Consider the following 144,179-nt stretch of genomic DNA (forward strand, 5'->3'; position numbering starts at 1 on the left):
TTAATGATAATTTAATATGCTCCTCGTCATTATGCAGCGGTCAAGCCTTATTTTCATTTGAGAAAATGAGTCACTAAGTGGTCCACAGAGCCATTATTGGTATCATTAAAACATTAAATAACAACAAGCACACAGATGTAAATTGAACTCACATACAAACACAGCACAAAAGTTTTTTTTTTTTTTAAACAAACAAATGTATAATTTATTTTTTGTAGCCATTACTGGTAATAAGTGGAATCAAATGATGATGTCTAGTTAGCGTGATGGCTAGGCAACTGAACCCAGTTCCTTTAGTGCAGGTGCTGTAGCAGCTCCATTGCTTCCCTCAGTGCTGGTTTCAAATGGGAGGCTGAGGACAGAACAAGTGTGAGTATGTATTAAGGACATGAATAGAGTGGTGGTGCTAATGTGGAGTGCCCAAATGATGGCAGGTAGACAGATGCAAAGTCAGAGATTTTAAAGCAATCACCACTCTTATTCTACTGTAGGCACAATTATAACTTTATTATAATTACTGAATTTAGTACAGCAATAACTTAATGTGTCATGCCCAACACTCAAACTCACTGAGGAACTCAGGAAACTATATTCTCATTGGCTAATAACTTGGAATAGGATATATCCTGGATAATTCTCCTTTCTGACTTTCAGAACGAACATAATTTAAACCAGAATATCCGTAGTGTAGTAGCTTATTCGGCTCACCCATCACAAGAAAGAAACCAATGAGAATCTATTGAGAAGGCAAGCGTCGCAAACAGTGATATCCAGAACAAAATAATCTTGTTTCACTAAAACCTGACCATTACTCTGGCAGTAATGACAATGACAAACATAATCATGACCAGAAGCACAGTTGGATCAAAACCTATTAGAAAAAGTCTGAGCATTGCTGTCGGAGGTGCAACGATTCTTGTGAACTTTGAAGGGTTGGACAGACAATAGATGACTAGCTATTTCATAAGCTTATCGTAGGAGCTAAAAACAAACCTAATATTCTCTTCAATGACTTGAAAGTAGTTTTTCTTCCTTTGTTTTCTTTTTTTCTTGGACTTTGCTTTTTTGCAACTACAGGAGGGACTATCTCACTTTTAAAGCCAGCTTTAAGTGGCCATTGGAGAAACCGTAGTTTTTGGCACTTCATTATTTAGCTTCAGAGGTTGCTGTTTTATCCTGTGGAGTTAACGGTTTGTGCACGGCTGACTCAACTCAGCAGTCAGCACTCGGACTGGAGTACATAACCTGAGGGAGAGCTTTTTTTTTTTTTTTTTCTCAAATCTCTTTATTTGGTTTTCCAGTGTTCTTTATCATAAAGGCAACTAAGATTCAAATATAAATGATTACATATATACAATAAAAATTAAACAAAGTAAAAACAAAACAAAACAAAACAAAACAAAAAAAAGCAACAACAAACAACGTTGGACAGAGGATGTTATTTATCGAACTACCAATGAGGCTCAGTGATCATTTATATCTGTACAGTATTGAAGAAATCTATAAAAGGTTGCCAGGTTGAATGGAATTCCTCCAGCCTCCCCTTTAGTAGGAGTTTAATTCTTTCCAGCTGCAAGTGTCTCAATAAATCTTGTATTAACGCTGATGTGGTTGGAGGCACCTTTTGTTTCCAATTTAGTAGAATCAAACGGCGTGCCAGCAGCGTCACAAAACGTATCACATTATTTTGGGTGGCTGATAGGTCTACAACAACCGGCTTCACTCCAAATAAAGCACAGATTGGGTCTGGCTTAAGTGTTTTTTTTAGAATTTTAGACAAGATATGAAAGACATTATTCCAATATGTTGCTATACAGGGACAATTCCAAAACATATGCGCCAGTGAAGCAGGTTGCTGTTTACATCTTTCGCAGGACGAGTTTACATTGGGGAATATTTTTGACAGTTTCAACTTTGATAAATGGAGTCTATGTAGCACTTTAAACTGTAAGAGTCCATGACGAATGCAAACAGAGGAAGAGTGTACATTTTCCTGGGCTTTTGTCCATTGATTGTCTGTAATTCTCGTACCAAGGTCACACTGCCAGGCCTCTCTCAGATAGTCAAGTGTGTCAATTCCATCCAGTTGTAACAATGCGTTGTGAATTTTTGTTATTAGTCCTTTCTTGAGTGGATCAAACTGAAATAAGTTATCTAAGGCAGAGTCTGGGGGCCGACCTGGAAAAGATGGAAAAAGCCTCCTTACAAAGCTTCTGCTCTGTAAGTATTTGAAAAAGTCATTACTATGCAAGTCAAATTTTTCTTGCAGTTGCCGGAATATGGGAAAAACCTTGTTGATGAATAAATCCTTTATTGAGTGCAGCCCCTTGTGGTTCCGTTGGAGAAATGAAATGTTTGAAAGTGATGGTGTGAATGTTGCGTTATTCATGAGTGGAATTAGTATGGAAGCTTCCTTCAACCCGAAATGTTTCCTTATCTGTGTCCAGATTTTAATTGTATGAGAGACTACAGGATTTTTAAAGTCATGTTTAGGGATAGGGAGAGCTGAATAGATCATAGCTTCTAATAAGGAGGGGTAGCAGCTTTCATTCTCCATCGTTGTCCAGTCGGCCCCCTTAGTCCGCAACCAAAACGGCATGGAACGAGCATTACATGACCAATAATACAGACGGAAGCATGGTAACCCCATCCCTCCCTGACATGTCAGTCTCTGCAGGTAGCTTTTCTTGATTCTTGGATTCTTTCTGTTCCATATGAAATAGGATATTAAGGAGTCTAATTTATTAAAAAAGGCTTTATTAATCACAATAGGGATACACTGAAATAAAAATAAGAATTTGGGAAGAATATTCATTCTAACAATGTTTATCCTCCCTGCTAGTGAAATTGGTAGATTAATCCATTTGTCTATGTTATTTTTGGTTTCATCATATAATTTAGAGAGATTGTGTTTAAATAAACCATAATAATCCTGAGTGATATTTATTCCAAGATATTAGAACTGATTAGAAACCCGAAATGGTAAGGTATTGAAACAACTTGGGTTACCTATTGCTTTAGAGTTGACTGGGAATAGCACACTTTTAGATAAATTCAATTTGTATCCTGACACTTCTCCAAAATTCTGCAAAATTTCCATGATTACTGGGACTGATTTTGCAGGGTTAGAAATATACAGTAGTAAATCATCTGCATAAAGCGAGACTTTATGTTCTGCTTTTCCCCTTCTGATCCCTGTATATTCGTCTGTTGAGCGCAGTAGAAGAGCTAAAGGTTCAATAGCCAATGCAAAAAGCAGAGGTGAAAGAGGACAGCCTTGTCTTGTTGAACGATTCAGATCGAAATAGTCGGAGTGGACATTGTTTGTTTGTACCGACACTTTTGGTTGGATGTATAGTAGTTTAACCAGAGAAATAAATTAAGGGCCAAATCCGAACCTCGACAGGGTCGAGAAGAGATAATCCCACTCGACCCTGTCGAAGGCCTTCTCCACGTCCAAAGAAAGCAAAATTTCAGGATTAGGATTATGCTTGTCTTGCGTATAGATAATGTTTAAAAGTCTTCTAATATTAAAAAACAGCTGCCTGTCTTTAATAAATCCTGTTTGGTCCTGAGATATAATTGTTGGCAGAACCGTTTCCAGGCGTGTTGCCAAAATCTTTGCAAGTATCTTATTATCTACATTAATTAAGCTGATCGGTCTATATCAGTGGTTCTTAACCTTGTTGGAGGTACCGAACCCCACCAGCTTCATATGCGCATTCACTGAACCCCTCTTTAGTGAAAAATAAAATGTGATTTTTTTACTGGTGCACAAAATGAGCCATGGCGAAGGCTCTGCCGAACCCCTGAGACCGACTCACCGAACCCCTAGGGTTCGATCGAACCCAGGTTAAGAACCACTGGTCTATATGAAGCCGGGTCTAAAGGATCTTTTTCTTTTTTATAGATCAAAGAGATGCTTGCCTGATATAGAGTCGGCGGTAGGGCTTTTTTGTCCAGCGCCTCATTATATACTTCTAGTAACAGGGGTGAGATATGGTCTTTAAAGGCCTTGTAAAATTCCGAAGTATAACTGTCTAGACCCGGAGCTTTGGAGTTCTGTAAATTATCTATTGCTTGCTGTATCTCTTGTATAGTTATGGATTTTTCGAGTTGTTCTACTTTGTCTGGGTTGATCACAGGTACACTAAACTTGTTAAAGAACATCTCAAATAGTGCGGGGTTCTTTTTTGATTCTGAGGTGTATAAGTCTACATAGAAACTTTTGAATAAGGGAGAGCTTTTGAGGGCTCTTTTGACTTGTAAATTTTAAGTTGTTTTTTTTTTTTTTGACTAGTTTGAATGTTTTGGTCTTGTCTTCATTTTCATCCCGTTGGTCTGCTATTACCCCCTGAACACACTCTTTCTTATATCACATCTCACTGACTTTCTGGGGTGTGTGTAACAAAGGACAGCTTAGCAACAGGGTTTTTCTTTGGTCAATGATATTTGAAATGTGTCTCTTGCGGTCTCAATAAATAAAAGAAGCCTGTGTGACAAGTGGAAGGCAGCTGTTTGGGAGCAACAGGGCCAAGAGACCCAATTTTTCCACCCAGCTTAGCTCAGCTTGCCTGGCAGCCCAGAAAAGAAACTGTCACAGTCGTGTGCCTCGACAGCCTTTTCTTTTTCTTTTAGTGTGAGTTTAAGTGAGTCAAAGCAATTACCTCGGCCTGAAACCCATCAGCAGGATGTCACGTGACTCTTTTATTGTATACAAGCGATGACTAAATGGTAATTTCGTCAAACCTTTAAAGATAAATAATGGAAATTGCTTGGACTTTCTTAGTGAGCTAGCTTACGCAATCACACTCAGCCCTTCAGTTTTAAGGGTTGTTCCTGTGAGTGCAGAGTTAGTGTGTAGGTGTGAAAATGACAGGTGTCATCTCTGTTAGTGTCAGGTCATCATGGTTACATCTGAAAGCTTGACATTTCTTCAGCAGTCTTTCCAAAATCCTCAGTGTTCTCTGTGCATGTTATAGAACTAGCTGTTAATATGTTTAGGATGTATTCTTCAAAGCTTCAGTGTCATTTAAATGTGCATCAATGCAGACTTGGCCCCAGAGCTCAGCTGGCACCTTTTGTTCGCAGTCCTCACCTGTGCCTCTCGTCTTTCATCAGTAATATATTTTTGTTGATGCATAAAACCTGACAGGTTCTGTCAGAGGTGATGGTGGTGATGTAGAACCGCTTAGACTCCTTTTTCCTACTCAGAAGGACTCTGTTTCTCTCCTGTCTAAAGTGCAGATGTGTTTACATTTTAAAACAACACCTGATGTTTCTGTGAGTAAAAAAAAAAAACAGAATACACTTCTAACTGGAAAGGTAAAGATTTGTGTTTTTCATACCTTTGGCACTGCAGTCTACAGTTTCATCACATAAAACCTGATCTTCTTTGGGTATTGTGTGCAGTAGATTTTCTACTGGATCAAAGCTTTTCTTTGAACATTGGCTGCTTTTTCAATCATTTTCAGTCCAGTCCTTGTACCCGACCATTTAATGATGACTTTTTTTTTGCTAAGCTAGTCTAATCACTCTTTAACCCTAGCCTAATCATCAACTTAATTAAGCATATTAAAGGCACCTATTTGAAAAGACAAACTGGTGTTGTGTTTATACAAATTTTAAATTGTAATTTAGAAACTTTGCTACTAGCAGCCAAGTGCAAAAAGGCAAAATGTGTTAAGCTGGATCTACAAAAAATGCCAAAGATTGCACAGTTTGTATATAACTTTCTCTTCACCCCTTCAACAGACAGGTGACCTACAGTTCATCTATGTGTTTCAGCCCTGACTGCTGGGATAGGTTTTATCGGATTCGTTGACTCAAATAGTGGATGCGATGCCTTCTTAACAGAGGAAAACAAAAAAGGAAACAAACCAAATACAGAGGATATTTCAGTCTGCTGAAGAATGTCCCGTCTTGAGCAACTGTTGCAAAATCCCTGTACTCTTGGACTGATACACCATGGAAATGCTGAAATGCTGGTGGATCTGTCCCAGCTGTGTTTCAGAAAAAAAGAATGTGGACTTTTGGTCAAGCCTCTTATGTGTGGTCATAAACTGTCTATTGAATGGCCGTGTGACGAAATGCATTTCCGTTTTTGGCTCTTTTCTGTCGGCCTCATTTTTCAGTGCTGGAGGTTTAGTTTACATTTTACTTCTTGTTTATCTTCAGAGTTTAATTTCCTGACATTAACGCAAGCAACTAAGAATCCTCAATCTCATGTTTCAGTCTCATCTCAAGTGTCACGTGAAAAAACAAGTATTAGAAACAATCCACAAAAATGAGAGGCAACATTTTTTTCTTTCATTTTTGTATGTATGTTTTTTTCTTTTTTTTGGAGCAGCCTGTAAAGTACTGAATGAGTAGGACATGAGAGAGACAGTGAAGAGGAACAATTACCTGTACTGGTGAACGGTAGCCAGCAAATATCCCCATGGCAACCTTTTCCCCAATTCTGAGAATCATAATGATGACGAATGCAAAAGGAGGCTGACCTCTTATGTAATTTGTATAATGCATAACTGTAACACTGTCCAGAGAAAATATATCTAATATTCAATGTTCAATTTTTTGTGCTTGCTTGTGCCTCCTGCAGCCTGTACTTCATGCCACCCTAAAAAAATAGTTGCTGCTCTTGATACTGCATTTTAAAAAATTAATCACCTGTAAGAGATCTAAAGTTTGTCACTGCTGTTTAAAATTTAAAGACAGGCGGAGAGCTAACCTAGGATTTTCTCAGCCTGTCACATACGTTCAGACCGCAGCGCATCATCCCTCTGGGAAGCCGGCGTTCACCTGGGGCGCCTCCAGCTCTCTGCGACTCATGCAGGGTTTGGGTAAGATAGCGAATCAAGGAGCGATGACAGCTGCACACTCAACAAGTCTATAGGAAACTGCAGAGGCTTTACTGCAGGACAGGTCAGTCTATTGTAATGAAGTTTTAAATCAATAATCAATAGAAAATGCAAGCTCAGGTGCTCTGACCTTTGTTCTAAATCGAACATAGAAATGCATGACTGCTTCTTCAGGTCACAGCTCAGTGAATTAAGTAGTTTTAGTGAAGGACTTAAATACGGCGACACACAACATGGAAGAACGAGACAATTTTAACAACCCTGAAGCCACTTAAACGAGAAATGACGTCAATAATGATCTGCATTTTCCTAGCAATTTTCCAACAATACTTCAGGCTAAAAAAATAAATAAAAATAGTGTCTACATGAAGTGGTTGGCAATAAAATATGTTTTAAATGGGTGGTCACAGAGATAGTTAGTGGTTACAAAATTGTAGATTTTCAATTGTCACGCAACCTGCTGCAGTTTCTCCCTGTCCATCTGAACCATATGACACACTTGATGTTAAATACTTTGAGCTGCTGTTGTATATGGAAGCCCGTTTCCGCCACTAAAAAATAAAAGAATCCATAACTCGAAATTTCGAGCTATTTTCTTGAAATTTTGAGTTATTTTCTTGAAATTTTGACTTATTAACTCAAAATTTTGCGAAAAGTAGCTCGAAATTTCGAGTTAGCACTGCCAATCAGTAATCTATGTGGATGACGTCATTTTCTTGTTACCCGGAAGCTGAAGCCCTCAGGTACAAATGCTACAGCTAAGCTGCCGGTGTTACATCCGGTCATGAATGCATAGATTGCTGATTTTTTTCAGCGTGGCTTCAAAAATGATGAAATCCTTGTGTTATTTGCTGAATCACATGGCGTTACTATCAGCAAACGTACTCGCGAAAGCGTCAATTTGTTGCGATCTGGTTTTGAGTGTGCGTTACTCTGCACCATATGCTTCGGGGTAACAAGAAAGTGACCTCGTTCACGTAGATTACTGATTGGCAGAGCTAACTCGATATTTAGAGAAAAGTAACTTGAAATTTCGAGTTATGGATACATGTTTTTTTTGTTGTTGATTTTTTTAGTGGCGGAAACTGGCTTCCATAGATTGTAGGAAGGCTGTAATGCAGAGGAAAATAAATGTAAATTTAGACCCATAATGTGAACTGTTAATAAGCAGTCTGACAAAAGGTGTTTGGACTTTAATTTGTAAGCATAATGTACAGACTTTAAAAAAATGCAAGCAGGGTTTAGCTACATTTTTGATTGATTTCTTGATTGAGTCCATGCTGCATGCCTTCAACATTCTTTATTAGATTCACTTCAATTTACTATCCAATAAAGGGAGATAGAAATTGGGGTCACACATCTTATGTGTTGGTGTGCACTCAGCAGCCTTTTATTAGGTACAGCTCGCTAGTACAAGGTTGGACCAACCTTTTTCTTAATTCTACGATTGAACAAGTTGCAGGAAACATTTCTAGGGAGTTTGCTCCATCTTGACATGACAGCATCACACCATTGTCAGTTGTCAATTTGTCTGCTGCACCTCCATGATAAGACTCTCCTGTTCCACCAAATCCCAAAGGTGCTCTATCAGATTGAAATCTGGTGACAGTCGAGGCCATTTGAGTAACATGTTCAAGAAGCCAATTTGAGTGATCCTAGCTTTGTGAGGTGATGTGTTCACCCAGAAGATGGGTACATTGTGGACATTAATAGCAACACACAAGCAGGCCGTGGGGGTTTAATTTTCAAATCAATTCAGTTTTATTCATATGGCGCCAAATCACAACAGCAGTTGTCTCAATGCACTTTATATTGTAAGGTGAAAACTCAAAAATATATAGAAAACCCCTACAATCAGATGACCCCTGTGAGCAAGCACTTGGCAACAGCGTAAGGGAAAACCTACCTTTTAAAAGGAAGAAACCTTGGGCAGAACCAGGTTCAGGAAAGGGCAGCCATCTGCCACGAGGGTGAGGGGAGGAAAACAGCAAGAGAGTGAGAGACCATAATAACTCATTATTAAAGGCAGAGTGGTGTATAAACGCATAGTAAGTGAAAAAGTTGAGTGAAGAACAACTCAAAAGTCTTGGCCTATGTCAACATAACTAAGGGAGGATTTAGCCTCACCTAGTCCAGTTTAAATGATCCTCAGTTTAGTAATAAGGGGTCCAAAGTATGTAGAGAAAATATAACCCTTACCACTGCACCACCACCAGCTGTCTGACCCACTGGTACAAGGCAGGATAGAGTCACGCTGTCATGTTGTTTATGCTGAATTCTGAGCCTATACCATCTGAATGTCACAGCAGAAATTGAGACTCATCAGAAAACTCATTTTCTAATCTTCTATGATCCAATTATTGGTGAGGCTCATTTTCCTGTTCTTAGTTTGGTGGGTTTTCAGAACCTTCTCTGTAAACTCCAGACATGGCTGTGTGGGATAATCTCAGCAGATCAGCAGTTTTTGAAATACAGACCAACACCAAGAACCACATTCAAAGTCAATGAAATTACTTTTTCCTTCTCATTTTGATGATCAGGTTGAACCTCAGCAGGTCGTCTTGACAGTCTGTACATGTCTAAATGCATTGAGGTGCAGCTATGTGATTGGCTGATTTGTTATTTGTGTTAACAAAGAGTTGAACAGGTGTACTTAATAAAGTGACTAGCGAGCGCATATCTACAGCAGTCACGTGGTTTTGTGGGGCATTTACAAAAGTAGAGATTATGGAAATAATATGATTTGGTTAGTTGTTTAAAATCTAATGAAGACTTGTGGCAAAAGTGTCAAAGCTATGACCGCTGTGCTTCAGATATTTCACGTTTCATTACATTAACTTTCTAAAAGTACACAAACTTTAACAGTGGCAATTTGGGGTCAGTTTTTTCAACCAAAAAAAAGAAGTTTCCATTATAGCCTGTCTGGTTAAATCTTTTCCTTCCATTAACGTTAAGTACTGCATAACCAAAAAGGCAAGTTTATTCATTCAGTTCTTGCTTTAATTCAGAGAAGCGCTGTTAATGAATGCAGCGTACACAGAGCAGCTCGAAAATGCTCATGCACTGTGCAGCTCCATTATTTAATTTCACAGTCGGTATTTCTTGTAGTTTAACTTCAATGAGATTCAAAAGGCTTAACATTTTTACTTTCTCATTATGTACCAGTGTAGACAGCTGACATTTAGTGTTGAACATGACTGTAATTTCTAATTCAGCTGAGAGCCTATTGCGCAGACACTTGGCACACCGGCGTTGATATAATGTGACATTTTGTTTTCTAAATTTGCCCACTTGAGCAGAAGCATTAGGTGACATTGAGTGCTTTATTATTTTCCTTTAATTTACTTGACCTTTGTTTAAACAGATTTATAGGTGACTTTATTACTGAGGCAGGAGAATCAGCAAAACCATTCAAACAAGGCTCATAGGTAATAAAACAGGAGAGTGCTACATTGAAAAGAGGACTAATTGTTGCATTGCTGTCCCCTTTGTCACACTCAAGCGTGACTGATATTGCAGTTATGTGGATGCTTACCTACTAAAGCATAAACGCATGTACCTTCAACTGCAGCTCATTAGAATGATGAAAAATAGAGATTCTTTATAAAAAAATGACACAAGATTTTAAGTGACAGAGATCTGAACAAACATTTCTTTAAAAAAAAGGAAATGTTGGCTGATTTGGCCAATAGAGGGCAGTAGTGCCTCACAGGAAACACCTTGACATTATGCAAGTAGTTGTTGTGCTTTAAAGAGTCATGATAACAAAACCAACAGTAGTCACGAATTGCAATAGACTGGTCAGAAATCTTTCCAGGTTATTCTGTGAGGGTGAGAGACATGTAGCTCATGATGATCAACCATGACAGCAGGCTGTCCGCTCCTTCAGGCACTTTCTCCATGCCATGCGACCAAACGGCTGTCAGACATGACAGTTTCTCATGTTCTGGTGACAGCAGGCATCAAAGCTTCAGTGTCTTGGAGGATAGTGAGGGACAGAGGCGGCAAACACAGAGGCAGGCTGATGTGCTGACGGACGCCCAGCGATCTCGTTTAACACGCCAGCGATCACAGAAACACAAACTAGCAGGCATTTGGATGGATGCATATATAGATGTGTCAGAAAACAGATGGATGCATTGTTCAGGAAATACATAGTCTGCAACCATTTTTTTTTTTTTTTGATGAAGCAAAGTTAAAAATCTTGCTGTATAGAATTTAAAATGATTGCGCAAATATTAATTCAATTAGGAATCAACATGATCCATTAATCAGACCCTGTGCCTGTCTGTAGCTGACAGACAGCAAACACAGAGATGCTGTCTTCCTTCTGAGTCCAGCTTCAAAGACATGAGTGTTTATTTTATCCACGTCCAAGGAGACATAATAAAACCAGAAGGATTTTGATCGGACCAAAGGTTTATGGAAAGGCTGAGGTTAAAATGGTGCAGAGAAGGAACCGTTGAATTCAGTTAAGATATGTGGCCTTGTTTGGGCTCAGCAGGGATGATATTTATATACTACATAAGATAAAATACTTTAAATGACTGAGCTCTCGAGGCTTTGTAACAATATTCTCCCAGCAGACCGAAGTCACAATAACCCCAATCAAAGAGTGCTTGGAGTTCTGACCCCATCTGCTGGATTTAACAGGGCAGAACACACAGCGGTGATGAAGTTTTCCCGTAGACTGACGACTATTTTTCAGTCATCTTTACGTTCATGTTCCTTTAAGTGCAAGGAGAATATGTTGGAGTTGGGGAAAAAAGGATAAACATCAGTGCACGCAATAAAAATATTAGCATGTTAACCCAGTTTTAAAACTCACACTGGCTCATAAGCTGCAGGCTGCTGATTTATGGCATTATTGGATGAGTATGATGACAGATTTACCAGTGCTTTGCTTTGGGGAGAAGTCTATTTGAAGAAAATGTGTTGTTTCGGGGCAGAGGGCAGAATGAATATGTGCAACTTGCCTGCAACAAGGTGCCAGATGAACCTCCTGGGCACCAAAAAGACTTATTTTTAGCAAAGGAACCATGCAGGAAGATGAACTTGCTGGACTTTTGAAAAGACTCAGTGTCAGTAAAATGACCTCTTTTCATAAAATGTAACAGAAATCAGTTTTATCAACATCACAGTTACTCTTTTAGTAGACCCTAAGACCGTTTTTTAATTTGCCTTGTGCGTGCATGTACGTTTGTGTTTCATGTGTTTATTATCGTGCAATATAATAATCATTACGCTTAAAATAACAAACACTTCAGTGGGTTGATTCAGGACAAAGAAGCTCGAGAAAGCCTGGGCTGTCTGTCAAGATAAGCTTTATTTATATTTGCTGGTGCCAGATGGGGCAATATATATTTTTAACAGCAGACAGTTCTCCAGGGCGCCACAAATAAATACATTTATTGATTCTTTTTTCAGTTTATACAGGGAAGAACCTTTTGTCTAAATGTTTGCAGGGCTTATTCCCTTTCTCTATCTGCCTCTTGTATTTTCTTTTTCTTTGTTTCTTTTTCTGCCCGTCGTGCTCTTGGCTTCTTATTCGCATCTCTTGTTCCTTTGGCTTCTTGTAATTTAAGGGGAGATTTTCTGGTTTAAAGCTTTCTCTGTATTCCCCACTGTGGCTCAGACTGCGTGTTCCTTGTGTTTTTTTTTCCACCCAGTCACCTCGCTCTGCTGCATACCAGCTTTACTGTGTCTCATATAAAAACATGCACAATGGCTCTCACAATCACAGAGTGTTGTTGCTACCCAAGTGTAATTTTATCAGCACGAAACCTTGCAGATTTTGTGGCACATTAAAAAAAGAAGGAGTGAAGTCCACGGGGTTATAACCTTTTTGTTGTTGGCCCACATTTTCATAGAACATAAACAAAACTGCACAAGTTCATAGAATAACTTTGTGTTATTTTCCTGGGGATTTTTTAAAAATCATTTCCTGGGAATCTTCTGAATTTAAAACCCTTAAATTGATCACCCCCTAAAGAATGAATGTTTGAGTGAGTAAAATATTACTTACATTTAGTAGTTATATAAAAAAGAGCCAATCCATATTGTGCAATAAATTGTACAAAAAGTGTTTTTTTTCCCTTTTTCATATGAACATGATGTACACTCACTGCCTGTTCAACGCCCTGATTTCACAAATGGATGATCAGCCAATCACATGGCAGCAACTCACTGCATTTAGGAATGTAGACGTTGTCAAGATGGCCTACTGAAAATGTGATTTAAGTGACTCTGCATGGCAGGTTTTTTGGGTCTGAGCATTTCAGCCTGCTGATTGCTAATCTGATGGGATTTTCCCACACACAACCATCTCTAGGGTTTACAGAAAGTGATACAAAAAAAGAGAAAAATAACTTAACAGCTCAGGCTGCTTCTGATGTTTTCTTGGCACTCTTTGGATCCCTTATTACCAACTGAGCATCATTTAGTCAACACAGCCTACCTGAGTATAACTGCTGACCATGCCCATCCTTTTATGATCACGGTGTGTACCCATCTTCTGGCTGCTTCAAGCATGATAATTCAAAATGTCACAAAACTGAAATCATCTCAAACGGGTTTCTTGAACATAACAATGAGTTCACTGTACTCAAATGGCCTCCACAGTCACAGATCTCAATTCACCTTTGGAATGCGGTGGGATAGGAGATTTGCATCATGGATGTGCAGCCAACAAACTTGCAGCAGCTGTGTGATACTATCGCTGTTAATGTGGACCAAAGAAATGTTTCCAGCGCTTTTTTTAAACCTGTGCCATAAAGAATTCAGGCAGTTCTGAATTCTTGACCTGATACTAGCAAGATGTAACTACCAAAGAGGCCATATGAATACTTACCCACTGACTAGGTGGACAAGAAGTTTATTGCTGTGATTTAGTTCCCTGTTGCTGCTGTCATTTTCAACCATGTACAGTTGTTTTTATCTTTGATAACCTTGCTCTATGTCATCTGCAAAGACAAACAATGTTAGCAAGTAGCTAGTGAACGTATGAAAGCATAGACTGTATGTTGAAGATGGGCTCTGTGACATAACTAATTGGCTTGTTTACTAACCGGCGCCTCAGTTATAGCATTTTGGTAATGGGATTTGGACAGCAGTGCGGAGGGCTATGTTATCAGCTAATGCTGATAGCTCTATGCAAGAATCTCAAACAGACACAGATAACCAATTTAAGATGACATAGCAGCAAAATACAGCCTCATTATGTTTCTGTTTCAACTTGTGTTGAAATTGCAGACTTCAAACTATATACCAGTTTTAATTGTGTTGATAGGCCATGTAGAAAAAAGTTCAGATTAAAAAAAATATATGCAATTCAAATTATATGTGGCAAGTTTTAAATGGTTGTACAAAAAAATGCCAGAGCCATTGGTTTCATTTTTAGGTAAATAGTTGTTGTATATATGTCCCGGATCCGGTTCCGGGGACTCGGGGTTCGTGAACAGTGTGAACCATTATTGTTATTGTTATTATTATTGTTATTAGTGTATTGGATGTATGTTTGCTGCACTGTGCTCTTGTGTTCCATGCTGGTGTGGGTGTGTGGGTGTCTGCGGGTGTGACTGAAGAATGAAGGACAGCCACCTGCAGGCCTGATGGGCGTGGCCCTTCCGGCTGCCGGTCACGCCTAGGTTCTCACACACCTGCTTCTGATCGGGCTCGTACTTAACAGAGCGATGGAGCTTCCTCCGGGGCAGGATCGTTGAGTTAGACTCCATGTCAGTGTTGATAGTGCTGGTCAGTGTATGCCTGCTGGAGTTGGTGCCATAATGGCTGTGTCTGTCGTTTTTTCTCAGGAGGACAGCAGAACACAGGACTGCAAGACACATGGGGTGTGCGAAGGCACAGGGCAGAGAGCACGAGATACCAGCACTTAGGGGAAGACACGTCACGGGAGTCGAGGTAGCACTTTGGAGATTTATTGTATGGTGTACATTTACCTCACTGTAAATAAATCCACTGCTCATTCCACTAAGTCCAGCGTTTGGGTCCTTTCTCCAACATCCCCCCACGGTCTGCCACCCAGACCATGACAGAACGATCCTGCCAGATGGACCTGTGAGACCTGTGGCTGGAAGCGCACGCGGAGGTTTTACGGTGCGCTGTGGAGAAGCGGTTGCAGGAAACACTGACTTGTTTTCCCTGGGTGTTGGACAATCTTTTTCCGATTGTGGCGGATTTCCTGCTCAACACCCTTCACCTCCACTCTCCGATCCAGGCTGCCCCCCCACCCGGCCAGCCTGAAGTTCTTCAGCCCGACATGCCGGCCCCGACGTCTACCCGGAAACGACATTCGCGCCGTCGGCATTCCTCACCGCAGCCGACCTCCTGGACATCTCAAGAGCCGGCTGTGGTGAGTAATAAGGACACTTTTTCATTTCTCACCCCGTCTGCTTTTTTGTTTACAGTGGATGGTGACACCGCTGACGCTGCTGCAAGCCGGCCAACGGTACAGCTAGCGCCGCCTCATTCAGCGGTCTCCACACCACTCGCTGCTTCACCATCTGCAGTTGTAGCGCCGCCGTCATCTCATCCACCTGCAGTCACCCCTCAGCCATCTTCTTCACCGGCTGCTGCTTCGCCACCCGCACCTGCCCTGCCCGAGCGGGAGCCCGGCGAGCCACCGGCTGAGGAGCGGGAGCCGCTCGGCGAGCCACCAGTTGAGGAGCGGGAGGAGCCCGCGCCGCCTGCAGAGGAGCCTGCAGAGGAGCTCGGCGAGCGGGAGGAGCCCGCGTCGCCTGCAGAGGAGCCTGCAGAGGAGCTCGGCGAGCGGGAGGAGCCCGCGTCGCCTGCAGAGCAGCCTGCAGAGGAGCTCGGCGAGCGGGAGGAGCCCGCGCCGCCTGCAGAGCAGCCTGCAGAGGAGCTCGGCGAGCGGGAGCCGCAGGAGGAGCTCGCGCTGCCCGAGCAGGAGCTCAGCGAGCGGGAGGAGCTCGCGCTGCCCGAGCAGGAGCTCAGCGAGCGGGAGGAGCCAGCCCCGCCAGCTGAGGAGCCCGGCGAGCCGGAGGAGCGCAGTGAGCCGGAGGGGCCCGCACCGGAGCTCAGCGAGCCCCAGCGGGAGCTCAGCGAGCGGGAGGAGCCCGCGCCGCAGCCTGTCGAGCTCAGCGAGCCGGTGGAGCTCGCGCTGCCCGAGCCGGAGCTCAGCGTGCAGGAGCCGGAGCTCAACGAACCACCAGCTGAGGAGTTCAACGAACCGGAGGGACCGGCGTTGCCAGCGGAAGACCTCGGCGAGCTGGAGGGACCCGCTCAGCCGAAGCCGGAGGTCAGCGAGCCGGAGGGACCTCCACGTCTAGCGCGCCATCCACGCCGCCCACGTCTAGCGCGCCCTCCACGACATCCACGCCGCCCACGTCTAGCACGCCATCCACGCGATCCGCGTCCACGACCTCCACGCCGTCCACGTCCAGCACGTCGGGGATTATGGGCCATTCTACTCCGCCGCCGCCACCGGACCCGTGGCCGTCCGCCAGAGCTGTCACACGGCCGCCCCCGGACCCGTGGCCGTCCGCCGGAGCTGTCACACCACCGTCACCGGCCCCGTGGCCATCGGCCGGAGCTGCAACACCGCCGTCACCGGGCCCGTGGCCGGCCGCCGGAGCTGTCACCGGATCCGTGGCCGCCCGCCGGAGCTGTTGCGATGCCGCCGCCACCGGACCCGTGGCAGGCCGCCTGATGCATTCTGTTGCTATCACGGGACCCGGGGCAGGCCACCGGAGGAGCAGCGCTGCCACCGGACCCGTGGCAGGCCACCAGAACTGTTCCGCTGCTGCTGCCGGACCCGTGGCCGCCCAGAGCTGCTGCGTTTCCATCAAGGGGTTAGAGGTAGAACTGTTTTGCCGCCACTGCCTAACCCACAGCAGGTCCCGCTTGTTTTGCCGTCCTGCGGGTCGGCCACCAGAACTGTGTTTGCTGCCACTGGACCGGGGGATTGGACTGTTGAACTGTGTTTTTCTTTGTTGCTTTGTGGTGGCTGTTTAGCGGAGAGGTTTTGGGAAACTTTTTGGGAAATTTTTAGGGAAATGAGTATTTTGTCCACATCATCCTCTTCATGCATGTTGTCTTACTCCAAGCTGTATAGGCTCGAAAGCCTACTACCAATTAAGCATATTAGGTGATGTGCATCACTGTAATGAGAAGGGGTGTGGTCTAATGACATCAACACCCTATATCAGGTGTGCATAATTATTAGGCAACGTCCTTTCCTTTGGCAAAATGGGTCAAAAGAAGGACTTGACAGGCTCAGAAAAGTCAAAAATAGTGAGATATCTTGCAGAGGGATGCAGCAGTCTCAAAATTGCAAAGCTTCTGAAGCGTGATCATCGAACAATCAAGCGTTTCATTCAAAATAGTCAACAGGGTCGCAAGAAGCGTGTGGAAAAACCAAGGTGCAAAATAACTGCCCATGAACTGAGAAAAGTCAAGCGTGCAGCTGCCAAGATGCCACTTGCCACCAGTTTGGCCATATTTCAGAGCTGCAACATCACTGGAGTGCCCAAAAGCACAAGGTGTGCAATACTCAGAGACATGGCCAAGGTAAGAAAGGCTGAAAGACGACCACCACTGAACAAGACACACAAGCTGAAACGTCAAGACTGGGCCAAGAAATATCTCAAGACTGGTTTTTCTAAGGTTTTATGGACTGATGAAATGAGAGTGAGTCTTGATGGGCCCGTGGCTGGATTGGTAAAGGGCAGAGAGCTCCAGTCCGACTCAGACGCCAGCAAGGTGGAGGTGGAGTACTGGTTTGGGCTGGTATCATCAAAGATGAGCTTGTGGGGCCTTTTCGGGTTGAGGATGGAGTCAAGCTTGTTAAAAAAGGGTATAAAAGAAGAAAAACTAATGACATGGCCTCCTTGTTCACCTGATCTGAACCCCATTGAGAACCTGTGGTCCATCATCAAATGTGAGATTTACAAGGAGGGAAAACAGTACACCTCTCTGAACAGTGTCTGGGAGGCTGTGGTTGCTGCTGCACGCAATGTTGATGGTGAACAGATCAAAACACTGACAGAATCCATGGATGGCAGGCTTTTGAGTGTCCTTGCAAAGAAAGGTGGCTATATTGGTCGCTGATTTGTTTTTGTTTTGTTTTTGAATGTCAGAAATGTATATTTGTGAATGTGGAGATGTTATACTGGTGTCACTGGTAAAAATAAATAATTGAAATGGGTATATATTTGTTTTTTGTTAAGTTGCCTAATAATTATGCACAGATATCCCCCTAAAATAGCTAAAACTAAAAACAAACTAAAAACTACTTCCAAAAACATTCAGCTTTGATATTAATGAGTTTTTTGGGTTCATTGAGAACATGGTTGTTGTTCAATAATAAAATTATTCCTCAAAAATACAACTTGCCTAATAATTCTGCACTCCCTGTAGTTACCCAGTTTTGGGTATTGACTCCAGTTACTGATTTGCATTTTCCATTTACTTCCACACTCGTCTGCACTGATTTTTCCAATTAAATAGGGTCATTTACACCTCACTAATTTACAAGGCAAAGTGAGGTGTGTTCAGCAAGCACGGGACTAAAGGTTACTTGCACCAAACTCTTTTAGTGCTCAGCAAAGTCAAAAAAAGTATATATTTGGAAATGATGAATCATTTACATGTCAGTAAGTCATTACATGTCAGCTTCTGATCAATAGCACCTTGTTTCAAAGCTTGTGCGGTTTAGGAAAATTATTTACATATTCATTTTTGTGTGTGTCAAGTTAGATCATGTAGAAATGTCTGTTGGATGAAGGATGAGCAGCTCATAGCTGTTTCCATCAATTTTTTATGTTTATACATTTGGCTGAGCAGCACTCACGTGAGGGGAATTTTATTTTGCCAAGTGAAGGTGACCTCAGGGAAGAGCTGAAAGATTCTTCTTGTCTGTGTTTTTTTCTGTTGGAGTCTTGTCTCATAACGCGGCTAACTCGTGCTTGGGCACAGGGGGTGGAAACAAACGAAGGGCTTCCCATGTGAAAGTGGTTCCCTTACAGACCAGCAAGAGCCTTTGTCCTAATTAGCAGGAATGAGTTACGGCTGGAAAAGCTGAGCTCAGGCAGGAGATGGGGCTGAGATGGAGCAGCAGCAGTAGCCATACTGCCGTGCAACAACTGTTTCAGCACTGAAACTGTTGACCTGCTTGCCAGCAGGGCTCCCTGCATCTACTGATTGAAAACAGCAAGGCTCAAAGGCTTACACTGGACATGAAGGTGAGATTTTAATTCACTGGTTGACAGAATCCCAAAAACATATTGTGGGAACATGCACTGTTAAAATGCAGCTAACAGCAGCTTTTGTGAGACAGGTAAAACTCCAGTGGGTTCAGGCCAGGGTAAAGTACACTTCTGGGATCGCTTACCAACCCCTTCAGTAGCTGATCCAGGAACTGGAGTCTGGAGATGATGTAAGACCCACTAAACAACAAAGACTCACTTGTGCCACTGTGCCACGCATTGCCTCAGAGTGCACTCCAGATGCACTGTGCTTTATGTGGGTTTATGTTTCAGGAAGAAATACCTGCAAAAAGGTTTGGCGTTATACATTAACAACCATCCTGACTGTTTAATTTGTAATACAGAACTGCAGACTAGCCTTTGCCTCCCCACCAATTGGCAATCTACAGGGATGAAAAATGAAGCCAGAATCTGCAGTTCCTTTAGTGGCCACATGAGGTCCTCTTCACAAGGAGTTGATGTATGAAGAAATAAAAACAAAACAAGCGAGCAAATAAAGTAAGAAAGGGGGAAAAAAGTGAGAAAAAAAAAACACGTTGATAGCCTGCTAAACTTCTGTGGCCAATTTTTGAGATATTTATGAGAACCATAAATATTTTTTTACTGACTTGGTAGCAACTGTGAACACAATTGCTTATTATCGCCTCATAAAGTTGATATACTAGGCATTTTCACAAATTGTTGCCTATTTACAAGGAAATGCATAAAGCAACTTTACCTTGTAGATGGATTTCTTCCGATTTAAGTCTCCACTAACTTCATTATATTTTTTAAGTAGCTGATAACCTCATCTGCTTCTCGTCATTAGCACCAAACGACAACGTCGGCTTATCTGAGATTTTGCTTGCTGTTATTACATCATCTCAACATGCTAAAGAAGATTATTAATACCCATAAGTAATCCAAAAGGATCAGGAACAAAAGGTAAAAAGCAAAACAAAACAAAAAACATCCTTATCATTTCAACATAGCAGACTCATTCCATTCATTATGAAACTGGTTAATTGATGGTGATCTAAAGAATAACTTACCTCTCAGATTTTCTGCTTCTTCAGTGTGTTTATAGAGTTAAAGTGTATTTTAGAGTTAGTGTAGTGTAGAGTCCATCTATACATCTGATTTAAGGTTGGATGGGGGCCGATACCTGTCCCAACTGTCACGAGGCAAAAGGATGAGTAGACCCTGGACAGGTTTTCAGTCTACTGCACAGCAAAGGCAGACTGATTTTGATTTTCCAGGAGCAAGGCAATTTGGGAATGACTGGTTAGGATTCCAAAGGTAGTAGGTGTTGTCAGAAGGTGGACGGGCAGGCAAGTATTCAGCAATTCCTTACCAGACAATGCAGGAGAAAATGGAGAAAATTTGAGGAGACTGCACCCTTCTGTCGATGAAAGACGTCTTTGCAACCAATAAACAACAATCTAGCAGCGATTGGGAACATCAGCTGGTCCTTAAATACTGTCACTGATGGCCTGATGAGAATCAGGTGTGTAGGCTGAAACCAGGGGGCTCAATCAGCAGGTGGAGTCTGAGGCAGGACTTGCACATCCTCAATGAAGGCCAAAACATTAGTGAAGAGAACAGAGGAATCCTAACCATCCCAGGACAATCACAGGAACCAGTTTGAGTTCATCTGAACTTTTTAACGTGTTATGTTAACCTGTTGGAAGCAGCCATACTTTACGGTCCAATAGTAAGGGGCTCACATCATTATTATTATTAGATCACCACCAGCAGCCTAAATCATTGATACCAGGCAGGATGGATCCATGATTGTTGTTTGTGCCAAATTCTGACCCTGTCTTTAGAATGTCACAGCACAAATGTACTCATCAGACCAGGCAATGTTTATCTGTGTGTGACCCGGTATGGTCTTCTGCTGCTGCAGCCCATATTTGTAATGAGGGGTTGTTTGAGTTACTGGGTTACTCCGATGACTTCCTGTTCCATCAAGTTGTTTTGTTTTGTTTTTTGCTGAGAGAACTGCCACTCACTGGATGTTTTTATGCTGCATTCAAAGTCAGGCAAATCACCTTTGCCCCCCCCCTATTCTGGTGCTCAGTTTGAATCTCAGCAGGTCACCTTGATCTTGTCTACTGAGCTGCTGCCATAGTTTATTCAATTAGATATTAAAGTGGGGCAGACAGATGGCCCATTAATCATCTGTTATTTTGTTTTTTGAATAATGTAGAATGATGACTTTTCTTCATGTGGAAACCATTAGGCCTACTATAATATTTGTTCTGTAGTAGTTTGCTCTGAAAATTACATAAATAATCTTACAAAAAAACATCTATTACAATCCTGATCTGTTTCAGATGATTACAAATTCAGGTTATCCCAGTATTGATGCATAGTGATGAAGAATGGATTCTCTTTGCATGTGAAAGCACATGTGCCACTAGAACACTGTGTAATTTATGGAGGCATTTTATCCAGGTGTTCTATTGAGAAAATGTAATAAAATAAAAATCTAATAAAAATAATGAAGGCTCTACACTGAATTCTCCCCTTTTTTCCACAGTAATCATCATATGACCAACTCTGAAAACTGAAAACATCTTAAAGATCTAACCTTCTCATGTCCCCATTTTATTGTTTTTTCCATTAATTTCCAGGTATGTCTGTCTGTTAATTTTGTGATTTTAATGAGTCATCCACATACTTTAGGGGATTTGTAAAGGGCAGGGAATTTCACATGGGAAGCGGACAGTGATGTGTTTTTCCATCTCACGTGCAGGACGTCCAGGAAATGTCTGGCTGCAGCTGGAGTCACAACACAGAGCAGCCCGTGGCCTCTCTGCTCTGCAGGATCCTGATCAGGGTCGTGACTGTTTCTCTTTGCACAGTAAAGAGGGTCTTAAATGCTTAAATAGAGCTTTTTGCATTATTTTAATTTGGTATTGGCTACACACTTTTTCAAACTGAAGTGCTTTATAAATGATCACTGCTTATTAAATTAATTGGTTCATCAAAGCTTCAGTAGGCAGCTGAGATACAAATGATTTTTTTTCCAATGAAAGTCAGCAAAAAACACTTTACAGTCAAAGTGTTTTTCAAATCTGACAGCCTTCCATGAAACAGATCAGAAAAGTTTAACATTAAATAAAATAATTTTAATAAGATATATTTTTAAGTTACTTTATCTTCTAATAATCACCTCTTTGGCGATTGGGAAACTTGCAATATCTCAAACATGTTGAAAGGACACTCTTGCTACTGTTCTAAGCTGCAGGTCAGTGGTGATCTATTTTTGATAATGTCAGGATATTATTGCAGTTAATTAAAACTGCTGTGGCCTTGTTGCAGTCTGAAGGGAGAGTATTTGTTCTGTCTTCAGAGGTGCAATGTAGTTTAAATACACAACACTGCTATAGTGGTTACAGAGATATTCCAATGGGAGCACAAGAACAACAGTGAGCCCCTTTTATCTGCTTGTTTTTCTTCCTGTAAACGACTTAAGGCTTATTAAACATAAGGTGAGCAAAACTGAGCGAAGCTGCAGTTCAAAATAAAATACATGGAATGGGAGCCCAAATAATAAATATCACAGTGAAGCAACGTTTTCTTTTCCTAGAGTGTTTGTGGCCTTTGGATTATTGTTTTGATTTCACAGCTTGGTGATATTATGGTGTGAAGGAAAGCTGCATTTTCAAGATACCTGGACCATAATGTTTTCTCTTGTTTTTAAACGATTGTGAAGCACTTTGGTCAACTCTGTTGTTTTTTAAATGTGCTATACAAACAAATTTTGAATTGAATTGAACAGTATGCTCTGATATTGACATGAGGAAAAGTACTGGTACTGGTTTTCAAAAATTAATTTGATGTGCAGAGCTCCAGTAACCATAGAGAGATAAAGCTGATGAGCCACACCACGAAGATATAGGAAAGCAGTGTGTCTTTGTGCTTAGAAAGAGCACTACAGATTTGATGCTTGCTTTGAGAGTGTTGATGGAGAAGGATCTAGAGAAAGAACCTAGTGCAGTGCCACGAGAGGAGCTGTGGAACTAAATGAAGAAGTCAGGAGTGGCAGAGAAGTATGTAAGGGTGGTGCAGGACATGTATGAAGATAGCGAGACAGAGGTGAGTGTGCAGTAGGAGTGACAGATGGGTTCAAGGTGGGGGCGGGATTACATCAGAGATCGGCATTTAGCCCCTTTTGCAGTGGTGATGGATGGGCTGGCAGTTGAGGTCAAGCAGGAGTCTCTGTGGACAATGATGTTTGCAGAAAATTGTGATCTGTAGTGAGGTGGAAGGTTTACGAGAGGTATGCTCTGGAAGTAAGAGAAATGACAGTCAGTAGAACCAAAACAAAACACGTGTGTGTGAAAGAGTGGGAGGTACGTGGAAAGCATCTGAGCAATCATGTTAAAAAGTATGTTATGTTAAACACAAAATGACAGAAAGCAGCACAGCTGCTGCAGACAAAGCAGCAGAATGAGTTAATGTAAGAGGAAATGTGCCATATGTAAGTATCTAAAAGTGCTGTGCAAATATGTGAATGGTTAGAAGAGAAGGCCGAAACTAATTTTGTTTCTTTTGCTAAAACTGCATTTAACAAAAAAAAATAAAAAATACCAGACACACTTCGTAGGTAAATTCCAGTGCCGCTCGAGTGGCTAAGACAACAAAGGAACTTTCTAAAAACACTTTAACCCCAGTAGTCTGGAAGCATCATCCGTGAGAGTCCTTTCATCTATGAGGGTTACTACCCAGCAGGTCATTAGACATTATTAGGCAGCTTGCAGAGTGACTGAGTCCAAGCGGTCATCAGCTGTTGATCAGTTAAATGCACCCAGTGGACTGTGGAGATGTAATGATGAGCAGTGTTCTTCTTTAAGACCTTTGACCTCTGAAGAAGGACAGAGTGACCCAAGTACCACTGATATACACGGAGTGGTTTGACTGTCTTTGTTGTTTTTAAGAAGCTAATGTTTAGATTAAATGAACTATACTTATAAAGCACCTTTTAAACCTTTGTGACTCCAAAGTACTTTACAAAGCACTCTCATTACTTCAGGTTTAATAACTTGGCCAAGAACACTTTGGTCCATCACAGCACCAGGGATTAGCCAACTGTGATTAATGGACAAGCCTCTCTACCACTACAGCTGCTTACCAGGCAGTTCGGTGTGAACTTTTGATCTACAATATATATTGTTTCATCCAATCACAAAAACAGAGAATGCATCAAAATATATTAATTTTTCTTTCACTTCGCTAACATAACACAACTATATCATTGTTATTTCTCAGGTCTAGCTTGAAAAAACAAAGCAAAAAGCAACAGATCAAAATAATAATAAAAAAAATCCCTCACATTTTTTGTTCTTTTTGTGTTCATCTTTTTTCCAAGAAGGCCCTGCATTCCAGCCCCAGTGCTGTGACAAACAGCATAACATCAGGATTCGTTGAAACGGTCTAGGGGAGCTGCCTCTTATCATTATCAATTTTAACTGTCTATGCCAATTAGCTCCCATCACTGTGGGACTGTGAATAGGGGTTAAATAAAGGGGGTTTCACATACACATGGCGTCTGAGAGAGACAGATTTGCCGAGCACAGGGGACATTAACGTTATGGTACTGCAAGCCAGTGAAACCACATCGTCTTCTCCAGAACTGCCTTTATTTTGTGATCTGATCGTGTTACTTGAGTCAAGGCTACTCCTTGGATGTGATTTTGACGCGTACTCCTTTTGGAGGCTTTAGTACTGCTTTTCAAAATGAACACTAAATGCAGTTCATAACTTGCTGTGCCACAGTGAAAACATAGTTGGTCATAGTTGAAATTATCAGTCGCTTTTACAGTCCAAAGCCTCTCCAAACTCTTCTATATGTGAACATAGCAAGTTTTGTCCTCTGATGATTAAACTCACACAGAAGAAGTCAGAAGCACTGTGCCACCACCCTCTTGTTAAGGACCACATCAAGCCAGGGGACAAAATCTGTAAAATAAGGGAAAAACACCCAGACGACTGGCTGACTGCTGGTTTTGGGTGGTGTGCTGCCACATTTAGGCTTCTATTTTGAAAAACTTGGCTGTACCCAGATGAGAACTTTGCTGGCAATGAGAAAGCAATGGATATAGAGAAGTAGCGGGGGGAAAAACAGAATCCCACCAATTGTGACACTGAGGACACCATGGTATAATCAGTCAAAGATTGTCACCAATTACTAAAACAGAACATGATAAAATTCATAGAAGCACTGAGAATAGTGAAAAATATTCATTAACATTTGTCTTTGGGCAGTGAACTCTCCATGTATTACCAATACAAATTTCAGGCCTACCACACTCAAGCAACACAAAGTGATAGATTGCTAAAATTTTATCCAAAAGCCCTGCAAACTGGAGATCAAATAGCACGTACTTTCCCCCCAAAAATTTAAGTCTTCCCACAGTGTGCTTGAAAAAGATCCTGTTGCACATATTCAGCCAGTCACCATAACCAACACATTAAAGCAGTAATGATGCGATTGTTGTCTAATATAGCTCAAGAAGATGGTCGTCTTTTCGTATAAACGTGTCTAGCAGAACTAAACGCTGAACAACCATAAGCATCCGATTATAGGAAAGAAAAAGTCATGCTGCATAAACATACACCAGTGGTTGAAGTGAGTCACATTTGTGCACGTTTGAATTTATAAACTGCTTCATGGCATAGCCCAAGCATTGGGGAATTCCCAGCAAACAAGTAGGTGTTTATGTGAAAGTCTTGTTGATGTCGTCTTCTTACTGATGGGATTTATTGATGTGGTTAGGAAGTCACAGTTGCCTGCTCGGTGAATGGGGTTGTGGGTGGAAGCACGGCTTGGCAGCACCCAATTAGCAGTTGACTCCAGCTGACCATAATGATGGGTCTAAAATTTAAATCTTCATAGAAACGCAACAAACAAACAAAATACGTAAAGACAATACAGTCTTATTAAATTCAGATTACTTACAAAATTTGCTAAATTAAATTGCTTTAAATAGCTTGACTGTTATGCGTCTTCTTGTTATTGTGTATGTCTTAAAGATACATTTCACTTTCGGCTTAGTTGGGCTGAGTTTAATTTTAAGGGGACTTATGATGCTTTGTAACTCAAATATTGCTAACGCTATTTAGATATTATTTTAACGTTTCCTCTTATAGGCCTAATACCAGTCCCCACCTTAAGACCTGTGTATTAAACCTGCACACACTTGGATAATATCACCTACAGTGGGGCAAAAAAGTATTTAGTCAGCCACCGATTGTGCAAGTTCCCCCACCTAAAATGATGACAGAGGTCAGTAATTTGCACCAGAGGTACACTTCAACTGTGAGAGACAGAATGTGAAAAAAAAAATCCATGAATCCACATGGTAGGATTTGTAAAGAATTTATTCGTAAATCAGGGTGGAAAATAAGTATTTGGTCAATAACAAAAATACAACTCAATACTTTGTAACATAACCTTTGTTGGCAATAACAGAGGTCAAACGTTTACTATAGGTCTTTACCAGGTTTGCACACACAGTAGCTGGTATTTTGGCCCATTCCTCCATGCAGATCTTCTCGAGAGCAGTGATGTTTTGGGGCTGTCGCCGAGCAACACGGACTTTCAACTCCCGCCACAGATTTTCTATGGGGTTGAGGTCTGGAGACTGGCTAGGCTACTCCAGGACTTTCAAATGCTTCTTACGGAGCCACTCCTTTGTTGCCCGGGCGGTGTGTTTTGGATCATTGTCATGTTGGAAGACCCAGCCTCGTTTCATCTTCAAAGTTCTCACTGATGGAAGGAGGTTTTGGCTCAAAATCTCACGATACATGGCCCCATTCATTCTGTCCTTAACACGGATCAGTCGTCCTGTCCCCTTGGCAGAAAAACAGCCCCATAGCATGATGTTTCCACCCCCATGCTTCACAGTAGGTATGGTGTTCTTGGGATGCAACTCAGTATTCTTCTTCCTCCAAACACGACGAGTTGAGTTTATACCAAAAAGTTCTACTTTGGTTTCATCTGACCACATGACATTCTCCCAATCCTCTGCTGTATCATCCATGTGCTCTCTGGCAAACTTCAGACGGGCCTGGACATGCATTGGCTTCAGCAGCGGAACACGTCTGGCACTGCGGGATTTGATTCCCTGCCGTTGTAGTGTGTTACTGATGGTGACCTTTGTTACTTTGGTCCCAGCTCTCTGCAGGTCATTCACCAGGTCCCCCCGTGTGGTTCTGGGATCTTTGCTCACTGTTCTCATGATCATTTTGACCCCACGGGATGAGATCTTGCGTGGAGCCCCAGATCGAGGGAGATTATCAGTGGTCTTGTATGTCTTCCATTTTCTGATGATTGCTCCCACAGTTGATTTTTTCACACCAAGCTGCTTGCCTATTGTAGATTCACTCTTCCCAGTCTGGTGCAGGTCTACAATACTTTTCCTGGTGTCCTTCGAAAGCTCTTTGGTCTTGGCCATGGCGGAGTTTGGAGTCTGACTGTTTGAGGCTGTGGACAGGTGTCTTTTATACAGATGATGAGTTCAAACAGGTGCCATTCATACAGGTAACGAGTGGGGGACAGAAAAGCTTCTTACAGAAGACGTTACAGGTCTGTGAGAGCCAGAGATTTTCCTTGTTTGAGGTGACCAAATACTTATTTTCCACCCTGATTTACGAATAAATTCTTTACAAATCCTACCATGTGAATTCATGGATTTTTTTTCACATTCTGTCTATAACAAAACTGTTGTTATATGTTGAGTGTAACACACAAACATGTTTTTTTTTATGTTCACTTTTGCTTTAAGTTACAGAGTTGGGTTTAGGCCCTAAAACTGCTTGGTTAAGATTAATTAAAGATTGTAGGTTAACACTTTCCATTTCAAAACTGTAGCCCTGTAGTGCCAGCCCATCCATCCATCCCACATAACCTCTCCCCTCCCTCTTCCAGCTCTTCTGGTAGGACATTGAGATGTTCCCAAGCAAACAAATTTCCCACTAGGACATGCCTGAAATGTCTCATCTATCCATCTACCAAATAAACAATGTCACACTATCTCTAAGACTGAGTTCAGACACCCATGAGAGGAAACTCATTTTCACTGCTTGAATCCGCAGTCTCATTCTACTCAAAGCTCGTGATGATGGACGAGGGTAAAAACATCGAAATATAGATGGACTGGTAGATTCACAGCTTTGGTGTCACACTCGGCTCTCTCTTCATCACAACAGACTGGAACAGTATTTGCATCACTGACACCCAGAACAACCGCTCTGTCCATCACCCACTCCACCCTTCCCCTTACTCGTAAACAACACCCCAAGATACTTAGGTAAGTACCCCGTGAGACAGGCCTGTTTGACTAACCAGGTGCATTGGAAACTTCAGGTAGTAAATGAGACACATCAGTGGCTCTCACAAAAAGGCACAGGACTGGAGAAAGCTGGAATATGAGTGGAGCAGCACTTTTTCATTTGAGCTGACATTACACCAAAATGGGTATAAGGGTCATGGCCAGAAAACATCCACTAGATAACCTTCATCCTTCACCCACCATAGTTAAGTTGTTGTTGATTTCACCAGTTGAGAATGCACCAGTGTCTATGTAACAACATACTTATTTGATATAGCCACCATGGAAAACATATCGACAGAGCAGCTTTTGGAACCAGAAAGAAGAAAAAAAACTTAGTTTATAGCTTTTCAAACATATAGTATCTCCCACCTGTCAACCTGATACAAATTGTAATGGATTTTTGTGTTGTTTTTGTTTTTAGTCAACTGTATCCATCAAAGGCAGAAATGCAGCATTTCACTAAGATTCTCTTGCTTTGGTTGGGAAAAAGAAGTGAATAAAATTAACAAAACCCCAGTCGTACAGGCCTGAAGACTGGTTAGCGACCAACTGACAATCATTGTTCATAGTAAAAATGTGTATTCCCCAGCTGCTTGATGAAAACCTCCTGGTGATTGCTTTGGTTGCAGACTGCTGATGGTCAACTACTCTTCAAGCTGTTGTAAAATTGTGAAATGTTGAATTTCTGCTTTATCTCGTTTCTTCAGACTTCTAAACAGTGACACTGCGGGAAAAAGAGTCAAAATAAGCTGTTTGATATTAGGAGAGAAATTTTGGCAGGTTTTTCATGGGCATAAGCCACATTCTCAGCTCTGGTGCTTGAACTGTGGAGGAATAAACCACACAACAACCTCGGCTGGTAACTGGAAAAATAAGAAATACAGTAAGAATCCAGCATAATGCTTTTTAGTGTGTTTGCACTGAATAATCCCAAAAGGAATAGTTACTTTTACTCATTGTTTCTGTACAAATAAATACTAGAAGCACAGATATTTAAAATGACACATCTACAAGGGTATTGAATAGAATAGTCTGTTGAATAGATTAAGTCACTAATCAGCAGTGTATGAAATGTTTCGAGCAGTTGGGTTTCTTCCACTCTGTCCTCAGGACTTGATAAACTAGCGGCCTTTTTGCAGTTAGTGCTTTTGTCAACAGCTCTATCAATCATGTTTGGGGTGAAAAACTGTTATCAACCCAACAGTTTCAAAGGAAATTAACAACAGTAGTGATAGAAATGTTTATCAGTGGGTGGCTGGGATTTCAAAATTCCTAATTCTTTTTCAATTCAAACTGCACAAGAATGTGTAAAAATGCACCATGTTTGTCTGTGGCTGGCAAAAGTTTTGAAACTGACCAAAAAGCACGACTTTTTTAATCATAAATGGGAACACACTTTTTTAAACCTTGCTTTTTATGATGTGATGCTGTAATTGTTTTCAACTTTATATCAGTAACCATCTGCTTTCATTATGAATCTGGCTTCCCCCTGCAGATTTCAAATGAATCCCTTGCTGTTTGTGTTTGTGTGGTCTTACATGAACACAGCTTGTCTGCGTAGCTCTCAGCCATGACACCGGGGACAATCGTGAGTCACTGAGAAACATTTTGAACTTCGTGGATTTAAAATTGTGACCCATGTGGTTTTATGCTCTGTAATAAGTGGTGAAATATGATTTCATGGATACATTATATGATAATGGCAGGTTGGTTTGTGGAGTGCAAAATAGAAGTGGGAAATAGATGACAACAACATCCGCTGCTGGTGTATCATAGACTCTTTATAGGCAAGAAAACAGAACTTTATGAAGTGCAACAATTGGAGACAGAGAAAATAAGAAATTTAAATTGAACTAGGGCCCAGGTTATTCTGTGCTTTAATTTACTGTATTGTATTAGATAGCTTTATGGTGAGCAAGGTTAACTAGCATAATTATCTAAAAACTGGCACCAGGTGTAAGTCCATCAGTCCTGCAGGTTATTTATGCTCAAAGTGTTGCTGACCTATAGGTCAGTGTAAGGAGCTGTGTAGCTGCATTGACCTATCAGTATTATGTCATCAGTAACAGGGAACCTATCTCTTAAGATGACAAATCATAGCATGTTTGCTTACTTGGAAATGGTATCTCTGATTCCACAAATCACACAGATCATAAATGATCTCAGAGCAGTGAAAGCAGAGCCAGTGGCTTGTCTCACATGTTTGCCATCAAAGACCAGACGTTTATAACCAAACAACCGTAAAGGCTGCTGTCCTCTCAGCTCTCCAACTCCAGCATTTGTTAGTGGGACAAAGAGATACGCATACCAAATAATTTTTGTGAAGTCTGACGAAAACACAGTTAAGCCTGCTTCCAGAAATAATAGCCAACTGCATACACAAGAAGGCAGTAATTTAAAGGATGGCAATGAGAAAAGCGTATGTTCTTTATGTCTGTGAAGGTTCTCAGTCATTCAGGTCATCGTAGTCAAAGGAGCTTGCAAAGAAAAGCGTCTGGACTTCTTTAAGTTGCTTGAAGACGTTCCACCTCTCATCCGAGAAGCTTCTTCAGTTGTAAGGTCAAATGGCCGAGAGTCCCAGATTTAAACCCAGTGGGAGTATCCCCCCAATGTTCTTTATGACAGAACGCTGTGTGGAAAGAGAGACTGAGTTCACATTTGCAGGTTTTAACTAATATCTGTATTTAGATTTAATTGGGAAAGCCCTGCCTGCCTTGTTTGCCCTGGTAGAGTACTACTGCGGCAACTGAACACCTCTTGATAGCACACATTTAAATTGCATTTTTTGCATTATACCATGTACCACTGAGCATGAAAATGAATACACTACAACAGTTTTTATCTTTGTCTCTTTCAAGCAAAATAAATTTTTCCTCAGATGTCAGATCCTAATCAAGTGTATCAGAAGAGAACTGACTTAAAGTGTAAGTGGCATTCGTCAATCATAAGCTAAAGCAGCTTGTTTCAGGTGTAGGTTGAACTGAGGAGTTGCACAAAGGACCTATTAAATGGGGATTATTTTGACCAGTGAGTTACACTGTAGGACCAACTGTAAATACATAAACATAAATGACTGTAATAAGCTTACTTACTTACTTAAAATTTGAGGTTTATACAAGCCTTTGAAGTCTGTCACCTAACACTGTCTATGCAGAAAGTGAAACGGGAAAGTGGAAAACAGCTCTGACCTAGTAGACTTGAAATGACGTGAAAAAAACAAAAATCAAAAAAACAACAGATCTACTGGAGCCTGAAATCTATTAAGCCAATCATTTAATTGTCCATTGGTTTTCCAGCTCATGCATTTCAAACTTTTCTCTTGTTTCATATATTGTCAGAACTCCTGACAGACCTGGCTGAATATTTGTTGACATAAACAGAAAAGTCTTAGAAGCTTCTATGGAAGTGATGTCATAATTTTACCCCCTCTGATTGTCCGCTTGCTTTGCCTGCTAATAATTACTTCTTCTCCTGGCCTGCTTAATCGGTGAAGAGGAAGCATGACAGCATAATTTTGCTTTAGCCAAAATCTTAAATGTGGGACAGTTTTGACAAATGTGTGTTTGTCCTTGCGAGAAGCTGGTCGTATGGCGTTAATAATAAGAGTAAATGCTTTGGACAGACATGAAAAGTTGGTTATGAGAAGTTTGGTTGTTGAGCCAGTATTCATCACTCCCTGGCAGATCCATTTGTTATCCATTTAGATTCAAGAAAGCACACCAAGTACAGATATTATCCAAATGTCAGTTATCTTTGTAACTTTGCAGAGTGTTCTGCTTGAGTAGGATTATTTTTTACAGACTGATTTTTTTATTTTTTTATTAGTTTTGAACAGTTCTTTTAGTTTACTAGGACATTTATTTATTTATTCACTACTTTTTCTAGGAGATGTTTACACTTGTACTGGTACTGGTTTTCAGCTGGCCGGTACAACTTCTTACATCATATTATTTAGAAGGTTTTCTTTGATGAAACCTATTGGCACTCTTTCTCTTTTTTTCTACAATATTTAACTATTGACTGTCTTGCATGTCTCCACAAGTCTAAGCCAGTACTGGCAATGCTAATGTTAAAAGGGACCCATAATTGTACTTTCCAACACCATATTTGATTCCTGTATTCAAATAAAGTACTTTTGTATAAGTCCAGCTTGTTTGCAACAAGCCTTTTTAATCTAACTTTGGTCTTAAGATTTGAACAGAAGGTGGGTAATGTTTCCATGTTTTCAATGTTTTACATGCTCTTATCTCATTGTTCAAACCACTTGATATGAGTGTCTATCATTTTAACTGCATACACAATACTGTGCAAAACTCTTGAACCACTCCTTACTTTTACCAGTATGTGTGGAGAAAATCACGAGGAGGCTTTGTCCTAGTTTGAGGCGGCATGAAATTATGAACACGGAAAATGATAGCCAGATTTCGAATCATTACGCAGTGCAATATCTTGATAGGAAAAACCCACAATGGAACTCTATCAGTCATGGATTGGCCTCACAGATCCTGGATGTGAACATTTGTCACATTTTGACAGAGAACAGAACAACGCCCAGCCCACATCCAAAGAAAAGCTTTGGTTGTCCCATAAGAAGCCTCGGAAACTATTCCTGAAGACTACTTAAAGAAACTGCAAGAATGTTTGCCCAAGTTCAGACTGTGTTGAAGAATAAAGGTGGTCATACCAAATATTGAATTTTAAACTGCTAGAATTGTAAAGGTTTTGTTCAAGCTGTTTTTGCATTATATACTTAAAAATCGCTGGACCTATTCCACATTTTCTTCTCAAAATATAAAGAAGTCAAGACTTTTGAACGGTATTGCATAGCAGAAAATAACAAAATGTAATACCACAACTGGTGAATCACTCCCTTCAGTTGTTAAAGCTGCTTGAAGTCCCAATCACAGCTTTCAAGAGAATAAAAGCAAGCATCTACTATTAATTATCCTCGCTAGGACATTGTTGTGGACAGCACTTGATTTGGTGAATTTATAAAGCACTATCATCTGATTCCAGCTTCTAATGGAATTTAGTGGGATCAGTTTGTAGTTTTCAGACCACCCGAAATTCCAAATCACATTAGGCATTCAATTTGTGTTTGTTCTTTTGAAATAAAACTGACTACAGGTGAATGCAAGTCTTTGTTAGCAGCATAGCTAAATCCTTTAATATGTTTGAGGTTTCAGAGGTGATTGAGACAAGTTGTACTGGATGAAAGACTTCGTGCTGGCATAATGTTTTCTCCTGTCCTGCCACTTGAAAGAACAACAACCCACTAACAACACATGACAAATACTTTTTTTAAAAAAGGAAGGAAAAAAGAAAAAACAACCCTGGCATCAATTTAAACAGCTGTGCCAGTCACTGAGTGCAGAGATGTGTTGTTAATTTGGCAGACCCACTGCAGAACAGCCTTCTGCCTGTCTGCCCAGCTTCCTGCAAACGTACAACTTTGGCCGGATGAGCGGGCTCCCTTGCTGCGCATGCTTCTTTGTCTTGCTTTCCATCCCCGAGGTGAGACCTCAGAGCAGATCTCAGGAGCGCAAAGGGACATATGCATCTGGAAAGTCTGTGCTGGCTACACTTGACAGTTTGCAAGCTGGCGCTAATGAAAAGCAGAAAGCTGCCTTTTCTCGCATTGCATGGTTAGCATTAGTTTAGCCAATCTTCTGAACTTCCAAATGTACTTATATATGCTCCCATTTGGAACATGCTCCAAATTATGCAAATGTTTTTTCCAACTTCAGGGTTTGCAATATAATGATATGATTTTGTAGGCAAGTCTCGACACAGACAGTATGTGAATCAAGCTCTTAGTGGTTATAACGTCGCGACGGCAAGGCAAATTTTACAAGAGAATTATATGTTTGGATTTAAAAGCCTCTAGAAATTGTATTTTGGTCGCTTCATATTTTCTGCAAAAATCACTGCATACTAATGTTAGACATTCTCTGGTTAATGCTGCATGTTCTGTGCAGAGAGAGTGATTGTTTGTGGTTTTAAGAATGAGTTGCTTCACCCAGAACCATTTTTTCCCTTTCCCTTGGAAGTCAGAATAAGTGACATCACAGTCACATGGCAGTGTATTTGTAAAGACATGTGGCAGAGCTACTTGACACTATATACTGTGTTTATTTAAGCCTTTGCAAACTGTATGCACTGTGGCTTTCTGTTCAGAAAACGCCAGCATGAAATCCTCTAGCCATAAATTTTTCCTAAACACATGAATACACTCTCTCTGATAAATGAAAAAACAAAACAAAAACATAAGAAAGAAGTCTGCAAATTACTTAAACTCTAAAGCATTATCGGGATTTCTTTGGGTATGCAGGGTCATTGCCCTGCTCGAGTTGTCAGGTGACCCATGTTCCAAAATTGAAAGCTAGGGAAAGTGAGCAAGAGAGCCTGGACCTCCATTCAGGAGGGGAGGAGGAAGCCACGGAGCTTTACCATGTCAACATCTTTAATATACATATAGATTTATTGCCATACCCAACTTAAAGCAGATTGATGGATAAGCAGAAGAAAATAGATGAATGGACTCCTCTGTTTTTGACAAGACATGCAAGAATTTACAAGGTGAAAGGAACTTCCTTTAATTATTCCTTGAATATATATGATTCTAAGTCTTTAAAGGAGATAAGTTAACATAGTCTTGTTTGTATCATAATTTATTTGGTGTTTTTTCTTAGAGAAACTGTTTCTGTGGCTTCACTCATATTTTTACCTCCATCATCCGTTTTGTTTCATTTCTGCTCAGTCAGCACATTGAGACGGCTGTGAAAAACACCATTCAGCACAGGAACAAAAGGCCTCAGTTTATTTTCAGCATGACACACATGCCAGTGAAGGGAAAAACAAAAACAAACCCAAACATTGCATGCATTTCTTCTTAATGTCAGCTAGATCGTGAAAGTCTCCAAGCTAAACAAAAGACTTTGAAAAGTAGTGTTTGTGTCAGTTGTTTAGGCCTCGAAGAAACCGACAGGGCCTGTTCTCAAGTTTCTAAAGGAAATGTTTATGGTTCCTGCTCCTGTGTTTGCCTGAGTGCTAACAAAGAATAAATAGATCCCCCCAGACGACTCTTTGGTTAACATTTTTATCTTTGCATTAATTTGTCTTGCTGAAACTTCTGTTTTGGCCCACGTATACGATTACAGCAAGTGTGCTGCGACACTGTTGTTGACGCAGTGTGATGTTTGTTCTTAACTAGAAAACTACAGGACTCGGAATGATTAAAGACTTAAACTGATTAAAGGAAGGTCAAAATAATGGGGAAACAATTTAAACAAACAAGTGTGCCGGAATAAGCTGCTCTGTGCACAGTATCACTCCCACAGAAGCCACATTAATGTGGTTATGAGTCACTAAATCAACATACTCCCTCTGGCCACTTTATTAGGTAGTGTTTAACTTCTTATTGATGCAAATATATTAGCCTATAGTGTAGAAGTAAGTCAGTGGATTTAGGCATGTAGACATGGTCAAAGCTTTCTGAAATTCAAACTCAGCATCCAAATAGGGAAGAAACTTGATTTAAGTGACTTTGGGGCATGGTTGTTGGTGCCAGACAACAGGTCTGAGTATTTCTCAAAACTGATCTACTGGGGTTTTTCCTACAAAACCATCTTTATGGTTTTAAGGGAATGATGGGAAAAGAAAACATTCAGTGAGTGCAAATCTCTGGGTGAAAATACCTGGCGATATCAGGGGTCAGAGTTGATAGGACAGCGACACCAACTCAAATAAGAAGAAGACCACACCATTAGCTAAGAACAGGAAACTAAGGCTACATTTTCCATGGACTCTCGACAAAAGAAGGCTAAAAAAATGTTTCCTGGTCTGTTGAGTCTTGATGTGGGATGAGAATGCACTGTTAACAACATGAAAGCACAGATCCCTCCTGCCTTGGTGTGGAGGACATTTTCTTGGTGTTTAAATGCCAAAGCCTACCTGAGGATCATTGCTGACCATGGCCATCCCTTTTATAGGGACCACGGTGCACCCACCTTTGGCTGACTGCTTCCAGCTATGCCACAGAACTCAAACTGATTTCTGTTTTAGCCTCCAAAGTAACCAGAACTCAACCTCAGCCAACATGTCTGCAGCAACTGTGTGATGCTGTCATGTCAATACTGAGCAAAAGACGAATATTTCCAGCACCTTGTTGAATCAATGCCAACAAAATAGAATAAAAATAAAGGCTGTTCAATGGGTTTTAGTAAGATGTTCATACAATGACAATATGGCACACATATCTGGCCCATTAGACTTATTTCAAAAACAAGATAAACAGTTTGAATTCAGCTCAGTAAAAGCTTAACTCTCCCTCCATGAGCAGTTACAATCATGACTAATTATACATTGCTAGTACTTTTCTTTCATCTGCCTTTAAAAAGGGGGAAGATGATATCTTCTGCTTGTCTTGGATAAACAAACATATTTTCCTTTGTTATGTGACAAACTGCCACTTTGTTCAAATGGCACCGCCTGTTGGTTTGAAAAATGTTTGTTGCATATTAAGTGTTTTCATTTTTTAAATTTGAAGCCAGAAGGTGCAATATTTGGATGACAATGTGTGGCACTAAGCCAAAAGTTAATACTAGCTAAATTGTTACTCAAGGCACATCATTAGATGGTATAGGTGCACCACAGAGATACTGACCTCCTTGAAATCTGGGCATTTTAACATGACAGTCTGTGGAGACTGAACCAACCTGAAGTGGTTGTTCAAGGAATTGGAGCTTTCAGCACTTCTGAATTGGCTTTATTTTTCAGTCAGGAAGGTTGCAGCTTTATTTGGATAACCTTAGGAGAGAAGAGACCATTGTTTTTGCCTCTAAGGAGGCAAAGATGAAATTATATACCCAAAGTTTGTAGGAGAGCCAAGTTTGACTGTTCCTCTCCTTTTCAGATAAGCAGTGGAGATCTGCATCATATTAAATGCCTTTTGTGCTCTTTGTAGTTGAGTATCAGTAAGCCGCATTCCTGCGGCTGTGTTTCCGATTTTATTTTGAAAAAACCCCGTTGAGGTGACCACCATCCAGAGTAGATATGATTTTTTTTTTAAAGTTAATAAACAGTTATTGTCTTCCTTAAAAAAAATAAATGTTAAAATCGTTAAAATGAAAATGGTTAAAATGTCCCTTGATACCTTTTTTATTCTTATTACAATACTATTTAAGCTGGGGGAATTAGGAAGTTCAAAAAAATACCTTAGTGGTGCCATTAAAACTAGGAAACTTGTAAACCTCAGACACAGGAGTGTATAGGAAAGTATGCAGTAAAAACAGCATTTATAACAGGCAAGAGGTGGACTGAACACGAGCCAAACTGATACAGAGCCAGACACGAGGAGTCAGACTACCACACAGAAGTCTGCATGTACGTCAGCCTAGGTTTTTCAACAGACCAGCTTCTTCCAAAACAACAATAATAAAAAGTTTATCCGAAGAAAAATAGTCTGTCTAGTTGAATTAAACCTCAGAAGGAGGAATTAGAGAGCCTCGGGTTGTTTTTGAGGAACAAAGCCAGCCTAAATACATTTTTGTAATCCAAGAAGGTCAACCTGTTTCATACTCTGTGGATATACATTTGCTGGAGGCTAGTATGCTCGGTTAGAAGGATTGGTGAGATGTCCAAGAGAGAGTTTTGTTTTGTTTTGTTGTTTGAAACATTTTTCATGAGTAAAACATTTTTACTGTTAATGTGCAAACAGATTCAAATGTAAGTTAAAACCTTCCTCACTCTGGCTACATCTAACAGCTTGTGGATGGATTTCTATGTAAAGAACTGGGGTTGAATTTGCATCAAAAATCCAAAATGCAGAAGATTTAAGCCTGTCCCAGGGACTGCCCTTGATAAGGACACTATGACAGCCATATATAGTAAGTGAAGACTTTCTGTGTATCTAAAATTGCATACAGCACAAGTAACTTATTTTGCAACCACTAAAAAAATTGCACAAGTAGGTGGTTTTTTTGTTTTTTTTTCTTTAGCAGCACCATATACAGTGGTCCCTCTTTTATCGCGGGAGTTACGTTCTAAAAATCCGCGAAGTAGCCAGCTTTATTTTTTATAAGTAAAACCCCTCACTACACTCTTTTTCTCAGACAGGCATTAACATTTTCACACTTTTCTCTCTTGTTCTCAAAGTTCAAACCTTTGTAGAAGAATAAGTCCAGTATTGTAGAATGAAACCACCCGCAGGTTCCTTTGATGGTGCAAAACGTTTCGTCGACATTGTTGTTTGTTGGGGAGAAAACTTAAAAACATACAGTACAGCACTTCAGAGTCACACTGCTAGCGATCAAATAGTTATGTGAATTTGACAAGCTGAAGGCATTCTGTACTGTACAGGAGACACAGCACGAGATTAATTGACAATGGTCTACAGCCAATAAAACTGCACAAAAAAAACAATCCACGAAACAGCGATACCTGTGAACCGCCTTATAGTTAGGGATGACTGTACCACCTAACAGCAGCCAGCAACTTCCAGCAATCACTCACCAACTGGCTCCTTTGTGATCAGTAGTTGCCAGATGATTGTAGACCGGTCTCTCAGCCTCTGACTGTGGCCTACGGAAGAGTAGCTAGCTGCTATGTTTTGTAGCTAGCATTTTGTAAACAGGTAAGAATACGTTCAAATTAACTTGCACAACATTAGCACATGAGTATAAAGTGTGTGACAAATACAGTTTGACATGGCATCCAGCAACAGTGGCCTGTCTTGTATGTTTCATCTCTATTTTGGCTATTGTTAGGATGTGCAAGCAACGAACAGGATGCTAACTACAATTAATAGCTGCAGGTGTCAATATCAATTGTTTTCTAAATGTTATACAGGAACCTTTTAATGATAAAATAAACAGTTTTATCTTTTATTTCGTCTCTTTTTGGTGTTTTAGAGTATTTGAAAATAAATGGGTTGACCCTAATTGATCTCGACCTCCAGTGGAAGTCAGGGCAGAAATAATAACCATACTAAAATAACACAATTTTGGAGCTTATTAGGCAGAACTGTTAGACTGCCTTAATAAAGTAATTTGTAGCAATTCTTAAATACACATTTATTAAAATAGCATCACAATTCTGTGATCAGGCAGAGATACTGTGATACTGCAAAGTAGTCACACTTCCCAGAGAGACTGCCAGGCCAGGAAATGACATTTGAATTTCAATGAGATTTTTACTTAGACAATAAAAAGAAGGATTATTAATACATTTCTTCTTATGTTCCATTAAATTGTAGACGCTTACATTGCATTTACAACATGCATAGACCTTCACCATAAGTTTTCAAGTTTTTTTAGCTTTGTTTTTACGTGACTCATTTACACAACATTAATACTGATACTACTAATACTACACAACAAAGCAGAAAAAGTGAGGGAAAGCATGCAGATATATGTATCAGTGCTGATGTAAAATACTACAAGCATTCATGGAGCTGGGATATAAATTTTTCGCTGGGCCTCCCTTTTCCTCACCTCATAAAATATACATCCCGTCCACCTCAGACCTCCCTGGGCTTGTGCACTGTAGTACAGTAGATCCGCAAACCGGCCGCAGCAGACAGCACGAAGGCCCCATCACCATATTGTCTGGAGTTACATTCCAGAAACGTGGGGCTTTGTGGTCACTAGCTTCTTTTCTGTTTTTCTTCTATGATAAGCTGACAGAGTAAACCTGACATAATTAGTTGTCTGGGGTTTGTTTGGGTTGTGAATCGCTGCTGTGGTGTAAATCAGCGAGAAGCTGGCAGCCTGTGCGACAGCTCGAAGCCACATTAAAGTGCAGGGGCGCCTTCTCTGCCGCTAACCACATTCACTGTTCAGTCGCTTCCCATTGTTTTTCCTCCAGGACCTGGCGATTCCAGCTGCAGACTTGGACCTTACAATTGCAGCTTGTGTTTTGGTCGTATTTCTTTTCATATTTTGTTACACCATGTAATGTTGGATTTGGGTTTGGAGTGTGACTTTTGATGTCACGATTCAAGTGAGAATGGCGATCTAGGTCATTCATTATGGAAACTCTTGTATTTGTTACATGGGAAATTATAATGTTCATGCTGAATCTCACTGTGTGCTTAGTATACACAGGATATGCATTTGCTATAGTCTCATGCAAACATACAAGTGCAACAAAGATGTTGGATTGTGTTCATAAGGGCGACATTCAGCAAGAGAAACAAATATAGCCACTTTCCTCTTAAAATTAAGAGTCAGAGGTACAGAGGGGAGCCAGGCTGTCTGGGCGGACCCACTTTTAGTCAAAGGGAAACTCTCAGCACGTGCAGAAGCAGTTCACCTTACAGGTCAACAGCCAGAGAGGGGAAAGTTGTTGGAAACATGCTAAATAGAAACAAAGAACAGAAACTGCGGCTGCGAGGACACAAATCCCTCCCAATGGAGGTATTTATACGACACTCCCAAGGCTATAATCGCGGTCTTTTAACTATGTCTCTGGGACTGGAATGGAAGTGTTTATCTGAACCCACGGAGAACTGACAGGAATAGCCAATAGCAGTATAACATGACAAAGCCCTCTGCTGGCCATAGTGCAGCCAGAGTTAGACTTTGCTATTTTGGGTTAGGAACCTCTGTGCTTATTTTAGAGCCTTACCAACTTGGCCTGTCTGTAATCAAAGGATCAAAACTACTTTATTCTGAAAATAGGCATTATAGTACCAGCTACACAAAAATGGCATCAAAGACCTCAGCTGAAAATTTTGCTGACTTGTTGATGTAGTATGATTTTCAGCACAATTGCTTTGGCTTCTAGGAGAACATGCTGACAAGATGTTTTCCATATTTAGTCATAAAACAAAGTCCAAGATTGACTTTTCAGGCTGATATTCTTGAAGTTGCCATTGTTGCATTAATAGTTTAACGTTAATCTTAAGTGCTGACCAGTAAATTTGTATTTTTTAACATCACCACTGTTATGAACATGTTCCATGAATACATTACAAAAAAGTTTTTGGGGTTTTTTTCAGTAAAAGCATATAGGAAAAAACATTTGATCATTCAGTGAGCAATACTCGGTGTCTGTGGTCTTTGCATCCAGCTTCTTTGTGCTAAAGTAAAAAGAAGCTGGATGGCTAATGTGCATGCATCACTGTTTATCATAAAACATAATTTCATCTCAATAGTTTATGCAAATAGCACATCTAGTGTCCTTAATAAGCTAACCACCTGCTGACAGTGCGATCTTAAAAAACAAGAACTCCGTTTGGCTGCTTCTCTTCACTATGCCAATGCAACGTTTCCTTCCAGGCTCAAATGTGAAATTGTAATTCCCATTTTCTTTTTCTCCCTTTTTTTTTTTTTTAATTGCCACCAGAGGCTAAGTCATCAGGCTAGCCAATGGGTTCACAGATTTGTCTTTTAGTGACTGACACAGCGACACTCGCAAACTTGAAGAATCTGAAGCATCTGGCGTGAAGAATCCGTCCTGTTTTAATATTGTGGCACCATCCCATAAATATGTCTTTCAGCTGTCAGCATTTGCGTCAGAGAAAGGCCGGCTTCATTAAGCAGATTCGTTACATGTGATGTTCTGCAAGAATAACCGTGTGCGAGTCTTTGGCTAGACCACATTGTGTTGCGATATTAGCTCCCCCTCTTCACCCAAACAGTCCATAGACATCGACCCCGCCCTGAGAGGCACTAAGCTCAGTGATACGGCTGTCAAACAAAATCTCTGTGCTTCCTTAAGTCCTGGTTGCCAGGGGAAAACATCAGGAATGCCGCCGGGTGACAAAAGACGATTAGAGGCCTGATTTCTCTGTATGCTGACATTTGTGAGTTTTCATGTGTTGTAAAGGAATTCTTGGCACTGAAGTTGGTTTGGAGACCACAAAAGGTGCTAAAGGTTGTCTTTCAGACACAACACAAAAGATGTTCTTGAAACACATGTGAAATGTATTTTTTCTCTCAACCTGACAAACAAGAGAAAGTACTTCTGTTATAGGCTGACGTTAAAAAGTGACATTTATATTTTCTACTACCACAAAAACTAAACCAACTAAGAGCCAACAGTAAATGGAACTTCCAATTTTGATCACTAGTTATTTGCAGATCTTAATAGTGTTATTCTTCCGAACAACTTTTTGGATAAACCTTATTTTCTTAATGACATGAAGTAACAGATGATCTCTTTATGTAACATGGCTGAAACTCATTAATCTTTGCCCCAGAAGGCACTTCTGTTCATTCTGTGTGAGACATAAAATCCTTGTTTATAGGATGATTACTTATATCTTAAAATGACCCTTTTGTTCAGAATAATGAATCTGTTTTACATGCTCCAGCCAGCCAATCTGATTTACTTGTGTTACCACAGTAGCTAAGCATGTTGATCCCTCCGTTAAGCTCCACAGGACTTCTGACGATGAAATTGGGTGATTTGGGATTTCCTGGTAAAGCAACGTAGGATGCAGCCACCTCAGTGGGCTCTGAGTCTGCATAATGAAGCAATTTAAACCGCTTTTGGCCAAGTTGTTGGTCTTGATCTGATCCTTTGATATAACTTGCAAGTGGGAATGCCTGCTTATTTATTTCTTGACCAAGAAAACTGCCCACTGTGAATGCAGGACAAAGGACACAAAGAGCTAATCTACCTGTAAAGAGGATTATTTTTGCAGAGAAACAAAAATCACCTTTATTCCTCTTGCACATCAAGGGTTTCGATTCATCCCCATAAAGTACTTAATTCATGTCATTATGAAGGCGAATATATATTCCAATATGGATTATTCAAGTGGAAAAACTGAACCAGTGTTGTGTCTACACATAACAGACAAGCCAGCAAAGAACTCATTTTAAATAGATGGCTAATGACAAAGTGCCTAAAGATACTGTTACAAGAACACACAATTTATTCCCATTTCTTTATCTGAATTTATGAAAAATAGTAAAATAACAGTAATTTTGGACCAACAAGATGATTCCCAAAGAACTGTTAACCAGAAGCTTGGCATATCTCGGCATAGTGTAGAAATTTGAGAAGAAACTTGACCTATCTGCTGTTCACTGAAACCTCATCAGTAATAGTCTCAGTGGAAGTTTGACTTTCAAGAACAGATTCTTAAGGACTGGAAACAGGGAGAAAAGGCTGAGGTTTGTCAAAGTACAATTACTATACAAAGTGGCAACAGGTTTTATGGTGTGATGAACAAAATTTTTAACGTTTTGGTTAAAAATCATTGTCTCCTATAGAGTTTTGAAGAGGTACAACAGGGAGTGTCTCCATTATAAAACACAGTAGGGGTTGTGTCATGGCTTGGGGCTGCATTTCAGCAAGTAGTGTTTGAGATCTTGTCAAAAATGCTGAAATTATTAATGCAGAAAAGTGTCATCAGAGTTTGAAGCATCATGCAGTGACATCTGGAAAGTGTCAAATTACTGACAGCTTAGTTTTTCAACATTATAGTGATCCTAGACGCTCTGCCAGTGCAGTAAAAGCATGCCTGGTTAGAGAAACGCAGTTGATAGTGGAACGCTATCAATCAGGAGCCCAGACCTCAACATTATTGAATCAGGTGAGATCATCTTGGCAGAGAATAAAAGCAAGTCAGCATCCAAAGCCTTGAATGTCCTTCAAGAAGTGTGGAGAACTACTTTTGAAGATTAAATAAGTTACAAGAAAGCCTGCCTAAGAGAGCTGAGGAGCACATACCCAATATTGCCTTTTAGAATCGTCCAAACTGAGTTTTTGTCTTATATAATGTATTTCCAGTTATGTTCACAAATATTACAATAAATGACTGCACCTGTTTCTCATTCAATCAGGGGTTAATGAATAAGGGGTTGTTCAAGACTTCTGTATAGTTCTGTAAATGTATTATTAAAATCCAAATAAAAAGAAAAATATTTGAGTGTAAACACTAGTCTTCTTTCTAGTGTTTATATAGGTTTTAAATATAAGCTAGTATATGTTCACAAGCTAAAGGTTTGCCCACAAATTTGTGTTTTTGTATTAGGTGTGTGAAACTATTTGGGTTAACCTTCGCCTTGACGTGGGGAGCAGTCTCTGGGATTTCTATTAGCACCCATTTACCACCTGGAACACCCTGCAGCTGTGGCATTCCTCGACCATAAATACTCAGGCGGTTTGTTCCAGACCTAAAGTGCACAAAGCAGGATCACATCTGGCCGTTGCAGCCACAGCCTTTTTATACCGAGTCTCCCTCACTCCCTGATATTGGAATTTAATTGCATCCAGGCCGTCCAGTGGCCCACGAGAAGGGTTTCCTCAGGCATACCCAGAGAGCTGAACTGGCAGCAGTAAGTTCCATTTGACTCAAACTAATGTGAACAGCAGACAGGAATAACACAGTTGCTGTTATGTACACACATGCTGAGGCCCAAATGTGCACAGTGCACACACAGATACACAAGTGCACTCTCACTTGTGCAGTTTTTATAGCAGTACAGTAAAAAGTAAATACTACTCTCTGCATGACTCCAACATTGAAGAAAAAGAAGTCTTTTTCTGGGGGGAAATTTCTCTTTAACAGCTGACAACTCCGATCTTATATTTTATTTAAAATACCGCACTGTGCAGTAAACCTCTTACATGCCCAGCAAAACCATGTTCATGATAGTAATATTTCAAATTCTTGAAAAATATTCCCAAAATTAGTAGGCAGTAGATGCAGTATGTGAGATACCTTATGACGTTTACCTGTTAAACTCCTTATTATTGCAAATAGCTAATCAACCAATCATATGGCAGTAACTCAGTGTATTTGGGCATATAGACATGGTCGTGACAACTTGACCAAATTGAGCATCTGCATGGGGAAGAATGTGGCATGGTTGTTGGTGTCAGATGGGCAAGTTTTCAGAAGCTGGTGATCTGCAAAGATTTTCCCACACAATCATCTGTAGAGTTTACAGAGAACAGCAAGAAAAAGAGAAATCTGAAGAAGAAGAGAAAAGCGTCTCTGAATAACAGAACAGTTCCTCTTATCTTGAAGCAGATGGACTGCAGCAGAAGACCAAACTGGGAACCTCTCTTGTCAGCTAAGAAGAGGAAATTGAGGCTGCAATTAACATGGGCTCACCAAAATTAGGCAAGAGAAGACTAGAAAAACATTGCCTGGTCTGATGAGTCTAGATATCTGCTATGAAATTCAGATGGAAGGGTCTGAATTTGGTGTAAATGGTATGAAATCATAAAGCCATCCTGTATTTATGGCCCATGTGAGTATTGTTGCTGACCATGTCCATCTGTGTAAGGCCACAGTGCCCATCTTCTAGTGCCCAGCTTCTAGGATTAAATGCACATCACAAAATTTAAACCACCTTTCTTGAACAAAACTTTGTTCCTAAACATGGTCACCAGGTCCGAATCCAAAAGAGAACCTCTAGGATGCAGTCAAACAGAAGATTCACATCAGATCAATCTGTCCATTCCCTTGACCTCTCTGACTGTCGTTGCTGTCCATGGTACTGATCAAAAGTTGGAATGATTGAATGGATATTATTAGGGAGATAAAGAGAGGGAGAGTGTTTGTTCAGGTATGACATAGCTAGTAAAAGACAAAAAAATATCTGTACTGGAGCCCATCACAGAGTTGCTACACCTGCGGTTAGGCAGTAAGCACAGAATATCCACTGCTAGCATTGCCATCATATGTTTATAAGCAATTTCTTATTGTAACATTTTCTTGCTAACAATCTTAGTCAACATGCGTGATATAAGAACCTTTTAAAAATGCCTTCAGCACCTTAACGATGAAAGCATGATAAAGTGGGAATGTCAGCTTTTGCTGAGCATGTTGAACACATGTAGACTTTACTAGCATTTCCAGTTTAGCATCTTTAAGAAATTACACTACACTTTATTTTTCAAGGATATGTTTAATCAGCCTGTAGCTATTTACAAGTAACAATGTTTGCGTTCTAGCTTTAAATTTAGAAGTGATTTTTTTTGTGGTTTTGTTAATAATATATTTTTAGACAGCCATGCTAAAAATTGTATAGACACTACACTAAAAGGATACAATACAAGGAATTTTATAGAGTGATGCATTATTGTAAATTAAATGGGATAGTCATACGGAAAGGAGAAAATCCAGTCTCTGTATCATATATAAAATAATAAAAAGAAAGGCAGCATGAAAAACTGGGGAGTTCATTGTATTTGGAACAGCAGAGCATGTCAGTGGAAGTGGAATAAGTTGAAACTGATGTAGCGTGGTGACCCTGCTGAGAGGGCAGTGTTGACCGACGCTCAGGGGTGTCATGTGCAGACAAAAACATGTCAAACAAGGGAATATCTCTTTAACTATTTCCAGAGGTTTAAACAACAAAAAACCAAAAAGAAGTTTTCCCCCTAAGTTCTAAGTTTAACCACTTAGACTTCTAGATTTTTTTTTTTGAAGTAATACAGATTGAATCTAAATTCTTAGTCAGCTGACCTGTACAGAATATTAGACTTCCTTGCTGTTTACACAGTACACCAGAGTGAACAGATATTAATGAGTCACCCTCAAACTGACATCCACAGCTGAATTTACAGCAAAATATGAAATGTACTCTATATACAGTGCTGTGAAAGAGTATTCCCGTTCGGGTTTCTAGTTTCTTCAGATTCCTAGGTAGTGCTTAGTGCTTTGAGTTTCTTGTTTTGTTTCCTTGGCTTCATGAAGAGTTTTTCTAGCAATGAAAGCTGAGGTTTAAGTTTAACTTTCTGTTTCTGAGTCCTGCATTTGGGTCCTTCATCTTGCCTGCCGCACAGCCCCCTAGATATAGCATGAATTAACTGGGATTAACCACATTTTCTGGAAAACCAAGTTCATATTCATTAGCCACACCCAGATATTTTAACTCAAGATAGAAACCTGTTTGAAATCAAACCTGTTTGTTAATGTGAAATAGGCTATAAGATCTCAAAAAGCAGAACATCACGCCACACAGTTCCCTGTTTTAGTTGTAGCTCATTTGTAGCTCACGAAAATACCCACTTCAATCAAAAAAGCCTTCTCAGCTCTGGACAAACCTCTGCCTCTGTCATGGTCCTGAGTCTGTAGTTTATTTCTAAGTTCTGTTTTTTGCCACACTCACCTTATGTTTGTTATCACTCGGGTTCTGTGTCAATAAAGCCCTCTCACTTCACTGCATATCCGCATCTTGGGTCCAGCTACAAGTTTAAATGGATCATTTCCACTCTGATAATCACAAACCAAGATTTCTGTGGTAGATTAAATCTAATTCCCAGGCATCATTAAATCTGGCGAAATGTTTGAATTTAATTTATTTGGACACATTTACAGACATGATGGTTACCGCAGGCTCTCATTAGGCAATGTGCTTAAAATGACTTCAGTTAAAAGCATGCTGACTAGCCAGTAGGTTTAAGCCTACTATATAGTCTTTGGTTGTCATTTTAAAGCAAAGGAAGCCTGCATGCTTTGAGGCGATGGAAAAAATAAGGGCAATTCTCTTCCTTTTTGTGGTTGGCATCTTAAAAGTCTTTAATTCCTAAATTGCCATGTAGATAACACCATAAATACATGGCTGCTAACTGAGCAGAACACTTCAAATGTTCAACGATGTAATTACAGGAGCTGCGGGGATAAGAATAGTAAATATAAAGTGTTTTGGTTCATTGATTGTAACAAATAGAGATATTTGGTATTTTCCAAGCTATTTTTATTCCTCTTACATCAGTTTATTTTGCAAGATGGTTTGTGTATGTTTCGTTTTCTAATATTATAAAAAATGTAGAATAATAAAATGTAACGACAAAGGTCTGACTGTAAAATAGAAGTTAACACTTAGACGGAAAAAAAAGTGCATGCATATGAATGACATGTGTAAGCGTTTTGAGTTTTCAAATAGAAATGTATAAGAAACAGTCCATGTATCATTTTCGAACAGAGGATTAATGTATGGTACATTTTCATTTATGACCAACAAACTACTCAAAGACATTAAAGAGAGTAATTATTTCTTCTGTAGTAAACATGTGACTTCAACTTTTGTGGCCACTTTTGGTACCACAACAGACTTACCTTGGCTCCCTCACGTGCCCGTAAACTCTTAACCCGCTATATAATTACGAGTGGTGACCCACTGCAGTAGATGACAGCTGAGAGAGTTAAGTACCTCCTTAAAATGGTGGTCAGAGATATTTTTTTTTACTTTAAGCTGTCTGACACACACACACACACCAAAGTGTACAGTAGATGAAAGACACTGACCATGATTGTACCGTTCCATCCAGTCTTACTGTAGGCTTGCATTGATGTTACCCTGTCATTTACACTGTCTGCCAACCCGTCTCTAGTGAATTAGGCCACAGTGTCTGTCAGCCGGACTAGAAGCAGCCAGTGTTTTGGATGGTGTTGCAAAGATTACGTCCAGTAATGGACAGTGTTGGTCAAGTTACTTGAAAAAAGTCATCAGTAACTAATTACTGATTACTTCCCCAAAAAAGTAATTCCGTTACTTTCAAAAGTAATTAATTACTTAGTTACTTAGTTACTTTTTATAAACACAATTTACAACCTGAATAGGTGATAAATCGATAGATCTTTCAGCCCAATTCTACTTTTTCTACATACTCCATCATACAAAATGTAATCAAATGGAAAAGTCCCTCTTTAAAACTTGTTTTATTAGTTTTAATCTTTTAACTTTATGCATCAAGCAAAAATTAAATTATATGCAACATTCTCTGACTGGAAGAAATTTGTTTAATATTTAAACCTATTTTCTGCACATTCCAGCACATAAAATAATTTTTTTTGTGTGTGTTTACACTCAGTCTTTCAAATAGATGCAAGTAAAACACAGCAGAAAATAAATAAAGTCAAAGACTAGCGGTCCTGTTGCGCTATTTTCACCTGTAAAGCAGGAGTGGGGTAGGCGGAGGTTTACCCTGGTGCAGGTGTGCTGCAGCGGTCAGTTGAAGAATCCGCGAGTTTCTCTGTGAGTTTCCCATTACGTCATAGCGCACTCGGTGCTTGCTTGGAAGTTTAGGGGTTTTTTTCGCTGTAAAAATAAGTTTTCTTCTCACGTACAACGGACGCTAATGTTTTTGTCACTTTTTATGGAACCAAACTTAAAGTAAGGTCAGTACTTCCAAGCTTTAAACGCTGCACGCTCATACTCTCTCCCGCACTCGATATATTATCCATTGTTGATCTGCACACAGCTGTTGTCATGAACGTCGCACTTGCTTATGTTACACTGTTGCAATGATGGGCCAACTCATCTCCCGTGCAACATATTTATTTTTACAGAAAACTGTAAAAACAGAAAAATAAGACAATCAGTTCTCTTTGGCGCGCAGGCCGTACGCTGCCTCTTCGCCACTGACACTACTTCTTCTAGTGTAGCTGACATTACTTTATACAAGTAACTTATACAGTTTCACATTCACATGCACCACCTTTGTAAACTGGTTAAATCACACAAATACATTTTACTATACACATGAACAACATAGTGAACTCTCATTACAGTTTTATCTTGTTTTTACTACTGTTTTAATCTATTTATGAACCTGTCTTCTTAACTGTATTTAATAAACTAGATCTCTTTCAAATAAATGTTTTTCTTAACATATTTCTATAGCATTCACTCTTCATGAACTAAACATAAAGCAATTCACATTTTCTCTTATTGTGCAGTTTTGTGCAGTTTTGTTGTACAGTTATTTTATTTTCAACTTTAATTTATATATTTATCTTTATCTTATTCTTCCCAGTTAAATTTACCCTTCATTCTAATTTGTGTTGTACAGTTATTTCATTTTTAACCTTAATTTATATTTTATTCCTTCCTAGTTAAATTTACCCTTTTTAATTTTTCATATTTATTTCCTATCTTATTCATAGCCTTTTCCTTTTTTGTTCTCTTTAGGTCACGAGCAGTTGTCCAAGCATTTCACTACATATCGTACTGTGTATGACTGTGTACGTGACAAATAAAATTTGAATTTGAATTTGAAAATATATATCTTGCGGCTTTAACCCAAAAATACACCTGCACCGAGCTCACAGAGTTTCGGTACAGTCTAACACTTGGATCGGCACAGGCTAACAACTGGACCAACTTGGAAATTAGCTCTTTAGCTTAACATTCGCCACACACAAGACATTTATCATTAATCGCCACTGCTGTCTGTCACTTTTATAACATCTGTTTATATTATCAACCACCCTACTTTCCCGTAGGAACGCTGCGTTACTGCGTTACTAAAACCGTGATTTTTTTTGCGAGAATGTCTCATGACAATGACGTAAGTGTGGCACTATGTTAAAGACAGACATGAAAATAGTAGCCCCCCATTTTATTTTATACTCAAGGACACTTTCTTTTAGTGAGGCCACTGCAATGTAAGTTTTACTGTTGTATAAGTTCCGCCAGCAGAGGGCGCTCGGTCCTGCACGCATCGGTAGCTGACGCTACACTAGAAGAAGTAGTGTCAGTGGCGAAGAGGCAGCGTACGGCCTGCGCGCCAAAGAGAACTGATTGTCTTATTTTTCTGTTTTTACAGGTAATCTGATTACCGTTTTTGCAATAGTAATCCCTTATTTTACTCGTTACTTGAAAAAAGTAATCGGATTACAGTAACGCGTTACTGCCCATCTCTGCTAATGGAGCCCATAAAGTCTCACAAATAGTAAAAGTAATGACAATTGGATAACATTTATTTACAGTGGCTGCATTTTTATATTTTATTCATTTCTATGTCCCGTTTCCTTTGCTGCATGGTTAAATAGATAGAAATTAATAGCAGGCCATCTTTTGAGAAACAGTGTAAGTCAAATGATAGCATCCACAGTAATGTGTTATTTTGGGAGCAACTTGTCTTGCATATTGTTGGTTGGGCATATTTGACATCCTACTCAACATCCAAGAGATAGTCTTTATTTTCACTTCAATCACCCCAAAGACACTACAAAAGTAGAGAAAAAATCCCAGTCATTATACAACTCCCTTTGAGCAAGACGTTGGTGACAGTGGGAAGGAAAAACTCACTTTTAACAGGAAGAATCCTCCATCATAACCAGGCTCAGGGAGGAACAGCCAACTGCTGTGGCCAGTTGGGGGTGATAGGAGAAGACAGAATAAAAGACACCTTTGTTGTAATCAGTTGGCCTATAACTTAGTTTAGTCTTTAGTCAATGAGCCTTTTTTTTCTTCTTTTTATTTGGGCGCCAGTCATTTTTGGTTCATTAGCAATCCAAATTTTTTTCTGAAGTCCAAGAAAGAAGAAAGATCCCCAACAGATTTACTTTACCAAGTGGATCATCACAGCCTTGCCATATTGGTCCATTTGACTGACCTTCGTTTAATTTATTTTAATTTAATTTATTTTTTTAAATTTTATTTTATTATTCATTTTTAGTTATTACAGACACGACAGACATGACTGGGGGATAGGAAAGGGAGAAAGAAAGAAAGAAAGAAAGAAAGAAAGAAAGAAAGAAAGAAAGAAAGAAAGAAAGAAAGAAAGAAAGAAAGAAAGAAAGAAAGAAAGGGAGGGAGGGAAAGACGGGAAGAGGGATAGTGAGAGAAGACACTAAAAAGAAATCCACTGGATCTGCTGTTGAAAGAAGAAAAAAACAAACAAAAGGAGAGCAACAGAATAAGCACAACATCACAGCAATAACCTAGACAAGTATAAGGAGCAGTAAATACTAAATATTCAATGTTATTATCCAGCACGCAAGACCGACAGCGCACAATGTGCTTTGAGGAAGCAGCCAAGAAAGATATAGTTTGTGTCTGTGAGCACCCGTGTGTACACCTATGTGCACACCTGTCTGCATGAGCGCACTTTTATTCAAAAGGTTTCTCCATGTAACGATTTTACCGGCACACTTTTGAACCGGAGGTTTTTGGAAAGCTTTTATTTTGGTATTTTCGTTGATCCGTACAATAAATTTGCATGTTAGCCTAAATATTTAGTTTTCTGTAACATTTAGATTTAACATTTAACATTTAGATTTGACTTTTAGATTTAGATTTAAATATAATATTTAGATTTAATATTTAACATTTAAATTTAGATATAATATTTAGATGTAACATTTAACATTTAGATTTAAATATAATATTTAGATTCAACATTTAGATTTAACATTTAACATTTAGATTTAAATATAATATTTAGATGTAACATTAAACATTTAGATTTAACATTTAGATTTAATATTTAACATTTAGATTTAACATTTAAAATTGTGTTTAAAATATGAAAAGTTACAAGTATTTTACTAAATGTTGTAAAAAAATTACTCAAAAAAACATGTTTTTGTAAAGTTTTGAGCTAAATGTAGAAAAATGTTGCCGTTAATTTCAGCATGTTTCACTTTACGAATGGCACCTCATAGCTGTGGAGGTCAGGTAGCACTCTAGACTCTACAGACCTCCACATAGTGATGACGGTCAGAACCAAAAAGGTCAAATTTGGATTCATCACACCATAAGATATGTTATGATTTTCAATCGAGTTCTTATATAATTTGGCACACCTTAGTCTTTTCTCTCCATTTCCCTTCCATAATAATAATAATGACGTCTTTACAGATACCCTCTCAACTGTTACCATCAGAAATGGTCTCAGTTGAGACTCAGTGAGGCTTCAATGAACAGGAGATGGATCAGCTGATAGGTAAAATAACACAAAATGGGGGATGACTCAAACTTTTCGCACAGTAGTGTGTTAAGAGCTCTGGATTATAGTGCAGAGAAGAAGCCATGCTGTCAACCACATAATGAAACACATTAAATCTACTGCAGCTGAAGCACTTTTTTCCCACGGTTTAGTCAATTTTAGGCAGCACAATTACATTGTTTGGGTTGGGAGGAGTTCAGGGTTTGGTTTAGAAAAAACAAACAGTCAAATAAAATGTTAAATGAAAATTAGAAAGACATTTTCTACATAAAGAGTCCTGGCTTTTTCAGTCCATGGACCACTTATAACACCAAAGCAAATTTGCATGCACATTTAACACTCATTTCAGATGTTATATAAAGAGCCGTGATGAACACAATACGCAAAACAAGGGCCAAAAGAAATTCGGAGAATGATGATTACTTAAACAACCTATTGCAAATATTTACGTTTAGGCAGGTGTATTTATACATTAAAGAAATATATTTTATGTAGCTTTAAATCTGAGTAAAATTTGAGTACATCACAAACAGGTTTTTGTTTGCTTCATGGTTTCTTTAATAAACCAAACATTATTCAAGCACTGCATATAAAACAGAACAGCATATTGTCTGTGTGAACACGTCTGTTACAGTACTGTATAAGGAGCCCACTGTTCTCATAAGCCGCCACGTTCTGCGTGGTTCTTGGAGGAATGTCAGTAATTAGCTCAGTAATCACAAGCTTTAGGAAATCTGCAGGAAAATAGGCTTTATTGCTGTGTGAAGGCCTTCTGTCTGCACTGCTTTCTAAAAGGCTGGTTTTATTGTGATGTGAGAGCTCAACATATCAACAGGTTACAGTATGAAGCAGAGGTGCAAGTCGCAACCTCAGTTCTCAAGTCTTTAATTGTCAACCAAGTCCCGAGTTACAGCAATGATTTCAAGCAAGTCAAATCTTTGCTAACCATAAAACGGATATGGCGGCTACACACCCGTTTAAATTAAATTTCAATTTTTTCACTAGCTCAAGGTCTGCCAAAGTCATTAGATTAATGTGGGTTTCTTCCAATCAGAGTTAAAACAAATGGGTTATATTTTCAGTCTCTTACAAGTGGAAAACATTTAAATATAGTTCATAGTGAATTGAATTGTCCAGAAGCATTTAACAGATGTTATTATTTACAATTTAACCAAAAATTATTACACTATATGAGACATGCTTGACATGAAAGAGCCACTGAACAAGAAGGTGTTGAACCTTACTTATTTTCATCATTTGCAAATAGAATAGTCGGCTAACTATGTCAGCAGAGACCTTCAAAGGATTTTCTCGAGAGGATTCAGTTTTTCTTTATCAATGAACAGTTGGCTTTTGCCCACCTCCAGAGGGCTCATGATTCAGTTTCTCATATTTGTGTCGACTGATTTGCAAAACAAGCCTCTTCAATGTAAGGCCCATTGTTTAGGATGTGTAGTCCTCATGGGATCATCATGATGTTCCGCAGAACTTTCTTCTGCTTTTTGAGTACAATATATGTGCCTGTTCCTCTCTCAAAGCACCTCTGCACTTTCATTGTTTGTGTCCATAAAAGAGAGGACCGAAACACGGCAGCTCTCAATGAGCTGCACCAACTCGCAGTGCTGTATTCGTGTAGCACTCAAAAATGACAAAAAGCAGCCATGAACAGTCTGCTTTTTCCACAAAAGGTTGCAGTGTCACATGAGCCCAGGAGGATGCTTTCTCACTCTGGCATGTTGAATGGAAGCCAGACAAATGTGACAATAGTGACTCAGCAAGCAGATGAATTCACACCAACGCAAAATACTCCAAACTCTTTCTCTTGCCTCTCTCTATGCCAGGCTCCTACAGGCAGATGAGATCTGAAGAGGAGACTTCTCTTGTGTGAGTATGTGTGCATCCATTATCAAGGCAACCCATCTCCCCTCTGGTCTGAGTGCTTCTCCAAAGTGTACAGTACAGCTAGCGAAGCTGAACAGAGAAAGGACTCCATTCTTCTCCCCCTCCTGCCTTATGGCAAAATGGCAGCACTACCTGAAGCTCTAGTTTCTGTGGTCCTTTTGTCTCGCGCCACCGATTGAGGGCACAAAATGGGTCTGGAGGGAACCCAACACCGCACCCTCACGTTCCTGTCAAAGCTATAGTCACAAGAATGAAATAAAGGGAGCTGTTTCCATGAAACCATGAAGGTAGAGAACTCAGACATTCATTTATTAATTAACTGTGCTTATAAAAATTCTTGTTTTAGTCCAGTTCCATCCCTTTGCATTGAACCGGAAAAGAGATACCTCACTACCACCTGCCTGTAACCTTTAAATAGGTAGTTTCCGCTTATTCTTGAAACTGTCCCAGGTGGGCTGCCCAGTAAAGAAATGCCACTGACCCAGTAATGTGAGCAGGATGCCTTCCTCTGAGTAGCTCTGCTCTACTGCTCTGGTCTGGAATATTACAGAGGCCAGTTGCAGTGGAGGCTTGTAACTGGAGCTTTTTGGTAAAGGAATGTTGCTGGTAAACACAGCTTTGCTATTAGATACGTGTGGTACCAAATCTGACCTTCACTATCAAAGGGATACACTACCTGTGCATGGTGACATGCCAGTAGCTCAGAGGATTAGTTTTGTGGGTGTGTGTGACTGCATGTGTGTGCTGTGCAAGTATCACAAAACATGAACAAAAATTACACTGATTGTGCTATATTCTATAAATGTTGATCTATTACCTTCTAAATGGTGCAAGATACAAAGTGGCATACATTTAGTATCCATCCAGGTCCATCCATACATTGAGCACGGACACAAAGTACTTACATATTTAAAAAAACAACAACAATCTGCTCAAATAATGACACAACAAGTCACATTATTTTCAAGATAACTACACTTTAAAACTCTCCAACACTATAAGGGGTCGAGTTTAGTGACTTGAATTAGCAGAGCTAGCAGGTTTAGTTTTCAGTGCATGGCTTTGAATCAATTTAATTGGATGTATTCTGTGAAAATGCACAGGTGCACCAAAGATTGAACTTAGCCATGAGACTAACCCATTGTTTTTTTTACCAGACTGTAAACATGTTTATTTCTGCTATAAAATTGGGCAAAATAACACAGATGTCTATGGGGACTGACTCAGTTTAAGAGCATTTATTGGATGCTATTTGAAAGAATGCAATAACAAAAACAGCTATCCAGCCAACATGTCTTAAAAATCCATTAATCATTATTCTTTACAATGTGCGGGAATGCACGTGTATTAATGGCTCCACAAACCCTTCTCTCAGTCTCTGTTTTTTTCCGTTTCCCCCCCTGACACATTTCTGCCTACTTATGAGCCAGTTTTTTTCTCATCAACTTTGGCTACATTTGTCACATAGCCTGGCACTAACCCTTGCAAGTCTATTCCAGTTTGAGTGGAAACCTTGGTCTGTCCTGGACCTGTAGCCCACATTAGTCACTTCTGTAAACTTTGTCACAGTGTCAGCGACAGCAGAGACTGGAGTCTCTCTATTTTTTTCTTGGTCCTTTCCTGGTGTAATTTAGCCAGACGAGCTCCTCGTTATGGGGCCTTGACAGCAGAGTACAACTGATTCAAGATGCACATTTCTGTACTGTGTTTCGGAAAGTGTTATATTACAGTCTGAAAACGGAAAAATACATGACAGTGTTTATGCAAGAAGTGTCTGTGAGTGATCGGGCAGTAATGCTGTCCACTCGCTATAACACTAAATCCTGCTTGAATGGCACAGACAGAACTGTGACGCAAGTGGGTTAGAAAGAGAGGAAGGAACCAGGTAGTTTTTTAGCTGAGAAAGTAATTAACATACAGTTATCCAGACACTTTATTAGGTATACCTTGCTAGTACCACTTTGGCCCCTCTTTTGTCTTCAGATGTGTCTTAATTCTTCACTCTATAGATTCAACAAGGTGCTGGAAACATTGACATATTAACATATTTTGTCAGCTGCACATCCATGATGAGAATCTCCTGTTCCACCACATCCCAAAGGTGTTTCATTGAACTGATGGTGACTTTCGAGGCCCATTTGGTACTAAAGGGCTCAGAATGTGCCAAGACAGTATTATGTACACCGTTACATCAGCACCTTAAAACTTTGATACAAGGCAAGATAGATCCATTCTTTCATGTCCATCCATCCACCTATCGATTAGTCCGTCCATTGTCTTCCACTTATCCTCATCAGGGTCACGGGGGTCGCAGGGCTGGAGCCTATCTTCAGGGCGAGAGGAGGGGATACATCCTGGACAGGTCCCTATTCTGCCGCAGAGCTAAAATATAGAGACAGACAACTACAGGGAGTGCAGAATTATTAGGCAAATGAGTATTTTGTTCACATCATCCTCTTCATGCATGTTGTCTTACTCCAAGCTGTATAGGCTCGAAAGCCTACTACCAATTAAGCATATTAGGTGATGTGCATCTCTGTAATGAGAAGGGGTGTGGTCTAATGACATCAATACCCTATATCAGGTGTGCATAATTATTAGGCAACGTCCTTTCCTTTGGCAAAATGGGTCAAAAGAAGGACTTGACAGGCTCAGAAAAGTCAAAAATAGTGAGATATCTTGCAGAGGGATGCAGCAGCCTCAAAATTGCAAAGCTTCTGAAGCGTGATCATCAAACAATCAAGAGTTTCATTCAAAATAGTCAACAGGGTCGCAAGAAGCGTGTGGAAAAACCAAGGCGCAAAATAACTGCCCATGAACTGAGAAAAGTCAAGCGTGCAGCTGCCAAGATGCCACTTGCCACCAGTTTGGCCATATTTCAGAGATGCAACATCACTGGAGTGCCCAAAAGCACAGGGTGTGCAATACTCAGAGACATGGCCAAGGTAAGAAAGGCTGAAAGACGACCACCACTGAACAAGACACACAAGCTGAAACGTCAAGACTGGGCCAAGAAATATCTCAAGACTGATTTTTCTAAGGTTTTATCAAGGTTCAAGGTTCAAGGTTCTTCATTTGTCACATGCATAGTTATACAAGTATAACACACAGTGAAATGTAGCCTGACACGCTCCTCGACATGTGCAAAAAAATTGGGGGGGGGGGGGGGGTGTAGAGGAAGAACATTATATATATATATATATATATATATATATATATATATATATATATATATATATATATATATATATGTAGTATATACATTGGGTGAATGTGCAGTAGTAGCAGCAAGCAGGTGAATTCTGTACATTAATATGAATAGACATCTGACTATTTTACAGGATAGACAATATAAACATATTTAAAATTAAAGCAATTGAAATGTACATTGTGCCTTGGTTTAGTGTCTGGAAGAGTCCTGTCTCAGTCAATTATAGATGATGTGAGAGGGCGGGTGTGTGTGTTTAGGGCACGGATGGCTTGGGGATAGAAGCTCCTCTTGAGTCTCTCTGTCCTTGCCCAGAAGATGCGGAACCTTCTACCAGATTGCAGAAGTTGGAACAGTTTGTTGCCAGGATGGGACGGGTCCTTCAGTATCTGCGCTGCTCTTGTCCGGCATCTCCTGGTGTAGGTGTCCTGAAGCGGGGGGAGAGCAATCCTGCAGCAGCGTTCTGCTGTACGGATCACTCTCTGGAGAGCTTTTTGGTCCTTCACACAGCTGTTCCCAAACCACGATGTTCTGTGTGAGGATGCTCTCCACAGCGCCTGTATAGAAAATCCTGAGGATCTTTGGAGAGACCCTGAACTTCCTCAGTTGTCTTAGGTGATACAGGCGCTGCCTAGCCTTTTTGGTCTGGACCTGAATGTGGGCAGCCCATGTCAGGTCTGAGGAGATGTGGACACCAAGATACTTGAAGGACTGCACCCTCTCCACTGGAGCTCCATTGATGATAATGGGCTTGTAGTCTCTGTGCTGACTCCTTCTGAAGTCCACCACCAGCTCCTTGGTCTTGCCGACGTTCAGCTGGAGGTGGTTGTCCTGGCACCACGATGCCAGATTCTTCACTTCATCCATGTAGGCCGCCTCATCGTTGTTGGAGATGGCACCCAACACCACTGTGTCGTCAGCAAACTTCACAATGGTGTTGGAGCCATGGGTGGCCACACAGTCTGAAGTGTAGAGGGAGTAGAGCAGTGGCGAGAGGACACATCCCTGAGGTGCTCCTGTGTTGATGGTGATGCTGTTGGAGAAGCACCTGCCCACCCTCACCACCTGAGTTCTGCCAGTGAGGAAGTCCAACACCCATGCACACAGACGGCTGTTAAGTCCCAGATCCCTCAGCTTTGTGAACAGTCTGCAGGGCACTATTGTGTTAAACGCTGAACTGTAATCAACAAACAGCATTCGCACATAGTTACCCTGTTTCTTGTCCACGTGGCTGAGAGTGGTGTGTAGGATGTGGGCGATGGCATCCTCTGTGGATCTGTTGGATCTGTAGGCGAACTGCAGCGGATCTGTGGTGTCTGGGATGGAGGAGGAGATGATGTTCTTCAGCAGCCTCTCAAACACCTTCATTACTACCGAGGTCAGTGCAACTGGCCGGTAATCGTTCAGGGATGAGGGTTTGCAGTTCTTGGGCACAGGGATGATGGTGGATCTTTTGAAGCATGTGGGGACCACAGACTTCGCCAGGGACTCGTTGAAGATGTAAGTGAACACACCTGCTAGCTGGTCAGCACAGCAGTGCAGCAGACGGCCGGTGATGCCGTCTGGCCCCGCCGCTTTCCTTGTGTTCACTCTCCTCAGTGCCGCTCGGACGTCATGCTCCGCGATGCTGGTCACCGGTCTCTCGCTGATGACGTCACTGTCCTCGGTAGTCAGGCGGTAGATAGCATTAGCTGCCTGGCTAACCTCGAAACGGGCGTAGAACTGATTCAGCTCGTTGGTGAATGCAGAGTCAGCGTTGATTAGCGCAGTGTCCCTGGCTTTGTAGTCCGTAATGGTGCGTAGTCTGTGCCACATACTCCGTGTGTCGCCCTGGTGGAAGTGGGACTCCACACGTTCCCGGTACCGGCGTTTGGCATCTCTTACCGCACGCCGTATGAGGCCGCTTTGTAGGCGCTCATATCGCCAGTGGCGAGACCCGCGTTGTAGGAGGCAGTCCTGGCGTTTACTGCAGTGCGGATCGATCTGTCCATCCACGGTTTCTGGTTTGGGAATGTGGTGACTCTCGCAGTGGGGATAATCTCCTCCGCTAGCATATTGACGAAGCATACTGCTACTTCCGTAAACTCGTTGATGTCGACTGCGCATGCTCTGAACATGTCCCAGTCGACGTCGTTGAGTGCGTCCTGTAGCGTAGCTTCTGATTGGGCAGTCCACCGTTTTACCTCCCTCGTGGTCACGTCCTCCCTCCGTATGCTTTGTTTATACTGGGGGATGAGGAAGATGGCGTTGTGGTCAGACTTCCCAAAAGCCGGGTGTGAGACAGCTTTGTAGCCCTGCTTGTATGGCGTGTAGCAGTGATCCAAAATTCGATCCCCTCTCGTTGGACACGAGACATGCTGGTAAAAGTTTGGCATGACTTGTCTGAGGTTCGCTTTGTTAAAGTCTCCTGCTACAATGAGGGCTGCGCCCGGGTCCTTGTTTTGAAGCGAGCTCAGCACATCATGTAATTCGGACAAAGCCATACCTGTGTCCGCTTGGGGTGGGATGTAGACCGCCGTGGCGATGACCGAGGTGAACTCACGGGGCAGATAGAAAGGGCGGCACTTAATGCTCAGGAACTCCAGATGTGGCGAGCAGCCGCTGGAGAGAGTAGAAATGCTCCTGGCATCACACCACTTTCTGTTTACCATGAAACACACTCCCCCACCTTTGGTTTTGTTCGACTCTGCCGTTCTGTCAGCGCGGAGCACAAAGAATGAATCCGACGGAGTTACGGCCTGGTCCGGCACGGTGGGGGTCAGCCATGTCTCCGTGAAGCACAGAATGTTGCAGTCCCTCATGTCACGTTGGAAGGTGACCCTTGCTCTTAGGTCGTCGAGCTTGTTCTCCATGGATTGTACATTGGCCAGTAGGATACTGGGCAGTGGTGCGCGATGCGCCTGCTGTCTCAGTCTGTTCCTAATACCAGCGCTTTTCCCCCGGCACTTCTTTGTTCTGCGCCTCGGATGAGCGGCCCGTCCTTTGTTGTTCTCCGCGCCGCCTAGAATCTCTGATGGCCAGGAAGGGTCAGGTTTAAAAGTGTCCAAGATTAGATGTGCAACCTTGGCACCGATGTTTACAAGTGATCCGCTGTCGTAAACTATAAGACTAGAGGATTTTGGGATGAAAACCAGAGCAAAAAATAGGTCAAAACAAGAAAAGTAGATAGTCGGAGCGGAGTGGTCAGGAAGGCGTCTGGACGTGGCCGCGCCATCCTGCTATCTGATCCTGATATCTGATATGGACTCATGAAATGAGAGTGAGTCTTGATGGGCCAGATGGATGGGCCGGTGGCTGGATTGGTAAAGGGCAGAGAGCTCCAGTCCGACTCAGACGCCAGCAAGGTGGAGGTGGAGTACTGGTTTGGGCTGGTATCATCAAAGATGAGCTTGTGGGGCCTTTTCGGGTTGAGGATGGAGTCAAGCTCAACTCCCAGTCCTACTGCCAGTTTCTGGAAGACACCTTCTTCAAGCAGTGGTACAGGAAGAAGTCTGCATCCTTCAAGAAAAACATGATTTTCATGCAGGACAATGCTCCATCACACGCGTCCAAGTACTCCACAGCATGGCTGGCAAGAAAGGGTATAAAAGAAGAAAAACTAATGACATGGCCTCCTTGTTCACCTGATCTGAACCCCATTGAGAACCTGTGGTCCATCATCAAATGTGAGATTTACAAGGAGGGAAAACAGTACACCTCTCTGAACAGTGTCTGGGAGGCTGTGGTTGCTGCTGCACGCAATGTTGATGGTGAACAGATCAAAACACTGACAGAATCCATGGATGGCAGGCTTTTGAGTGTCCTTGCAAAGAAAGGTGGCTATATTGGTCGCTGATTTGTTTTTGTTTTGTTTTTGAATGTCAGAAATGTATATTTGTGAATGTGGAGATGTTATATTGGTTTCACTGGTAAAAATAAATAATTGAAATGGGTATATATTTGTTTTTTGTTAAGTTGCCTAATAATTATGCACAGTAATAGTCACCTGCACACACAGATATCCCCCTAAAATAGCTAAAACTAAAAACAAACTAAAAACTACTTCCAAAAACATTCATCTTTGATATTAATGAGTTTTTTGGGATCATTGAGAACATGGTTGTTGTTCAATAATAAAATTATTCCTCAAAAATACAACTTGCCTAATAATTCTGCACTCCCTGTATTCACACTCACAGTCATACCTATTGGCAATCACCAATTAACTTAACACCACTAACTGCATGTCTTTGATTTCATGCAAATTTGGCCCAGAGAACTGCTACTTACTGGTTATCTTCTGTCTTTCAGGCTGTTTTCTCTGAACCCTAGAGTTGGTAGTGTGGGGAAAATCCCAGCAGATCAGCACTTTCTGAAATATTTTGACCAGCCCATCTGGCTCCAGCCTGTTGACCTGCCGAGCCTGAAAAACACTGGTTGAAACCCTGTTTGATCTCAAGAACTGAAGAGGAGATAATTATAATGGATCATTAGCAACACAGATCAAGAAAGGCAGGGTACACCCTTAACATGTTGCCATTCTGTCTCAAGGTATTGGCGACTGTCAAGCCTTTGAGTCGCCGAGCAGCTGAATAGGGGAATAATGTTGACGCGCCCGCTGTTTAAAACGTAAGTCAAAGTTCCAGGTTAAAACTCCTTTATTTGTTATCAAATCCTTAAAATCCGTAGAAAAACAGTGATCAAAAACATTCCAAGCTTGAGCGGTCAGCAAAAGTCAACTTCCCCCATCACCCACTCATTCACAAAATTTCCCTCGGGCCGTGAACAGGTGATATAGCAATCACTATTACTGACACCACGTGACCCAAAGCTACGCCTATCCACAACACAAGGGTTAAGGGTAAAATGGAAAATTACAAGTTAATCCTGTTGACAGCCTGACATAACAAACACGAAAAGCTTTAAAAAATGGCATGAAAGACTGCAGCTGGGTTAGTCCTGACTTCATTCTTGACCCACACAACACACAAAGTTGTCATAGTGCTAGCTACCAATTCACACTACCACAACATACCATGCCTCAGTTAAAACCAGTCTTAACTTCTTCAGACATCGGCCTGCTTGCAGTAACAGTGTCTCAGTCACAGCTGTTTACAACCTCGTCTCTCACGCAGTGCTGACCTGTGGAGAGGTTCAGGGCACATGTGGAAATCTGTCTGCCACAGCTATCTTTAATATTTCACACCTCTGTGTGGAGAATAGGGGGAGTCGATTTGTGGCCAACAACAGAGAATACTCTAATTCCTGCAGGCGGTCATACGTTGGTTTGAGGTTTCAAACTGAAGACATTGTGGCTTTTTTCAGGCCATGGTGCAATGGTCTGTGTTTGTGCAAGAAATGTTCATATTGAGAAAATAATAAAAGCTTGTGTTATAGTTTCCAGTGTGGGTGTATATTGTCGTTCATTAATATTACGGCATATTCTTCCATTATTGAATTCAAATGATGTGTCTTACTGTAAGTGCTCTGCCGGACTTAAGCAGCTCCTCATCAGGGACTTTTTTCTTTTCAATTCCAGTAGAGCTGTTTTGTACCACTGAGAGAAAAACATTCCTAAAGCATAATGCCTCTACCACCAGATTTGATGGTACCGATATTTTTTACGGGTTCATTGTCACCATTTTTTGTGCCAAATAGCTCAATTTGGTCTCACCCAACCGCATGATATTCTCACAAGTCTTGTTTAGCTGTCCTGCATGATTTCAAAACATAACGATGTAATGTGCCACCCTTAGTTTTCTTGAATGTTGTCCCACCTGCTTTGAGATCATTAACAAGATCTTCTTGTGTAGTTCTGGGGTTATCCCTCATGGGATAACCATCGATGCTGCCTGTATGCTTAGTCGAGGTCAAAGAGTGGTAGACAGCAGTGGGGTGCGGTGACTTTTACAGAAAGTGAAAGTCTACACTTTCATTAAAAAAAAAATTATATTAAAAATATGTCAACCATGTGTGCACTGCTCTTCCATGTGCTGTTGTTGGTCTGTCAGCCAGCTGTGGAGAAGAGTGAAGTTAAAACATACAAAGAACTGAAGTGAAACTGACTGTTAAAACAATGAAGTCTCCACTTCAGCCAGAGTTTGTACCTTTCATGCTGTAGTTTTGATCTCTGATCATTTTTTCACACTTCTCCTGTTCTGCTGTCACTTCCTTCCCTGTTCTGGCCCAGGACATAGGTCATCTGTGTCCATGGGCATGCAGTTGGGATTTTGGAGTACTGCATGTCAGCATGTCTGCATTGCTCTGTATGTTGTCCAAACACAAACCACAGCTGGACACATTTGTAGGACCATAAATTGTACTTAACATAGGAAGCATATCTATTATAATGCTAAATCAGAGGGTTGGTGTACTTGCTAATGCTAGCTCCATTTCCAAACAACACAGAGGGTAATTGAGCCGAGAGCAGTGAAAGCAGTGAAAGCTCACCTCCCTAAATGTGGTTCTGCTATAGGTTTCTTCCTGTTAAAAGGGAATTTGTCGCTAAATACTTGCTTTATAGGGTGTCAGCTGATTATTGGGGTTTTATTTGTATTACTGTACAGTCTTTATTTTGCAGTGTAAAGCCACTTGAGGCTTTGACTGTTGTCAGGATTTGGTATAATTAACCATGGACGCTGGCTGTCAGTAACTATGTTGTTTCCAACTAAGCTTTTACTGGATGGTATGTATTATAAACAAATACTTATTCCCTCACTACAATGCACACGATTCAATGTGAAATTTAATAAAATGTTTCACTGAAACTGTAGCCTGGTCATTTCTTAAGTGCTTAAAGTTATGAATTCAAACACGTCTTTACTCTACAGTCAACTTTGTTCCCGTTGAGTGAAAATAAAACACATTTCGCAACAACTGAATTTTTCTGTCAAGGTTTCACAAACGTTAAATTAATCTTGCACTTGCCTGAATTTCTTTGCATTACAGCTGGACCCAAATCAGATGTCTCGCTCAATTTTTTTTGAAGAGAAACATTGTCAGTGCCGCTCTGCAAGCACAAGGTTTGCTCTCTGGCTGCAGGCCCGCCTCTGTGCCTTTAGTCTGTTCAGCGAGCGTGAGAAGAGAGAAGCGAGCAACAGCACAGATTAGTTAGCTATGTGTGCAGTGTTGTTTTTGTGGTTTGTTAGCGAGATGGAGGCTGTGTCAAAGAAAAAACAAGAAACACATTGTGTTGCCTCTATCCTCTCCAAATGATTATTTATATGCAAGCATAGTTAATGATTGGGTTTGGTCTTGTAGTTTTAGATCCCGTGTTATCACATATTTGGTGGTGGCCAATAATTTAAATGACCTGAATATGTAAAGAAAAAACTGTAAAAGTTCAAAAAAGGTTAAAAGCAAATGTTATTTAATAAAAACTAAAAGAAATATAAGCAAAACTTCCACTTTTGAAGTGCTTTAAACCTCTGCAGCTGCTCTGTGTGTTTGTTGTATATTTTCTCTTTAACTCTTAAACATGCGACTGTACAGTGATGCTAATGTGCAGCTGTGTCATACTGGTACAGATAGTGGAGGTGTACCATATGGGCACACAGTGTCTTTGCTGTGGCAGTGACGGTGTGTTTGAAGCAGCGAGTCTGTAACTCCACACAAGGCCAAGGCCAGGAGGAATTACAGGCCATCGGATAAACATAAGCTGTAGAGCAGTAGCAGGGCGTGCTCCCTTCAGGAAATTAAAAGCCAGTGCTTCTTCCTTCAGTCTGCCCACCTTCTCTCATCTCCTGCCAGTTCAGTAAATGAATAGCAAACTAATAGTGTCTGGGACTTTTCCTATCTACTGTTGTCTGTAGAGGGCATTCACCTTCACATTATCATACAAGTATAACAAAAAAGAATACTCTAATTTTTCACAGGCATGAAAGGGATCATGGCATTAGCATAATGAGTACTGTACCATGTCTTAGTTGTTTGCTGTAATCTAGAGGTGCATTGTCAAAACATGCAGTCAGTAAGAGCTGCAACAGGTTGGTAAGACTGATTCCTTTTGTATCAGTGATGTTTTGATGACTCAGTTTTCCCTTTTGATGAAATGAAAAAAACACCCTCTGTCTCTCGGGGAATGAATCAAGTATAAAAACAAAACACCTCACTGAATCTGAGCCTTTGAAATCCTTATCGAAGTTACTAATGTTCAGTTAGCTAAACATGTAAACAGCTGATAACTGTTGAAAACTGCTGAACACCTTTCTGTCATTATTAGATCAAGAGGAAAAATGTAAACACACTTTTCTTTACACCCTAGCAACTGCTCAGAAGCTAGATAGCTAGTTGCCTCATAAGTCATATCTGATCAGAGTATTTTCCACTTCTGAGTTCAACGATAAAGTAGTTGAACTTTAGAAATGCAAGAAAATGTTGATATAAAACTCCCATAGTGTGATTAGTCAGTGGGATGTTGGAGGAAAAGAACATTTGTGAATACATTTAAGGTTGCTCATTACAAATAATCAATAAAAGAAAGGAAATATTCCAGTGCAGGGACAAGAAAATCTGTTCTAAATTGTGAAAATCTTCAAAGATGACTCGCTCTTGAAAAGAGATTGTTGCATTGTGGTTAAGCTGGATAGTGGAGCACTTGTATATTAGTCAAGGAGAAGATGTGCTTAGTGTTTCCATGCTGCGGAGTAAAAGCAGGCCTCTGGCATGGCTCTCAAAGTAATAAAATAGGAAGCAAAGATGAATTTCATCCAGAATGGAATTCTGGTCACGTAGCCGTCTTTGCCAACATGGTCCTTGTCTGTTTTGGAGCATTCAGCCTTTTTGCTGCTTCTCTGCTTTACATGTGACCAGATGACAACGGGGAAAAATAAACAGCAGTAATGTACAAAACACACCACACAGATGTGACAGAGGAGGAACAAATGTGGTCACGCGTGCTGAACAGTGACTTAAAAAATGTAAAATTATGATGGATGGTATGAAAATGAACTAAAATTTCCCCCTTATAGTTTTTCAGTTGCAACTTATATTTAATTAACCGTCATCTAATTATGGATTTTTTTAAACCTGTTGACGTGCGTCAAAAGATGATGAAGGTCACCTTTTTTCCATCAAAATATTTGCTGCATGTTTAAGTTCACCAGGTGCAGTCAGCTCAGGGGTCAGAGGTCAGAGCACATCCTAGCCAGGAATCCCATCATGTCTGCCAAAAATCACAGGAAGCGCATTGTTCTCTATGGGGAATTACTTTATGAGGGCTTACAGAGAGGAATTATAGAAACGTAGCCAAAGTGTTTATGTGATTACACGGCAGTTATGTCACTAAGTCTGACCTAATAAAAAGAACTTCTTTGGTTGACTGATGCCATGATTGTTTTAGTTCTCATAAAACTTTTGTAGAGTTGTGGTTTTGAGTTGCTGCAGAGCCTCTGATTTGGAAAACACAAAGATCAGAAAATCCTGGCTGTTCCACTGAGTGTCCCAGAGTGTGTTATTATAAAATGACCCCTCATGTGACATCCAGCTGTCTGACACTTCCACGCTGGTATTACAGAGAGTGGAACCATTTGAGCTTCAGCGGTTTATCTTATAAAGGTGTTTGCAAATCTTTTAAAACAAAGATAGACTACATTCAAGTATGTGGTTATTGACCAAAGACAATTTGTGTAATATATTAATTAGTGTTATCATTCGTAAAACTACACTGCAAGACATTTTCAGTATTTTTTGCGCCTCTTTGACTCATATGATTATAAATTAGAAACCTTTGGGTAAACATTTGAACATTTGTCCACCCGGGCAACAACACTCTGCTACAATAATTACATAAGGGTCGATGCTGTCCTTCTCAAGTTAAATGCAGTGTATGAATGGTAAAAATCTGTGAAGGTCATTGTAATTAATGTAAAAGTAAGCATCCTTTTATTATACTAACACTAATAATAATAATACTTGAATCGCAAAAGAACAAGCACTGAGTTGGACTTACCTCTTTGTTCCTGCCAGACTGTCTGTGGGTCTTTGCATGGGAATGCTTCAGCCTTTTGATGTATCACTCATCATAGATGAGTCCAGATGTTGCACAACCTCTGGAGTGATTAAAGTAATGACTTGACCAGATATGGTGCCTGCAGCTATTTTTTGTTCTCACAAATAGTAGAGTGCAGGTGTCATTGGGGTTTTATTTTGATCCCACCCTCCACACCCACGTAACTATAATGGCAAGAAAATGCTTTGACTAAACCACATCCCAGAGCTATTTTTCACTGAGCCTTTATTGTTCGAGATCATGTTATTTTCTTCCTATTTGAGTCTCGAATACTGTATGCACAGGTGGCGTCCTGCAGCTCCTGTACTTAAGGAGGTGGATGGTGGGGAAATACCACGGTATTCAGTGGGGGGTCCTCCATATTAAAATAACACTCCAACACCTCTGTACACAGCAGCAGGAAGCAGAGAGGTGTTGAATGACAGAAGGAGGACGAGTGAGGTCAGATCAAATGTAACATTTCAGGTTTGAGGTTTGAGGCTAGCTGTGGCAGTTGTGCAAATGCGGTGCAGTCTCTCCAATTAGGTGGATGAATTACATCAGCTAAAGAAAAGCATTTTTAACTTCAGGGTGGATGCCCTTTGTTCCATTCATCAGCATATTATTCACTACTTTTTGCTCACACATTAAAGGTCTGTGAGCAAATTGAGGGATACAGCTTTGGCCTGTCATTATTTGAGGAGAGTGGGTGGCAACTAATGACTGAACTGGTTTGCAATTGCAGGACTACCAGTTAAGTTCTGGTCTGTCTGGGAAATTTTTAGCACTTGCAGATCGTCAGCTCATTTAAGTCTAACAAGAGCTATTTGATTAATCTCTGACCAAGACACGCACTTTAGGTTCACTGATGATTCTAAATCATGGATGTGAGTGTGAATGCTTGTGCATCTCACAGTGTTAGCCCTGCGATAGACTGTCAACCTAACTAAGGTGTACCCTGCCTCTCACCGTATGACAGCTGGGATAGGTTCCGGTCCACCAATCCCAGCTTTCATAGCTAACCCGGATTTACGATTACTATAAATACATGAGTTTGAGCTTTAGAAAAGTTTTCAACACAAACAAAAGGACAACATGTAAATTCAAACTTCGGAGTTCTGGAAAAAAAAACCTTGACCCGTCCCTAAGGAACCTCATAAAAGACTGCAAAAACAAAGCATAACTCACATCAGCATGCCAATGCAAGGACAAGGGTGTATGCTCAGCTCTAGTCAAGCAGGTAACCATATGGTGCAAGGCTCAATGCAGTGGCTTGGATTAGAGTTCAGTCCAGGTCCCATTGCTGTGTGCTTCCTCTTTCCTTTAAAAAACTTCATCTGAAATTTATTTACCACTTCTTATCCTGGAGTTTTTGTTTTATATATATAAAGAAATAAAATTTTCTTCATTAAAAAATAAGCATAATGAAGAGTACTCTTGACTCATTAGAAATTAAGACAAAACAGTCTAAAGGTACTTTATTGGATGGATAGATGGATGGATGGATATTCGTTCAAAAGCAGGGTTTGCAGAAATCATGTTAGAACAAACACCAAAGCAAATCAAAAAGAATGGGAATTGATAAATGACTTATCAATTAGATTTCTTATTGACTGTCTCACTGGCTCCACTTGGAGAGTCACCACCATCTCTAAGGTCTAAGGAGCTTAGAAGAAAAAGCTTCTGGACTTCTTTAAGTTGCTTGAATGACTGATCTGACCTGGATGACTGAGAACCTTCACAGACATATTGCCGTACATTTTGGGAGGAACACCCTTCAACTGGTGCGGGAGTATGAAAAGGAATCAAGGAAATTATCGGATTATAGGAACCATCTCCGTTTCAACTTCAAGCAACTTAAAGAAGTCCAGAAGCTTTTTCTTCCAAGCTCCTTAGACTACGATGACCTGGATGACTGAGAACCTTCACAGACACCATCTCTAAGCAGCATATCAAAGTCATTACATTTGTGCAAATTGTATGTGTGCAGTGTGGCCAAATGTTTACGCATGTTGAAGGTATTTCTCGTCTTATTTGTGTTCAGTGTTGGGGTTGTTATTGAAAAAAGTAATGCATTACACATTACTTCTTACTGTTCTTAAGAATAATGCATTATGTTACTTAATTACTCCCCAGAGAAAATAATTTGTAACACAACTTTTTATACATTACGCTCACATTTCTCCCTCTACAGGAAAGGGCAGAGCAGGCTGTACCTGCTGCGGAGACCCAGGTCGTTTGGAGTGGAGGGCCCACTCCTGAAGAAATTCTATGACTCTGTTGTGGCTTCTGCTATCTTTTATGGCGTGGTCTGCTGGGGTGGCAGCATCTCTGCTGGGGACAGGAAGAGACTGAACAGGGTGATCCGAAGGGCCAGCTCTGTTCTAGGATGCCCTCTGGACCCAGTGGAGGTGGTGAGTGACAGGAGAACGGTGGCTAAGCTGTCATCCCTGATGGACAACATCTCCCACCCCATGCAGCAGACTGTGACAGCACTGAGCAGCTCCTTCAGTGGGAGACTGCGGCACCCACGGTGTGGGACGGAGAGATTTCGCAGGTCTTTCCTCCCCACTGTGTCATGGTCCGCGGCCCGGCGTCCGGGGTGCTGCTGGGATGTCCACGCCCACGAGCGTGGCTGCTAACCCCACACCTGCATCCCATCCCAGGCGATCACCAGGTGAACTATTTAATCCTGCCCTACCTGCTGCTCCACGCCAGTCCGTAGTCGCCTCTCAGCGATCACAACTCGGCGTGTTTTTGTTTTCGAGCCACCTGCCTGTCCACCTGTCCACCTGTCCGCCTGAGATTTGGTTCACATTCAGCTTCGCCGTCTCGACCCCTTTTGGAGCTCCACCCCCCTCTGGTTCACTCGGCCCGGCTATCACCGTGAGACGCACACTCCACCTTCCCTCGTATGCTGCCTTTTTTCCGCACCCCAGTAATCTGTCTCTCTTTTTGTTTTACAGCCTCTCACAGCCCCGCTCTCGGCGTTCCCTGTGCGGTCCCTCGGTTTCTTCTGGTTTCATACGTTGTTTTTCTGGCTACCCTCACGGGACACCTTTAGTTGCAATAAAAATTACTTTCTTTATTCGCTCCTACCCTAGTGTGTGTGTTCTGCTACTGGGTCCTGCCTGCGCTCGGAACTTCGGTTCATGACACACTGCTGTCAGACTCCATAATAAAGACTTTAACTGATCAAGCACACACATCCATACATATGCAATAATACTAAGTGCAATAATCCTTTCTGTCATCGTTGTATTTTACTCAGTTGTATATAGTATTTGTATTTGTATTCTATTTTTATCTTATTGTATATTTATTTTATTGTATTCTACTGTATATAGTATTTTATTCTATTCTGTACAGTTGTGTACTGTATTTATTCTTATTGTATTCTAATTTTTGCCTCATAACTTTTGCACTGTCCACTTCCTGCTGTGACAAAACAAATTTCCCACGTGTGGGACTAATAAAGGTTATCTTATCTTATCTTATCTTAAAAATGACCTGAAACACACCATAATTACCAGTTAACAAAGTAAACCTCAAATAGCTAAGCGGGCTAACCCAGACATTGATATGTGTCTACTTCAAATGCTTTAACTACGTCACATCCAGTTTTAGAAACATCAGTGAATCCAACGTTTGTGGGATTTTTTTGGAGGGTGAAGCTAAAATGGAAGAAACACAAAACTCCACACAGAAAGAAGTCATTAGTGACTCTTTTTTTTCTGTGAGGTAACAAACCAATACATGATTGTACTGCCTATCTTATCAGTTTCCCCAAGTAAGAGATGTGATATAATTTATTCATGGTTTAAAGGAAGATATTAGTGGTAAGACATTAAGACAGAATTTACAGTTTTCTGTAAACTGGTATGTGTTAACTCTCACATCCTGAAATGTGCAGGATGTACAGCCTAAAATAGGCTGTAAAGTAAACATGTGGGTGTTTGTAGGCAGCTGACAGAGACCTGTGAAAAATGCAGCCAGTATTAGGATGTCTGGTCTTTAATATTGCCACATTAGGTTATTATGGATTATTACAATACTGGCCTGTCTAAGTTAACAAAAAGGAGTTCATAATCAGCTTCCTTTTGTTTTAAGGGAAATGTAACCAGTTAATTTATATTTGCTTCTCTCCATTTGACTGCAACAGAATAAAGAGTCATTCTGTTTGCCATAAAATGATCTCCATAATCATATCTAAACACAACTATGTCTGGTCTGTCTTATTCTGCATATGTCTTATGCAGCCACTGTGGCTCAACGGCCTAAGTCACAGGAACTCAAACATCAGCAGAAAGTCTAAGTCAGAATGCATCACTCTGCATGACAGCAGTCATTAGAAGTCACTGAGCTCTTGTTGTATTTCACCTGAGTGAATCTGAACTGTACAGTGCACATGAAAAATTACCTGTATGTTTTCATTTTTAGGACGCATGCATTAGCAAGCTTTTGCAGCCATATGTCACCAGAACTCTGAGGTCTTCTATTCAGTGCTGGTTATCCATCCTTAAGTCTAAAAACTAAAGGTGTCAGAGCCTTTGCAGATGTTGCCCTACACCTTGAAACTCTTTGCCCTCTGATCCATGATCTACAAGCTCAATCAACTACAAAAGTTCAAAAAGAGCTTATTTTTTTGAACTGGCATTCAGGTAGCATTCTTTTAAATGCCCTTTTATTTCTAACATCCTGGTGTCCTTTTACTCCTGGTCTTAGTTTGTTTTTTTGTTTTTTTGGGGGGGCTCAGGTTTTCAGAAATCGGCAGTTACAAAATAACAACAATATAACAAATTCAGCACACACGTATATAATGCCTTTCAGTCAATGTCAAGGTTTGTGTCAACCTAATATTTGCATATTGCAAAAGAGGTCACACAGATCAAACTAAGGAGGAGACACCTGCGCCACATTCCTCATGAGGCCTTTATCATCGAGATGACGGAATGTACAAGTCTATCTGTGCTTCTGAGAAAGTAGGGGAAACATTTGACTGTGAGTAATTTTGATTGCTGTGCGCTGAATCTATAGATCTGATCAAATCTACTTGCGTTTTTGATGGATTTTGTTGGTAAGAGTCACTGTTCTCCATAAATCGTGGATTGATCAATGCTAGATGGCATGAAAAACAATAAAGTAATGAGAATGTTAACAACTATTTATTGTCTTAAAATACATAACAAAATAGTTGTGATGAATAAAAACAGCATTTTGCTTTGTACAACTATGAAAATGTTTACAGACAAGCAAAACTAATTGTACAAAAATATTGGTAACATTGATACACAATAACAAAAAAGATAAAAACAATAAAGAACATAACATCCTCACGTCAGTGTGCAAACCGTTTATACAGATGGACATGTGCCCTTTAATAAGGCAGCAAATCCTGATAAATTATTTAAATAGCAAATTTCTACAAACACACGCGCGCACGCACACACACACACACACAAAATCAGCGTCTCACAAACCACTAAGACAAACAGGACAATAATTTATCTGCTAAAAACCGCATTGGACATACGTGATAAAGCAAAATACAAAAAAAAAAAAAGAAATATCCCACCTTCTTATAATTTTCACTGTAGTAAATCATGGGATTGGGAGCTCTGCTGTATTTGTAGCTATGTCATGTTATATTATTTACAGCTCATGCTACAGTAGCACTAAGATGTCAATCATTTCAAAGGAATACGAAGAAGTACTTATGTTTTTGTTTGATCAAATTATACAACAGCAATGAGGTAATAATTGTACATCAACGATCTCCTTTGTTTTTCATCTCTCTCTGAAGAAAAGGCACACGGATCAGATACACTTCATGCTAAATAGCCCTGTCTGAAGAGTAACGAATTCTGGAGATAAAAGACAACGACAATGTTATGCATCCTGTATCTAAGCGTACCTGATTTGGGGTCAATTTTCACTGTGATTGGAAGGATACTTTTACTTTTTCAAAGTACAAAAATTTTGTTTACTGCCTACACTGTAGGCAAAAATCAATAAATTAGATGTATTTACATTATTTCATAGCAAATTCCCCCAAAAGTTGAGGGGGCTAAATCTCTTCGATTTCTACAGTTAGGATCTGATATAGGGAGTATTTTGGAAGAAATTTTGACTATGTGGTTATAGACTCAAGCAACTTTTTGTAAAATATAATTATCTCCATCTAATCCTGAGAGTTGTTAAGACAACCAGATGACATCAAAAAAACCAACAATACCTGTATGTAAATGATAGTTAACATAAACCAGTGCTGTCTTGCATTGCATACTTCCATAAGGCAAGTGTGACAAAACGCTCACATATGGCATCATGAAGAGCACAAGTACCCAGATAGGATACTCAAAACAGTCAGAAGATCAATATGAAATGCTGTACATTTCTCACCCGCTAGCTATCTCCAATTCCAGCTAGCTAGCTAACAGTAGCAGGGTTTTTTTCTAGCTTACACCAAACAGTGCATGTTATGGATTTGTCTGGTGTTTAGGTATGTTAAATTGAACTGTAATCTTCACTGTTGAGTAATTCTGTATTAAAAGAATCACCAAAGGCTCAAGAAGTCGCAAATTTTTACAAAACATGTTAGCTAACTCATCAAAAGCAACTGTTTTTTTAATATTAGGAACATGTTTTAGCATGTTCAGTTTGAGACAACTTTGCCGGAATTCATGCATTACGTAAGTATGCAGTGTACATACTGTGCTACTTGGAACTCTGCTCTTGGAAGTATTCAAATTGAGACAAACACAGTTCATAGTTCTTCTACCCTAGAGATTTTAGGGTAGAAGATTTAAGAACTTTCTTGTTCCATTCATGGTTAGTCTTCCACATACATTCTGTACATGCATGCAAACATTTATCCACAGCATCATATTCCCCTTATTTCTAACTTGCTCCCCTCTCAACAGTTTTCTTAAATCATTAACAACAAAAATTCCTACAAAATGTCATCTTCATTTTTTGAGTCCTCATAAGTTGTATTTCCAGGATCTACATCCTGGTCAGACTGGTAAGGCAAAGGAAATATTCTTCTTTATTTCTTTGGGAAGTCCATCTAGAAAGTGAGGCAGAAAAGGCTGAAGAGGTGAGACAGAAAGAGAGAGAGAGAGACGTAAAGACTTGGAAGTGCATAGTTGTTTATGAGGAGCCATTCCTGTACAGAGATGAATGAGGTCTTTCAGAGAGCGGGTAAAGCAGGCAGAGCGGGGATAGAAAGGTGTTGGTGACCTACAGGCTTTGTTGGGTTTTTTTTCACCTCTCCCTGCTCTTATAGATGTTAAGGATGGTGGTGGAGAAGGAGCTCTCTGATCCTCAAATGGAATTCAGCTGGTTGGTTTTCTTTCCAAATCGGCTTCAAGTTACCCTGAGGCTAACCATATGCCCTTCGCCCAGTCTGAGTGAGCATGCCCAAAAATAAAGAGTTGCGGCAATAAATCGGTCCCTGGACTTTGCATGAGAATATAGAAGTTCATACTTTATACAAAAAGGTGCATTCCTCAGAGCTTCCTGCGCCGTACATTTATGCATCTGTCAAAAGGAAGAGACATAACATGAAGAGATTGCAGAGGGTTTGTTTAATGTCTTTAATTCTAGAGTCCATTTTAATAGAACAATGTCAACTTTAGTGGTTTTCAAATAAAACTTACCTCTGCATTCATACTTGAGGTCTGAGAAGTATACCATCTCTTGTGAAAAGACAAAAAGACCTAGCCTTCCACCTGCATACGTCTTGTCATAGATGCTACCAGAATCAGCCATGATCTTCTTACCCTCATACATGACAACTCTGTGGAAATCAAGGAAAAATTAGACATTTGAATGCCAAACTCATGAAGGGTAACTACCTACAGACTCAAAATTATTTTCTGCCCACCGAATGTGTCCTGTTCTCGGCCTATGGATCAGATGCCATCTGTAGGCAGTGAAGTCTTTCCATCCAACGTTCTTTGGGTCATGCCAGAGAGTGCGAACCTAAAGCGTGTGAAAAAAATAAATAAAAGACATGAGTTTTTCTATTTTATTTAGGTTTGATTATCAAAAATAAATGTTTCAATTGTCCATGAAAGAACAGAAGTCCAATGTACCTGTCCTGGGGTGTTGCCTGTGTGCCAGAGGGCATTTCTGAGGTGCTCTCCTGGGCCGGTGGTGGAATTAACCACTTTGATGGACAGGCCAGAGTAACCTTGTGCCTTAGTTGGCTTATGTGACCAGTAGGTCTGTGTGATTTGCTTCCACATCACCACATAGAACCTGGAACTGGACTGGTAGCCAAACACAAAGCCAGCATAGTCATCATCCCTGTCAGTGTTGATGAAGAAAGTCCCACTGAAGTCCACTGCATTGAACTCATGGTAGCCTGAACAAAAACAGGTTGAAAGGGTGTCACGACAAGAATTGAATAGAAAAAAGAAACTTTCCTATTAGTCTTTGCAAAGTTACACATTTGGTCCAGAGAAATCGTTGGTACTTACCAACAGCAATGCCAGGGTCACAGTTAACAGTTTGAACCAGCTCTTTGCCCTGGTGGCGGACGACCCAGTTAGGATCAATCTGGGAGGTGCCTTTTGGATCCAAAGGAACCATCTGGAACTTGCGGAAGTCTGTCTCACTGATGTCAAAGTTCTCGGGACACACGTCATAGATGTCAGGCACATTGTCCTGATCAAAGTCATCTTTGCAAGCATCTCCACGGCCATCACCTGAAAAATACATAATCCAAATTATTTAATAATAATAATAATAATACCCAGGGTGTATAGATATATGTGTTCCAGCATAAAACTGCTTAGATGTATCCATGTCCAACTTTGCTCACCATCAGAGTCCAGCTGATCAGGATTGAACGCCAGCCTGCAGTTGTCTTTTTCATCAGGGATGCCATCATTGTCGTCATCATGGTCACAGGCGTCACCTTTGCCGTCCTTGTCATGGTCAGCCTGATTGGCGTTGGGAATATACGGGCAGTTGTCCAGGTTGTTCTGGTGTCCATCCTCATCAATGTCCTGGTTGCTGTCGCACTTGTCTCCCACGCGGTCATCATCTGAATCCAACTGCAAAATTAGAGTGTTTAAACATCCTAGTTAGATCTGGTTTATGGGGAAAATTGAGTATTAGCTTACTTGTACTCTATACACCACCAAATAACAGCTGCATTCATGTCTGAACATGTCTCTTTTGGCCTTTAATTGTGCGCTTCACTCTTTAAAAAGCACATCAGTTTAGACTTCCCCTCCTTCCCTTATTCTTCTCCTAATTCCTGTTGTTTAACACATTCCTCTTTCTCAGTGTAGCCCTAGCCCCCCACCACGCCTTACTGAACTAATGTGCCCTTCAGCTGCATACAGGATTTACTCCACCTTTTACATGCCATGATAATGCTTCAGCAACTACTGAAGCCTGCTTTGACTGAAAGGGAGATATAAAAGAGAGCCCGGGAGATGAATGTGGATTATTGTTGCCGGGTAAGACTGAAGCAAATGGGTAACAGCAATGCGTGTGTTTGCTTTTACACACCTGATCAGGATTATGTTCTAGTGGGCAGTTATCACACATGTCTCCCACTCCATCCAGATCTGTGTCTCTCTGGTCAACATTGTACACATAGGGACAGTTGTCCTTCTCATTCAGTATGCCTGGCATAAACGGAAATAAATTAGATGAAAAGGCAGCACAAAAGCAGAAAATATAAAAGTATTGTCTAAGAGTTATGCTGATTATTTTTTGTTTGCAGGTCTCACCATCTCCATCAATGTCCACTGCGCAGGCATCTCCCTCTCCGTTGCTGTCGGTGTCTGTCTGGTCTGGGTTGCTATTGTAGGGGCAGTTGTCGCAGCCGTCACCCACATCATCACGGTCATAGTCATACTGCCTGGGATTGTACACAAAAGGACAGTTGTCCTGTTTGAAAAAGAGAAAAACGCAGTGTTAGAGAAAGAGTCAATGACAGTTTTTAAGGTGCTGCGGTTGTAATTTCCAACTCCCTCCCTGCCCATTTACAGGGAGGGGTGATGCAGGATGAAAAGCAGCTTTATTTGTAGGCTCTCTCCTGCATCAAATGTTGGGATTAGCAGCACACAGCGCAGCTCCTTCAGAACCTCAGCATTGGAATTTGAGGTTTTGGCTCAGCCTTGGGAGAAACATTTGTTTTTCTTTTGAGCGCCACCCTCCTCTACCCTACCCCCATCTCCACCTGTCCTCTTATTAGACAACGTGATGAATGCAAAAAGATGTGCACAGGCACCGTTTCACACTTATTCCTTGTACAATCTTATTTCCTGTCTGGAAATGTTTACTTACCCTATCATCAGGAATACCATCATTGTCATCATCATTGTCACAAGCATCTCCAATGCCATCCTTATCATAATCTTCTTGCCCTGAGTTCGGGAGGTTGGGACAGTTGTCCTGAATGAACAACAACAGAGTCAGTCTCAGCCATTATAAGCAATATTTAGATATTTTCACTTTAACTCTGCAAAAACATTGACATTTCTTTGCAGCTGCTTTGCTACTACGTACTTTTTTGCAGTGGTAGGTGGCGTTTTCAACACACACCAAATCTGAATTGGGCCACCCATCCAGATCTGTGTCCTCTCCGCAGATATGGCCATTGCCAGCATAACCAGGTTTGCACTCACATCGAAACATGGGGTCAGCAAAGTGTCCAAGATAGTTACAGCGGGCATTTTTGTTACAGTCATGGCTTCCATCGAGGCAGGGATTACGGGGTGAGCACACCTGTAGATTGAAGATGAGATGAATATCAGTGGTGAGACGAGCTCTGCATAGTTTAAATTCATGACATTCTCTCCTTAGAAAGGCACATATTCATCACAACACATTAGTATGACCTCTCCCTGTTATCAGTATTTGTTTAATAAAAGTTGTCTCTCTTGCTCTGTTTTTGGCTTCAAACAGGAATCTGCTTGCCTGCTTATTAGCGGCGGCCTGCTCCACACCATGGCCAAACGGCTGGGGTCCTGAGTAACGAGTTGGGCAGGGCAAACAGTTGTAGCCTGGAACGGTGTTCTCGCAGCGGTGCACCCCATTAAACTCAAAGCACGCATCAGGAACCTCTTTGCACTGTTTTCAGGATAAAAAAAGAATCACAGTTATGGTTATGATGTTGCCTGAATTCTAATATATGACTGTAGCTGCTTTAATCATTGAACAACAGCTAAAGACGTTTTACCTCATCAATATCTTTACACTTGATCCCATTGCCAGTGTATCCTGCTGGGCACTTCCCACACTTCCAGGAACCATCGGGAAAACTTGTGCACTTGGCACCAGCAAAGCAAGGGTTGGACAGACATCCATCTGAACACAGCAATGCAGTCATCAAAATCCTTCATATGTAACCTGCTTTTAATCTTAGTAATCCTAATCTTCCAGTTATGATCTCATTGAGATGGTACACTTACGTATATTTAAAAAAAAAACTTCAATAAATAAAACCTACATTGAAGTGGATGCCAACAATAATGCTGTAAAGACTAAATTTTAAAAACATGAATAATAAAAAATACCAAATACATGGAATATGTGGAACTCCTTTAAATGATAAAATGCCTCACCGATTGGGCAGGGGGTCTTGTTGCACCTCTGGATGTCCTTGGCTTCACCGACGCACTCTTTACCGCCGTACTGTGGTGCAGGATTATTGCACAGGCGTTTCCGAGTCTGTTGACCACCTCCGCAGGTGAGACTGCATGAATCCCAGGGAGACCAGGGACCCCAGTTGCCATTGACTGATGAAGACATGAAGAAAGCATGATCAACGTCTTCTCTTGCTTTACACAGTAGCAAAATCCAACTGTAGTATGAAGAAACTTACTGGGACACGGGGACTTTGTACACGTTTCAGTTTGCCGGCCTTCTCCAACACAGTCCTTGCCTCCTAGCTGAGGAGTTGGGGAGTTGCAGAGGCGGATTCGGGTGATGACACCAGCACCACAGGTGACCGAGCATGATGACCATGGTGACCAGTGGCTCCAGCTGCCGTCCTGCTTGACTAAAGGCCACAAGACAAGGTCAGAGATCAGTTATCAAGAGCCAAAAAGTTGAACCACGGTGACATCAAATCATAAAAAAGTCACACATATTTTCTGTCTGTTCTTGTTGTTGGTTAAGTTAACTCACAGCGCTTGTCACACTCCTGGAGGTAACAGTCTCGGGTTTGCACAGAGGTGCCCTCACAGTTGTTATTGATACGGTCGCAAGAGCGCCCACGCTGCTGGATGCCACGCCCACATGACACGGAACAATGGGTCCATTCAGACCACGGCGACCAGCCGTCCTCTGCATAGTCGCTCGCTGAGCAGGAGGGAGAGGGAGAGAATATGAGAAGGAGGCGAAGAGGGAGACAATAAAAGAGCTATTGCAGCGAAGCAGCACCCCCTCGCAAACAGCCCCTAACCTTAAATGAGGAGGGGAAGCTCTAAAAGCAGTGGACTAATGGTCTGGATTTAACTGGGAGACACAGCTGTTGTGAGCATACGTAGAGGACTAACTGGAGAAATAGAAAGGCCTCCTGTCCTCAGGATGGACAGGGATGCCCCACTGGCTTATGTTTTCCAAAGAGGAAACAGCTTTTGAAAACATGACCCTGGGTCTGTAATGACTTCAGCAAGTGGCTGAGGCCGGGATGAATGCGGCTCCCAATGTTTACTTTTAGGGAAGCATCGCAGCCAAGTCTGCCAAGGTATGAAGAACATGCCACCTCCCCTCATGTAAAAGATGGCTTCACTAAACAGAAAACCAATTTTCCATTCCCCTTTAACCAATTTGGCAAATTGCAGCCATTTCAACTTAAAGATTCAAAGATGTTTTAGAGCACAAAGCGCCAATGTTCCAAACACATAAGCACCCTTTCATACTAATGCAGTTAAATCATCTTTAAAACTAGCATTTTTTCTAATGAAGAAAAAGCTTTACATCAATACATCAAGGGAAATATTTGTGGTTTTTTGTTTTATATGGCAAATAAAATAGAAACAGCTCGCTCAGGGAATGGTACAGTGTTAGCTGAAATGTCATACACTTTACACTATGTGGACCATTAATGTAACATTTATAGTGCAGGTTTGCATACCTATAATTATTTTAATTACAGTGTGTCTTTGTATAGCTATGCAGGTCATAATAAAATGTGTTGGAGATCGTAGATTAGAAATGCTTACGTGTTCCACAGCGTGGGCAGCACTCTCCATCGGGAACAGTAGCATTAGCACAGGGGATCAGGGGGCAGGAGATCTTGCGACACACAGTAGCAGAGTTCTGCAAAAGCACAGAGATCAAATTCATTTTTAAATATTTGGATATCACTCAAGTTTTGCTGCAATTTTCCTCCAAACTCAGTCCAGGCACTCAGTCAAGTCCCAGTGCTTGAATGGAATTTGAAACACTGGACCCTTCACAACGGCGTCACTAATGTGGAGTTTGTGGGGTTGTTTAAATCCATTTAAATTTGTGCATGTTTGAAGATATGTTTTTAATCGAGGCCTCGCCCATGTACGTGCAACCATCTCATTAAATTCTCTATTGGTCATGTGAGTTTAATCATGGAAGAATGAGTGAGAAGCAAGAGTTCTGGCTGAGAACGGGGACCCCTGCAGCCAACACCTGCCGACTAGGTCAGGGGAGGGTGGGAAAGAGGCCAAAGTCCTAATAATGGATATGGGTTTCAGCATGGAGCCGGACTGGGCACAGAGCCCCGAACAAGTAAAGCCAGCCTGCCAGCACAACCTGTGAGGGTTCACTATGAATGACTCAGGCATAAGAACTGCCTTTTGACTATGCATGCTAATGTTCTCCCTCCAGGAACTGATCACTGACAGGGAAAAAAGCAGAACCTGGAAGAAGTAGTCTATCTGCACAGGGAGAAATAAGCAAATGAACCCACTGGTGAAATGCAGGAAGATTTCCTCCCAAGTATTTTACATCTACATCCTCCTGTCCACTTGTCAAAGCCAAGGTCTTGTTCTTAATTATGGGCAACGGATCACTTAAGTCCCTCAAGCCCCTCAAGGCCACAGTCAAGTTGAACTTCTGACAGCAGACCTGTCATTACAACAATAAAGACTGTTGGCCTCCTGCCCAGTCGCCACACTACTTACTAATTACTGACCAGATCAGTTGTGTTGTGGTTAAGTGTGTCTGCCCATTGTGGGCTGTCATCACAGTGTGCGTGCTTGTGTGTGTGTACATGTAAAGAGAAGTCAGAGCATTGAGTAAGTCCTCCTCACACGTGTGTTTAAGTACACTGGTGGGAGTGCTGTGGAGATCTCACCTGACAAGTGCACTCGGTGCAGTCATCCACGGTCCACTCGTCTCTGTTCTTGCGAACGATGCCATTGTGGATACAGACACCACTGTGAATTCCAATGTGGGATTTAATAAGCTTGTTTTCATCCGTCTGAGGAAAAGAGAAACAAGAAAAATAGACTTATGATAATGAGTTGTTAGCTTGGTTGTTAAAAGAGAAAAAATGTGAAGCCCCTTTTAAAATTCACAAAGTAACAGAGATACAATTCTGAAGAAATGCAGGAGGTAAGCAAATTCAGCGTCAGCACAGAGGAAAGAATTATATGATGTACAGAGTAATAAACAGTAAAACTACACAGTAAAAACCATTTGCAGTTTTTCTGATACTGATTTGCTGAAATTACAGATGATTTTCTGTCAGATGCCTTCTCAAGTTTCATTCACAGTGCAGAGCTTTACAAATATTTAAGAGCTCAGTATCTCCTTTGATTAAAATACAGACAACTGTACACACATCTGACGTACACACAGGCAAACAGATAACCAGCAAAGAGGCAGACGTCACTTAGGTTCTTCTACACTGTCTTCTGGGTTTGCTCCTTACCAGCTTGCGGAGTTCAGTGGACAGCTCCTTGACCACCACACCAAGACCCTTCAGCTCTTTAAACATACTGAGCAGGTCCTCACAGGAGAAGCCACACACCATCTGCAGGTCTTCACCAGAATACACAACAGTGAGAAAAACATACTTAATTTTTATTTCAGATTAAAATTATTTAATTCTCATATAGTTTAGAAAAGTTTGCAGACTGAGTGCATCAGATGCAGCAATGCCTACCTTTAGTCTTATGGCCACTGTACTCAGTTCTGATGGCCGAGGAGCCATTGAGGTTCCTCAAGACCATGGTGTCAGTCATGGCTGAAAGAAAAATACTGCTGTGAATCAGTATACTATTTCAATGGTAATATATTAATTAATAAGGTCGAGCATAATGCCCCGCAGCAGTAAATTATGCAAAAAAGTAATTAGTTCATTCTGCATAGGCTGGAGAACATACTGTGAGACCACAGAGCTCTGAGATATTTGTAAACTGGCATTCCTTTTTGGCATCTCGTAAACAGCTTCTCGGGCAGTGTTTGGTACAGAAATCAGCAGACAAACGGAGTACACGCAGATTTCTTTGATAAGGAATTGCTCGCACTTGAGAGTGCATGGAGCAGATGAGTGATTGGTAAACACTTTGAGTACTCACCGCTTTGGCATCCTTTGTTGCGCAGAATAGCTTCCAGAGTCGTTCCAAACACAAACCGCACGTTTTGTAGGACCCCCTGCAAGTATGAGTGTGCAGTTTAAGCACCGGTACACAATTCGAAAAGTTCATCACACTCAAAGTATTTAAAAAGAAATTCCTTCCTGACATATGCTGCTCCATTCTCTCAGCTCTCACCGTGAACTTGTCCTTCACGGCTCCCTTGCCAACCCTGAGCTGCGCGCTGGCCGGAGTCTCCTGCGTCAGGATGCTCTGAATTGGCGCATCCAGTTCGGCGGTGTTCACCTCATCGCATCCCACGTACAGCTTTGCCCAGTCCTCCTGCACGAACAGCGTGATATTTTTCCACTGACCCGTAGCCAGACCCACATCTTCGATGGAAACCACCTGCTGCTTGTTCTCGGTGGAGAAAACAATGTCCAAGGTGTTCGCTTTGCCGTTTGAGACGACCTCAAACACGGGTCCGGATCCATCCTTCTTCTCCACAGTCAGGAGGCTTCCCCTGGTGCGTCTGAACTGCTTAAAGTTGAGCAGTAGGAGGAAACCCCGCTCGGCATGGATGGAATCGATCAGGTCCCTAAACGAGTTCTCGGGGACCGGGGGGATCAGGTCCGGGTTGAGGATCTTGTAGGCGGGGCTGTACGGGTCGTCTCCTTTCACCAGGGTCACCCCGTGGTTCTTGCTGGGGACTTTGACGAGCTCAAACAAGTCATACACGCTATTGTCGTCTCGACTCTCTGCGGGTGAATAACAATAAGGAGTCAGCCTTTGTGAGGCGCTGGATTTCTATTGTTTTCACTTTTAGAGTACTGCAAAACGTTTTTAAAGCCATACCAGCTCCTTTATATTCTTTTTTTTAACCTCCTAGGACCTGGCGTCCACATATGTGGACATCACATTTTGGGTTATTTAGACCAAAATATTAAATTTTGCTCTACAAGGGCCTGATATCCACTTACGAAGACATTATACTGCTACTGTTCTATCGAAAATTTAAACGAATATCCTCATAAGTGGCTCTCATGTTTCTTAGAAACAAAAATCAGGTAAAACAAAAAATCTGGTAATTCTTTGTTTTTACATTGTTTGGGTACCAATATGCCCAAATATCAAAGAGAAATCAAAATTGCATGCCATGGAAGAGTTCGGGTCTTAGGAGGTTAAATTAAAAACAAACACAAAAAACAAACACAAGCTTTCTTTCCCCTTATCTTCCACAAGAATCATACTGACAAGTTTTAACCAGTTCAAACTGAGACAAACTCACCTGCGACTCTCGCAGCCTCGCAGGTCCAAAGCATCAATAACAAAAATATCCCCGGCAGCTTCATGGTGATCTGCGGTCTGTGACAAATAACCACAAAAACACAGCAGTTCCATTTTAATTTAAAGCATTAATGATATTGTCAGAAAGAGTCAGCCTGCAGCAGGTATACACCTAAAATACAGCTGCCCAAAGAGCGATGGCTGACGCTGCTGCAAAAACACTCAGAATATTTACCACTTACCTGCTTAAAGCAGCAGGTCCAAAGTAATAAAATCCGGAAAAATCTGGAGAAATCCAACAATTAATCCCCAAGCATGAATTTGTGACGAGTTGTTTTTATGTATACATATATTTATAAAGTTCCACTGCGAAAAGAAGGAAAATAATGACAAAAAGAAATTATTGTATTTTAGTTTTTGTTATATAGAAATTTCTCCCTCCGGTGTCAGCCGCTAAAATACAGCTTTTTAAGCCGAAGGGGGGACAAAGTGCTATTTAAATAGTTTGATGCCATTCCTAAGAAGTAGCCTCGTCCAATCACGGTGAGGGGAGAAAAAGGGACGACCTTATCCTCTTAGGAGAGAGAGAGAGAGAGAGAGAGAGAGCGCATTTTCCACTGCGGGACCAACTTCACTGCGTTGCCTTCAGAGTCTTAATAGTCCAGTGTTTCATCTCAGCGTCCATCCATCAGCCCTCACAGGCATTTCCGTCTCACAGCTACAGCGACGTGACACATTTATAGCGACGTGTTTCTAACATTCACAGTAGAAAAAACAAGTCTGTTTTCAGACTTACTTCTGCTTTGAACTTTTTATATAAACTTGTTATATTTCTCATACTAATACTGTGGTGTATTAACTTTAAAAAATACTATAAAAATTACACAATGAACCACTTTTTTTTTTTTTACCTCTGCTTAAACAGATGAAAGCTAGATATCAGAGTATATTTGGTGTGACTTGAGCTTCACAGATTATGAGCCTCAGTTTGCTGCAGTTCCGGATCTATCCGCTAGGAGCCGACGTATTCACTCCAGAGATGCCCGAGGCATTTCAAGGTGTTGCTGCAGCACACCTGAACTGACACATTGTTTTCATTGCCATTCAGTTCAGAAGAACTATGTAATAAGGTATTATATAATTTATTTAGCATATTTGGGCATTTTTTAGTGCACCAAGCATCAGGTCTAGGCTTGATTGATTGAGGCTCAACCAAACAGAAGTGTGGGAAGTGGGAGTGACATATAGAAAACATATAAACCAGTATGAAATGATGCAATTTCTTTAAAGTAACTCTTCCCCGCCAGACCACGCACAACTGTTCAGTTTTGTTTAAGATGGCCAGCTAACACGCTCTGTTTTCCTGGTTGAAGTGTAGAAGGGATGTTGAGCAGCTATTTTAGCTGCTGTTCTTACATATAAGTAGCACAGATGCTCTCTAAGAAATACCAATATTTTGCTATTATAATAAGCCATTAATAGTGGATAATGAACAGCGCAAGACTGTTCCTTATTTTCGGCTTCCCGGTGTAAACAGATGTCAGCTTCACACTTTAAACCTCCAAGGCAGTTATTTACAAAAAAAATCTTTGGTCGAATCATCTAATATAAACAGCTGTTATACTTTTTATACTAAATAAGAAAATTTATTGAGAGATTTATGAAGCACAGGAAGGAGCTCAGATTTGCAGAAACGTCAGATATACCTAAGGAGAGATCTGCACGAAGAGACTTACATATGAATCATTTCTATAAATTAGTTCTTCTGGTCAGGTTGCAAATGTCTCAGCTTTCTTTGGTACTGCACTATTGCAGTCTATTTCATCCATGTGGTTTATTCATACATGCGCTGTGATCTTTGCCTTTCATTGTCTGTATCTAAATAAGATGTGATGTTTCCTTACCCTTCCAATTTTCATCTGTCAGGAATGTAACATCCTGCCTTTGATAGACATTTAGAGGACAGACTTATAAGACATTCTAGCCAAAGATCAAGGGAAAGGGAGAATTTCATAGCAAAAGTCACCTCTACCCCCACCTCTGCTGCTTCTTGTGATAGCATACACATGCATCTTTTGACATAGAAGTAGTCATGCTTATCTCCTATTCTCAGACACAGAGAAGCTCTTTTGGCTCTTCTTATGAGTCTAATTTATCTAATTGATGCTTAATAGACATACACTTATGTGTAATTTGACAGGCTTCAGAGCTATGAGTTTAACAGATAGTTGTGCGATGATACTGAATGGTGGTTTAGATGTCGGGGAATGGCGCTGTACCCTGAGGGGTCCTAAGGTCAGAGCTGAGCTGACTTTTCTGGTGCCTGCGTGTCTGTCTCAGATTCAGGACCCTTAATGGAAACTGTAGGTAGCTTGTTTCAGCCTGCGGAGGACCCAATGTCACTCGGGTGTCAGGTCAGTTGGCTGGATTTTGATTTAAAAACTTAACAATAAAGATTTGTCGGTTGGAGAGGTGTTAACCTGAATGAGCAAATGGAAAGACTGCACAAATTGTGTGTTTGTTTGAGCTCATTTGGTGTTTGGTTCTTAATTTTGTAAGCTTAGCTTGCAAAGAGGGGAAATCATGCTGAGAAGAAAAATGTGCTGCTGTTTTGGCATCGGTGAATATAAATAAAGGATCAAGGGGGAAATTTTGTCTGAATACACACAAGACTGCTGTGCAGATGTGCGTACAGTGCACATGCATTTACACATGTAGATACTTGGCATCCTCTCTAAAAGACGACCCACAACAGAAGAGAGGAAAGGAAGAGGGAGAAGTGAGTGGAAGGTAAAGACAAAGGAAAGAGAAAGAAAAGACAAAAGGAAAGGAGAGAAGATGATGCACAGAGGAGAAGAAATAGAGACGAGAAAGTGAAAGGAAAAGAGATCATGATAATTTCGGATAAGGAATATTGCAAGGGAAGGAGGATAAAGGGAAATGAGAAGGAGGAGAGGAAGAAGTGATGGGGAAAGCAAACAACAACAGCATAAAGGTAAGGACAAGGAAATGGAAATGAGGGGGAAAATTAAGAGAGGAAATGAGGGAAGCAAAGGAAAAACGTGGAAAAGAAGTGACAAACAAGCAAAAAGTATCAGGGAAACAAACCTTCTCTCAATCCAGATTCTTCCATTAGTACACAACATATTTGTTTAGAGCATAAATTCCAGCTGAGAACTGTTGTTTTAAATCCAATACATGTTTGATTGCATGTTTATCAATGATTGTCTGGCTAGTTACTCCATTTTGCAAACATCTGCATCTTGTTTAACGTGACCACACACACATACTGCTAAAATATTCAACATTTGAGACAACAAATCAGGCATGAACACCAAACAGTGTGATTGAGATTATTCATGGCTTTGTTTCCTCTTCAACTACCTCAGTAAGTCATCTATGGCTCGCCTACAAATGGTCCAAAATGCAGCTGACAGGCTACTCACTAGATCCTCTATGTGGTGTCATGTAACACCTCTTTTGTCTTCATTGCACTGTCTCCACCTAAAATTCAGAATCAAATGTAAGGTGTCATTGTTCACTTTCAGAGCGCTGCATAGTCAAATGCCTGGCTTCAATAGAAACTCTTGCACCAATATATAATGTATAACGTGGAAATCATTAAGCTCTTCTGACTAAACCTTGGTGGTTCCTTGTTCTAGACCAGGGTTGTGTATAAGGCCTGAGGGCTAGGATCAACCTGGGAAAGACTCAAATCTGGCCCACTGGCCCACAAATAAGCTCATTACTTACTTGTGTGGGCTTGTTTTTAACTTTTTGGCATTATCATTGTTTTAATGTTTGTATTTGCTGATTGTTGTTGTCAAGCACTTTGTGATCCTTATTAGAAATTGTTTGAACACACGTAACATCAGTGGCTGAAGATAATCTGTAGCATTGGAATCACCATCGGAAGTGTAAACATGTCCTGCTGTTGGTGGAAAATTGCCATATTTGATTGTTTTTAACTTATACTAAGCATGAGTATGAAAGCACACAATTTGAGACAATTAAGAGAACCGTTTAAAGGAAACCATAAGAAGTGATCACCTAAGACATTAAAGTCTTTAAAGGTGGCATAAACCGGAACTGTCCTTGGAGCTCTGCACAAACACAGGAGAGCGTGTTATCTCTCCATAGAAATGCTTTGCTTTGTCCTCAAAACCTGGACTTTCTTTGTTTAAGGAAGCGGTGTCAACCACAAAGCCAGCATGCTGCCTAACAAGAAGACAGAAAAGCAGAAACAAAGAAAAGGTGACGAAGAGGAGGTAATAAACAAGAGGAGGCAAAAAAACAGTCCAGTACATGCACATACATGCCATTTCACAGGCCAGTCACTGAGTGGAATAATCCATCATCTGCTATTCCCTGTAAGTCATAACATAGAAGTGACATTATTTTATGACCGCTGAACAAAACTTTCCATCGCACCTCTGTTTGCCCTCCTGTTTTTGTTGAAGTTCAGCATCGTGGCAGGCCATGACCCATCCTCAGGCCTGCTTTCACATTCTACGGTACTGGTTACTAAGTTATTTCTCCCGTAATGTAGAGTCAGAGGAAAGTGATTCAAGAGGTTGGAACTGAGGGTGATAAATTTATTGGTAAGCTGTCAGTCATTTGGTGAGTATGACAGGTATGATGATACACCTGAAGTTGTATAATACCTGCATGGAAAAACACAAATGAATGTTTCCCGGAATTTATGGTACTACCTTAAAAGGTTGTTTGAGAAAACATGACATGCTGAATAATAGGTTAGTCAAAGGCAAGAGTGAGCAATTAATTTTCCCAAGGGGCTGTTAGGATGCCTGGGTCGTTGACCCGGAGTTTTATATTATTTGTCATTTCGAGTCTTTTGGTTTCTCTGTCAGAGTTGTGCCTGCTGGTTTCTGTTCTGTTCCATAGTTCTTTATCCCCGTGTCAAGTCTGCGTCTCTGTGTTATGTTTCCTGTTTTACTTTGAAGGTCCATGTCTTGTGTTAATGTATCTGGTTTTGCTTCCCATGTTTCGTTAGGCCTGATTTGCCCCAGCTGTGTTTCCCTCCTGTTACCCATTCCCTGATTGCTCCCTCTGTGTATTTAAGCCCTGTGTTTCTCTGTGTCTGTGTTGTGATCTACCCTTATCTTGCTGTGTGTTCTGTTTGTGTAAGGTTACCTTGGAGTCTTAGTTTTGTTACTTTTTTGGAGTTCTGCATTAAAGCTTTATTTAAGTTCACCTTTTGTCTCTGAGTGTCTGCACTTTGGGTCCTTTTCCTGCCTGCACACAGCCCTTTCATAACAGGGGCTGCATGGGAAACAGACTGTTGCAGACGGACCAATAAGATTATAAAGAGACCAAATTAATGCTGAGCAGAATTGAGTTGACCAAAAGCTGAGTATCACCAAATTCCCATAAGGATGCTCAAAGTTGCAGCTTGTGCTGTCACACTTCTTCAATTTGAGACAGCGTGATGAATTGCAGCCTCTTACAGTTATTCCCACGCCCTGCTTGCAATTATTACTGAGAAGATGACATGGGGAATTTTTCCCAGTCGGCAGCTCATAGTCACCCTAAATTCAACATGGCGTGAACTCAGCACATGGTCTTCTTTGCCTCATCATCAGAGAGAAGATGAGCCAGAGATTCTGGGTTAATGCAGAGAAGGAAGCTGAGAGAAAAAAGGCAAAAAAAAGGGGGCAATATTCATTTTGCCTGATGCTTGTAAGTGTTTGTGTTTGAAGATTTTTTTATTTTTTAACTTTGTCAAAGCTCCACAGTCATGCTTTCCAGATGAGAGAACTTACTTGTCATAAATTAAATTATTTACCATCTTAATCATGTACATGTTTATCTTCTCACAGCCCAAAATCTATAGATCACAGATGGGGGGATGCTGCACCTGAATCCATTCATCTATATTCATGTCACGTCAGCCTGCGCTGGTGTTTGTGTGTCTATGACCATTTGGAGTATATCCTGGTTTTGTTTCATTTATGTAGCAGCAAAGCCAAATACTTTGTGGCTCCAGCTTCTCGACTGTGAGTACGTGCTTCTTTCCCGCATTATTTGATGTAAACAAGACATTTTTTAAAATGATTTTTAGACCATTTTACAGACATAGCAATCAGTGAGTCAGAATAAAATGGTTTTTTAAGTCTTTGTTCTTCTTGTTAAGCTTGGTAAGAATTCTTGCCTCAGCATTTCAATAAAACTACTTTTATTATTACTGTGTAAACAATACAACGGCAAGACAGACAGACAGACGGATAGGCATTCTTCAACGCCACCAAACCCGCTCTGCTTCTTTACGGCAATTAAGCCACACAAAGCGTGTAGACACAGCGCTTCGATGGACAAATTGAGCCTGTACTGTATACATCTTATTAAAATGAATGGACACTGAATGCCAAAACTTGCAGGGCATTCACAGAGCAACACTAAAGGTTTCGGTCAATAATCCAAAACAATGAAGTGACTGTTAGACAAACTCTGTCAGACCCGATGCACACGGGAGCTCAAAATCCATTTTCCAGTGATGCAGACCTACAGATGACCACCTGTACATTTCTTTCATTGAACCCTCCTTTTTATGCTCTCACTAATTCCCAATAAACTACCCATTGGTGTGTTCACCCATGACATTACTGCGACCAAGCCATTATAGCTGGGTCCGCGTTAAAAGACATTAGTTGCCACAGGCTCTCTGCGCAGTGATTTCTAAATATCTAATAGTGTCTAGGAATGTAGTCTTGATCCAGTTCCATCTTCAGCCTATTAGGAGGTCACGGTGTGCCAGCTTCTTTTCATGGGCTTCCATGGACAATGTAATTTGCATTCCAGAGCTCAGTGGGTTGGGGGAAAAAGACGTCTGGGTGTTCTGAATCATCTGATATAATTGCTGCTGAGAGCGTAACTGCCGATTCTATTTAATTCTAATGGGGCCTCGAGTGAAATGTTTTCCCCAAATTTGGCAAATTAATACAAAGGCCTGTCTTGACCATTAGCAACTTCACAGCTGTTAACCAGCTGTTTACAGTCCAAAAAAAAAGATACCCTGTGTTACACAGGCAGCCGTGCACGAATGAAAACTTTTTAATAGGTCTGCCTGTCATTTTGCTTCAAAATATACTACTTTCATTACATATTAGTGGCACATGCTCTTCTACTCAAGTGCAGTCATGTTGTTGAGCCACAGCTCTTTTTCATTTCACTCTTAATAACCGCCTTTATTAAATTTGCCTAAGGAGGAGACACTGTTAGACAGTAGCAATGTATGAAAGCAGTTTAAAGCTTTCACAAAGGGTTAAGTCTATTAAAACAGGAGTCATATATGTGTTTTTTCCTTATTTAGAATCATTAGATGGTAAGATGGTGCACTGTCCTGTGATAGTCTGCCTGTAAAGAAGCTGTTGCACTTTCTTCTTTGGAAATAACTTTCCAGACTCATTTCCCCTTCATGGAATGTTTTTTTTCCGGGTGGATCAAACTCACGTTTGGGGCAAAATAAAGCGGGTGAACTCTGCTCATATAAATTGGTGCTCTCCGAACAACACAGTTTTTATTTTATTTCAATTTTATTTATATAGCGCCAAATCATAACAACAGTTGCCTCAAGGCAGTTGGGGCAGAAGAGAAATTGCTGATCTACTGCTGTATTTTTCAAAGCAGCTGGATGTTACAGCTATGCAAGGTGTGCTTTAGTATTGGTGCTGTGATGCATCAGGCTATAGCAACAAGGAGATATTTCTCATTGCATATGGATCACACTGAAGTGCACTGGGTAAGTGTCATTTTTCAATGTGCAGGGTTAAGACTGCTCCGGGTCAAACACTTTGTGGAAACAATTCTTTCTATTTAGTAGAGATCTTGGTAATGCCTTTGGGTAGTTACCCTCATGGCACACTTTACTAGGGGCTTGTTAGTATCTGGTTAGACTCCTTACCTTCAAAGCTGCTTTAATTATATGGCATATATTTACCAAGGTGGTGGAAACATTCTTAAGAGATTTGATCCATGTTGCACCTGCACATCCATCATGCAAATCTCCCTTTCTCAAAATCCTATACCAAAAGTGCTTCATAGCATTGTGACACAGTGACCTCATCTCACCACGCAATGTTTCTCCAATCTTCTACTTTTCTATTTTGGTATGGTGATGTTAATCATAGCCCCAGTTTCCTGTTGTTAGCTCACAGTAGTGCCACCCAGAGTGGTCTTCTGCTGCTGCAGCCCATCTGTTTTAAGGTTTGTTGTGTTGTACATTCAGAGATACTCTTCTGCATATCTTGGTTATGATGAGTGGTTATTTGAGTTATGTTGCCTTCCTATCAGCTCAAAGCAGTCTGGACTTCAATGAGATATTTTGACACAGGGAACTGCTGCTCGCTGAATATTTTCTCTTCTTCACACCATTCTCACTAAACTCTTGAGATGGCTGTATGGGAAAATTTCAGTAGTTCGGCAGTTTCTGAAATACTCAGACCGGTTAACAGCGATGCCATCTTCAAAGTTTGAAGTTCAGCAGGTTGTTCTGACTATGTGTACATGCCTAAATATGTAAATTATAAACAAAATAAGATTTAAAGATGTTTATCCTGCAAGTCAACATTACAGCTTTATTAAAAATTCCATCTAGTGTCATGGATACAGTCAATCAGGTACGCATCTATATTTTACTACAATGATGTGTAAAAAATCAAGTGCAGATAAAATAAACATTATCTGTGGGAGTTCAATATTGCTGTACTTTAAAGGTAGCAATAATACATACCCTGAGACGAGAGCACAGTGCTCTTTGTTTTATGTTGTTGCACTTTCTTTATGTTGGGCTTTGTTAGCAAAATCTTGAGGTCTAACCGCTAGCAGAGAATGCAATAGGATTTTTGATAGTTCTACAACTGGCTTCTAACATGATGTACTTGCTAAGGCACCTGCAGAAAACTGAACCAGAACAAACATGAATTTGCTTTTACAAGTGGAAAATCACTTTCCCTCAGGCCTATTACTCTGCATATAAGGCCTCCATCACTCACCTTTTATGTAACAACATACGCACAGGCATTCATCTTCAAACACCTCAAGTTTAGTAGTTTGGGGGAATTATAAACAGTGGACATCTTTTATGACTGCTCAAACATTCTTCTGGGACACCCACTTCAACTGCGGTGACCTGACGTAAAGCAGCAGTAAACAACTTTCGTCTCTATTTGGTGAGCCAAAGAGGTCACCTGTCACGTCCACATTCCCAGCATACCTACATATACCGAGAGCCTTGTTCTGTATGCTAGCTTCATTTATCTAAGACCTCGACAGAAATCCCTGTTATTAGCTTTTAACTCACTCAACATAATAAGAGGCATTACAATACCCCTCCTTGTCCTGCGTCATCAGTGAAAGCGACTCACAGCTCATGGAGGACGTTTGGACAGGCCTGATTCAAATGGACTTTGCGTATCAGGTCTGTTAAGTTCAGAAGCTGCACATTTTTGTTTGAGAATAGCTTTTTAAACTCGCTTTCTCTTAGCAGTTTGGTTGTAATTGCCACAGTGTCTGTGAACCTTACTTACAGGGAGAGTTAAAAAAAAAGGAAAAGAAAAATGCTGTGCTGAAATGACTCAAGGGGGCATGGACAAAGAGGAGGATTGGTCTAGACCTGCACAGCCAAAATCAAGCAACACACAATTAGATGAGTGTGCCAAATGCCAGCAGTTACGGAGAAGGGGTGTGGATCGAGACCTGGTAGTGACACGCAAGGCCACGAAAAAAAGAAATAGCCTCTCAGTGCGAGCTTTGCATGTGTACTGCTTGAAGCTATGGGTAATTTGCACCTTGCCCATCCCGACATCCGTGGATTGTTTACATCAGGTGTAATGGTTTTACTGAAGGATGTGTGCCACACCTCATTTGTCATACATTCACATCTGTCATTACCCTCCTAGCCTACTGAACACAGTCTGAAGCAGTCGGTTCAGCTTGGATGACTTTCGTGGCCCCAGGCTTTATTTTCAGGATTCGACTAGTCTGGCCTGCAGTTCTTATTCATTTTAACAATTTAGGGTAATTTAATATTCACATTTGCTCTTGAGAGAGATTTTCTGGTTTTAGAACAGTTTTACTTTCCATGTTTTTAATAGCATTGTACTGACCTTTTACCTCTGAGTAGACTGATGTGTCTCTGGATCAAACACATTGTCACAAGACTTCTTGTTTGCCATCCTGCCTAAAGATAATTTGCGATTTATGACTCTCTACTACAATGTGTTTCCTTTTCATTGTTACTTTTTCCACTGGCCCCAGTATGACCTTCCTCACGGGTCGCCATAACCAGGTTAAGAGCCTCTGAGCGAGACGACATCTTTCAGCAGCTGTTTAGTGCATGAATGAACAACTGACATTTCAATGAATCCTTCGGCCACCTGTTCATGCAGGAGACGCGAGTTAGTGTCCAAGCACTCATTTGAAGAAATCCTCCGGGCTTAGCTACAAAATATTCTGAGTAGCTGCCTCTAAAACTAATCTACATCAGTTGGTTTATCTTTTATTCATCCATGTCGTGTCCTGTCATTCATTTAGGTAGGAGAAGCACTTGGCTTATATTTGAGGGAAAAAAGTGTTGTGTGTGTGAGAGAGAGCTTTTTAGTTTGTTTAGTCCTGGCTAATAGAGGTCTGTGTCAGTAAACATATAGCTAAAAATGTAAGTGGTTGATAGGACACAAAATTTAAATCTGTAGAATTAATTGTTGCTCCTGAGATAAGTAAAGCAAGTATCATTTCAAACAAGCATGACAGCATCACAGGATTCCTTATGCTTTCCAATAAGGAGTCGTAGATAAACTTTATATAGCTGCTCTTTTTTCAGTTGTTCTTCCTATACATGCAAACTGTCATCTATTCAGAATCAAGATGTTTGCTTGCTGGAGGCAACATCCTGACTGTCATGTCACTTCATGTTAACAGTGCACTTGAAGAATCAGTGGGACAGTAGAAGTTATGTGTACATGTTCTGCAGTTTAACATCTTGACAAAAGGCTTATGTGATGCCTGTGTTTGACGCTGAGAACCTCTCAGTGTGTTTGGTCTCAGAGGGACAAACCCTTTGTTTACCAAATCCGTCTGACAAAACAGATGTTAACATTTCTGTCACGCAGACATTCATCCAAGTGTTTATTTAAAGCCTCCCTATTTCTACTTCCATGTTTGGCATTTTATCCTGCGGCTTTAGCATAAAAGCTAAGCTCGATATAGGTAACCTGCTTCCAGAGCTGTTGTTTTTGTGTCGACCACACTTATTCGTGCACAGAAAGGGAATGCAGTGCCATGTAAAGTCAGTTTTAAAGATTCTGACAGACTTTGGAGGCAGCTATTCTTTTTCACATCTGTGAGCCCTCGCCATTGAAAGTCAAACAAAAAACTGTTGTGCTGACTGACATGCAGTCTTAAGGTAAAAGGATTAATGTCAGCTCCCCAATACGAGTTGCAGAAAACTGCTTATTTAATGGCTTGTAAGCCTATTAAAATGACCAAACTACCTAAAGATTTTGGTAGTGAGGTTGCGGCGGTGTGTGGTGCATAAAAACAGCTGGGCATACACTCATTCTATTTTGTTACACCTTTATCTAATCAGCCAGTTTTAACCAGTGACTACATTTAGACATGAAGTCACTTAATGTTCCAGCTGCAACGATCTGATGTTAGGTCAGGAGTTTTCCATAAATAACATGAAGTCGCTTTTTTGTCTCAACAATTCAGGCTGCTGCTGGTGATGCAGGGGACATTTCCAACCCATGCTGACCACGTCCATCCCTTTAAAATCATGGTGTACCCATCTTCTGATGTATGCTACCATGTCACAAAGCTCAGACCCTCTTACTCTTCTTGAACACTGAGTTTATTGCCCTCAAATGACTTCCACAGTCACTGGACATGAATAGAGCACCTTTGAGGTGAGGTGAAATGGGAGACTGACATTATTAATCTAAAGTTGACAAACCTCCATTAATCGTGTCAATATGTTTCGAGCACCTTGCTCTAAGCGGGTCCATACTGGTACTAACGCGGTGAATCTAATAGAGTTTCTGCTGAGTGTATATCCAAGAAAGAAAAGAAATCTTTCTCTGAGGGTTGTATATATGGGTTAATGTTCCCTAGTTGGCTCAATAAACCCACAGTTCACTTGCAAGGTGTTTCTTTTGGATTTTTTTAAATGTTGAAACTGAGTTATTTATTCAAAACAAATTGTATCTGAGCTGACATCAGCTTGTCACAGTTTCCCCTATAAGGTTATTTTTAAACTGTAGGTCATTAAAACCTAGTCCAGGAGCAGTAAATGGGTAAGTTTCAATCTATTTTATCACAAAGGTTTTCACATTATTAGGAAAAACAGACAAAACTCCCCTATGACATGTAATTACGTAATGTCACGAGTATATAATATATACTAATATACAGTAATATATTCTAGTGTAAAACAAAACTCAGTGTGTCTGTTTGTTCCTCTTTCTCTCCCAGCTTTCCTGTCTTCTGTGGAGAGAAGATGCACATGAGCTTCAGAAATAGGCCATGAAGCAATGGAAGAAGATGGGCTGCTCTGTTGAATCTTGATTTCTTTTAGGTGTGTGTGTGTATGTCACTTACCTGGAGAGCACTTGGCACAGAGTATGGGAAGAAGACAACCCAAGGGAGACAAAGTTGTGCTTTGGGCAATGTTCTGCAGGGAAACCAATCATCTTGCCATCCATATGGATGTTCCTTTGACAGGTACCACCTGCCTAATCACTGTTACAGACCCTGTGCACCCCACTAATATTCCCGGATGACTGTGGCTGCGTTCAGCAGGATAATGGGCCCTGCCACAAATGCTCCAGATCTCAAAAGAGGAAACAAAACAATATTAGGCCAGTGGTTCATTACGCCTGATGGGTGTACATTTTAATATACTTGCATTATGTGAAATGTATTATATAGGTTTGTATTCACTAGATTAAGAGCTTCTTTTACAAGGAAACTGTCTGTTTGATTGAGTTTATTCGATCTTTCTGACACATTTAATCACATCTGACACTGATGTTTATCTCTTTCCTCCTCTTGGCAGGTTTTGCAAAACAATGTTTGCATCGAGATTCATATCGGAAATGTTTCAGCGGTCCTGTGCTTTGTCAGCACACACTGTCAACAGCGAAGGAATGCGATCACTGTGATGTCTGTTAAACCTTCATATCCTATTAAACAGTTGCTTATTTTGGCAGCACTTCAAATTAGCCAAAATATTTTCAGGAAATCATTCCCAAAATATTTCCTTTTTTCCCTCCTCTTGAGTCACAGTTGACACTAACCAGGCCTGTTTCAGCAGCTCTGTTGATCAGGTTGCTTAGCAACAGTAGGATACAGGGAGCGAGTGGGAGTGACTGCAGGGTAACACAGGGAGCTCATGACCCTCATGAAAAGGCCACAAACCCAGCGAGATGCTTAAAGATGTTGACATGTGCACAGCACATCCTGGCCGTGTGTACATGACTATAAAAACAGGACATTGAGCTTGAATGCATTTAAACTGACACGTTTGGATTGGCACTTTCTTTCTTACATTAGACTTTAAAAGTTGCTTTACTCACAAGTATTCGAATTATGCTTCAGTGTTAAAAGTACTACACTCAGATCTTTTTAATGCACAAAGATTTTGGTTAGTGAGTCTTAATTTGTTGATTTTGACAGTTTTATATAACCTTCATTTTCCAAAACAACAAAGACTGAGGCTGACACCATGCATAGTCATGGCCAGTTTATAAAATGAATCTCATAACAGCAACACAACATTAAAACAGTATTAGGTATTAAAATTAGCAATGGGCGAGAAACATGACTGGGCATAAATGAGAAGATCCTGGAGCTGCTGGTCCCTTCAGACGTAAACATGGGGAGGGGTTGACTGTTTCTGCAATAAATTAAAATAAATAAGGATGTAAAACTGTACAATGTGTTGGAGGATTTCATGATTTACATGCATTTCTTAAGATTTGGATTTGGAATACATAAAAATTTCTGTGGGCGTGGTCTCTATTTATACGCTGCAGCAGCCACCAGGAAGTTAAGAGAAACTCCACATCATCACAGACATTTCACCAGTTATTTAACAATGCTAAAAAGCAAGAGAAGATTGATTGCTCTTACCTAAAAGGAGAGCAAGTTCAGGGTGAAATGCTGATGTGATGAGTGGAACGTGCAAAGGTTCCTGCACCACATTGAGACTGCTGATGTGTAACCATCCACAAAGAGCACGGGGTTAGCAGTGATCTGGGTACACAGTTGTCAGACCGATCATCATTTGGTCTTGTGGTGGGGTGGCTTCATTTATTCTTCATTTATGCTCAGTTAAGGGAGACTAAAGGGATCCTTTTCTCTCTTCCTGGAAGCTGTTAATCGCTTTAGTGAAACCACTACATTGGCAGTGTGGTGTTGCCAACCTGGAAAAAGTTAATAGATGAACCATGCTCAGTAACAGCAGTGGACCAGAGTGTCTTTTATCACTGCATGAGACATATTTTGGCCATCTGTGTTAAATAATCTTTTTTTTTTCTGCTACTTGGGGAAAAAAGTATGTTTTACATATCAACAACTTTTAAACTGTTGATGGCAAGAAGCTTCTTATTAAGAATATATATATATATATATATATATATATATATATGTATATATATATATATATTAGAGATGGCACGATACCACTTTTTTATGTCCGATACGGATATCATAAATTTGGATATCTGCCGATACCGATATGAATCCGATATAGTGTTTTTTAATCAACAAAACTGTTTTTTAAATATCTTGCTGCATTTTGTATAAGTTCATACTCAAGTTTAAAACAACAACTACACTAAAGCTATTCTGTTATACCTGTATGCAAAAAAAAATATTTCATAGTTCAGCAATACTGATCAACCTAATAAACTTAAACCTACACCATCCTCCCTATTCTGGTATTTTAAAGAGTACTTGGCATAAATATTAAGCAACCTAACTAATAGGGTTCCAACTCCCAGCAACAACAAAAATAAATAAATAAAAAATAGGGAACCACCCCTCACGCTCCACCTCATGATGCTTAATCGACGTAATCAACCTTAATTTGATGCAGTGTGAAAAAAAATGCACAGAAATCAATTATTTTTCAAGAAATATTAAATAGATTCAACATCTTTCTTCAACAAAATTGCAGACTGCACAGATGGTACCTTCCCAAAGGAAAAACTACTATAGCTTACTAGGGTGTATATATTAGACTTAATAGTCACTATATACAATAATTGACTTCTATTCATTTTACATCAAATTAAAACTTTGGGTGTCAGATAATTATTTATTAAAAGCTTGACATTTTAAATGAGAATAAGAAAGAAAAGTATGTCTTTGTGCCCCCTTTTCCCTGTTAATGCCCTATCGGCCCCCCTGGCTAAACTTTGCTAGATCCGCCCCTGCACAGTTACCAGCGTCAGCTGTAGAAAAAGATCCTGGTGTAGAAAGTTATATTAAATAAATTCTAACAACAGCTGATCAAGCTTAAACGTGCTGCTGTTGTTCAGCCGCTGGTTTCCTCTTTCTGGTGCAAAGTGGGCCAAAAGCAAACTAGAGACAGAAAAGCCGATCAGCTGATCGTTAAGCAGTTTCATGATTGAAGTAGCAGCAAGAAGAGGCAGTCGCTCCATATATCGTTTGGTAAGCTTAACGCAGGAATGCTTTACAAACATTCAGAGATGGACTTACACACTTGCTTTACTTCTCTCGGGGATAACTTTGTCGGAGATGAAATGCCGGGTTGCTAGCGAAGCTCCACATGCTATCCAGACCACCGACAGGTCCCGCATGCCACAGCCTTTTACAACAACGTGAATCTACTATTGCTGTGTGATTTATTACTATTACTGAAGGTTCGCGACTCCGAACTGTAGTAGAATAGAATAGAATAGAATTCAACTTTATTGTCATTGCACATGCACAGGTACAGGGCAACGAAATGCAGTTTGCATCCATCCAGAAGTGCTTAGTGATATAGATATATTACAATATATATTAGCAATAATATAGATATGTAAGTATATTACAGAAATGGGTCTATTATGTTATAATGTACACGGTATGAAGTATGTTGTGAATATTCTATAACTATAAGTATGTACAGGCTGTAGTGAGTACAAGCTATGTACAGGATATGGACAGGATATAAATATGAAAAACTATACAGAATATGAAATAAATAACTTTACAGAAATCTGAGATATACAGCTATACAGAAATGGGAACTATGCAAGTTGTAAACAGTTGTAGGGTTAAAAATTATCGTATGTACAGAATGATTGTTTACACAGGGCTATACAGTAGTGCAGTTAAGGTAAGTGAGGGTGTGGATAATTTCTACAGAGGCTATATAAAGTGCTAGTGGTTGTGAGTGGTGGTTCAGTCCATGTTATTATTGTGTGTTTGAGGGTACAGTTGTCCATTGTGTGTGTGTGTGTATGTTCAGTCCATGAGTTAACGTGGGTCAGATGTCAGGAGGCAGAGTTCAGGAGTCTGACAGCTGTGGGGAAGAAGCTGTTCCGGTACCTGGTGGTCTTAGTCCGGAGGCTCCTGTAGCGCCTCCCAGAGGGCAGGAGGGTGAAGAGTCCATGTGATGGGTGACTGGGGTCTCTGATGATTTTCCCAGCCCTTTTCAGACACCGCTTCCTGTAGATGTCTTTTATGGCAGGAAGTGGTGCTCCGGCGATGCGCTGGGCAGTTTTCACGACCCTCTGCAACGCCTTCCGGTCCGAGGCAGAGCAGTTCCCGTACCAGACTGTTATACAGTTGGTCAGGATGCTCTCGATGGTGCAGCGATAGAAGTTCACCAGGATGTCTGAGGACAGGTGGTTCTTCCTCAGAGTCCTCAAGAAGAAGAGGCGCTGGTGAGCCTTCTTGACCAGCTTGGAGCAGTTGGTCGTCCAGGTGAGATCCTCGGAGATGTGGACTCCCAGGAACTTGAAGCTGCTCACACGCTCCACAGCCGTCCCCTTAATGTGGATGGGTGGATGTGGGTCAGCATTCCTCCTGTAGTCCACGATGAGCTCCTTGGTCTTCTCGGTGTTAAGCAGCAGGTTGTTTGTGTCGCACCACTCAGCCAGACGATCCACCTCCTCCCTGTAGGCGGCCTCATTGTTGTCACTGATGAGGCCAATCACCATGGTGTCATCTGCAAACTTAATGATGGTGTTGGAACCATCAGCAGGTCTGCAGTCGTGGGTGAAGAGGGAGTAGAGGAAAGGGCTCATCACACAGCCTTGTGGTACACCGGTGTTCATCGTGATTGTAGATGAGCAGTGGTTATCCAGCCGGACGTGTTGGGGGCGGTTGGTCAGGAAGTCCAGTAACCATTTGCAGATGAGGGAACTGATGCCCAGGTCTGTCAGTTTCCTGATGAGTTGTGAGGGGTGGATTGTATTGAATGCTGAACTGAAGTCTATAAACAGCATTCTGGCGTAGGTGTTGTTGTTGTCCAGGTGTGAGAGGACAGAGTGCAGTGCGATGGAGACTGCTTCCTCTGTGCTCCTGTTCTGGCGGTATGCGAATTGGTGGGGGTCCAGGGTGGGGGGGAGACAGGATTTGAAGTGTTCTAGGACCAGCTGCTCTAAGCACTTAGTGATGATGGGGGTGAGTGCTACTGGGCGGTAGTCATTGAGGCAAGATGGGTTGGAGTTTTTGGGTATCGGGACGATGGAGGTGGATTTGAAGCAGGCCGGTACCACAGCGTGGGCCAAGGACAGGTTGAATATGTCTGTCAGCACTCCTGCAAGCTCCTCAGAACACGCTCTGAGAACACGCCCGGGGATGCCATCGGGACCTGCAGCCTTGTGGACATTGATCCTGCTCAGCACCGCTCCTACATCGGTGGGGGAGAGAGTCAGAGGTTGGTGGTCTGGCGTCACGTCTGCTTTGGTTGTGGTTGTGGGGTTCCCTCGCTCAAAACGAGCATAAAAGTTGTTGAGCTCGTTGAGGAAGGAGACATCAGAGGATGCGGGGGAGGGTTTGGTGGTCCTGTAGTCTGTAATGGTCTGGAGTCCTTGCCACATGCGTCGGGGGTTGGAGTTGGAGAAGTGTTCTTCTACCTTCTTTTTGTAATGGTGTTTGGCTTTTTTGATGCCCTTCTTTAGATTAGCCCTGGCTGTACTGTAGGCGTGTGCATCTCCTGACCTAAAGGCGGTGTTGCGGGCCTTCAGGAGGAGACGAACATCCCGGTTCATCCAAGGCTTCTGGTTGGGGTACATGGTGATCCGTTTCTGGGTGGTGACACTGTCTGTGGTTTCGGAGATGTAATCCAGTACAGATGAGGCGTACTGGTCCAGGTCTGTGTGGGTGAACATATTCCAGTCTGTGTTTTTAAATCTGTCCTGGAGCACTGCGTCTGTCCCCTCTGGCCACACTTTAATTGTCCTCACAGCAGGTTTCACACGTTGGATGAGTGGTGAATACCTAGGTGTAAGGAACAGGGAGAGATGGTCCGATTGTCCAATGTGGGGGAGGGGTGTGGCTTTGTAGGCTCCAGCCAGGTTGGAATACACATGGTCTAAAGTCTTGTCTCCTCTGGTGTGGCAGGAGACATGTTGGTGGAATCTGGGAAGGACTGTCTTTAAGTTGGTGTGGTTGAAGTCGCCAGCAACAATAAAAGCAGCCTCGGGGTGTTTATTCTGGTGTTTGTTAATGGCTGCAGAAAGTTCTTTCATGGCCAACCTAGCATTAGCGTCGGGGGGTATATACACGGCAGTGAGTATGATCGAAGTGAGTTCTCTGGGGAGATAATAAGGTCTGCATTTGACCATTAAAAACTCCGCATTAGGTGAGCAGTGACTCTCAGTAGTAGTAAAGGGACCTCTGACTAATACGGCGGGGTCCCTGTCGGCTCGTAGACGAAAAATAGCTTTACTTTGTTGTGTGGGTCAACTTTTCTTGCGAGAGACAGAGAGAGGCGTTGAAAGACTGCTCCAACGGAACTTATTGTTTTCGGAGGAAAACACGAACACGGTGTACAGTCGAGTCTTAATAGCTTACTTACAACTGGGCTCGTCAGGCACTCTTCTTGGCTGCAGTGGTTATTATTATATTTACATGCTTCCAGCTCCCGTTTTTCCTCGATGACAGCTCGTACCTTTCCACTCCCCTTTTTCTCCCTCCTCCCGCTCACAGACACATAACGTGTATGGCAGTCCATTCTCCCTGCAACACGGACTACACTGCCCATGATGCTACATTCTTTAGAGCTATGCTTGTAGCATTCTGCCTGTTAGCTTAGCACAACAACAACAACAACGAAAAGGCGCTCTCTCACCCAGGAAACACACAGTCGCAGAGAGAGAGAGAGCGTCGCCCTGTAACCATGGCAACCGTAACGCTGCCGCCTGGAACAACAGAACGTAGCTGTCAAACAAAACCCAAACAGTCCTGACCCGCGACAAAATGAAACAGGAAAGTACCGCAGTGTAATCCATTTATTTCAACAAAGTAACTGTATTCTGAATACCACCTTTTTAAACGGTAACTGTAACGGAATACAGTTACTCATATTTTGTATTTTAAATACGTAACGGCGGTACATGTATTCCGTTACTCCCCAACACTGTATATATATATATATATATATATATATATATATATATATATATATATATATATATATATATATATGTGTGTATATATATATATATATATATATATATATATATATATATATATATATGTATGTATGTATGTATGTATATATATATGTGTGTGTGTGGTGTTTCTGGCCACCTGGCAAATTCAAACCTAATGGTTACTACATTAGCTCCACTTTAGCACATTGTAAGTACATTATTTGCTATCAGCAAAGCCTTTCACATTGTTGCATTATTATTTTTTTTAACGTTGAATGTTTGTATTGTCTAATCAGGAGAAAAATGATAGCAGTCAGGATAATGTTTAGAGTGTTCTTTTGTAGTGTTTTTGCATTTGATTATGAGCCTTCACATTCACAGATTGATTACCGCCCCTGACGTTTTATTGCAGTGCTATTTCTGGTCTGTCCCACATTGAGGTTAGAAGACTGCATGATAAATGTCGATGACGTCCTTTTGGTTGTCCTCGGCAGGCACTTTGCAATTTCTATTTGAAGTCAGTTTATGCAGTCAAGAGCTTCTGTGTCACAGTCTTATGTTTGATTAGTCTGTCCTGGGACAGCAGAAAAGAAAATGCAAAGATGAAAGGAAAAACAATTGTTATAGACCAAACAAAAATGTAAAGTATATTTCTATAATTTATTTTATGATAAGAACAAAGGTCCTTTTAATTGAGATCATAATGATTAATCATTGGCCACTTCATTCCCTAAATGTAAATAATAAACTGTGATAATCAGTTGCTATATAGAGAAGATTGTGGTTCATAAAACATGTTGCTCTTGAGTCGAGACATGCATTAAGCGATGTAAATATCTTTGTCTTTTTCCATTAAGTTGTCAGCATGTCCTTTTCTTTGCTGGGATCCCCTGTGTTATTGCATTCCTGAAGGAAACCATTAGCAAACATGACTGGGTGGAGTGACTTTAATGCAACTTTAGACATTCATGCTGAAGCAAAACAAAACAAAATAAGCCAATCAGAATGCCATTAATTGCCACTGTTGGTAATGTGCTTTTAGTCTTTGGAACTATGTGCAAAGTGCAAATGATCTCCAGTAACTTTCAAACCATTGGATTTAAAATATTCGACAATTTAGAAGCAGACATAATATTTTTGTAAGGGGGCTAAATACGGACACATACCACAGTAGCAACAGCTTCCAGCATGGTAATGGACAGTGGACAGTGACTGTGATACATACTGTAAGTGTAAAGCCCACTCAACTGTGAGTAATGTAAAAATTAATCTGCCATTCAGTGTGGGCTACTTTTATGTTTGTGCTGTTGGTTCTTTTAGCCTAGGTCATAGTCTTGGAAAGAAATTGAAATAAAGAAGTAAAAATCAGAGGGGAAAAGTGTCCACTGCAGCCACTGTCTATGCTTCTCATTAGTTCTTTTTTTATTTTTCTGTCATTTTCATTTCTATTCAAGATCATGTAAGCTTTCAAAGTCATAAAACCGATGACGTTTTGAAGGTGATCTCTGCAGCTTGTGTCGGTTAAATTCTCTCTGCCTAGCCAAAGCACTACATGCACCGATGCAGGACAATAAAGCCTACGCAAAAGACTCTTTGGCCTCCAATTCGACTCATGCCTGTCTCTAATGTTATCTCGAAATAAAAGCAAGAAGACCACCAAATCTAAACGTAAAAACAACATGGACGTGCTTTCGGCCATCCCAGTATTCTGACATGTAATGTCATATTTCTTTAAAGGGCAGAAAACATCCAGCACTGGCTTGGACACAAGTCGTGCAGTGTAAGAAAAGAACAGTGCAGCGCACGCCTCAAGTTTGGGTCCTCTGCACGAGGCCTGAGAGTTTGTAGGTTCTGTTTCTTAAGTCTTTCTAGGAGAAGGTTTGAATACTCAACACTATCCTGAGATATAAACATAACTATATCACCGACTGATGTCAGATATATGGGAAGGACTGAGAACATGGACTTGGTGGAATGCTTTAGGGAAGAACCACATAAGATTCTTAGCTTGTTATGCCACAGAGTTCACCCCATTACCCCCACTTCTTTTTTTCCTTTGTGTGACTTAAAATCTGACAAAATAACTCTGCACTATTCTCAGCAGTCCTGTTGGCATCTACCCAATTTCTCCTTCTCTGTGGGAGTCTCTTGAGAAAATAATCACTAGTCATGGTGCTGCGGCCAAGCTCCAACAGAAGCAGAATTCTGAATGGAAATGTCTGCAGAGAGGTTTATGGCTCTGCTTCTGTGGCGTGCGTGTCAGAGGGGTCATGTTTGTGTGGATATCAACAGGATTTATGGCACAATAGCAGTCAAGTACTCTGCTTTGATCCAGAATATGTGACACAGGGTGCAGGTTGAAGCTGTTTCTACCAGGATTCCTATTGCTTTTTGTCAGGCCTCCTTAAAAGGGCAGAAGTTGGGGTCTTTCAAGTCTTTCAAATCAAAAGACTAACTTATCTTTTTTTATTTTTCATTATGGTGAGTAAGGCAGCAAACCCATCACACGCAGGAGTGATGAAAAGAAAGTGTGCGTCTTAAAAATTACTGTATTTCAAGTAGCATATTTTACCCCATCTATAACAATAATAATAATACTAATAATAATGGAGCCAGACAGCATGAAATATAAATTATACAAAGTGCTTTTACCCAGCACACATTATCATTGTGAAATTATTGTGAAGTCATCTGATTAAATGCTCCAGGATATTATCTGTTTGAGATTCCTGGAACAGTTTTGACATGACCTGACTTGTAAGTAATATTTATGAATGTAAAGTACTAACCCTTGGCAAATGAAAGTGACACAACAGAAAATCTCAGGTTTCCTTGTAACTGTTTTTTTTTTTAAATCGCTTAATTAAATCTCTTAATATTGATCAATTGAGGTTTATTAATAAATATAAACTAAATATTCCAGGAACTGTCAGTGTCCCTGACATTAGGACTGATGTGACGTCTTTGCAATCACTGAAGGGAGAAACATTTCTTAACTTCAAGTACGATTTGAGTTCTTCTAATCTGTAATTTTTATGTTTCTCCCTAGAAAAAAAACAGAAACCCCCACAATCGTCCCCTGAGGACAAACAAAAGAGCCAAAATAGTTTGACCTTGCAGCGATACAGAAGCAGGCTGAGTTGAGACTGAGGCAGCTGATTATGCACTTCTTGTTGGATGATGTAAAGGGCATAAAAAAATTAAAGGTTTTACTTGTAATTTAACTTTTAGTTAAACCAAGATGTATGATCAACACAGACTTTTAGGTAGACTTTTTTAAGGTTAGTTAAATATGGGCTAAATTTCCAGCACTCAATCCTCTCTGGGGAGCAGCAGTAAATGGTAAATGGCCTGCATTTGTATAGCGCTTTTCTAGTCCATAGGACCCCAGTGAAGTGTTGGCACTGCATTAACAAGAAGCAACTGCTAAAAATAATTACATAAGCTGATTTCAGTGGTAATACTGAGCCAACGAGGACAATCGTGTCTGAAAGCCATCAAAATCACAATGTTTCCATGACCTTATGATAGCCAGTTTCAAGATGTACCAACACAGCACTGTGATATGACAAGAGTCAAGATGACATGAAGACTGGCACTGGTAGTGTCTTAATTTCAGATTTAAAGGTTGCATGGTTTTGTTTCCATAAATCTGTCTGCAAGTCGATATCAAAGCCAGCATTAACTTTCATTAGACTGCAAAGATCTGAGGAGAAGCTGCGATCTTTACCTATCACACTTTCACCTTCCTCCACATCCTGCTGTTATACCTGACGAATACCATTTGAATCCTAAGCTCATCCTTTCTGCAGGTGTTTTGATTCACCTCTGATAAAGCCCCTATTCTTTCTGATCTGACTTCCTAAATCAGTTTAAGCTGCTTTGTGTTTTGAGATGTGGCTGTGTTTGGCCCCGGGACCATCGTGATCTGAGAAAGTCTGTCACGCTGATGCCTGAGGAATGCGTGTTGATTTAGAGGATAAGGAAATCTATCAAGATTTTATTAAAACAATCCTGGGTTTCAGATCATATTACACCTGCACTGATATGAAAGATAAAAAAAAAAGTCTTAATACTTATGGGTTAAAGTATCTAGTCTGTCATCAGTATCAGAAGAAAGATTTAGATTATCACAAGGGATGTCTAAAGGGGTACATTTCCACCTCTTAAGACCCATTTTCATGCTGGTATATTTCGACGTTTCTGTTGTCCTTCGGGAACCTAGGGCCCACTCAGCTCTGGTGTTTTGTATTTTAAAATAATACATAAGTTGTATGTTAGTTTAGTTTATCGAAATTGTCTAAATTACTCTGAAATATCCATCCATTTGCACCAGGGGCGTAATTTCCAGGGGGGTTGGGGGGCTAATGACCCCCCCCCCCCCCCCCCCCAATAATCAGACCCAGCCAATATAACCCTCCCAATAAAATTATGAATTATCTTGCATAAATAGGCTGTTGGCTCACTAGAGTAAAAATAGGATGGCAAACTCCTTGCAACTACAAAAAAAATGGTGGATGACTGTAAGATGACTGCACAGGTACCTGAGTGCTTATAGCATTTTGCAATTAAATTGCTGTACAGCGCCAACAAATTTCTAAATTCTGGCTGGACTCTATGAATGTAAGTAGTTAATTGTAAGTAAGTCAATAAAATTTATTTACAGAGTGCTTTTCACAGGCTTGAAACGACAGAGTAATGTACAACAAAATGAGTAAAACGCTATGAATAATCACAAAACAATAAAAAAAAAGAAAAAATGTGATGCAAATTTCTGTTTAATATGAATTTCTGTACATGTAGATGGTAACAGATTTGCAACAGATGGTAGCAGAGCTGCAATTTTCACCAATTTCACCGCTTTATCGCAGTAAACTGCTGTATTATCACAAACAGATTGCAGGTAATTGCCAATTTGACCCCATTCAATCACAACCTGTTAACAGACTCATTCCATCTTATTGCCTTGCCATTGGCTCCACTTATATTCTTTTCCTCTTCATTTATTCTTCCTCTCAGTGTGTGATATCAGAATCCACACTGAGCCTTTCAAGCCACACCCATCTCACCTATAGGTGCTATCGAAAACTACACTTGCAGTACTTCCACACACTTTGTTCTCCATTTTGTACCTTTCTCTTGTTTTGTGTATATTCCTTTAGTTTGTATGCATTCCTATTAATTTCAAACATTTTTCCTGTTTGTTATTTATTCCTGCTGTCTTACTATTTATATTTTATTCCTGCGCAACTGGCGTGGAGCACCCATATCCTCAGTCAAAGGTCCAGTGCCAAAGACTGTCAGCCCAAGTCCAACATCTTGAATTAGCCATTCTAGTGAACAAGTTGGCTTTGAAAAGTGAACACAAGCAATACCTTTACTGGTAGGCTACATTATTGCATAACCCTCACAGATGTGCTCCAGCTGTTTGTCTTATTTTGAATACTCAAATAGAGTTTTCTTTTGGCATCCATTTTTTGCAGCTATCCAGCGAGTCACTTTGCAATTCCTTTTTATTTATTATTATTTTTACATACAGATAAGCTCCCGATGAAATCAAAAAGCAGTATATTCCATTTGATCTCACCTTTTACATGCCTGCATTGCTTGGCAATTACACCTCAAATATGCTATTTGGGAACTTTGTTTCCCTGCAACTTGTCCTTGGATGAAAGGAGGTGTGTACCTCAAAAATGGCAAATTAGCAGTCGAATGGTATATGGAGAAAAGAAAAATGGTTTTCGTGCTTGCATCATGAGGAAAAAAGACAGAATTACAAGCATTTCCTATTAGGTTAGGTTACACATTACTGCAGTGTTGTATACCAGGGCGCAGCTTAGCATAATTGAATTCATCAATAAGACACTGCTCATGGCTATTTGAGCTGAATGGCAATGAGTAGTGACATAAATTTTTGTACATGACAGCAAAGTTACTCATAAAACCTCCGCTTGAAAGAACTTGTCTGTTCTTCCATAAAATGTGTTTCCAAATATCAACGCAATACTCGGTAAACTTGATTCAAATGAATGTACTGAGGACACAGTCACCACAGTTCAAAGAATCATAATGCCTTTGAATCTGTTCAGAATCAAATGTCTTCAAAGTAAGAATCTGCACAAAGACATGAGTAATTCCTTGAACAATCTTGAACTGTTACACAGTTTGGCAGAATAATCCAGCTTGTACTTTAACTCAGAGCAAGTTCTGTAGTGTTTTAGCTGAAGAACAAAACAGACACTCGTAGGCATGGCAACAATCAAAGGAGTATTTCAATATTAATGACTTTGTTCAACCTAGAGTGGAGAGCGTTCAGTTCAGTTTAATTTTTATATTGCCAATTTGCAAGAACGGTCACCTCAAAGTGCTTTATATTTCAAAGTAAAGACCTTACAATATTAACTAGAAGATTATTTCCCATATGAACCACTTGGTGATAGTGGGAAGGAAGATATCCTGATGAACAGGAAGAAACCTCCAGCAGAACCAGGTTAAAGGAGAGGTAGCCATCTGCTATAACCAGCTGGAGGATGAGAGGAAAGGGAAGAGAAAAAAATGAGTACATAAGGGGAACAGAACACAAATAATGGAAGAGAAGAGACCAAAGCTGTGTCCCAAAACGTCGGCTGCATCCTTCGAAGGACCCGGCCTTCGCGGTCTACGTGGGCCGGGTCCTTCGAAGACCGAGAAGGCCGGAAGTGCAAGGCTGTGAAATGGGACGGTCTAGCATTTGCTAGTTTGCGTCACAGAGGAACCCACCCGATGGATTAATAAAGTTTTATTTAATCTAATAATCTAATAACTTTGATCTCAGCCAAACCGATTTGCTCCAGAACAAATAAAACACCGAAAAAAGCCAAACAATTGTGCAAGGCTGTGAAATGGGACGGTCTAGCATTTGCTAGTTTGCGTCACAGAGGAACCCACCCGATGGATTAATAAAGTTTTATTTAATCTAATAATCTAATAACTTTGATCTCAGCCAAACCGATTTGCTCCAGAACAAATAAAACACCGAAAAAAGCCAAACAATTACATTTTTAAGTTATCCGAGTTACTAATATATCATGTTTAACCTGAGCAGCAAAAGACAGCGGGGTCTGAAAACAATGAAGCCGGGAGTCCGCTGCTCTCGCTGGCTCGAGTGACGATTGAACCCCCCGGCTAGCTATCGAGCGGGTGGGTAATAGACGTCTCCAAAAACGTCGGCGCATCCTGGGCCTATGGGAACATAGCTAGCGATGGATCAGGTGACCTTGCGCCAGCTCAAAGCATATCTTCATCAAAAAGGAATATGCATTATTACAATAGTTATTTTTGATCTGCCATTTGAAAAACACAAGTTACTAATGACCTTTAAAGTTTTCTTCCATATTAAAGTGTCACAGGAATCCATGGCTGTGCATTAGTGCAAAAATGCTTGTCTTTCTTTAACTTGTATAAATAATAAATGAAATGGAATATTTATTATTTCTTTCCAAAACTCCAAGATAATCAAATGTCTCCACTTCTGACACTAGCTTTAAAATTTAACCTTAGTCAGGTTAGTGGAATCAAAATGTAAATCACAAAAAAAACCCAAAAACATTAATGATCTAAAGGGATACCATTGCAGCACAGTGGTTAACGTGGAGTTTATACAATACAATGTCAGTCAAATAAGGCCTGAGACTATTTCCAGCCAGCTCTTCCTATTATGCCGGCACATTCATGTTACTCAATTATCAACCCAGTATTTATATTGATTTTGGTTGACGCTACGCTGGAACTAAATTGTTATCCAAACCTTGTCCATGCTGACTAACCTCATCCAAACTTTGCTGCATCATTTCCAGATATTGAAGAAAGCTGGTCTTTTGAAAATATTGACAGTGAAAGCAATTTGTGGTTTTGCAGAATAGCAGTGTTACTGATTAGCGTTAGGCTTACACAAGGAAAATAGCTTGATTTCATTCTATATCAAATTCCTCCTGATTAAAAGATTAGTGGAGCTGTAGGTGTGTCGCTGGGTTAGGGTTTGGGGAATGGCTCTAATTTCATTTCTTTAGAACAGTTTTTTGAGTTCCTTCTTTTCATCCCCACTACAGAAAAACTGTCTCACAAATATAATGTGGCCACCTTCTGGTAGTTGGCAGTAAAATGTTACCATATTGCCTCTTTCAGTTGTTTCCTTTAATAGCATGTGTTGAATACCTCAAATCTCAAAATTGTTTCTGAACTATGCTTGTGGTTATTTTTCTTTTCCACTTCAGACATTATGCGATACAGAGGAATGTGAAAATTATGTACAGAAAATTATAATGGATAACTGACTTTATTTTTCCAATGAGAGGGTTGTGCCACTGGGGTTTGTTCATGGCTGTATTGAAGTTTTGCAAAGCTACTCAACCCCAGTGATTTGCTGCCTTTGTCCTGTTATTGCTTTTGCAGCTACGACTCGTTTCACTCCAGGTGGATAAGCCCTACAGGTATGCTGGGTATTTGTCTCAGTGATGTAGCATGTAAAGATAATTTTGTGTAATATGCCAGCACTCAGTGACTTGCATCAGAGTTGCATTCCTAAAGAATGGTGGGTATGAGCTACTTGGTGTTTAGGGGTATCATAGTTAAGTGCAAGAGATACTTCCTGCACGGTAAAAAAGGAACATTTGGACAATTTTTTCTTCACTGGAGGTCATTACATAACAAAGTCAATTGTGAAACTCTGGTCTTAAACCAGAGAAAAGATGAGGAGTGACAAAGAACATGTGGCTTGCATGTGTCTTCCATCTCCAGCCTCTTGTTATGTGGATTTGCATACAGAGTAGCACATGAAAGGTGCGGCAGCTCACACGAACAAAGGACAGATGACTCATTAGATGCATTAGGCTGCTGTCAGAGAAATTCAGACCAGAAATTAAACACCCAACTGTTGTTTACTGGGACAGGAATGCAAAGAATGTCTGCTGTCTGAGTTTGTCCTTGGATGAAAGGTGCTCATAAAATGTGTACCAGGCAACCTTTGAAGCAGTCTTCATTTCAGAGGATTGTTGCTGGGAATTTCCATCATTCTGTGTCCCTTCACAGATTAAATGACTAAAGTTTTTATTATAAATTTGGCAGCTTGGTGGATCAGTGTTTAGCCCTGTTGCCTCACAGCGGGAGGGCCCTAGATTCAAACTCTAGATAGGGACCTTCTGTGGGAGTTTGCATCATATCCCTGTGCTTGCAGGGGCATTCTTTGGGATGTTTCTCCTGCAAATGACAGTGAAGGTCAGCCCTGGTAGGTCAGCTCTCATAACAGAGGATCTTAATCTCAAGACCAGGGGCGGATCTAGGGAAATGTTCTTAGGGTGGCATGAAGGTGGCATGGAAATCAGATGGGGTGGCAAAATCAAAGTAATTTCTTAACAAATTTTCGGTTTTTACATTCTCTAATACAAATATGGTTAAAACACATAAAATGCAAGTTTATAAGTATTCACATATAAAAATAGTCTGTAACTTTCTTATTGGCATTAGTCAAATGATGCATTTTGATTTTATGTACTGTATAGCATACCTAACAAATACGTATATAGCCTAATAAGTGCAAAATGAGATGGATCAATTAAAAGTCCAAATTCAACTTAAGGTTCAAACTCTTTGCTTATTAGAAATATATTCATATTCAGTCAGAAACTGTCATTAATAAAATGATATTTTTTCAATAAAAGTTGAGTGATAGTGGTTACTCTCAAAGCAGAGCCAATGATAATCAACAAGAGAATCGATAAGGAAACAAATCTAAGTGATATCGATAATTCCCATCCCTTGGACTGACTAACCTAACCTCCAGAGGCAATTAGGGAAACTGCAGTTTTTGGCACCCCTGCTACTTACTTTATTAAGTTTTTCTAATTAGAAGGGGTGAGTTTAACAACAGATAGCGGTCACTGACTCAACATCAAAAAGTGCAAAACTGATCGCAAAGGACTTTAGTACAATAGCTGTGGAAAAGATGAAGTTCAGAATATGCATATGACAGTCCTGCCTGTCTAAATTTTTGAAACACTTTTCCAAAAGGAAAGAATCTCTCTCAAGCTGTTACTTATTTATTTGTTACAAAGGTAAACTTGGTAACCCAAGCATCAAGATGAGTGTGCATTGGCAGTATTTGTTCAGACGCCCTTAAAGACTTGCTCCTTTCGAGAACCTCAAGATGTCTCTAAATGCAAGTCAAAATTGTGTAATTCTTGCGTTCAAAATTGAAGTTGGCCTCATTTACCTTCTTTCTTTAGAAACTGACATGCATGGTTTGAATTAAAAGATGCCCTAGAAGCAGCTGCAGTTATGGCTGGAACAATGAATCAGCTCAAAGACGCTGATGTGAGCATAGCCTCAAACTTAAAACACTGTCTGGATGTTTAAAATCAGGCTTGGCACCGATGTTTCACATAGTTTCATTAGTACATGAAATGTATAAAGTATAATTTTACTTCATCATTCAGAAAAATGTTGACAATTCAAAACAATAATCTGAGGTTTTTCCATGTAAATAATTGTCAATCTATTTTTCTACTTGAAAAGGACCTCTGTCATACAAAAAGTGACACAGTTCATATTTCCAGGCACAGTAGTACTATTTTGGAAATAAACAGAATGAAGACTACCATTAACAGAAGCAAGGGCAGTTACAGTAGCTGTCTAAAGAAAAGAGATCCAACCACAGGAACTAACCATCGTCAACAAAACAGCCCATGAAAGGTGATGTCATTGCAATGGACACACCAATGTGCTTTCAAGCACATCCTTAAGTCAGAGAAACTCTACTTATTCCTAACTTGAAGTAAATTTTCTTTGAATTAAGCAAATCAAAGGGGCACTTTCAGTTCTCCTGTCTGCACTCCTATTTGAAATTAGTACCTTAAATACGTATCTTGTTGTAAACTGGCAAAAACTATGTATTTTCTTGTTTTTAAAGACATGTTCCATACACACTGCCCATACAAGCACGGCGGTCACGTTGCAGGCCTTGTGACAGAGCATTTAGCTTCACATTGAAGCGTATTTTGCACAGTTAATTTAGCAGAAGCTGGAACGCAAATAACTCTGCGCTCACTTTATTTAAATGACTCATGTTAGTTCTCAGGCTTGTCATATATAACATTCAATGCCTGAGAAAGACAGCCTCTTACAACAGGTCGGTCATTAGAAATGAAACACAAGAGACAGAATCAGGGATGGAAACGGTGCTGTTAATGACTCCTTTTTCTGGTATGCGTGACTACAGAGTATAAAGTCTGACAGGCTGGACCAAAGAACAGTGGCCATCCCAAGACCAGACCTTCAGTCCTGATATTACTTTACCGGAATAACTCTCTCCCACTTCCACTGAATTCTAAATAATTCCAAGGTGAATCAGTGAAACTATTCATTGCTTTGCATTTGCGATTCTGGTGTGCAGTGTCATTAACTGCTTATTCATTGTCTTATTATCTATGCTGGCATTAGGTATTTTCTGTCCTGCAGTTTGCTCTCTAGTTGTTTTTGCGTATTTTTACTGTGCAAGATCTAGCCAGAGGCAGTTTCACCTCTCTTAATCTGTTGCCATCCATGCCTTCACAAGTTGATAAACGGCATCGTCTGTGAGTAATATTGTTTGTTATCACTGAGACGACTTGTGTGCATTATTATTTGTTGTGAAGGCGTGATATAGTTTGCAGTTTGAATTTAATTTGAATGCATATATAACCCAAGCTAGTAAGGTTAAGCTAGCTCATGATGCCATGTGGTTTCTTTAACATTTTGATCATGAGCGTGATTTCATTTGATGTTTTTTTCGGGCACTCGCTAAACAGATAAATATTGTGTTCATATTTTTGAATATGTGACTTACTGGTGTGTTTGTTATATTGTATATTGATGCAACATTTTTATTGTTATTTCTGGTTTTGTCAACAGTTTCACACTTTTTCCTTATTAAATCATCCAACTCAACACATCGGCCTGTTCCTTGGATTTTGATTAGGAGTGTTTAGCTGTCTGTATAGCTGAGTCTACATTCACGAGGACAACACTTAGTGAGGACAGAACATTATCGCAAAGGTTGTGATACATTGCATTATAGTATACTATCAATGGCATACATAGAACTGCACTTGTTTTCTGTTGCTGAGCTATGGAAGTTACTGTCTTCACACATGTGTAAACACATTCCAGTTTAAGGGGAAATCAAGTGCACCTGCTGTGTAACTGCTGTGTAAGGCTGCATTCACATCCTGTGCGCTTTAGTATGATTTCCCCCCCTTAGTGTGAGTGGGCACGTGTAAACACAGTAATCATACTCAGGTGTAGATTAAAACACTGACGCCTTTCCCAAAGGAACTCTGTTGACTGGAAAGATATCTGATCTCCGTCTGACCAACCCCCAGATGCTCTGCTCAGCTAAACAGCTCCTGTAGCCAAACGCTTTGTATTCTGAAATGCAGCAGAGCACGCAAGCTGTGGCTGCTTGCTCGTTAATAGCAGCAACTAGCTGGAGAGTAACAAGCAGCCTCACTAATAATGTTTCTGCCACAGATGCTGGATATGACTAGCCGAGAACAAAGGACTTTCTTCCTGTATTAACTTTCAGGCTCCTCAGGCAAATCTGGGCGGTACGTGTGGTGAACTTTCTAACTGAGACACTTTTGAACACAGTAAACAAGGTTTAAGTGTGAAAGTTTCCCAAGTTACACTTTAAATGGAAAACGGTACAACACATAATCATAGATGATAGAGTCTTGATTTTTTTCAATCATACCAGCAAAAAAAAGGGCCTCTGAGCAGCAGCACAGTCATTCTGCAGCATGATAATGAAACTAACAACAACATCCTGAGTCATAAAGAAGTAGATTCGCTAACAAGAACAAGATTTTCAACATCCATGACTCAGTCTTCGTGAGAAGAATTGAGATGGCCTAAATCCACAAGCAAACACTGACACGCGTTATTTGGAAGCTGTAAAAGTACATATGAAATAATTTGCATTTACTTATTAAATGGTGATGTCTCTACCTGTCCCACACCAAGATTAGAGGTGTATCCTGCTTTGAGGTTTCTTGTTGCCTTAGCATAAAAATGATAACAATGTTTGTTATGCCTGTAGATGCCTCAGTTTAGCAAACATCAAGCCTAGCAGCAACACAAACTGCACTCATGTTTTCTTAAACTTGGCTTGTTTAATTTGGCGAGTTTAGGGTTTCAAATTTCTCTTGCATTCTTCTTTAATTTCTCTTGCTCGTTCTTTCTGTGATTTTCAGGATGTTGGACTGGCTTTTGAAATCATCTCCAAACTTTCCCCAAACTCTCTGATCATAGTATTCTACCACTACCATTCATTCTGGAGCAATGTAATGTCAGCTACATGCTGCGCTGTGGCTGCAGCCTTTGAGACTCTCGCCACTAATGATAGTGGAGGATCCCGCTTTTATAATTGTGTTTGCATTAAAATTACAGCTTGCGTGCCGCTACAGCACTCGATCATCGGCTCAGATTCGATCCAAGGAGGAGCGGCGAACCGCAAGTTCGGAGGAAACTTTATATGCAAACATATCAATTTAGGATTAAATATAAATATTTGGAGACGCCTTTTCCTTTTATTTTTTCCCTAATTTTTTTATGGAATCTATCATTTTCCATGTAAGTCTTCTGTCACAGATTACCAGCTGTAGTAAATGTTTGAAGCTAAACTTATTTTGGTTGAATTGTTTCTCTTTATGGAGAGTTTCTGATGTACGATGTGACCAGCTGTGTTAAACAAAATAAAATAACTTTTTAATAACTTATCATCTAATTTAATAGTATAAGAGAGTGTAATGGCCTTAAACTGTATCTTTGCAATTATTAGTTCCAGATAAAAAGCACCTTGAGACAACTGTTGTTGTGATTTGGTGCTATATAAATAAAATGAAATGAAAATTGAATGAGGCAATTTGGGGCAGCACGGTGGTTAGCACTGTTGCTGCACAGCAAGAAGGTCCTGAGTTCAATTCCACCATCAGGCCGGGGTCTTTCTGTGTGGAGTTTGCATGTTCTCCCCGTGTTTGCGTGGGTTCTCTCCGGGTACTCTGGCTTCCTCCCACAGGTGTGAATATGCGAGTGAATGTGAGTGTGAATGGTTGTCTGTCTCTTCTTGTTGGCCCTGCGACAGACTGGTGACCTGTCCAGGGTGTACCCTGCCTCTCGCCCTATGACAGCTGGGATAGGCTCCCGCGACCCTGAAAAGGATAAGAGGATGGGATGGATGGAAAATTGAATGAACTAACTTTGCAGAAGCCTTTGAATGAGATCAAAAGGTACAGACTGGCAGTAGCTTCAGATTGATCGACAGATATGAGGTATTGCACTCATCTTCAGATAAAACTGGCCCTAAATAGCCCTCCAGTGCGCAGTGACCATGGCTCCGTTAAAAGAGAGAGTGGTCACTTGGATGAAAACAATTCCCTTTAACCGAAAATACATTTCTGAACATTTATATGTATATACATATACAAAATCTTTAACAGGCAACATGAAAGATCAATTATTCCTTATTAAGAATTATTAATCCACACAGACTATTTGCCATAATATCTAGGGGTATATAAAAGTGTCATACTTATGTATGCATATCTAGAACGCATAGATGGCAGCGGGTACCCAGTTTCCTCAGTTAACTAACAGGGCTAGCGGTTGATGTTATGATTGGTTTACAGTTAAGAGCTGTTAGCTCTGTAGTATTCAGCCAAATAGCCCTGCCAGTGGTCCTTACATGAACAGGGACTTTTGCCACTTTGTTTCTCAGATCATTTTCTGTTTAGTTCAATTGGCTTTAAGGACGAGAGCAAGAACGTTTTCTAGTTGATTTACACGTTGGGGCAGATGCACTTTGAAATTTAGAAATAACTGTTGTCACATGCCAATTTAATATGACACAACCTACATGCAGCCATTCATTTCCTAGTTATAAAATTATGAAGAACTCACCAGCTCATGATCTTGTCATCTGTCTTTTTGACTTTGCTTTTGCACAACTTCTCGTCAGACAAGAGAAAGGGGTGCTGTGCTCCGCTGGGGCTGTAACCTGGGTGAATGACAGGCTTACAAAGGGTGTACTCACATTATGCTATCCACACTGAGCCCAAGCATGTCTGGCCTCCAAAGTCCAGTTTGACTGCAGTTGCTACTTGCTGTACTTGAGCCCAGTTGAGTGAACTGTGCCATGGCCAATATGAAAAAAAAAGAGGCACTACGATGATGACACAAACTAATTTGAACCTGGGCCCGAATGAAAGGCTGTGTGTTTTCAGGACAGGAGTGGGAACAGTTGTGCTTGAACATGGTAGATAGGGATATATATGTTAATAACTGGATAAACCAGCTAATATGATGCTAACTGGCAATGATAGCAAGAAAAAGTATGATAAACTATTTCAGTAAATTCCTAGTCTTGCCCACTTGCATCTAAAATTTGATAATAACTCTATGATAAACTGGGAAGTGATTATTTGATATTTGGCATTTTGCATAAAATTCCTTTTTGCACCATCACCTTTGTCAGTGAAGACCACATTTTAACAATTCTTCATTGCCATTCATACTACTCTCAGATCTCATTCACATGAGTTCATGACTCCTTTGTGTCCACATCGCCCTCCTCTCTTTTGTCACGTTTTGTCCACTATCTCCACCCACCTCACTTTCTCTCTTTATTCCTTGCAGAACTGGCAGTGTGTGTGTGACTTTTTCTCAGCACATCAAAGAGGCAGTTGCCCAGTAAGAGGAAACATTATTAATGTTGCTGATACCGTGCCTTCAGCTTATTTGCAACATGTTCTCAATAACAGGAAGCCAGGAGAAATGAGTTCTCCCATAATTACATTGGACTTGTTTTTCCCCTCCCTCCCCATATAGCATTGTTGGGGTAAACTGAGATCAAAGACTGGAATGTTCTATCTTGATCTTGTATCAAAGTGGGCTTCCAGCAGCCATAGTTTAATAAACCCTAATGCCAGTTCATAAATTGGGCCTTCCACTCTGTACAACACCATACATAGAGCCGGAATGTACGTATGGATAGGATATTGTTTGACAATTACTTTATATGTACAGATTAAAGATAGGAAACGTTAGATCAGATCAACGTTAGAGCCGCAACAATAAGATAAGTCAGAATAAAACATGTTACTTATATGACTACAAAAAGGTTAAGAGGCTACTGGCAGTAACTTGTGTGAAAAACGTATATGTTATAGCAGCAAAGCTCTTTGTGATTACTTTGTTTGACAGTAGGTGTTTGTAGTCGCCAATACTCCTAAATACAAACTTAACAACGTGGTGTATGCTGTACAGTGCAGCGAGGAATGCCCAGACCTCTACATCGGAGAGACCAAACAGCCACTTCACAAGCACATGGCACAACATAGAAGAGCCACCTCCACGGGACAAGACTCAGCAGTCCATCTGCATCTTAAGGATAAAGGTCACTCTTTCGAGGATGCTAACGTTCACATTTTGGACAGAGAGGACAGATGGTTTGAAAGAGGAGTGAAAACTAGAATGATTTAAGTTTTCCCGAATTTTTAAGAATGAGATTGCAATGGCATTTGGAAAGAATGGTTGGAAAAATTGTAAAATTGTACAGATGTTTTCCACCTATAGTTCATTTACTCTGGTTAGAGTGAGTTGATGAGTCTGTTACCTTCATTCTGTGGTTTGATTTTTTTCACACAGAGAAAAACACAAGTAAACTCTAAGTAAACCAAAATGCATTATTATAAATCTAGTGAGAACGTTTAGTTTACTTATTGGCTAGATGTGTCTCGGGCAGGAGCAACGAAACATGTCACACCATAAATGAATCATTCTGCAGTTAATTTGGAACCAGACCTAGACCACCTGCTCCAAAGGTTTTCATTGCGGTTGTTTGGGTCTATACCAGAGTGTGATTACTTTGTTCGTATCTGTACAAACAAACCACACCGATGTGGAAAGTGAGCCAGAGTTCAATTTAAATGGACTAAACACTGGAATTGTGAAAACACTCTTAGTTTTAACTTGATACTCATGAACTGCTGTATACCTGGAACCCACAGGTGCTAGAGAAACACAGCACAGTGGTGCTGCAGCAGCTATAGTAATTTGGGTAGAGCCCCACAAATAGAGTCCTGTTTGCACAGAGTATCAAACCAAACTACTCAGTTAGGATTAGGAAAAGGATTGTGTCCATACACAGCCATTCCTCCATTTTTCTCCTTCATCCAACTTAGGGTTGCATTTGCATTTGAATGTGTGAAACACATCCCCTGAAAGGGCATTGAGTATATATATAACATATGTCACAACAGCCAAACCTACTTTGTCAACATTCATGACCAGATGTGGGAAGTAACAAAGTACAAATACTTCATTACTGTGAGGATAAAATGAGTGATGTTTATTGCACAGTGTTGATATCTAAAGGTCCAGCTGCTGTATTTGGGTGTGTACTGGTGCACAGTGGCTGTGATGGTCATGGTATGAATTTTAGCTGATAATACTTAGACTCATTGACTGAAATCCACGTTTATACCAACTTTATACCATCTAGAAAAAAGACAGCATACTCTACTGTCAGTGTATAGGACGTGTGCTACTTCCTGTTTTATTTTCTCAGTCTCTCATCTTGTGTTAATTGTGTTCAGTTTTGCTTCCCCTGTCTCATTATATACAAATTTGTTCCAGCTGTGTTCCCATGTGTTTCCACTTCCCTGATCATCCCTCAGTGTATATATTGTCTCAGTTTTCTTCAGTTCTATGTCATGTTTCCTCCAGGTTTTCTCAGTGTTTAGGTTTATAGTTTAGTTCCTTGTTTTGTTTTCTCAGGTTTGTCTTATTTTTATCGTTTACCTAAATTATTGGCTCGCCTTCAGTCCATGTGTCTGCATTTGGGTCCTCTCCCTACTCCGCATGATCTGCTTTCACAGATCCCGACAGGATAGAAAAGAATCAGGGCAAATTCTGAAAGCAGCACGGTGGCACGGTGGTTAGCACTGTTGCCGCACAGCAAGAAGGTCCTGAGTTCAATTCCACCATCAGGCCGGGGTCTTTCTGTGTGGAGTTTGCATGTTCTCCCTGTGTTTGCGTGGGTTCCCTCCGGGTACTCTGGCTTCCTCCCACTGTCCAAAGACATGCAGCTTGTGGGGATAGGTTAATTGGATAATCCAAATTGCCACTAGGTGTGAATGTGAGTGCGAATGGTTGTCTGTCCCTGTGTGTTGGCCCTGCGACAGACTGACGACCTGTCCAGGGTGTACCCTCCCTCTCGCCCTATGACAGCTGGGATAGGCTCCGCAACCCTGAAAAGGATAAGTGGACGCGAATGGATTACCTGACATCTTGTTGAATTCAAATGTGTAAATCCACAAACAGCAGTAAAATTCAGAGCAGCATTAGCCCACTACAACTGTTTCTTTTCCCCACCTGCTTAATCACACTTTAACCCTACACTGTGCTCCTTTTCCTGTTTAGAGGCAAGACTAGTACATTTTAGAGCCTGTAATGTTTCACTTTTACTTGAGTAAAGGTGTCAAATCAGTGCTTTTACTGGAGTGTTTTGTTGTTGTTTTTTAACACTAGTATCTGTACTTCTGCTTAAGTACAGAATGTCTGTACTTTCGCCACCTCTGCTGAGAAACAAGGTGAATATGACAAACAATATACTACTATACTGTCTACATTAAATGATGCAGTGTGACAGGCTGTTACACAGCTCTCCGACCATTTGTTGAGGAGCTCAGAATTAAACTAGGATATCTACCCTGTTATAAACTCTGACCTTTTGAAAAATAATGAATGACCTTTGGGGCATTAAACCAGAAATTGAGGAATATTCAGACTCCCTACTCTCCCTACTCTTATTGTAGTAGTTTTGGATAGAAACATGCTGGCACAACACTGTACATACAGGGAGTGCAGAATTATTAGGCAAGTTGTATTTTTGAGGAATAATTTTATTATTGAACAACAACCATGTTCTCAATGAACCCAAAAAACTCATTAATATCAAAGCTGAATGTTTTTGGAAGTAGTTTTTAGTTTGATTTTAGTTTTAGCTCTTTTAGGGGGATATCTGTGTGTGCAGGTGACAATTACTGTGCATAATTATTAGGCAACTTAACAAAAAACAAATATATACCCATTTCAATTATTTATTTTTACCAGTGAAACCAATATAACATCTCCACATTCACAAATATACATTTCTGACATTCAAAAACAAAACAAAAACAAATCAGCGACCAATATAGCCACCTTTCTTTGCAAGGACACTCAAAAGCCTGCCATCCATGGATTCTGTCAGTGTTTTGATCTGTTCACAATCAACATTGCGTGCAGCAGCAACCACAGCCTCCCAGACACTGTTCAGAGAGGTGTACTGTTTTCCCTCCTTGTAAATCTCACATTTGATGATGGACCACAGGTTCTCAATGGGGTTCAGATCAGGTGAACAAGGTGGCCATGTCATTAGTTTTTCTTCTTTTATACCCTTTCTTGCCAGCCACGCTGTGGAGTACTTGGACGCGTGTGATGGAGCATTGTCCTGCATGAAAATCATGTTTTTCTTGAAGGATGCAGACTTCTTCCTGTACCACTGCTTGAAGAAGGTGTCTTCCAGAAACTGGCAGTAGGACTGGGAGTTGAGCTTGACTCCATCCTCAACCCGAAAAGGCCCCACAAGCTCATCTTTGATGATACCAGCCCAAACCAGTACTCCACCTCCACCTTGCTGGCGTCTGAGTCGGACTGGAGCTCTCTGCCCTTTACCAATCCAGCCACGGGCCCATCCATCTGGCCCATCAAGACTCCCTCTCATTTCATCAGTCCATAAAACCTTAGAAAAACCAGTCTTGAGATATTTCTTGGCCCAGTCTTGACGTTTCAGCTTGTGTGTCTTGTTCAGTGGTGGTCGTCTTTCAGCCTTTCTTACCTTGGCCATGTCTCTGAGTATTGCACACCTTGTGCTCTTGGGCACTCCAGTGATGTTGCAGTGAGGTTTTTCCACACGCTTCTTGCGACCCCGTTGACTATTTTGAATGAAACGCTTGATTGTTCGATGATCACGCTTCAGAAGCTTTGCAATTTTGAGACTGCTGCATCCCTCTGCAAGATATCTCACTATTTTTGACTTTTCTGAGCCTGTCAAGTCCTTCTTTTGACCCATTTTGCCAAAGGAAAGGACTGTTGCCTAATAATTATGCACACCTGATATAGGGTGTTGATGTCATTAGACCACACCTCTTCTCATTACAGAGATGCACATCACCTAATATGCTTAATTGGTAGTAGGCGTTTCGAGCCTATACAGCTTGGAGTAAGACAACATGCATGAAGAGGATGATGTGGGCAAAATACTCATTTGCCTAATAATTCTGCACTCCCTGTATATACAACACTGATGGGATAGCGGCCGTAACTAGTCCACTGGAAAGTTCACAATGGGAACAAATTGGTCTGTAGAAATACACTTGCATCAAATAAAAAGGAGCGTTGAGTGATCATCAGCTCATCGTAAATTGGATCAGAAGTAATTGGAGGCTGCCTGACTCAGTAAACACAAGCATTTTAATCATCTTTCTTATACCTCAAAATTCAACTCTTGGTGAACTTTTGCCTTTTGTTAGAGAGGGAGGCTGGAGACATGGCATCAGAAGGGATGCCATTCAAAACTTTCTTTGTGAAAAGAGCTGCAAGAATCTGTGACCACAGGGTGGTGATTGCTTGTCATGGCAGAAACCCAGGAAGCTTGTGGCAGACTTTAATAGCCACCATGCTGAAGACAGTTCTCTTGAATCTAGCTGTGTCACTGAGGACTTAACCTATAACCTATGGCATAACTGTGTGATGTCCTGTCAAGAACCGTTGATTACTCCTGTGCATCTCAGGGTACTTTTTTGGCTCAGGTTTGTAATTTATCTTTGAGAGAGTAACAATCATAATCTCAATATAAGGAATAATAATCATAGCATCAACATAAGGACTTAATGTCAGCAAATTCTTGGATTAAGACTGCTGTTACTATTAGAATGGACGTGAGGAAACCTACAAAGAAGTGGAAAAACTTGAGCGAGAAATATGTTTGCCACTGAAAAAAAACCCACAACAAAGAGCTGGGGGAAAAAGTCCCAGCATATGACTTGTTTCTGTTGGCTGGCACCTCATGTAAAACACCGGGACACGACCACACAGTAATTAACACATAATGAACCACACACAAGGACAAATGCTGGCAACAACATTAGCCACTTACATTGGTTGTTTTGTAGGCTTTGCATAGATTTCAACCAGAATTCCAATTCCAGAGAAGTCCTTCGTGTAGATGGTACTCAGCGTGGTCATGCAAACACTAACCTGAACAGAAGGCATTATTTTAACACACCAAAAAATTTCTCTGAGTGTCCACGATATGCCTCTGAAATATTGGAGGAAAAAAGATCTCAACAGGAGCAATGAATAGCTGGTAGGAGGTAGTCATGGGTTACGGTGCTTACAAAAGGGTGCAACTTTGACATGGGCAGTTTGCATCCTACCAATGATCCACTTCATTAAAATCACAATGCCTATGTTTTTTCTTCCACCATAATTGGTCTTAGAGAAATGTGGCCATGTGTGTTATTTAACAGTTTAAAATTTACAATAAAATTAACGAAAGTCACGTCCACGAATTTCCCCAAAGAAGGTTCTCTGTACTCACTGCTAAGGCACAGAAACAATTCATATGAGAGCAGTTTTGGAAACACTTGTGATCTCACTGCCATCTTGATTTTATTTTTGCTTTTTGTTTTCAATACAAGACATTGACATATTACTGTAAATTTAGCAAAATAGTACACCTGGGCGATTTGAAGATACCAAGAGTAGGTAAAGCAGTGTAAAGCCTATTTAAACTCCTCATAGTAAATAAAAGATTCAGTTAACAATAAAGAGACTGACAGAGGACATTAGCTGGATTATAACTATAAGCTTTTTTCCTCAATGACTGCATTGTGAAAGGACACACACGCAGTTAAATACCCAAAGGAGAGAAAGAGACAGGGCAGAAACCTGCTCGCTCTAACAATAAATTTGTTGTTCCAAATTTACACACTGAGATTAGCTTAAGGTGGAGTCCCCTATCATTATGGCTGTTTGTTGTTATTGTTGCGTCTTCTTCCCATAATGCTCGGGCTTCCCCTCTTTCACATTTAACCCTTCATACACTGACTTTATAATACAGGTGACACTCGTTAATACCCATCAAAGTGTGACGTCAGCTGAAATAGCATGATGCCAGTGTATTTGACACAGTGTATTTCTTGTGTAACTTTATTACTGTTTCAAAAATCCTCTGTTTCTGTGTTACATCCGACAATTTAAAGCTTATCTAAATCTGATTTAAAAAGAAAATAAGATGTTTATTCCCCTGTGTTTTTAATTGCAGAGAGAAAAGCTTTTTCTTCCTTGAAGCGTTACCCTAACCTGCTTGCCACTGGCTCGCCAGAATTTTATTGGAAAGCTGGAAACAACTTTTCAACTTTTGGAACAACTTTTGAATCTGTTCCTATAAAACATGTCCCTGGCAATAAACAGAACAATATGCATAATGTTTATGTGCACCTTTATATCAAAGGTTTATAGATATTAAGCATATTTATATATAGGCAGTTTAGGAGGTTATTTGGAGCCACTGGAGGAAGCTATATTTAACACAGACTTTTCCTACAGGCTGAGTACTTCACAACACCTGTGTTATGAAGAGTGGCCAGCCCTGTCTGCCCTATGCCTTGAGGGGTCGCACTCAAGGGCGCACTTGTTGGTCCTTAAAGTAAAGAAAGAAGCTGACAGGCTAATCACTGCCCCTTCACCTCCTGAACTCCTAAATGTCTCACAGGCTCCACTCATAGCTCTGTGGGTGTGCAGATGTAAAGATGCTTGTACTTGAACTTAAGAATATAAAGATAAGGTAAAGTTCCAACATGTCAAATATGAGGCAGGAGAGCTTATCAGTGAGCTGACCTAATATTACCTCCACCCTGAGAGGTTAAACACTCTGATCCTCTCTAACAAACCTTTTATTTCTTCCTCATTTTAATTTTTTTTTTTTAGATAATCAAATGATAAATATAAATAAAATTAATCTCAGGATCTGGTTTTGGTTGCCTGGCACAGAGGTTGCTGATTTATTTCTGTCACATAAAGAAAAAAATAGATTAATATTTAAAATATTAAGTAAAAACATTTATATTTCTCATCCCACTAAAATAAAAAAGCTGAATTTAATGTAAGTTTCAAAGAAAAGGCACCCTTTAATCTTTGATTAAAGACAGAAGTTGTTGTCAGAAGTCTGAATCACATTAAATAGGTGCAGAGGCTTCGTTGGCGATGTTCCGTTATGCTGTTCATGGTATCCTTTATTTCTTTTAAGGCAGTCCTACCAGCTTTGAAATAAATGATCGTGATCGAATCACTCTCACTTTCCATATTTAACTATGATTAGTTTATTTTGCATTTTCTCATTAATCCTCTACTTAACAGTGGTGCCCTCCCTAATCCAGTTAGTCCAGTTAACATTTCTTAGGTGAATGCAACCAAAAGAAATGGTCAAAAAAGTGTCAAAGATGTGAAAATCCCTATAAATCATTGTCTGACACATGTAAGAAGAAGGTCATATTATTTGCTTTAAAAGACATGAAGTGATATGTAAAGAATCTTTTTTTTTCAAATGTATTTCTTTTTAAATCATAAATCATAACATAAGACTGTTTTATTACAGGAAAGTGCAGGATGTGTCAATGTATTGCATTTGCTGATTGCTTTATGCTGCACCAGCATCAGGTCATGGGTTAGTTTGATAAATATGGCAACAAGTGGTCTCAGGACCTCTTCTCTTGCAGAACTGGATGGATGTTTTGTCTTAAAGACCCAATTTAGCAAAAGATGCCGGGAGAACAGGGCAAACCATTGTTGTGTAAGAGCGGAGAGGACAAAGCCATCCACGGGTTCCATCTCAAACCAGGATGTGTGCTTGGACATTACCTCACACTGCTGGTCAATAATGCATGAGACAAGGGTAAGATCCAGGATTCTTGTGTGCAAAAATAGCTCCAAACCAAGGGTATACAGGTATACAAAGACCCACACCTGTTTGCATTTTGCCCTGAAACCGGAAATATAGATTCCAGGAACAAGTGGTACTAATACTGATAATCTTGATAGACTGTGGACCTTTAAAACGAAGTCAAATAAACGTCAGACCTCACATTTTTATTATGTAATATTGTCAGTTTTCGTTTCACTATGCGTACTTTCACTAGAAAAGAATAAATATTGAAGGACACAGCACAATAAAAATATTCCCAACATTGCTGAGACACATTTTATTGAAGGCTAATATATTGTGGCTTAGTACATTAAATTGACACAAACTGTTTGTTTTCACTGTGCAATCACAGAAATAGGGACCGTGGAATGAGATCAAAGCTTTGATAATACATTTATTTTTACTCCCACGGCTACATGCTTTTGATCCCACTAAGAGCTTTATGTGAGAATACAATTTACCTTGGATTCAACTTTAATATTGTCATCAGAGAGATTATAATACCTTAAATCTGTGATTAAACACATTCACAAGTCTCAGAGGTGACATTGCTTCTCTTTGAAATCATTCACGCTTCTGTGCATCATTAAAGCACTTAATGGCCTATCCAAGCATTTAACTGGGAGAAGGACAGGGAGGAGAATGGAGCCGTTGTGCGGCTGACCGGCATGGGAGAGAGAACAGACAGAAATGAAAGAAAGTGAGAAGAGTTGAGAGGAGTGATGGGTGGTGAGAAGATCCACCGGGCTCTCTCTCTCCCAAATATGAGAATAAGGATTAGAAAGCGAATAGCGATTACCTTCACATCGACCTGCCAGCCACTGTAATCAAGGGCAGCGTGAGTGACACCGTGATTGGCCAAAAGGAAGAGGCCAGTGACAGTAATCCTTGGGAAAATGTGGACCACAATGACAGGTTGTGCTTAGAGACGACAGCAGTGGCTCCATCACGTTTCAGTAGAAAGGAAAAATAGAGATGTTTAATGGGAGGGGAAAGAGAGAGCAACTTCCTCTTTCTTTCCACACTTCTAAACCTTTTGGGATATTCAAAAGAGGGCCACAAGGTCCTGTCAGCTCCTTTTGAATTGCCCTAGAGAGGTGTCGAAACAAAAGACTCACAAGTAACAAAACTCACAGAAGTCAGTTCATCACAGATGCTAAATGAAATACCTCATTATCACATTAAGTATATAAAATCAGGCCAACCAGATCATTCCTCTGACCACCCACATGACTAAATTCCACTGTTGTAATGCCAAGTCACAACTTTGGATAAGGTGGAGATGGATATTTCCCACATATCGCACAAAACCTAAAACCTTTGTACTACTACCTACTATAAATCTGAGAGAGATTTTAAAACTGGAACACTTCTGGACAGCGTGGGGGTGAAAAACAGACATGCAACAGTCAAAGTGCAATATAGACAATTATTTAAAGTAATATTTCTAACTTTAACCAGGATTACCCAGGCTTTTATCTTCATTCTTCATGCTTCCACAATGCCTGAGCTCCCACAATGCCTTAGCAAAGAATGCAGCCTAATCCTGTTTGACAGAACTTTAACAGGAGCTGGGGTTGTGTCCGTGTCCTCAGTATATTATACTTTTAGTATTTAGTATTTAGTATTTATTTATTTATTGTCATTGTCAAGAACAATGAAATTGCGTTTGGGGCTTCCATACAACCCCAAAAAAAGAAGAAAATAATAAATACCCCTTAAAACCCAAGTGTACATATTTAACCCAGTGTGACTCCAATGCAATAAGACAATCCTTAGCAATAATGTTCGTAGAAATTCAGACAAAGACCTGAGAAACATGACAAAATACAACAATGCAACCCATTCAATATTATTGTACTGTGAGATATGATATCAGATATGATAGTTATCTATTTAAGAAAGAGGGGGGGGGGGGGCAGGAGGGGGAAGAGAATAAAGATATGATGCACCAATGCATGTCATGTGACTTTGAGTTTTGTTATTATGTAACTTGTTTGTTCTCATTTGCTTAATTTTTGGTCGAAATCTGTACATGTTATGTTCAGTGGTATAAGGTATGTGACCTCATGTTTCCCCTGAAAAAAGATTTGAAGCTCCATGAACTTCCTGGTTAAATAATTTAAGACGTGATGTACTTACATGGAGTTAAAAGCACCCTTGCCAAGCAAGTGAACTTTGTCATAAAGTGTTGCAGCAGCAGGGGCACTGCTACTTAACTGGAAGCGTTTGAAGTATGAGAGTCTATGTGGGGGGTCAAGTTATCAATTAACAAACCCACACTGATACCCAGCCACCCACACACTTTTTCAGAATCCCTCTGCACCTTTCACTCTGTCAGCAATGCAGGTCTACTGGCTCCTCTGTCATCCAGAAGCTTTGATATATATGAAGATTGTGAGGGTGCAGCTTTTATGCTTGATGTTAAGAAACCTGGCTTTATCCATGTAACTACACAAAAGAGGGACTTTGTTTTTCTGCAGCTTTGAGATGTATTCATCAGCAAGTATTTGCTCAAAATCCCCCAACACATGTAATTATTTGGTTTGCAAATTTATTGCCCTGGATTAATCAGATTTGTTTGTGAAGTTACGCAGCTGGTGTAGTTTGAGCTTGGCCCTCTCTGCCTTGGAAGTCTGTGATACTTAAGCTGTAATCTTAGATCTTTAAGGGATGAGCCTTGACCAGACATCCAGATTCCTGATGAAGAAGAATAAAAAAAAATCAAACAACTGCAGACAGACAGAGAGAAATTGGGTGATGAGTTATGTGTGTGTCCATGTTTTTCTGTGGTTTCTTACCCATTTCCTTCTCTGTTATTTACGGGCATTAGCCCACCACAGAAACCACATACTGAAAGGAAGAAACCTTCAGTTTACAGTAGACTTTGTCTAAAGACCAACATTTGTTGTTTGATTGTTGTTTTGTGACATCATGGTGTGGCGTGGTCAATGTATTTAGTCCAGAGACTCAATTAAATGTTGAGTAGAATCAAAGGAAAAACGCAGCCGTTTCCACAGCTGTCAACAAGGGATTCTTCAGCATGTTTACAAAGAATTTCAATTCCCTCCCTCTGATTTATTGTGGCTTAGCTATCTAGGATTTCCATCACCACCTCAAAGGAACCAAACAAGAAACAGCTTCTTTTTTAAGCAGTGTATGCGACTCTGTATAACTAAGGAAGACATGTAATCGTGCAGAATAATGAAGACCAAATGAAATAAAGGAAAAGCATGCATAGATTATCCATGATGCATTCTACCGAGAACAATCACTTTTTAAGCTGAATCAACAATTTATTTATATTCTAAAATCCACTCGGGCACGGTTGGAAGTTTATCCATCAATCCATTTATACCTGCTGCCATAGTGTGACAGGCAGGGTACACCTATGCCCAATTTATATTCATCGGTTAACCCAACCCCACTAACTACATGTCTGGACTGTGGGAGGAAGCTCGAGTAACCAGATGGTGAATTTGAACCAAGTACTTTCTTGCTGTGAGGCAACAGTTGTAACCACCATGGCGCTGAGTCGAACGAATTTAATGTCTTGTTTGTTTGCTGCATATATGAGAGGGATCTCATGATTCTTATCCTTCCTACCTGGTCAGTGCTCATTACTAAATTATTACTGGAGTATTTAAAACCATCACACTGGATAAGTGATAAATCTGTCCCAGTAAAAAAGAGAATGTAAACAAGTTTACCTTTTTTATGAGTTAATGCCTGCTTATAGTACACTCACCGGACACTTTATTATGTACAGTGGTCCCTCGCTATAACGCGGTTCACCTTTCGCGGCCTCGCAGTTTCGCAGATTTTTTTTTTGGGTGCAATTTTGCATGCTTTTTTTTTTCTTACAGCGCATTGTTTTCTGCCTCCTGATTGGCTGTAGACCATTGTAAATCAACCTTGTGCCGTGTCTCCTGTACGGTGCAGAATGCGTTCACCTTGTCAAATTTACATAAATCTTTGATCGCTAGCAGTGTGACTCTGAAGTGCTGTACTGTATGTTTGTAAGTTTGTAAGGCAACCACGGGTTCCTTTGTTTTCATTCTATAATACTGGACTTGTTTTTCTACGAAGGTTTGAACTTTGAGAGTGTTTAAACAAGAGAGAAAAGTGAGTATTGTTCCTGACTATGTGCATCCCACTATTTTCTAAAAGCACTGTTTTTTACAAATTCAGACAAGGCGGTGCCCTCAAAGCACATGATCACATACCACATTTCTTGCATGCTTTAAGGCACCCAGGTGCTATCTTACATAAGACAAGCCACAGACACTCAGTGAACCCAGATATGCCTAGAATGAATTTTTAATTACCTTGTACAATCTGTCTTTATCTTTGGTCATTTGCCTTCTTTTATCGGTTACTCTCAGATTTACAGTAGGCCACATGTAGATGACATATGGAGATGACAGCCTTCAGTGGGATGTGGGAATCCAGTTTGTCACTGTCATCAACTTAGTGGGTGACATGCACATCCACTGCCAGGAAACAAGCTTAGACAACTCCCTGGTATGAAATGTAAAGGTGCATAAAAGACAGGTAGAGCGAAAAAGACTAATTTACTATTAGCTGAAATTGCTCTGAATATTAGAATATTGGAGGCTGCAGTAAGAAGCATGTGTTGCTGTGTATGTGACTGCTTGATTAAAACACTTTCAATAATCTTTACAGGTTTAACAAGTTAAATACCAGAAACAGGATGCGACTGTTTTCCTGTCATTAAAGTCCACAAAATACAGAAAGCCCACATATGTAAGGGCAGTGCAGCTCTTTCTCACTTCTCCTCTTTTTCAGCCTTTGGGGTATGTTTTGATGACTCTGGTCACGCAAATTGAAAAGGTTTTTCTTGTGGTTTTAGCTCTGTTACATTTCCACTTAAAGGAAATGGGCCTGATTAAAAGTAATTTCCAAATGATGTTTGGTTAGTCCCTAATTTGCTTGTTGTTTACTTTCTGTGTCAAAATTAACTGGTGCTTGTGAAATCCAGTTCAGAAGCCCAATTCCTGACTGACCTTGGGTTGAAACGAGAGTGGTAGATAACAATGCTGGAATTGAACATATGTTATCTCACTCTTGCTTGATTTATTACATCGAAGACATTCACCTCCGTCTATTTTCCCCAGATGACAGGCTGAATTACATAATATACAAAACAGCAGATGGCCTGTGACCCTGCTTGCATGAAATTTTGTTTAGTTTTCCTGAACTACGTCGATTCCAGTGGAAACAGCCACACATCAAAGAATTTCTCTGCAGAAAAATGTAGATCGACTCTTCCCGAAAAGAGGCTGTGGTGAACAAAGGTGGGTTTTGTGTAATGAAAATGGTCCATAAAGGCCCATTGAGGAGCACAGGAGGGAAATAAATGTGAGCTGATTGAAGAAGGCGTGTTGTGACGGGATGGAAGCTGTGTTTGGAACAGGAGTACAGCCGTGAGATGGCTGTATGAAAGTGTTTGCCATCCCGAGAGGAACCGTGACTGGAGACGCAGCTATGCCAAAAATCTCAGTGTAAATACAAGTATGTGTGTGTCTGTGTGTGCACCCGAGCTGTTTCGGTGTATATACATCTTCCATTTCATGACTAACAAGCTTAAAGTCATACCTGGTTTAAATTTGGCCACAATCCCCTTCAAGGTAGTCTTCTTGTGCAGCCGTTCCACTCCTCCTACATGTGAATCATCTCCTGGATCTTCTGTTCTGATAACATTGCGCGCATTAGCACTGGCTGTTATGCACTTTATCAACACGCCAAGTGTTGAATTGTGTTTTGGAGAACAGGGCAGGGTTAGAGGAAGAAGAATATGGCCAGTTAGGGACAGTTGTGAGTGATGATTGTGTTGCTGTGACCAAATTTTCAGGTAATATCTGTAAATAATAAATAAATATGATGTAAATTTGATCATCAGAGGGTAAATGGGAGGGACCAACTTTGCACTGGTCCATGAAACATGGTAAAAGGAACACAAGGGACTATAATCCTAGCCTTAAATGCCATAGGATCCTACAGTTTAACTGTGTTGACAGTCGTGTTTCAGTGTCTTCTGGATCTGTGAATAGGCTGAATTGTTCGCTTTAATAACATAAGGTGATACTATGTATTACAGCTATACAGTAGTTATAATATTTCTACTTTTCTTTGATGTAACAACACAAAAAATGATCTGAGTTTAATTTGCATACAGTGGATAAGTCTCGTATAAGGAAGAGTGAGTACTTAATGAGCGATTGATTTTGAGTAGTCACATCAACATTATTTTTATCCACTTTGCAGATGTTGGCTGGGTTATGTGAGATTATATAAACTTTTGTTCTTTTTTCTTTAGAATATAGCAAGGGGAATAATTTCAGGTTTTGCAGACACATGACCGATAACCATGTGACACTAACTTGTCCAGCATTCACACAAGATTAGAGAGCAGTCAGTCAGAACTTCCTTGTAATTGTTTTGGTCACTAACAAATTACTGTGCTTGTGGTTTGCATCACATTTAATTAGGTTTTATGGCTGTTTAGCGAGTACTTATGTAGGCAAACATTAAAACTACTGGCAACTGTGTCAATCTGATAGCAACCAAAACAATCACTATTTGGTGCACCACCTTCTTTACAACCAAGTTTAACCAGTAACAGCCAGAAACTTCCAGGAACCAGTTTCAACCATTCAGGCTATACAAATGTCTCCCAAGCAGGAATGGTTATATCAGGTCCCGGAAACTCATGAGTAATGTGTGCATGATGTCATGTAAGAAATTCCTATTGCTGAGAGCCCCCAGGAAGTAGTTGTGGGCAAGGGTCTAAATATATCCATATATGCTGCACAGATTGACATGCATACACTCACACTGATGGAAAAAACACGTTTTGTGATTGGTTACTGAGATATTTATACATCTAATTCTTATTCCTGTCAGTATAAGGCACAATTTAGTGCATATCATTCACTTAAACGCCTCCGCAGGATTGCTCCGTTCACACGAATCAGTAGCAGGAAATCGAGTGCTTTTGTTTTATTAGCCATGTGAGAGTATCTGTCATCCTTCTCCTCGTGCTGCTGCTCTCTGATGAGAAATAAGAGACTTTGTGGTGAGCAACTGCCCTCCGTCATCTCAGCCAAGCTAACCGCTCCAGAGCAGAAATCTGACCAAGTCCAACAACACTGGCAGGAAATTAATGATATTCTCCAAAGTAAGCAGCTGCTTCAGACTGAAATATATACAGTCGGCCTGCTCTTTCACTCAATTTTTGCATCAAAAATATTGTTTTACATTCATTTCGCATTTTAATTCAGTGTTATGATAAACACTGAATTATATAGTTATACACACGACAGTGTTTGATTTCAACCACCCACCAAAGGAGATATGTAGAAATGCATCAGTTGTGAAGTTTATTGCTTCGTACATGTCACATAGAGATCAAATGAGGAATGAAAAGGAAAAACTACGTTCACAGTTGAGGTGAAATGCCTGAGGCATGCAGGAGCCTGGCAGATGGAGTGCGACATTCTTAGTGTTACGGGAAAAATTTGACAGGTGACACAACTTGGAGATGAAGATGGATCACACCACGAATAGCACAAACATGGTTCCAAAAGGTCAATACATGACGGGTGCTCCAATGGCTGTTTGTCTTCTTCTGCAAACATGCAATACAGTGGCACATTTTTCCTACTATGGCCTTCCTATTATAGCCTACTATTATCTTCAGTACGGCATAAGAAATGCATTTGACCAAGCAGCTGGGTCTGTGGTTAGCAACCATGTCTGTTTGTCTGTCACCTGACTACTTTGCGCTAGACTGCCAGACCAAATACCTGCTAACAACAATCTTAAGAGCTCTATTTTTGTTTTGTGTTTTTCACTAAGATGATATAAATCCACCTAAACCTTATCATGTGAAGCTTTTCACTGTGAGCAACGTGCACATCCTGGTGTTAACTCAAATCCCTCAGAGCTACAGAAATTTTGTCCAGTCTAAACACAGTTTTTTAGTACTAATGTTTTTTTTGTACTGTGTCTGTTTACAAAGAGGATGCTGCTACTTGTTAGGACCAGACAACAATGACCTTCTGTTTTCTTATGCAAAGCAATGTCCTTTTGTTGGTGCCAAGCAGTTTTAAAGACTTCCTCTAAAGGGGTGGTATGACAGATGTAGAAAGACGATCCCATCGCATAGTCAGTTGGCTAATTGATTTGATGTGTTTGCCTTCTGTTATGTATCACATTTGTTCCCTAAGAGAAGTATTTTGGAAAACCTTGCCAAACCAGAAAAAGAACTTATTTTGAATGGCTCTGATTAGTGTCATTGATCCAATAAATGGGAACAGATCACCGATGGAAGAAAACAGGTCAAGCACAACCTCTGTAAAGTCTTGAGAGGTGTGCAGTTACAGCCGTGTGATTAAAACCACAACCAGTTGAGCACACTGTCTATATCACAGTATATTGCTGTGCTATGGTACAATTACCTTTTCTTATTATCATGTCATAGCTGCCCACTGGCCAAGCTTTGCTATTACTGCCCACACTTAATACATTCAAGCAAAGTCTTCTCTGTTTTCTAACTTTTGTTCTTACTAAAACATCTAGTGGATTATTTTTGTCTTGCATACAATAACTATTCTACAATATGACTCATCATTTTTGCAACACAAATAAAAAACATTCCCGAGGAACGAAGTGAACAGAAAATCATCACACTTGACATTCTTGAAATCGCTGCTTTAACGTGGTCACATGAATCCACCTGTGTGGAATGTATACAGGTGGATTCATATGAGGAAGCCTGCTACCTGAACCGTTGTTCAGCCGCAAACTGTGCAAGACAGAACTAAGCTCCTCTTTCTAGACTGGCTAAATTAAGGCTAACACCCTAAAAAGCCAAGAGCGACAGCAAATACTTAAATCTTTCTCGCTCACGCTATCTGCTCGGCTGCACATTTACTGTAATTGGATGCACTTCGCTTTGACAGCTTCCCGTGATCCTGCAGTGGTTGCCACAATGTACAACACAAATACTTAAAACCACATTAGAATTATTATCCCCTGCCACTTTTTCAGCTCTTTCATCTTTCTTTAAACATCAAAGTGACCAAAGGCAGCAAATGGATCATAAGTAACGCTGAGGTTTGGGGTTTGCATGCAGCAAAAAGCGTGATTCATGGTGTGAAAAACAAAAAATCGAGATGATTAAAACATTTTCCCTCATAGAAACATCTGTTAACCAGACAAATTTCCTCTTAATCCACATTGAAGTAGCTTGAAAAGATTATCTCGATTGTGAGGTTAAAGTTTTGCTGGAAATTTTTTGTGCAATGTCTTTGGCCTAAACAGCACCACCAGTGGCTTGGCTTTGTTTCTACTGCAGACAAAATCCACAGCCTTGTTTTTGTGATGCTCGTGTTGTAGCTGAATCAGCAAATAAGGTCTCCAAAGCACAGACGAACATATTTCAGTGGCAGGCCTGGTGCAGATAAAGCTAATAACACCAGGCATAAAACAAATCACAGCAGCCCCTGATTGGGGTGCAGACCAGGAAATGTGATGGAATGTGTGCTTTTCAACACTTTGAATGTGATTCCATCAAAACCAAAACAGGTACCAGCGCTGGAGCCGTCACTAAGCAGTGTTTGTTCAATTTTCTCCTCTCCTGCCTGCAAGTTCTCGGCACAGATTTTAAATATCTGATGAATAATTTAGATCGGATGATAATGGACTCAAGCAAGAAGGAATGGTAGGACTTTCAAGAATCCTCACAAACACCACCGGAGGAGTTCTAGGATGAAATCTGGCAGCTGCTTATAATGCTTTTCAAAACCCAATATGCAGTTAAAAAGGAAATCTGTCAAGCTTTAAATCTGCCAGTGCTAACTTTGCCATCTGTTTTATTGCAGCTGGTCTTGCTCATACTTCTAAAAGCTTTGCACTCAGTGGCAAAAGAATTTTTACAGCCATGCCAAGTTCAGTTTTTATTGTATATCCGAGCACTTGAAATTAGAAGCAGAACGTAACAGAAAACAAGGATGACAGATACAGGGTTTGTTATATATAAGGTCGAATGATGAAACATGTCGTGTCAGAACACTGAGATCAGCTCCAGTTTGAGATCTTTCGAAGGCTTAAAGCAAACTAATACAGTCCTCTGCAAGTCTTGTGACACCCCTCATACACAAGGCAACACTTTTGCACAGTTCTAACAAACTTGGAAATCAGTATTTGGTGTGACAGCCTTTACTCTTCTACAAACCCTCAACTGTCTTAGACAAGCTTTCTTGTAAGTAGTCTTAAGAAACAGCTGAAAGTATATTCTCTGTAAATAATTCCACCAATTTTCTCTCTCCTAAACAATGATAATTTTTGATGAGGCTTCAATAAACAGTAGATGGATCAGCTGAAGGCCCAGAAATGCTGTGTCAGGTCTGTTTTTTTTGTTTTTTTGTTTTTTTTAACTTAAACTCTTTATTCTCCACCATTAGCCCAGTTTCCGTATCTATGAAGCGCCTTGAGGCGACTTATGTTGTGATTTGGCGCTATATAAATAAAATTGAATTGAATTGAAATTGAATTGAATTGAATAGATTTTCTTTTTATTGAAACACTGCACCATGCCATGCTGAGATATAACATTTTCAGCTAATAGGTCTTTGGAAACCACCTTTCTGATGCAAAAATACTATTTTATTTCTTTCCAACTGTTTTTCATAGATTTGGAAGAGGCTATTAGTAACAGAGTAAAGATACACACCCTTTGGTTCTTTTCCTAATGTTATGTTTAGACACCACACTGGTTCATCCCTTGAGTTAAGTGTCTTTTTATGCTTTTACATACCTTCACAAAGCCTGCAGACTTTGGTCAAGACAAAGTAAAAAAAAAACAAGAACAGCTGAAGGGTAGCTCAAGACTTTTGCACAGCACTGTATTTATTTATTTATTGTATTTCTTTTTAAATGCTGAAATATTCAATCAAGTGCACCTTTTTACGCATTTTCTCCCTTTTATGTAGTGATCATTTCTGAAGCATCGAACATATAGAATTTGTCTTTTGCAGCATACATTTCAGTAAAGTTGAGCTCATGCACATACAGACTTAGAAAGAACACTGAACAAAGATATATTTGGGGCTGACTTCTATTTTGCACATCTAAATTTAGTTCAGTTTCTTTTTATGTCCAGGTGTTGTGTGGTCAAAAAGTTCACCACCTTGCTACTGTTTTGCCTGCAGCAAAGTACACGAATTCCACAGTAGGATTATCTGGGGATAATACAGCAGCACGGAAGTGACTGTGTGCAACGACACTGCACAACAATGAGACGTTGAAAGCAATACAGCCGCTCAGATACAATACATTCTAAGTTTAACCCAGCGCCTAAATTGCCTTTTTTGGTGTGTTTGAGAGTGGCAGTTAGTCTTAAGGAGAAACATATTGTGGCTTTTGCATCACTTGAAACACCAAGAGAAAAAATTGAGTTTACTTTGAACTCAAGGCAGCTTGTCTATATAGCAAATTATAAAGCAACACATGCTGACCAAAGTGCTTTACAAAAAAATTAGAATCAAAGGGCTGACCAGATAAAACACAGGCATAAATATGATTTAATTAGTAAGAGCGCACACTTTCTCAATAAAATCATAACACAAACCGCAATGCACATGCACAAGCTGCAATAAAAGCAAATAGGGCCAGTCAGAAGTTTCCCTGATCCAACTTCTACAAGCTTTCTGCTTTGTTGTTTTTTGAGGTTATTTGAGTTGCCAATAGCTATGTTGGGTGGCATTAAATGAACAATCATTCTACTTATTTAACCACCCAGAATTTGCTTATTCTTTGAGTATTCAATTTTGACTTTGATTAATTCTTCATATATATTAGTTTTTTTTTTAATTTACATGAAAAACTGAGCTTGTGAATGGCTTTGCATCAGCCATGTTCCTTTCTTTTTCAACAAATTGCTAGAAAACAATAGGATTACCCATTTCAGGCTGATGAGCAGAAAACTTTGTTGGTTTGCTCAAACAGCAACAAATTTTAACAACAGGAGGATGGAAGGATGGGAGGTGTAAAACAATCAACGATCTTCTTTGGGACTTCATAAACTCTCTGCTTACTATTGTTTTTACCACTGTTTGGTTAGGTTTAGGGAGGGTTTCAAAAAGGGCGGTTTTGATTTTAATGAAGGAGTTGCTCTCATGACTCATCGAGTCACACCATCAACTGGCCAATCAGTGACATGTAGTCTGCTTACGTCACATTTTCCGACTCAGCTTGCTTGGAGATGAAAACTGAGTTGAGTCAAGTCGAGCTGTCTCATCTTCTACCTATTGTTGTTTTTTGGTTATTTTTGTTTGTGTGTGTGTGTGTGTGTGTGTGTGTGTGTGTGTGTGTGTGTGTGTGTGTGTGTGTGTGTGTGTGTGTTGTCACTGAAAGTTACTTGAGCCCAGGTTCATGGAGTGCCATGAGAAACTTTTCTGTAAATTAATTGATACGTTCATTTTTCACTTTCAGAGTTTCCACTGGCACTCTAGCCACGAGTTACTATGAGCTAATTAGTTCTTATTCTTATTGCACCATTAGGAATTATCATAAGTTGTTGGCCCTTATACGCACAGGTTTTCTTGCTCTCCTTTGGATGACTAACAGAAATCAAGCCCAGGAACTTTTTAAGCAGCTGCAGTCCTACTAAATAAAAAAAAAACAACAACACATTTTTAATCAACAACTTGTACCCATGTTATGTCATCTTCTGGACTCTAAGCCGTAAAGATCTCTGAACTGGGATCTCAACGGCTACAGCTTGCATAAGTATGACCACCCTCCCAGAAGAAGGTATGCTTTCTTGTAACAGTAAATGCTTTTTTCCACAAGATTGTGCAAAATGCTGATGTCCCCCGATGTGAAGAATCACCTTATACTGTACTTCCATCCATAATATAGACACGTGCTATAGCTTTAAAGCCTTTAATGACAATGACTGAACTTTCCAACCTTATATGAAAGCATCCAGTGAACGCTGAAACAACTCATGCATTAAATTCAATGTCTCCTGCTAAGTCAAAGGGATCAAAGGGTTAAATAAAATATGTGTTTTATTAAATATATTGTGTCCAGATGCTACTTTATACTTTATACATTTACCGAAATGCATGTCTATTTATCTATGACAAGAAGGTAATCATTATGTAATTGTTTTGCATCTGTAAATATTACATAACAAGGAGTGGGTCAAGATTTGGAGGATAAACTGAGATGAACCAGATGCTGGCTCATTTAGTTTGGATTCATTGACAAGTGGGAAGGGTCTACAGTCTACAGGGCTTATACGCACATGTGTGTGTATGTGTGTGTATGTGTGTGTATGTGTGTGTGTGTGGTTTGCATTGTCACAGAGTGCCAAAGAGATTCCTTGAATCCTTGAGTGCACTTTGTTGTGTTGCTTCATGTAATCATCTTGTCATGATGTGTTTTGGAGTAATAAATTGTTGCCTGTCCTGCAGCATATCCAGCGCAAACAGGATACTGTGTAGGCTTATAATATAAAGACTCTTATAAAACTTTCCTACTTGAGAAAAAAAGCTTTCTTTTGTATGTGTTTTAACTCATTCACTGCCAGCCATTGGCAGTGAATGAGTTAAACCCATTGACTCATTCACTGCAATTGACGGCTATAGACGTCAATGGCAGTGAATGAGTTAAGTAGTGGTTACTGCTCAGAGTCCCAAATGATGTGCTGAGCTTTTATCAACTCCCAAACTCCAAAGAAAAACAAAAAAAATGTCATTATTGATAAAAATGTCATGCAGAGCTCGTTTTAAATGCCCCATGTAGTCAGTGGTGCATAACCTGAGGTTAATCCATCCAAAGGGTTACCAAAAACATTAAGATAAAAAATCTATGGGAAGCATGTCAAACTCATTTTTGGTAATGGGTCGCGTATTACCCAATCAAATGGGATGGACGAGTTATTTAAAAATATATATTTTGGAAAAAACAGCTAAAAAATTTCCATTTCTGTTGTGTAAAGAGGTACAAGTACAATCTTAAAACACTGAAATTATGATGAAGTGCCTGGGGTATGTAAGAAAAATAAGTGTTATGTAATGTATCGTGTCTTCGTTTTTAAACTCTGAGTCAGTCTAGTCTTATTTTATGATTGCAGTGGATTTTTAAAGGCACAAAATCTTCACACAACATATTTTCTGCTTTGAGAGATCAGCAATAGTATAGCATTTATTTGATTGTAATTTTGTCAAGTAGTACAAGTACTTTTGACTTTCCATGTAATTCAGTTTCCATGTACAGGGTGGGCCATTTATATGGATACACCGTAATAAAGTGTGAATGGTTGGTGATATTAAAGTCCTGTTTGTGGCACATTAGTATATGTGAGGGGGCAAACTCCTCAAGATGGGTGGTGACCATGGTGGCCATCTAGAAGTCGGCCATCTTGGATCCAACATTTGTTTTTTCAATAGGAAGAGGGCCATGTGACACATCAAACTTATTGGTAATGTCACAAGGAAAACAACAGTGTGCTTGGTTTCAACGTAACTTTATTCTTTCACGAGTTACTTACAAGTTTCTGACCAGTTGTAAAATGTGTTCAATGTGCTGCCCATTGTGTTGGATTGTCAATGCAACCCTCTTCTCCCACTCTTCCCACATTGATAGCAACACCGCAGGAGAAATGCCAGCACAGGCATCCATTATCCGTAGTTTCAGGTGCTGCACATCTCGTATCTTCACACCATAGACAATTGCCTTCAGATTACCCCAAAAATAAAAGTCTAAGGGGGTCAGATCGGGAGACCTTGGGGGCCATTCAACTGGCCCACGACGACCAATCCACTTTCCAGGAAACTGTTCATCTTGGAATGCTCGGACCTGGCACCCATAATGTCAGACCTTCCCAAAGTGTGGGGCCCCCTTACAGGGGGCACGGTATGAAAAGGGGGAAAAAAACAAACAAATGCTTGAACACCGCTAGCACGGGCGCCCACACAAAAGCAAAGCAGGAGATGAAGCATAGCTGAATATGTTTCCAAACCAACTTCATTCTAAGCCAAAGACTAGAAAATATGGTGAAGCAAATCTGCCCTTTGGTTTCACCTGCACAAGTGCCGAGGTAGGTCTCCCCTGCAGAATTGGCTTTCCCTTCATCGGGAGCACGCACTGGGCTGTTCAAATCACGGACAAACAGTATCCCACATTCTTGATTTTTAGTTCACAAACACTTCTTGACTAACTACTCCTGACATTTTGGAGATATACATACTATACTATACTTTATACAGTAAAGTTACAGCGGGATACAAATAATATCAGGCTGATCCTGCCACAATTTGTTCCCCCTGTCTAAATCATGGACAAACAGTATCCCACAGTTGTTTATGTTTTTGAACCCTTTTTGCACAGAGAGGCATTTTTTGAAAGATGTATTGATAGCAATGTAGAATATTATTACACAGGA

General features: G+C 40.4%; 1 protein-coding gene and 3 long non-coding RNA genes across 4 annotated transcripts; 1 reads left to right on the forward strand and 3 right to left on the reverse strand.

Moving 5' to 3' along the window:
- Positions 1-18,773: 18,773 nt before the first annotated feature.
- Positions 18,774-23,737, forward strand: LOC113037180 (uncharacterized). The gene is made up of 4 exons (XR_003274599.2): positions 18,774-19,078; positions 19,174-19,272; positions 21,627-21,720; positions 21,843-23,737. It is a non-coding gene; the product is annotated as an uncharacterized LOC113037180 (long non-coding RNA).
- On the reverse strand, positions 18,934-20,518 carry LOC113037179 (uncharacterized). The gene is made up of 3 exons (XR_003274598.2): positions 20,436-20,518; positions 20,134-20,322; positions 18,934-19,385 (listed from the first exon to the last, which is right to left on the reverse strand). It is a non-coding gene; the product is annotated as an uncharacterized LOC113037179 (long non-coding RNA).
- A 32,464-nt stretch (positions 23,738-56,201) lies between the features above and the next one.
- On the reverse strand, positions 56,202-64,333 carry LOC145420651 (uncharacterized). Its single transcript, XR_013901968.1, has 2 exons — positions 62,456-64,333; positions 56,202-57,381 (listed from the first exon to the last, which is right to left on the reverse strand). It is a non-coding gene; the product is annotated as an uncharacterized LOC145420651 (long non-coding RNA).
- A 10,570-nt stretch (positions 64,334-74,903) lies between these two features.
- thbs1b (thrombospondin 1b) lies at positions 74,904-85,512 on the reverse strand. Its single transcript, XM_026142707.2, has 23 exons — positions 85,213-85,512; positions 84,972-85,048; positions 83,882-84,441; positions 83,687-83,762; positions 83,272-83,352; positions 83,038-83,147; positions 82,459-82,584; positions 81,350-81,446; positions 80,310-80,483; positions 80,005-80,181; positions 79,745-79,918; positions 79,360-79,487; positions 79,098-79,250; positions 78,687-78,905; positions 78,465-78,572; positions 77,906-78,065; positions 77,682-77,800; positions 76,984-77,218; positions 76,640-76,867; positions 76,253-76,524; positions 76,042-76,139; positions 75,815-75,954; positions 74,904-75,695 (listed from the first exon to the last, which is right to left on the reverse strand). The coding sequence occupies exons 2-23, from the start codon at positions 85,033-85,035 to the stop codon at positions 75,688-75,690; spliced, it is 3,507 nt and encodes a 1,168-aa protein (XP_025998492.2). The 5' UTR covers positions 85,036-85,048; positions 85,213-85,512; the 3' UTR covers positions 74,904-75,687.
- Between the last annotated feature and the right edge of the window lie 58,667 nt (positions 85,513-144,179).

The sequence above is a fragment of the Astatotilapia calliptera genome, chromosome 15 (genome assembly GCF_964374335.1).
Source record: "Astatotilapia calliptera chromosome 15, fAstCal68.1, whole genome shotgun sequence".
In the NCBI taxonomy this organism is placed as follows: Eukaryota; Metazoa; Chordata; class Actinopteri; order Cichliformes; family Cichlidae; genus Astatotilapia; species Astatotilapia calliptera.

Excerpts from the sequence above, each read along its gene's own strand:
- thbs1b (XM_026142707.2), bottom strand. The coding sequence starts at position 85,035 with ATGAAGCTGCCGGGGATATTTTTGTTATTGATGCTTTGGACCTGCGAG. Across the intron at positions 80,182-80,309 it reads CCAGGAGTGTGACAAGCGCT|TCAAGCAGGACGGCAGCTGG; the intron begins GTGAGTTAACTT and ends TGTGGCCTTTAG. Across the intron at positions 79,488-79,744 it reads CAAGACCCCCTGCCCAATCG|ATGGATGTCTGTCCAACCCT; the intron begins GTGAGGCATTTT and ends TGCTGTGTTCAG.